Genomic DNA, 144,179 nt, shown 5'->3' on the forward strand with positions numbered 1-144,179 from the left:
TAAAGATGGAATAATGGCTGAAAAAGAGACAAAAGTCGTATCATGAGACACGCACACATCACATCCCTTAACTCCCTATAATATTAACTTATAAATTTTAAATTTGGCCCGAAATTAGAGTTTAATGTAACGAACAATTGTACGAAAGGAGTATTCTATAGACCTAGTGGGAACACAATGTTCCAAAATAAGTTTTGTTGTAATTAGAGTTTAATGCAGGGCTCGAAGAAAGTCAGAAATTTTAGCTGTCCCCGAGGACGGCTTGTTCAACAATGTACCCGTCCTCCTTTGAAACTAACCCGTAGCTTATAATTAAATAAAAATATTATTTTCTCCTATTTATTACAACCATTAATATAAATTGCACAATGAATTAGTAGTTACTAGGATTACAAATACTGGGTTACTAATAGTAAAACCTAGTAATTCTTATATGAAATAATTTCTTTCTCTTATGAAATAATTTAAATGACAAAGGTCAAGTTATCTGGAATGTCAAATTATCCGAGGGTACAGTAAAACTTGTGTAAGTTGACCACTTGTGGTGCATTGTTTTAGCAGTCAACTTAGACAAGTGGGCAAATTATAGAGGGGGTGGGTCATTGTTTACTTTTTCTTTTCCTATATCATGTTGCTATATATTAAATTTTTTTTTAACTTGACTTTAAAATTTTATTCAGAAAATATGTAAATGAATATGTTAAGAAATGTGTTTAAACCTGAATGAACTTCAATTTGATACATATAATTCTAATATTTAACTAATTTTTTTTAAAAAAATTATTTGGTTAGTTATGCATGTGAAGTGTTTAATAAATATAATTTCTTAAAATATCAGAACACGAAAACATGTAATTTGAAATCCTTCACAAAATAAAATTATTTGGACACTTTAAAATTTTTTTACTACACTTAAAGATCAAAGATTCAGAGTATTCATGTATTCAAATGCTCACTATTGCAACAGGAAGAGCAACTTTTCAACTAACACACCTGTTTTCAATGAACGGATGAAAGAAATTGTAAAAAGCTGACTCCTTACAGTTTCCCCTGATGGTCAACTCAAAAAAGGGTTTAGATTAGCTTTTTACACTATTTCACCAAACAAGTGAAATTTTAACATACATTGCTAAAATGACAGAAAATTTTCTGAATTTTTTTTCTGGTCAACTTATGAGGTTTTTAGAATAGAATTTCATAATACTCCTAGACAAAATTGACTTATTTCAGTGGTCAACATACAAGATAGACAGGTGGTCAAGTTATAAAGGTTTTGCTTCTTTACATTATATAGGAAAAATTCCGTTCTTGATAATTGAGGTCAACTTATGCAGGTGCCCTACTTACAAGGGTGGTCAACTTGGCAGGTTTCACTGTATTTCGTTTTTTAAATGAAACAAATATGACCTTTGCCAGTTCCACAATCAAGCCAATAATTTACAGAGGTTTCTGCACAGATCTCTGAAAGGGGTTTTCCATTTAGGTGGATGTTCATAATAGCGTTTAACGCTTCTTGTTTAAGACCAGTACGTAATGTGTTTTTTTGTAAGCTCATTGCTGAAAAGCCTCTTTCAACCACTGCAGTACTCCCAGACAGAAAAAACATCAATTCCACCAAGCGCAGTATGTTGCTGTATTTCTAGATTAGAGGGCCATTTTAGAAGTGAGGCGCAGGACTCTTGTCAGATAACAAAAATTGAAAATGTATCACGAATATTAACGGGAAAATGACCGTCCGCGCGGACGCCGGATTCGAGATATTTGTTGTCCGCAGGGAATTTTTGACCGCCGAGGACGGGCGGACGGGTGGTTTTTCGAGCCCTGGTCTCCCGTAAGGAAAACATATTTTCATTTGTTACCACTGCCGATAAACGCCCGACATCGAGCTTTTTGGATCTCATCCCGTGACTTAGCCAAAGATAAACAACGAGCATAGATTCGGCTGATTTGAGACGATTATCGATCATATTTCCAACAGAATCTATATAAATCTGTTCTCCCTCTTGATAACTAAAATCAGCCAAAAGGATCCCAGCGCGTGAAGGTTTCCAAATACATTGCAGGTCCCAGTAGTTCAGTCCAACCTTGGAAGTGACCCCCTTGAACCATAAATCGTATGACACGAAAAACCGGTCATTAGATTACGGAGTGTTTTTGTCCATTACACAGCTGTAAAATGTGCATTTAAACGAAATTAAGCTTAAAGTAAAGATAATGGTTGAAAACCTCGAATAGGGTAAAAATTAGCTGCCATATAAAGTTTAATTCATTTACTTATGAAATAATAAAACTTTTTTACTCTTTTAAAGTCACGACACAATGATCGCCTGCTAAATTTTACTTATATTTCTAGATTTCTGATCTAAAAAGGTGGATAACTATTTTGTTTGTTTTATTCAATATATATTTATTATTTTTTAATGTAATTTTTTTTACAAAATTCATATATTAAAAACAAAAAACAATTGGCTGTTTTTTTATTTTTGAATTACTTGAGAAAACTTATTTGTAACTTAGAAATTTAATTTTTTTAATGTCTTTTACTGAATTTCTTTTATTTTGTAACCAATATTTTAAGTTTTTATTAAATTTAATCTTAATAATATGAACAAGATTACATTATAATTCTTGTTGGAAAAAAAAAAGATTAATAAGGATAAATTGAAAAGAGATATTTACCACTGAAAAAGAAGATCATGCCATTTAAAATATGAACTTTGATGGTAATACACATTATTTGTTTTCACAAGAATTATAATGAAATTTTGCTTAAATTTTCATAATTAAATTTTAAGAAAATAACTCAAAATATTTCTTACAAAATAAAAAAATTTCAGTTAAATAAAAAAAAAATTTACATTACTAATTTTTTTATAATCATATTTTAATTAAAAAATAAAAGTAAAATGTAGCTTAATTGTTTTTTGTTTGAAAATTTTAAACTTTGTAAAACAATTAATTTAAATTAAAAAATAATAATTTAAATATTGAATAAAACATACTAAATAATTATCAGTATTTTCATATCAGGAATCAAGAAATATAAATGAATATCTCAGTTAGAAGGCTTAATTGTTGCACCATAAAGTCACGAAAGATAAAAAGTTTTACTGTTTCACAAGTGAATGAATTAAAACTTAAAGCAAACATATTTTACTCTGGGAGCAGCAGTATTTGCAAATTCTTAACCTCTCCAAGGTTTTCAACCATGCTCATTAATTTAAGCGAAATATCTCTTTAATGCAGACATAAACTTCACTTGCATTAAAACACACTTAATGACTAGACTAGGGCTGCACAACCTGCATTTAATCTGAAAAAATATTTCTTTTCTTCAATGTTTATTTATTTTGATAAATCTATTGTTCATATAATAAAAACAGCAAATTTTTTTTTCTTAAAAAAAAAAAAAAAAAGTATAAGTTTTTTTTATTTTGAATGCATTCTTTTTATTTTGAATAATGGAACATTATTAAGTTATTAATATTACTAAGTTTATTGATGAAAAAATGGAACGCTAATGTTTAAATAAACATTATAACATTTGTCATTAACATGTCTAAATACATGTACGGCCCTTCGTTAGCCAACCTGCTGTGCAAGTGGCCCTTCACTCAAAAAGGTTGTGCACCCCTAGACTAGACGATCGAATATTGATTCACGTTTGAGACCTATTATTTCATTTTTTTTCTTTAAATATTTTCCTTTTTTTTTTAAAGAAATGGACATATTTTTTTTAATGAACTCTACTGTTTACAAATATTATTAAAAATTATTTTATTTCATTTACTGTATTTTTTTAATAATACTTCATATTGCTTGGTATTTAAATTACATAAAAAAAACAACCACTTCAGAATATAATAGTTATTAAAAAAATATTTAAAAATTAGTGCTTATAATAATAAATAAAATTTAGATATTAAAAGGATACAACCAAAATATACTTTGACGTCTGCTTTTTCGACATTTAAAATATAAAGTGTTCTTCAGAAATCTTTATATTCAATCTACAAAATCATGATATAAATGTTCATACATATCGAATTAAAATATAAACAACAGTTCCTCATTTATTATCACCAATCTATTGAACACTAATGTGCATATATATTATTAAAAAAAATAATAAAATTTCTTTTTTGCCTCGACAACAAGTAAATGTTAACTGAAATACCAAGCAAGTGCACAGTCATAAGCTCAAGAAACAAATAATTTATAAAAAGGTATCTAATATTATTGAATAATAAAAAGGAATTGTTCTTTTTATACAAACAAGACATCAATCATTCCTTGTTTCTAGGATTTCACAAGGGTTCCGTCTCCTAGCTATTACTTGGAAAGAACGGCAACATCGACAAAGGGATGGTAACTTTTAAAGAATATACAATGAAAACCAGAAATTCACAATAAACAAAATAAATATTTAATAGGAATCATCATTAAAGTAAAAGTGATAAATATTTTAATTACAAATGTTGAAACAAAACATTTCATTTCAAAATTTAAAACTCTTCTTATTTTTTGTTTTCTTAAGATTCATGGAAGATGAAGCTTGATTACAAGTCTGAAATGAAAAAGAAACTGTATTTAACGATTTATATATAATAATAAAAATACACTTAGGTAAAGTTTTTGGTAGTTAAAACTTTGGTAACTTTTAAAGAATATACAATGAAAACCAGAAATTCACAATAAACAAAATAAATATTTAATAGGAATCATCATCAAAGTAAAAGTGATAAATAAATATTTTAATTACAAATGTTGAAACAAAACATTTTATTTCAAAATTTAAAACTCTTCTTATTTTTTGTTTTCTTAAGATTCGTGGAAGATGAAGCTTGATTACGAGCCCGAAATGAAAAAGAAACTGTATTTCTCGATTTACATACAATAATAAAAATACACTTAGGAAAAGTGTTTGGTAGTTAAAAATCCTATAAATAAAATTTTTCTGAAAAAAATTGCAACGGTTAGTTTAGGAGAGAAAACTATTACAACTTCCAAAGGCTATAGGTGAGAAGAATTTTAACCAATAACTGCGTAGAAATTTGATTTTAGATGTATTTTAGACCATTTATTTATCTGATGTATCAAAACCATTATGAGTAAATTTAGTTGAAGGCAAAGATTGAGTTATCCAAAGTTAATCTGACAATGATTGTTGACTTCAAAATAGACTTGAAAATTTAAATTTTCAGTTAGTAGCCAGTGGCAGGTAGACTAATAACTTAGCAGCTAATTTTTCCTCCAACCAAATGAGTCAATAATCAATACTGATAGGTCATTTTTATTTAATTAATGATCCCGATCATTAAGACACAGTTCCCAGTAGAACACCGAAGTCAAGCATCATTGGCTGCGGTCAGTAAGCGGGAGGGTGACCACTTTGATCATCGGTCCTCGTTAAACTGTTTTACCATAAAGTGCGCGACTTCGAGCACAGGTCGTCGGGCTACCAAAATGGAAGAGTCATCCCCTCTGTAGAGGATCAAAATTGTGATGGCATGTCTTCGGATCATCCTCGGGATGTTTCCCAGACCGTCGCCAATAGCCCATTGTACAGCTCTAGTGCGACGTAAATAAAAGAAAGCTATGAATAAAAATATTGTAAAATTTTTTCGTTAAATGTTCACGGAATGGTTTACTGCATTCATCTAAACTATTCTTTACTATATTTCGGGTAAACGTACGCAATGAGAATGCCTCTGTGGCTGAGCATTAATAATTATTAGACGCACTATAAGTTTCTATGTAAAATCTTAATTATTAGGTGATACTCTTATGTGGTTTGCACTTGTTTACGTTTAAATTAAACGATATAGAATGTAAATTTGTATAATATTTATTATATCAGGTATTATATTAGTACATTATTATTAATTCGACCAAATCGCACTGCAGTTTTTTAATAACTAGTGTTTTAATAACTGCATGTTTTGCACGAGTGTATATGCGATACATTTATATTTAAACATACATGTAATGAGTGCTATTCTAGAGATTTTTTATATACTTCCTATTTGTAATTATTTTTAAAGTATTGCATTACAATGTTAACCAATTAATACACGAACGTATACAAGTGCAAACTGGTTTCAGTCGTTAAAGTAAGTTGATAATTTATATAGAATCTTTAGTGCATCAAATAATTTGGCCAGGAACTGATACTAGGCAAAATCGGTCGAATCGTTCCTCAGAAATCAAATCCCAAATATCTGACTTTCTTAGAATTCGATTTCACAGGAACTATAAAGTACGCTTTTGTATCTGATTTCATAAATTAAAATATCGTCCGCATTAATTAATTAGCCTATTTTCGGTCACCCCCTCAAATCATTAAGATTAAGTCTTAGAACGTGAAGATCCGATCATTAGATCAAAAGTCATTCGTCGTGGTTAGCTTTTTTGTTTTTCGTACTTTAACAGTGTTTTTTGTTTTTTTCCCCCAGCAAGTTTGCACTTTATTATTTTTTTTTATTATATAAAAAAGCATTGATCACTTAAATCACAAATATTTGATTATTTCCTAAATCACTGAAAAGAAAAGCATAGATTTTGAAAGTTAAAAGAACAAATTCATAAAAAGTGTTTTAAAATTAAAAAAACTATTTCATGTAAACATGAATTAAAACTTTTTAATATCTCCTTATATTTAACCTAGCCAATTTTTTATTCAACACCATTTCGACTATCGGTGAAAATTAAGTTCTCCAGTTAAATTTGTCTTCTAAAAGTAGCAGAGAAGTGAACGCATTTCTAAAGTAGTTTGTAGTTGCTACATTTTTTAAAAAAAGTAGTTATAGTTAACTACAATTGTAATAAAGAAGAACTACAGAGTTAGCTACTGAAGTTAACTACAAAGAAAATGTAGTTTTACCGACCACCACCCCTGGGTGCTATCTATGGGGGCAATTTGATCTAGGAGAGCGATGAATGAATACCAATACTATTTGAATTATAAATCAAAACGATGAATAAATACCAATGCTATTTTAATTATAAATGAATACAATTACAAAGATTTTAAAAACCAAGCGATGATTTTAAATCACATATTGGATATATTTAAAATATGGGTAAGGCAGGATGGATTATCAAGATGGTTTAACTGAGTAAATTATAGATGATTATGCAAAAAATATCTTAAACTTTAAAATGGCAAGATTTCCATTTGACATATTGATGATATAAAATTTCATTTGCAAAAAAAAAATATTATTCTGAGTCAACATGTTTTGAAGCTTCAAAATATGCGCCCATTCTCAAGACTCGCCAGATGTGAATGAGGCATGAATATATTCCTCACTCACGTCATGGAGTCTTGAGAATGAGCACCTGTTTTTAAGCACTCAAAACACTTAGATTTTTATTACCATCAGCATATTTTTTTTAAGCAAATGAAGTTTTATAAGATTTTTCTGTAATATTAAAATAAGCAAAAGACATAAATCCACTACAATATTAATCTAAGAGCTGTGATGGCTCAGGTGATAGAGCGTTCGCAGTCTCATGAGCTGAACCGGGTTTGAATCCCAACTGGTCGATACGAATTCCGCATTCGCCTTGCACCGACCACAATACTGACGTAAAATATCCTCAATGGTAGACGGATCAGAGGTTAGAGTCCTCTTGCCATCAGGCTAACCTTGGGAGATTTTGCTCGCCATGTAACCCAAATGTGGGTTAGTTCCATCAAAAATTCCTCCACAAAGGCAAATTTATCACACTACTTGATACAGGAGTTCCCTTGTCTTCCAGATTAGGTTCAAAATTATAAGGCTATGGCGTGGAACATTAGTAGTCGTAAACCAAAAAATCAGGTCGGCTGTTCAATGACAATTATTAAAAAAAAAAGCTTAGCTAAAATCTTAATTGCCTAATTTCTATAAAATAATTCATCATAGCTTAGTCACCCTCATCATAATGTAGCGATTATTTTTATTCAAGATGCTTTTTCTAAGATATGGGGATAGATTTGTGCAATAACTTCAGCAGTAATAGTTAATACGAAATTTAAAATGGTACAATACCATAAACAACGGTTTTTTTCTTCAAAACAATAGAATACACTTCAATATACTTAACTGTAAGAAGATCAACCAAGCATAAAAAATTTAAAATAATGTTTTAAGTTTTATTACAAAACAAATAAAACAATTAATGAAGAAAATAATAAAAATATAAAACAGTTACTAAAAGCACATTTTAAAAACATGAAAATTTGGTGCTTTTTACAGTTCTTCTTTATATTGTATAATTTTGTAATTGAAACTAAAACCCATAGAAAATACACAGCATTTTGTATCTTATATAATATGTCTTTTGGTCATTCTGTAAAAAATTTAAAAATACATCAAAAAATTTAAAATAAGTGGATGTGTATAAAGGTACTTTGAAAGTACCTTTATACACATCCAGGGTGCATAACCAAATTTTTCAACAAAAAATAAGCACCTTTTAAATACTTTTTAAGCACTCAAAAATATTTTTAAGCACTACACATTAACAAAATGCAAAATAATTTTCAAAGATTTTACATGATCATGATAAAATAACCAGTTTCTGACAAAGAACTATTTTCTTGATTATATTAGCCATTATAAAACGATGAAGAGGTTTTTCCGTTTGATATCAGAGGGAGGAAAATGATGCCCGAAATTGAGAATATCTTGCAAAATGCAGCAGAGTTTCAGAGAAGAAAAAGCAAAATAAAAGAAGAAAATTAATAAAAAAACAAACAAATGTAACATAAAAAATAATTAATTATTAATTTACAATAAAAACAATTATTATCTTCCAAAGCAAAGCAGATTATACAAATGAGACTTAGAATCTTGCTTTAAACAGAAAAAAATAATTTAATTATTCCTTTTTTTGTTAGATGTAAAAAATCTAAAATGTATCGAGATTTTTTATTTTTTAAATTTTTTTTTTGTAAATCAAAATGCAATATGTTTCAACACATTTGTGCAAAATAACCTGTCTTGTTACAGTTTACTATAATAATTATTTATTGCATTTTCTGTTATTAGTGTGATTTTTTAAAAAAAAACTGCACTTGTGAGAGATTCATTAATAGAGGTTAAAAATTTTAAATGATATAGCCTTTCATTTAACAGCTTATAATTTATTGAAACTGATATTTAAAAGTTAATAGTCATTACTTCCAAATCTTCAATTTTTTACTTTGAACATGATACCTTGTTTGTTTAAAATTATCAAGTTTAAAATTTTGGTTATCTGATAGACCTTACAGTGCAATTGCCGAACTAGAAATTTGTACGTGTACAATGCAGAACATACAACTAAACTTTTTGCTTTCCTAATAAACTCATTCCTAATAAATTCCAGGTGGGTGACTACCCTTTTTGTATATAATGCAAGTATTGTGTATGATTGTGCAAATAAAATGTTCCAAATGGCAAAAAATAAATTTGTCCCAGACTTTTGTCATATTACAACAATTTTGGACTGTTTTTGACACTTTCAACAGGTTTTTGATGTGTCATATCAAAAACCAGTTATTGATGTCAAAAAACAAATTTTGTTCAAAAATGAAAAAAAGAGAGAGAGAGACTGATAGTCAAAATCTGTCTTCAAACGTCAAGATTAAAATTGGAAGAGAAGGTTACAAAATAAAAAATTTATAAAAGTCTGTTTGAATATGATCAAACACATTTTTTTTTAACTTCCTCCATTCCTTTATATTTAAATGTTATAAACAGATATTATTTTTTTATTAGATTATTTATTATTTTAAATTACATTCAGTTAAAACAATAATAATAATAACTTACTCTGAAGTTCCATTAACTTTTTTTCCTTTGACGGAACAGTCTTGCATGTCTCTTTGAACATTCAAAAATGAATCAACAATATCAGCATCAGAAACCTGAAACAGATTAACTAAAAATTAGTTTATTTATTAAGTTTAAAAAGTAATAAAGTAGACACAATCATATACAGCTCAATAGATATATACTTGCAAGCAGTAACAATTTTGAAAGGTAAAATTAAAATGTTAATTTAGTTAATAGGTAATAAAAAAGTTGTTTCTTTTTTAAATGGTAGCTTTTACAGAGTTTTTAGTAGCTTGGAACTTTACAAAAGTGACTTAGGAACCAAAAATATTTTTTCTTTGTATAACTGTCGGTGAACAGCGGACCCAAATTTTTCGGTTTACAACTACTAATGATCCACTCCGTAACCTTGCAATTTTGGACCTGATCCGGAAGACAAGGAAACTCTGAATCAAGTATTGGGAGAAATTTTGCCTTTGTGAAGGACTTTTTTTATGGAACTAACTCGTATTTGCGTTATATGGAGTGGAAAACCACAAAACCCTTTCACGGTTAGTCTGACGGCAAGGAAACTCTCACCCATGATCCATCTACCACTGAGGATATTTTACATCAGCACTGTGCAAGCCGGGTGTGGTATTTGTATTGACGAGCCATCGCTGGGATTTGAACCTGGTTCACTTCATTGGAAAGCGAAAGCTCTATCCTCTGAGCCATCACGGCTCAATTTTTTTTTTTTTTTAAATAAGAGGAACTTTTTTAGAAAAGAAATGACAAGTTTATTTAAAAGCTGCTTTTTTTTTTATAAGAAAAGTATGTACATAGTCCCTGCCAACTTGAGGATGATTTTCTCCAGTTGTAGTAAAATAAAAATTTTATTACTACTATCAGCAGAAATATCTGTTTTATTTGGCTCAGAGTTCAAAAATAACATTGCATTAATTTTCATCCACTTTTATAAATATTAATCCTTTAATATGTAGTGGTGGTCCAAATCATTTTAAATAAAATTTAAAAATCCAAGAAAGTAATAAAAAGCATAAACTTTACTATAAATTTAAATGCATTTAAAATTTCATAGAAACTGCATAAAAATCGGCAGTTATGTATATAGTGACAGGGTGCGTAGCCAAATCTATCAGCAAAAAATAAGCACCTTTTAAGTACTTTCAAGCACTTAAAATATATTTAAGTACTATATACACTAACAAAATGCAAAATAATTTTCAAAGACATGGCATGATCATGATAAAATAACTAGTTTCTGACAAAGAACTTATATTAGCCATTATAAAATGATCAAGAGATTTTTCGGACCGATATCAGAGGGTGGAAAATGAAGCCTGGAATTGAGAATATCTTGCAAAATGCAGCTCAGTAGTATATGAGAGTGCAATCTCACCGAACCCAGTTCAGTAGACACACATGCGGACTCGCAAGTATTTCATCAAACATGTAAAATGATTGGCCCTTTCATAAGCTAGGGACCGACGGTGAGCCGAAATAGATTGTGATTGAATGAATTGTGAAAACGTTGCATAGAACAATGTGAAAAGCACGCTTTTGCATAATTTGTGAAAGCAAAAGTTATAAAAGATCAAAAGAAACAGAGAAAAGCATGGGAAGAAGAGGACATGGAACAAGGTTTCTCTTGAAGGACTTATTCAAGCTCACTTTTGAAGATTGGAACCAGCTCAAGCAAACCAAAACCTGAGATAAATATGATTGCTTGGAGCCTGGGATATATGTCATATGAAGGTATAAAAAGAAATTAGTATAAAATTTCTTCATCTAGTCTTTTTGCATTGTAAATATTTTGATTTTCAAAGTTCAAATAAATGTGTAAATAAGTTTACATAATTATTTCTATGTGATTGTTCTAAAAACAATTTATGGAGTTATTCTAAAAACATTCTCAACAATTGTCATTCTAAATAAAATTTATGGAGTTATTAATGTACCTTTCCTATAAATGGACAACCCTTGTAAGCAGACAATTTTTTCCCTTTGGACAATTTTGTTCCAAGAGTGTTCACTTAACCAAGGTTTCCTTATATATCATAAATTAACTATACATTGAAAATTTGAACAATTGCCAGAAGACAAGTGATAAGTTAACTGCTGGATCAAACATAGGTACAAATATGCCTTCAGAGAAGACATTTTAAATTAAATTTGTGTAATATATGGAAAGGAATCCACAAAAAATTCTAAAGCTTAGCTTGAGGGCAACTCTAAATCATAATTTGTCTATCACTGAAAATATTTTAAACCAGTACTGTGAACAGCTTTGAACCAGTCATTACCGGGATTAGGATTTGCCAATGGTTTTCCTCTCTTTGTCATTTTCTTATTTCTTATCACTTTACAATATTTAATAGTTTTGAGATTACTAAAAAATTACTGCATGCCAAAAACTTTTTACAATATGAAGTAAAAGTTATTTATATTTATTGAAGTAAAAGTTAGTTATTTTTAATACAAAAAGAATTTAGAGGAATATAATTTTAAAGAAATTAATATGTATGATAAAGATTGAGATAATTTATATGATAAGACTGACAACTCAGTTTTTTTTTAACTGGATTACTAAGGAATGATTTACTTTTTTATTCTATTTTATTTACTATTCAACAGAGATTATTTTCCTCAAGTGTCTGAAACTAAGAAGTAATAAATTTCTTTAAATGTTTCCTACAATTTTTATAAATTAAAAGCAACTTTATCAAAGAAAAAGTGTTATTATTAAAGAAAATTTTAAAAATTTAAATATTGCCAGGTATACAGTTTTTTTATATGATAAAATCAAAATCAAATTATTTTTCAATAATAATGGAAAAAGTAGAATAAAAAAATTTTTGAAAAAAGGATAGTTATTTATTTATTATTTTTATTTCGCAAAAAGTAAAAAGCGTGTAGTTAAAAAAAAAATTATAAAATAAAATTTGTAACAATTAGATAAAATAGCTATTATTTTCATTTTAAACTAACGTACTAGTTTTGGTTCATAAAATTAATTAATAACTAAATTAATTAGTTTTGAAACTAACAAATTTCAATTTCATACATTTATTATGTTTATCCTAATCTGATTTCAACCAAGATGGTGAAAATTATTACTGAGGTAGATTTATAGCTTATAATTTTAATTAGTACATCTTCTGTGTTTTAAATCACTAGAGCAATGCTTCCCAAAGTGTGGTGCGTGTACCCCAAGCAATAAGCAATAGTAAAATACATTTTAACATACAAATTAAGTTGCATATAATTTGCAAACTCGTATTAACTTAACTCTTAAAGAAAACACAAAGGTTTTAAAGAATTTAAAATTAAAAGAAAGCATCTTTAATTAATAAAATTAAGAAATTTCGCGCAGACTAAAACAAAATATATGAGTAATACGCACTTGACTTTTGCTGCCAGTCGAACATGATGAATATCTTCTTCAAGTTTTAAAACGTCTTTAAACTGTAAAAAAAATTATTTTAATTGTTAAAAGGTTTCACAAATTTTGGGGGAATATTTCCTCCTTAATACTATTTCTTTTGCTAATTACATGAAAAAAACTTTCTAACACAAAGACAAAGAAGACTACAGATTAAAACTTAAAAGGTTAATAAATAAATTAATTAAATAAAAAGTTTACTTTAATTTGACTATGATATTAAACCAATCAGTTGGAAACAAAAGTTTTGATAGAGTTCTATTTGTTATTATCAAAAAAATGTACCTTACATTCTTATTAAGCAGACACGGAAAAAATTTGATACTTTTATCTCTGCCTACTGCCTGAAAATTCGATCATTAGATCAAAAGTTATTAATGTATTCTCTTTCTTTTTTTTTTTTTAGCTCTGTGTAATCGTTAGAAACCTGATATCGTTAAAAACCTGACATACAAAAAAAAAAATTGCTTACTTGAAAGAAATGCCAGATTCAGCTGCATTCATGACAAAGTCAGAATCTACACTGTTAAAAATTTGGAGAACTTTACAGATTTGGTTATTAACCTCTGGAAATTATTGGTAAATTTTAATGAAATTCGTTTTTGATATGTTGATATAATATTTAAAAAAAAAACATTCAATGGTTATAATATACTATAAGTAGCTATGTATATGTACTATGTGTAGCACTACATGTATGAAGCAGTGATTATGGTATGAAATGAAAAATAGATTAATAAAGTTCAAGATTCACTTTTACGGAGACACTGGCTGTTATTCTGATTTCATTATGGAAATAAAGCAGTTTAAGAGTTTCTGTCGAAACTGGTACCACTATCTCATTAAAGCTGTTTTCAAGCCCTGGACAATAGTAAAGATTGTGAGTTCTATTTTAATTGCTCTCCATTCCAAACATGTACTACTATAAAGTTATATTATGTTCTATAAAGCTGAAGATCTGAGTGGCCAATCATCTGGCGAATATCTTCTAGAAAATTGCGAGAGCAAACAGCTTTAAGTGAGTGTCTATTGTTGATCAAGGCAATCATAGAGCTTTTAGAATTTATCCATATGCTGCACACTAGCTAATTTACCTCTCTAAAGAACATAGAAAGATTTTTAATTACTTAGTATGATGCCTGCCAAGATTATCAAACTTCCTCTGCTAAAGCAGTTGATTTATTTAGTTGGTAGGTAGATAGTGAGTGCCTGGTTTGAATAATTCATAATTACGTATGGAAAGAACCAGAAATTTGATGTCTCCAGATATCTGAAAAATTGGACATTAAGGCAAAAGAGGTTTGATTGTCTTGATAGGCAAAATGTTGAATGGTCATTGACCCATCCATGTCTTTGAAAGAGGTTCTTTGACTGGTGTGAGGTACATGGATGAAGTCTTAAAATTCAATGTTAACCTTTACAGAATGGAATCGTGTGGCGATTTCATTTTAATGGAAATTAGGCAGCCATCAAGCTCACCTAGTTTAAACTTTAAAAAGAGAGGATATTTGTTGAATCGATTTTCCAGGCAGATATCAACTTTATAGTGTATTAAAATCTGGTCTGTCATAATGGAGATAGGCTACCAAATATGAAAACTCTCTCATTTTTGAACACTAGTGTATTTATCTTAAAATTTACAGAAGTGATTAACGCAATTATTATTTTAAAATTGACTTAAATGTAAACAAATATCATTTATTTAACTTGAAAAAATTTAATTTTAATATTTTTTTTAAATACCAGTACTAAATTATATACTATATTTTTTAAATACTAAATACTATACATTAATATTTTTTTTAAAATTGAATAATCATTTTTAAAAAAATTATTCAATGCCTCAAATCATAGTAAATTGATATTTTCAATCAAAACTGTGATGCTTTTTGCAACTTTAGTGTTCTTTCCTTTGCTTGCAATGCAGTAAGAAGTTGCACATAAATTGTTAGATGAAATTGAGCTTGATTTGGATTTTTCTTAATTTAATTAGTGGGGACGTGGCTTTGCAAAAGGCAAAAAATTATAACAAAAGCAACCATGATTATATGTTAAAGTAAATACAAATACCTACTTTTTTCTCTCAAGTATCAATAATATAATGCAGTAAAGTCATATTCCGGTTTATATTTGATTTTGTATCAGCAATCCTGTTTAAGTTAGATAAGTGGTAACCAGAAGCATTTCCTCGAGCACCACGATTCATGGAATTTCCAGAATTAGTTCAAAAAGTCTCCTCTGAAGCTCTTTGGATGCCTCAGAAATAGTTGAAAAAAATTTGATTTCCCTTTAATGGAAAAGATTTTAAAAAGACGATATTACATAAAAAAAAATAATTTAAAGCAGTAAGAAAACCATTAGTTTTAAAACAATTAAAGCTCCTTTAAAAACTAATGAAATGGTACAAAAAAATTACAAAAACAAATTATAATGAGAGCACTACATGAATTTAACATTAATGTTTCAAAGACATTCATGCACTTTTCAAACAAAGAGAAACACCTACCCCACAAATAATTTTAGATTTAAACATAAGAATATCTAAGGTTTCATTAAATTTAATCTACCTAATTGTTTAAGATTTTATAATTTAATAAATAGAAAACTAAAAACAAAAATAAAGACTTCCAATTGAAAGAATAAATTCTAAATGGTGGTAAATTCATGGAAAGATATATTAAACAGACAAGATTTTTTTAAAAAATTAATAGAAAGATTTCTTAAAAATAAAAGTAATAAAAAAATTATAAGCATTATTGCTGTTTTGAACAAAGAATAAAAACGTATTTAATAACAAATATTTTTTTAAAATTGTGTTTCACCAAAAGATTATAGAGATGTTTATGTAAAAGGATAATGGTAAAAATATATTGCTTTTATAATTGGATGAAGTTTATTTCTTAGAATGTTTAGTTTTGAAATTAAATAGTTATTTATTGAAATAGTTGTAATGTTTTTTATTCTTATTCATTGTTTATTCAAATAAGAATTTAAAAATTCAGAAAAAAATAAGGTCAAGTATTTATTCTGCAACTTTGCAATAAATTTTTAGAATAATAGGAAAAATGGGTTGGCAGATATATGAGCATTGATGAAACTTTATAAGATATAATGTTGAAAAAACTTCATAGTACTTAGTTTCCTCCTTATGAAACTGCTGAATGTATTTAAAATTTGGTTTCTTTTAATTTTTCATGAATTTTCTTTTATCTTTAATAAATGATAAGTCTTTTGTGTAAATAATAATGTGCTCTAAGATTCATTTATTAATTTGTTCTTGGCTTGCATTAATAGATTTGTTACAAAAATTTTTTTATTCGTTTAATTGCATTAAAATGTAAAGATATGATATTAGAAGCAATTTTCTTTTAGCACTGACAATAAACAATATTTTAAGTTTGCAAGCATTTATATTATCAGAATTGTGTTTATTACTTTAATTTTGAATTATTTGACTGAAATTTGAGACAAGTATATAAATTTTTTATTTCAATTATGTTTAAAATAATATAACGGTAAAATAATGATAATAGCAAAAAAATTCTTTGATTGATTTAATGTTTAAAATTTAGCTGAAAAACATCTACATTATAGTAAAAGGAAGAAAAAAAATTGAAATCACAGTAGAAAAGAATCTCGTGTAAATTTTCATCAGAAAGGTCCTGTATAGTCTTTGTGAAAACAAGATTTGTAAATGCTTAATATAGCTTTTTCTCTCGCTTATTTATCAATATCCGAAATTTAACTTTAGTATCTCTTCAATTTTTGTATTTTCTTTTCTTAAAATGCCCCATTAAAAGGTTTACATATTGTGCCTCTTTTTCGTAAACGTTTTTACGATTCTTGCAATCCACAATTTTGAATGAGCAAAATACAGGCAATGGTATAGGTTTGCTTTAAACCAAAATAAATTTTGTGATTACATTCTGAAAATAGTAACTGATAGTAGTCTAGTTTTGATCATTAATACTAAATACAGCTTTTTAAGTTGATGTTAAAAAGTATGTTTTTCATCTGCTTTATGTGCAATTACATGTTTGTGTAAATTTTTTTCTAGATAAAAAAATATTTATTACCCTTTTTATATGTTTCGAAATTTAAATGTTATGTTAATTTTTTTGCAAACATTGTTGGTGTAGTACTTAATAATTATAGAACTGTTAAAAATTTGTGATGTGCATACATAAATTATTTTCACAATAAAAAAAAATATTGACAATTTTTAAAATATTTCATGTTTTCCTGGTTTTAATCCTTAAAAAATTTCTTTCAGTGCCTTTGGATTTTGATTCAGATTTTTTGTTAGGTAGAATTTCAAAAACTGAAAGAATATGACCATTGAAAAAAGTGAAAGAAAATTTTTGGAAGAAAGTAACTTAAAAAATTTTAATATAGTTCTCTTTATCGACATAATCATTACAGAAAACGATAAATTAAATTATTGCATATATAAAGCAATTATTGTTTTGTTTAGAGAGCATTTCAAAATTTACTTCCATGGCAAGGAAGACAAAATAAAAGGCTTTATAGGAACGAAGAAATACATTATTAAAAATGATGAGAATTTTTGTCAATGACGGACTGAAGGGCGAAAGTCCCCAGCCATTTTAAATAATTTGGTTACAGCTTTATCACCCAAAAGACCATGAGAATTAATATAACCCGGTAACAGAAACATTTTTATGGTAATAGAAATAAAATAGTTAAAGGAATAAAGAGTTAAAAATAGATTTTGATATTCAATTCAGCCACAACAGTGAATTAATGAGTTATACATTTGTATTAAATTAAAACGTTAACCGTTACATTGATTGTTAAGAAGATAATAAAATATTTATATTAGCTTTATATAAAATGTAATAAAAATGAAATAATTAGTTGAATTTAATTAAAATTGAATTAAAAATGATTAAAAAAATCAAATTTAAGAAATTAAAGAAATTTTAAAACCTAAGAAATATGCAATGCCATCTCATCATTCACAAAAAACCAGCTGGACACAAAGTATCATTTGCAGGAAGAGGAAGAAAACTGATGATAGCAGAATTAATTATTATTTAGTATGTACTGCTAAGTAAACAATGAGTGAATGACAAAGCTACTGATCCATGTTTTACTGTTTCACAACAATACAGAAAATTAAGTAAATTTATATTGCTTAAATATTATACTACCATCCAAATCATCCTCTTGTTTATTACAAAAATATTAATTAATGCAAGATAATAACAGAAAATATAAAATTAGATAGCATCAAAACTTATGCAAAATATTACAGCAAACTCTAAATAATATTATTTTGTATAGAACCTATCATTACATGATGCAGAGAAAACAGTGACCTTTTTGAAAGTCGTGAAAAAGATAGATTTTCTGGCTTTCTAATGTTCAAAGTGACATATAAAAGTTAAGAAAGTAGCTCAAAGTGAGATATAATACCATATTCCACTTAACTTTTAACAAATTTTTGAGTTTGGTAAACATAAATTGAAAATTTATAATAGACTATTTGTTATTGATCAAAACCTTATGAACCTTATGATGAAACTTTATAAGATATAATGTTGAAAAAACTTCATAGTACTTAGTTTCCTCCTTATGAACTTTATGCTAGAACTTTATATATAGACATATTATGTCTATAAAAATCTGAATCTGATTTTTCTTTTAGTTCCATTCTACAGGGGTGATTGTGAGCCCAAGTCAAAATTTCGGAAAATTTCCTGAGTTAAAAAAAAAACCAGTTTAAATTGAAAAATTAGAAAATTTTTCCTTTTTCTCAATATTTCTTAGTTTACTTAAAATATATTTAAAAATTTTCACATACCTATATCATTTACACATACTTATGATGACCTGGAGAAGTAATTAAAATTTACAAATATGTCTTTCTTTTTTGAGTTAATGATTATAACAACTATTTACTGATAAAAAATGAATATTAATTATGAAAATAAGCTTATAAAGTATCCCTCTGGCTCTCCCTTACAAACAAATAAAATAAACTGTGTTTTTAAGTTCCACCTTTGAAAATTTGATTTCCGTAAACTTCTGTGATCAATGATTTTTTGAAACGTCTGGACCTTCGATCTACGGAAACTTCCGGATCACTGTTAACGAAAAATCCGGAAATCCGGATTATTTCCGGAGCACAATCAGCCCAGATTCTAAAAAATATCTATTCCAAAGCAGGGTTTGAATGAGAAAATTTAAACATCATAAAAAATGAGTATTGAGAATAAAATTAGAATTATATCTGATGCTCACTTATTCCACCAACAAGTGTAAAAATTAAAGTTATGTATATTTTTATAAAAAAGATGTATTGTTAATGACCTAATATAAAATATTTAATGTTGAAGAATTTTTTTTATAACTTCAAATGGAAAAAAAATATCGTTATCATTAAAAAAATAACTTTGAACACTAAAATTAGAAAAACGTTCATTAAAAAAAATAAAACCATTGTAAAAATGATGGGAATAATTTTAAATACAAATTTTTCATTTTTTGACAATCAATCATAATAAGAAAATACCTCTATTTTTGCTTTTAAGTCACTCACTCTTTCTTGCAATTTATTTTTTTGTAGAATAAAGTTTGAATTCTTTGTTCATAATGAATAATTCTGAAAAAGAAAAATATTTAAAGTGAACGAAATTACTTATTGTTATTTATTTATTGGAAAAATAACAGCATTACTCAGTCAAACACTCAAAGACTGACAAAGGCAGTGGCATGAGGGGCAGTTGCCCCGGTCCCCACATCAGAGGGGCTCCCTAAACCGAATTAAAACTTTATTTTAGCTTTCCTTCATTAATGAACTTTTTTTTAACAAAATATGTGTACAGTGTAGAATCAGTCAGTTTTATGTTAACTCCTTCATAAATCTATCATATGAACACAAAAGAAAAATCTATATTTTGTAAATTCATGACTTTCTAGTGTGGAATTCAGTTAAATTTTCGCAAATACGATGGAAAAATGTGGTCAATCAAAAGCCTGTATTTTTGCGTATAGCAAAATGCGATATGTTTACAAAATTACAGGTTTCTGATTGGCTTGAGTGAGCCATTGTAATAGCGAAAATTTAGCTGAATTCCGCCCTAATGTCAGCAAGGATATGAATTTTTTGCAGCCAGATGACAAAGTTAACAATCAAAAGTATTTAATTTTAATTAATTGACAACATGATTCTACTTTTTCAATTTTGTTTCATAAAGCTACGGAAATATTTTAAAATAAAGACAACTAATTGACAATTTAAATCAGTGTTTCCCAAAGTGTGGTATGCGTACCCCCAGGGGTGCGGGAACAGTTCAGCGGGGGTACACAAAGGCTGAAAGCCCTTATATAGTAAGACGGAAAAGAGCAAAAACTGCTACGAAAGACATTTTATTTTAGCATTTTTTCGAGAAAAATAAAATATCTGTAACTATCAATATTTCTTCTATAGTTTTAAGATATAAGTAAAACTGCTTCTTTTCCAAGATAAAGAAGAAATTGTTGAATAGTTTTAAAGTAAACTCCTGTCGAAAACTAGCAATAACTTAAATGGTTTTTCTACCAGCCTTTCCTCTTTTCCGTCTCGCTTTTACCCCTGGGGTACACGTTCTTATGTAAAATATCTTGCAACAAACGAAAATTTCAAAACATTTTATTTAAAAATAAAACTAGCCATGAAACTTTATGATTAAGTATTTTTCTATTGACTATTTTTTGCAGAGATAACAGTTAATAATTAGTGGTATCAACAGCCAGATGTGATTTTAACTTTAGTGCCATTTTTTTACAGTAAAAAAATCCATTCATTTTTTTATCAGTGGTAGACAGCATTACGAGGAATTTAAAAAAGTTACACATAAGTCATAAGTTTGGGAAACACTGATTTAAATAATTACAAATATTTCAAGTACATTTAATTTAAATAAACTATAACTTCAATAATAACATTAAAAAAGTTAAAAAAGAAGATTTCGGATTGAAATATATACAGGACCTGTGAATTGTAATAAACTAAAAAAATAGCATTTTCTATTTAAAAATCTAAGGTCACACTTTTTTAAAAATATATACAATTTTATTGTGATGGCAAAATGAAAACTTTATTTGGCAAGGAGCCACAATAAAACAATTTATATACTTTATCAACCTCAAATAAACTGTACATTTAAAATATTTATATAACATATTTTTAATAAAAAAATTTCCTGCTTGTTGAAAAATACAAACAAGATACTAAAAATTTTTCATTTAAATTAATTTTTAAATTCATTATTAAAAAATTTTGATGAAATCCAAACTGCTCTGATCTATTTTTAAAAGCTGCTTAGATGTAAAAGTTAAATTTAGCTATTATTTTCATTTGTCTTAAGCGATTAATATGTATTTCTTACAAACTTTATTTTTATATACAGTAAAGCATTATTTTTATGTTCCTCACTTATCCTTTTCCGTTATTAACATTTATTATTACCATTATAATCAGTTATTTTATAATAACTTTTATTTATCTCTTTCATTTATTTGTCATTTCATAGTATTTCCAGTTTATTCTTAATCTATGCATCTTAATTTTTTTTTATGTTAAAAAAACAATTGGTTACATGTCTCATTTTTTTGAAGTATATAATTTTTTCGCCTGGATTCATAAAGTTCTAAGCAAGGCTCACAAAAGGAATCCTCCCCCCCCCCTAATTTCAACTAAGTAAGTCCCATAAAAAAGTAGTAGTTAAGAATAGGGAGTAGGGATTAAATTATTCGCTGAAAAAGAATGAGATATGCATAAAAGATCAGTACTCACAAAAAACTTTGTATAGAAACTTTAAAAAGAACTTCATTATTCAAATCTCATATCTCTGAGCACGGTTTTTAGAAACATTCCTACAAATCAAAAAAATTTTTAAAAGCACAAAACAATTTCACTGACAGATAATTGTAACAGGTGTTTTGTTAACTATATTAATAACCATGTTGATTGTTTTCTACATCATTAATATTAGGTTGAAAACTAATGCTCCCATCAAGTCATTATTAAAAATTTTATTTCAATGGTGAATTTGCATTTTGTTTCCTTTTAAGTTATATGTCCGTTGGTTTATACACTGATAATATATCAGTCCCCTGACAGATATAAAGAATAAGCTTTACTATACTATAATTTTTTTTTATTTTGCCCTTTTTAAAAAATGGTGGTTTAATGCAGCAAAAAAGTTAAAAAAGTTTTTCTTAACAAGGAACTTTGATCATTAACTGAGACTACCAAAAGAAATTATTTTCTAATATTAAGTCACTTTGGATTTAATATTAAATTGGGGAATGGCGGGATAAATTAATTCAATATGAGACTGGTAATTTTCAGAAAAAAATTTCATTTTGGCGAACAGATGGATTTTTATGATATTTCAAGCTTTATTGTATTATAATTCAATTATAAATATTGCAGAAATAATTTAGTTAAATTTTTATTTTCAGTAGAAAAAGATATACCTTAAATTTAGCTTTTAACAAAATCACTTAATAGAAAAAAATAAGGCATACTTGCTTATTTCAAATAAAAATCTATCAGATCTAGCCATATTATCAATTTCTATGCTATGTTCTTCCAAAAGGACTTTTTCCTCATGACTAGGCATAAACTTCAAAAGCTTTAAAACAAGAATAATGATATTAAATAAAAAATTACAAGAAAAAGAGTAACATACAGGTAGCTACATAATTTCTGTACTTTATAAATAGTTTTAAAATCCTTGCAAAAATGAAGTAAAAAAAATATATGCAATATGAGTTGCAACTTAAAATTTACAGTGAGGTAAAATTACAGTGAGGTAACTTAAGTGGTGAAAAAAATCAGTATTGCTTGAGAAATTTTTTGAGGGAGATAGCTGAATTAAACAACATTCTGAAAAAGATCCTTGGCATCAAGCAATGTACTGTAAAAAAATTTTTCTTCTGGTGCGTTATTATACAAAATGGCCACCATACAGCTTTTTTTTTTGTACTGAAGACTTACTTCTTGAAGGGTGCATGGCTGGACAAGTAGCACAGCGAATTTTTAAGTTAGAATGAAAAAGCCGTTTTAATTTACCACAGTGTAAGAAAACATTCCCTAGAACAATCACTAAAAAAAACAGTTTATAGCAAGAAAACAATGCAATAAAATAATTTGAATTTTTTAAAAAAAAATCTATTGTCTCAATTATTACAGAAATAACAATTTATAAACTTTAGATATAATTTTATTTTAATATTTTTGGAAATGACTGACATAGTTACATTTCACGAGGAAAAAAAAATAAAGATAAATTTTCAACTAATTCAAATATAAATTTAACTTTGTAATTATATAGGGTGGTTTTTTATTATGTAGTTTCAGAATCTAAATAATGAATGATAATTATCAAATAGCAAGTGGCTTAAATTACGACTTTTTTAAAGCATGTTTTACAAACATTGCAAGAAGAATAAAATTATGTATGAAGAATAAAAGTTGTATGAAGAAATGTATGAAAAATAAAAGTTGAGATATAGTATTATTTCTTAAATAAATTTGAAATATTCAAAAAAAAATCATAATATAACATAAGAACAAAATATATACTTTGGAGTAGGAAGGAGGAAAATGGATGGTAATGGGATTCGCTAATATAATTTTATTTAGTATTTCTGTATTGCTAAGTAAATAATACATGGAATGACATTATAAAAACTATTGTTCTATGTTTCACTGCTTAACAGCAATACAGAAAATTAATTAAAACTATATCACCTAATTATTCTACTACCATCCAAATCTTCCTCTAGCTTACTCCAAAAAATAAAAAGCAATGCAAGATAATATCAGAATACAAAATCTAACATCATATAGCATCAAAACTAATGCAAACAGTGACTTTTTGTATCTTTTTAATATTAGAAGTTATGCAAGATAACGTTAGATTTTATTGATTTTCTGATGTTATCTAATACTAGTTGCTACTTTGGTAATGTTGTGTTTAAAAAAAAAGAGGACAGCATCAATGGTCAAAAGAACCAGTAGCTGATGGGTAACCAGGGGCCTCAATCATTAGAAATTAATTTAAATTGATTATTTATTTAGTTACAATGCAAAAAATTATTACAATATTCAAATTCCAAGTAAACTTAATTTGCAGAAACATTAAAAAAAAGAACATTTAAGAAAAGAAGCTTATTGTTATAAACCTAAAAACAGTCAGACTGATTAGAAAATATCAGAGAATCCATAGCAAATAATTGAATTTTTCGACTGACCTATGACATATGAAACCTACAAGGGAAGAACAGTTTAAGCGAAATGAGAAAGCTGATACAAAGAAAGATGATTTTGCGTGGGGAAAGGTAGAGTTTTAGCATAGTACCGTCCTTCTTCACTGTGTAATAACACCCAAAAAGAGACTATTTTTCACATGATTACTTTGTCAAAACTTAGCAATGCTCAAAATGCAACAGATGGAGATCCAAGTATAGCTCGTTCACCAGGAGTTGGCACTTGGCTCCACCTTCATCACGTGGTATGCGACGATACTATTGCGCTATTTTTGGGAGAAGGTTGTGAGCAATCCTGAACAATGTTGCTATTTGGCGATCGTTTGGCAAAAATATTTATTTCGCAAACTTTATGTGCATTTTTTTAACAATGAATATTCCATAAATTTGACGATATTTTACACTTTTTATGATATTTCTTTCTTTTGAGTGAATAGTTTGTCCTTTATGAGACATTTCGCTGGGAGAACAACAGTTTCTAAATTTAAACTATATTTAATTAGCTAGTGTAACAAAACGTATATTAGCAGATGATAAAGCAAAGTAAGTGAAAAAGAATTCACTTTCTGTGTTTGGCGCAAATTAAGGGTTGTCTTAATTTCAACAACGGAGATGTTTCTCTTCAAACTCCCGCGCTGAAATGAACTCTGCGTCCGAGGAGGTGGAGCCAAGTCTCAACTCCTGGTGAACGAACTATATCCTTTTTTGAGAAAAATTGACTTAAACTGTTCTTCCCCCTTAATATACCTACTTATATATAAAGATCAATTATCTGCTCAACCATATCTTTTGGTAACTGTTCCTTATTATCCATACTAAGAATTGTTCTACAAATTTCGTCATTTGAGAGTCTTAATTTTGATAACAATATTGTACAATTTTGAACATGCCTACCATCAATGACAGAGAGTTCTCTTGATTTGGCTTAAGTCACCACTGCTGGTATATCTTCTATAACTGAACCAATGCACTACAAATTAATAACAAGTACTTAAGAAAAGCATAATAGGCATTCATTTAAAATATGCAAAATGTACACTTATATAATATAAATGTATACGTTTATAATAGCTTTTAATTTTCTGTAATAGATCAAAGAGACTGATATTTTTTTTAAGAAAAGGTTGAGACTTGTTAATTAGGGTGTGTTTAAACTTTTTTTTTTTAATTTTGAAACCTAACTAATATAGAAAAGCTGCTTCAAAGAAAAACTGATATGACTAATTTTCACAAAACAAACGTAATAATCTTTTAAAATTAACAATAATGTAGAGTAATTCCTATTTCTTTACTATATATACATGTGTATGTATATTTCACCACAGTTTTCAAATTAGAAATAAACAGAAAATCTCAATATTTACGATCGTTCAAGAGTTATGCACTGAGAATAAATTTCAGTAGAAACTTATCCAAGTCTGAAATACTTCATAACTTAAAAGGAATATTACCTATGAACAAACACAAAGAAATTGAGAAAAAAACACAGAATATATTTTTAATTTTAATCTAAGTTTAATTTTATACATTAAATCCAATGCAATCAGAGAAAAAAAATTATTTGACTAATTTTTATGAAAATGTTACCTGCTGTTTTTGATAAGCACAAAATGTCTTATCAAATTTTTGTAAATCAATATCTTTGTACAGTTTTCCCAAACGGTTCAAATAACATTGGTTATACACTTATGAATTATTTTTTTGAAATGTATATTAATAAGCAAGTTTGTTTTTCTTACTTCTGGTAGCTTACACCAATTAAAGGATTTCAAAGGATTTGATGGCTGAGGAATATTTTTAGACATCACTCTTGACAAATTTAAAGGTTTGTCATTTAATGAACCTAAAAAATTATTCATACAGAAAATAATCACAATAATAAATCAAAGACACAAAAAAACATAATATTCAATAAAATTTCTACAAATAAAAACAGTTGAAAAATTACCATACTAAAATATTTGTTCAGAATTCACTTGACCCTATAAGCATTGAGCTCCTGGGTAATATTGTGCAAAAATTTCCTAGCTATACACTAACATTGAATAACAAGGGGCAGGGATTGATTTTTTGATGCAGTAAAGTTTGCAGCTAAGAAATCATAAAAGCACATAAAACTGCATGAAGCTAAGAAGGAGACTTAGATTTCATTGAAATCATCTCTTTTTACATGAATGCTTTTCCAACCAAGAAACAATTTTTAAGTCTAAAGACTGTCATTTATGTGCAGAATTGCCAGAGACTACAGTTTTAAAATTTATGTCATTTGTTAAATTTATGATGGGTTTTTCTTTATTTGTATGAATGGTAAACTAAGTTAATAAATGAATAATTTTTCCCTTAAAACTGTTTCTTTTTTTATTACCTAACATTTTCAGAAAATTCAATATTTATCAGCAATTTTATATGCCTCGATATATTTGTGGTTTTATATCATAGTCAACAACTTGGGGTTAAGAGATTGTTGCCGATGTGCATCATCACCAAGAGAAATTTTGGCTTGGATTATTATTTAAGTGAAGGATTGACAGAGAGCATAATTTTAAAAATTGTCTGCTTTATAATGGAAGTTCCTGAAAATTGAAAAAGTTTTAGTTAATATATGCAAAGGTTTCACCTCAAAACTGTACTGTCCTTTTTCTTACATGTCATTCTAACAAAATTCAATATTTTCAAACAATCCTATTTTCCCTAATGTACTTATGGTTGTATAGAAAACCATTTCAAAGAATAAATACTTTTAAAATTTTCATATAACTACTAAAAAGTACACAGAATTTTGTGTCTTGACTGGATAACAGTGATAACAGAATATTATATTGAAATTGAATGCATTAACACATATTGTATTTATGTGAAATAAAAGCTGTTTTACCGATACGAAATGGAGGTGGTGGTGGAGGACATGGTACTATTCCAGGTGCTGGGGTTATTCCAGCTTTAGCATCATCAGATAAACATCCAGCTTTTGCCAAATTTTCAACTTGAGTCCTTTGTTGTTTTTCCATCTCAAGCTACATTAAAAAAAATTATGAATTAAATAAAGGGGTCCAATAGTAAGGCAAAGTCCATGTATATGCTTAATATTATATACATGATCTTTGCCTTACTTACCTTAATTTATCTCAAGTAATCATAATTTTCAGAATTCACACACATTCTGGCTAATCAAACTTTTACTATGTATTTATTGTATTCACAAAAGACATTTTCATTTGAGAACAAATTATAAATTGTGTGGGAGCAAATTAAGAATGTGCTAGAACCTATAAAATTTCAAATTTAGAACAGAATTACTAAAGAGGTCAAACACCCTTTTGGGATTTATTGTAGATGCCCTAGTTAATCACTAAAATACTTATCATATTTTAATTAGGGGTATTATATTATATATTATACCATTAAATATCAATACAATACTTGTGCAAAAAGGATTTTAACTTTTACCTATTTGGTTGCATCCTTAGTGCAGTTTTTAAGTTGTCTAAAAGTTTTGAATGGGCTATTATTTCATCCTCTTCACGTGGAAACAATAACTGAAGCATACAATAGTAAAAATTTTATTCTGTTAACTGAAGAATAGGGATAAATATTTCAAAAATTAACTACAATGTTAATTTTGCGAATAAAACAAAAAGATTTATTTCAAAACTTACTTCCAATAGTGTAGGGTGATTCCAATAGAGATGTGCCAAGTGTTTTTAAAAATACTGTCTTAAACATGAATTTCAAGTGCAACTAAATAGATGATATGGTTGGTAATGTTTCTGATACAATGACCAGAAGTCATCTAATTTAGCATTTTTATGAAAAGAAAACCCCATGTTTTTTTTAATAAAACCTGCAATAGGAGAATCACGAAATGAAATAGAGGTAAATGGAATGTACTTAATTCATGTAAACTAGGAAATATGAAAAAAAAACTTTTGATTGTTCAATTTTTGCTTTAACATAACTAGTAATAGTTCATGTTTAATAAGCTTTGTATTTCCTAAATAGGGTTGATGTTTGTTGCAAGTACATAACAGAATTTATTATAAACTGTTCAGTATGAAGACAGATTTTATACTTATAGTTTTCAACCTAATCACTAAAATCCTGACAAGTATTTTAACATTTACATACCCTGATGGAATGAGTAGTTCATGTTATGAAGAATAAAAAACATAAACTAAATTTAATATTCACTTTTACTTAAACTAATAGCATATAAAGGTTTGAGTGATGAGCATCATTCACAGAAATTTTAGTCATGATTAAATTTAGCCAGAATAAATTTATTCTGAATGATTATTCCATAGCAATTAAAAAATAATTCAATGTACTAGCAGTAAACTCCTTACTCTTTTTTACAAATAGATCTGTAAGCTAACAAATATCACTACTGATGTCATATTTAAAATAGTTGAAAAACTGAACTGTCAAAAGTTAAATTCAAAACAATGGGTACTGCTTAACTAGTCAGAATTTCCTTGTTTGCCTATCCCGCTTGAACAATTCGTCATAGAATGCTATAACACTGACAATGATCTTCTTAGTGCTTTGAATTATATATATGCCAAATTTCATTGCATTTGGCACACAGACTTAGCCCAAAGACATTCATTTATATATAAAATATAATAATATTATAAATATGTATAATAACAAATTTAAAATAACTTTTATGTTTGGAAAAATTAGTACTTACATCATATTTATTCCTTTAATCACAAAACTAAGGAACTAGTAAAAATATGAGCCTTTATTACTTAAAATTTTTTAAAAAAATTATAGAAACATTCTATCAAAATAAGTGAACAGTAAAATATTTAGAGGAAAGCTGTTAATTGTTTAAGTTATAGTTTAAGAAGAAAGAAGTTATAGTTTAAAAAGGTTAGAAGTTACAGTTTAAAGCAAAATGTCGATATTTTAAGTTCAAAGTGAGTTTTTGCAGCTATCTTAAATTTACAGAAGAGGTCAGAGTGGTGCAAAACTTAAACATTGATATCTAAATAGGGAGGTGTTGTCTCTGATGAATTTGTACATGTAAATAGAACTAAGAGTTTAAAACTTAATGTGATTTAATGAAACAAAAAAAAAACAAAAAAAAAAAAATTACAAATTTAGACTAACAAATATTTAAGCATCTGACACTGCTGTCTGGGCTAGTGAGGTAATGTTTCATAAGTTTCATTTTCATTTAATTTTCAGTTTTATGTGAAATATTGATTATTAATATTGCTAAGAATTTTTAATTAAATTTATAACATTAAGTTTTAATTAAATATTTCTTTAAATTAAATTCTTTGGCGAATAAAAATACGCATTGTGGATACATAAGAGCTTTGTGGATACATAAGGGAGAATATCAAAAATTTTATGAGTTTTTAAAGATAACTTTTTCTTCAATGTTTGTTTATAGAATTATGGAAGCCAGGATGGCACTTTATAGACGGTGTCATGTGATGTGTATATATTTATGTATTATGTTAATATGTATTTATATCACTATGTAGGATTTATGCAGTGTTTTCCTTAAACAATTTTAGAAGCCCTGTCTACCCTTTGATCCCTATAAATGTACCCTCTTTGCCTTTTCTGTAAAAATAGCCACCATCTCTTAAAAACACTGCCTATTTATTCATATTCCATTTTTAAGAAAAATAAATGATAATTACACAATGGTAAAATTATCTGTGTTCATAGATTTAATTTTCAATACTATTACAAATATTTACTTTGTTAGAATTATTTTTATATGGTAAAATTTGCATAAGTATCTCTTTTTCCGAAAAGGAATATTAATGACTTTTTTTTAACCAATTTTAAAGTTATTTTTTAAATAAATACTTTATTTTAAAAAATACGCCATTAAATGCTTATTTTCTAATAATTTTCTGTTTGAGTTATACAAAAAAGCTTTCAAGCTGTTTATTGAAAAACAGTTTTTTTGTTTTACTTTTTTTTTACAACTAAATATAGATCAGAGTTGGATTGCATAGTATTCATATAAAGAGAAATTTTTGTATGATGAATTTTCCAAAATAAATTACTTAAAATCTAAAAAATATTTTACATTTTAAAAATATATTTCTAAGATGAGAAGCCAAAAATATTAGGAATTATGAATCAAACTGTGAACTTCAGGATGATTAAACCATAGCCATTCTCAAATAAAAACTAAAATACAATGATTTTAATCATTTATGAAGGAATTTTTCTTCTTAGTTAAGAATTAATTAACTTCTGATCATGTAAGTAAAACTTAATTGTACCTTAAATAAAGACCCAAAAGAACATGATCATAAAAGTTTCAATAAAACTCATAATTTATGAATTTTAAGTATTTACCCGGGTAAATACCCAGGGTATTACATAATATAATATCTAAATAGTGAAATACAAATTTTACAGTATCTTATCTGCTGTAGTGTATTTTACAGATATGACTTAATATTCTATTAAATTAAGGTAGTTGATAAATATGCATTTTACAGTGCTGACACCCTACTTACAACAATGCTCATAGTACTTTTCTTATTCCTGTTATAAAGAAATAGACTAGAAGAATTTAACACTAAGTAAAATTAATGATAGGATGATTTTAAACTTTTAACAAACGATAATTGATCAATATATAACTATACCATTTAAAAAGTGTTTACATAATAGAATGTTAAAAATATAAAAGGTAATACAAGGTAGTTAAAGGTAAGTAGTAAATGAAACATTTAGGTAGCAAAACGAAAACCAGCACCTTAGTTACATTTAGCAGGTCTATTATGTTACAAAAATAAATTAATAAATGACCCACATGTTAAAAATTCATATTGTAGGCTCGTCATATAAGAACTCGTTCATTATCAATTAATAAATTTAAAGTTTGGTTTCAGTAGTTATTATAAATTATAAAACACACAAGAAAGAGAATTATTGGCTTAAGTTATTTTTTAATTATGTAAATATTTTATTATGTAAATGCCTTTAACTACCTATTGTAAATTCTTGTTAGTCGTTTTTTCTAAGCATTTACCTCAAGAAGGAAACTTTAAAATACAAGGGAAAAATCTGTACTTTTTCCGGAGCACAATCATCTCTCTAATCTAATCAAAGTTCATAAATTGTATGTAAAATTTAAGTTTATTGTTAATTACTAACTAACCATTAGATCAGCTGATAGCCTCTAGTTTTTGACTACCAATGATACCACCATCAATTCTTTCTTGTTTGCAATCTTCAGCTTCCAAAAGAATTTCAAGGATGTCCAACAATTTCATCATCTAGATAAGAAAGAAAAAATATTTTAAATTAAGTACATAAATAAGCATAGCTATCAACATGAAAAAAGAAAAAAAAACAATCTGAGGATTTTGCAAAACTGTAAATTTTACACCAACCAACTCTCAAACCATATCGATATTTTTTTATGAGCTTCGAAATTTGATAATAAGCTCACTTTAAAACCAATTTCTAGAAAGTACCAATTTAACTAAGGAACTATTTTTTTTAATTTAAACTAATTATCGCTAAAAAAAAGTTTCTTAGTGATAAACTTTGTATATTTTGAGTGTCTTAAAAGTCAAGCAAATATTTGTACATAATGCTTTTTTTTATGATGGGTGCCCTTTTTTAGGGGCTCTTTCCAGTTTCCAATGGCATTTTTAAGGTCTAGAATGAACACCGTAGACTTTGTATCTTAATATAACAGTTACAAAACAATGAAATAAAGATAATATTTCAATCAAAAATAGCAATTGGAATACTGAGAAGTAATGTTTAAAAACATTAGAGCATTTCAGATTAACAAAGCTAAGTATTACACAATACACACAAATTTATCAAGAAAATAAATAAACAAATAAACTGGTTCCTCGAATGTTAAGCACTGTTTTAAACTAGCAAATGAATTATTTCAGTTTTGTTATCTCTTACTAATGAGTAAATTTCTTGTTCACTTCGTTACAGAACGATATAATATATATATATACCACACCAAACAGGTATACACCATTTATAATACCCTACACAATTCAATAATTTTTTCTCCAAATAAAACTTCAAAATAAAAGAGAGCACTTATAATAAATTTGAAACTAAAACTAGCTCAAAAATAACAAGTGTAATATCGACCTAAATAAAGCAAAAATTGAAATACTAGTACTATTTTGATCTTATGTATGTATCCCCATCCCTGCAGATAATTTCGTTTCTGAATATAATATTTATATAAAAATTACTATAACATAAAATACTCAAGCAACCTATCACTAGTCAACATGCAGAGTAAGTATTAAAAAAGGTTGTGCACCCCAAAATTTGTAGTTTCAAAGAATTTTTTTTATTTTAGTCGAATTTTTTTAATTTAAAAATTATCTTTTTGTTATTTTTTCAATTAATTAATGCTAAAAGCAATTCAAATGCTAATAAAAAAAAAATTGACATTAAATCAGTTTCGAAGGACTGTGTGAAAATATTTTTACGCTTTTAGCTTACTAATTTTCTATCCGTTATTAGTTTTTTTGGAATTCAAATTTTATGAAAGGTAAGATAGCAGTGCGCGGCAGACTATTTGGTAAACATCTTAAAAAAAAAGAGCAGAAATTAGAATAAATAATCTAATTCTAAGCGTAGAGTTTGCGTGTTTGAATCCCGCTTTTACCTTGGATTTATCCTCGAACTGTCCTTCTCAGTATTTTATTTTATTACTTTCGTTGAACAGCCGATCCAATTTCAGGGTTTACAACTACTAATGTTCAACACTGTAGTCTTGTAATTTTGAACCCAATACAGATGACAAGGGAACCCCTGGATCAAATATTCGGAGAAATTTTGCCTCCATGACGGACTTTTTTGATGAGACTAACCCGCATTATAGTTGCATGGAGAATAAAACAGCAAAAACCTCCCACGGTTAGCCTGACTGCAAAGGAACCCATGATCCGTCTACCACTGAGGACACTCACTATATTTTATTTTATTTAACAACCGATCCGATTTTTTGTGTTCACGACTACTCATGTCCAACTCAGTAGTCTTGTAATTTTTAACCAAATCCAGAAGACAAGGGAACACCTAGGCCTAGTATTGGGAGAAATTTGCCTACGTGGAGGACTTTATGATGGAACTAACCCGCATTTGAGTTACATGGAAAGGAAATCCCCTGAAAAACTCCCACAGTTTTGTTTTGCCTGACGACGAGCTGAATCTAACCCATGGTCCGTCTACTACTAAGGATACGTTACATCAGCACTGTGGTTGGTGCGGGCCGGGTGCAGATCTCGAATCAATAAGCCATTGTCGGGATTCGAACCCGGTTCACCGTATTAGAAGTCAAAAACTCTATCCCCTGAGTCACCGTGCTCCAACTTCTCTGTATTGAGCTATCTGTCTCTCTATTTGACAAAGGTATAATAAGAATAAAGAGGATATTTCCGTATCGTGATCTAAAACGCCAATTACGATCTCCAAGGAGCCTAATTGATTTTAATGGGGAAAATTATTAAGAAAAACATGTAAATGTTTGCTTGGGAGTGGCTATGAGTTACGCCCTTCGAGTTAGTCTCATTTTACGACGTTTCTTTTAGTTTCTCGCAGTCCGCTGCCCTGAAGTGGCCAAGACATAGCGATTATTCGATCACGGTACGGAAATCTTCCCAGCCTAAATTGAGCACACAAACCTGCAGATCTAATAAATAATAACCAAATTCTTCAGCAAGTTTGAGTCAATCTTATATGACTTTAAATGTTGCTACAGTTATCAAAGTGCCCTCGAATGATGATCTGTTAAATATTTTCTTTTTCTTGATTAAATTTTCTTTGAGGAATTTGCTTATTATTTTATTAAAGGCATAATAGAGCATGAATTCATTTTTTTTATTATCTATTACTAGCTGAGTACCCGTTTTTGCGTTTTTTCAATTTTTTTTCCATATTTATCAGTAATTAATTCGACTAAAAAAAAGTATAGTATATCGATATTTGAATATTGGGGAAAAGGAATAGAAATTCTATGAAAAAAATTGTAATGCTCACTGAAAGAAGAGTAAAAAAAAATATATATATATATATATATATATATATATATATATATATATATATATATATATATATATATATATATATATATATATATATATATATATATATATATATATATATATATATATATATATATATACAAATGTATTTTAATGAGTAATATAAAATCAAATTAAATATCTTTATTAAAGAAAATTTATAGAGTTTAAACAAAAAGCAAAACTTAAAGGCAAAATTTATTATCGCAATAATCGAACAAAAGATGCATTAATTTACGATAAAATTAGCACGAATAAGTAACTATGAGTAATTATTTGAATGTATTATTTATAATTCCCATGATGTAATAAATATCGGAATTTTTAAAATCATCTGGGATTGCATTATAAAAACTGTTAAAAATTAAAGAATAACATGGATTTTCAATAAAAACGGACAAAACACAGTACATTAAAAAGTGATTATTTAAATGTGTGATTTAAAACTCGCGTGTTGTAATGACTGAGATTTTTCACACTAAAAGCATAGCAATTACTTAGCATTATTCACGTAGTAACAAAGTATATTAAATTAAAATAAGTTTTACGTAAGATTGGAAAGAAGCTTTGGCTCTTAATTTGAAAAAATAATAACTTATAACCTGTTGCAACTTTCTTTTTTAAAAAAATCGTGACTTTCCTCTCCACATAAAGCAAATGCTGGTTAGTTTCACAAAAAGTGATGAGGAAAAGATACTTAATCCAGGAGTTCCCTTGTCTTCTGGATCGGGTTCAACTTAGGAATATAGTGAAGTTAATAAATTTTATCTGAAAAAGAAATGTAGTTATTATAGTTAGAAACAGTAATAAAAGTAATAATAAAAAAGCAATAGTTGTTTTAACTTTTCAGTTCAGTGCTATAGCGTAGGTGGAGAGTCCAAAAGCGAGAGTAAAGTCTGTAAATTTGCATGAATCGACCACAGTGCTGACTTGAAATATCTTCAGTGGTAGGATAGATCATGGTTTGGAGTCCCTTTGCAGTCGGGCTAATCGATAAAGGTTTTCATGGTTTTCCTCTCCAAGTAACGCAAATGCTGGTTAGTTCCACCAAATGTCCTCCACGAAGTCAAAATTTCGCCCTATACTTGATCTTAGTTTTCCCTTTTCTTCTGGATTGACTTCAAAATTTGAAGACTACGGAGTTGAAAAATAATAGTCCTAAACTCTAAATCTGGGTCGGCTGTTCAACGACGGTTGTTAAATAAAATAATTTAAAAACGAACCTTTAATTTTAAGAAAGACCTAAACTAAATGACTAGCACAATTGATTAGTATGTTATTGAAAATATAATTTGCGTGGTTGCGTACATAATAAGATCTTGAAAAATGTAAAAATACAACTAAATAGTTGGTAAAATAGTCAGCTGCGAAAACAGGCAAGACCGCGTAATTAAGGGATTAAGTTTCAAAAATGTTTAGTTTCAAAAATGCCCGCCAACTGTCGATGAGCGAGCGGCCTGCGGCAACAACCTAAATAAAATAATCAACAACAAAAAAAGAAAAAGAAAATAATAAGAATTTTTTTTAAAAAAAAATCCATAATTGCTTAGTAAGGTTTTTAACACACCCAATCTCAATCAATGTCGTTTTTCGATCTCTTTTTTTCGATTCTTAACCCTACGGATTTACGCATAGTTTTGAAAATACCATATTTTCAAAACGACATTATTACGATACACGAATTTTGAATTCTAGTTATTACTTATGACGCTCTTCATGTGTGTGGGTTAATGGTAAATTCAATGACTTTTCCGTAGTTATTGCTACCCATTTTCACGTAGTTTCTGAAATCGCGATTATTTTAAAAATTTATTTTACGTTTTGAAAGTTTGAAATGGGGCATTTAAATAAACTCGCAAATTTAACTTTATCGCAAATTTAAATGACGTATTTCCACGATGTTTATAAAATTTCGATATTATTACGAATCGCTCATTTAGATATCCAACTATGACGTGGTTTATTCGTGCCGATTTTGTAGCAAATCAAGTTATTTGTAGTCTCATGATGCAATGTGATAAATCCCGTTTTGTATTCATTATTTTCATCTACATATAAAAAGAATTCACATTCTAATATCATGTGCTATATTTTCTCATTTTGAATGAGGAAAAAAAAAAAACATAAGTTTATTTCAAGTGAAATGGACCAATGACCAATGTCGACATATGACAGATTTTCAGAAGAAAAATAATTATCGAACAGTGTTTTATAAAAAACAGCTGAAAAAAATTATTTCAAAATTTTGAGATTAAGACTATGTTTAGAGATCTACTTTGAAATATGACTCAATAGAGAGATTTGTCCCCCAGTGGACTGATCGTTAAGACACGGTTCCCACCAGATCACCGAAGTCAAGCGTCACTGGTTGCGATCAGTGTGAGGGTGGGTGACTACTTGGATCAGTCTGCGTAGGGATCGAGGATGTGAGGTATTGGTTCTCGTTCGTTAAACAGTGCTACTGTAAAGTGCAGCGGGGGTGCCATCCCCTCTGCAAAAGATCAAAATCGTAATGGCATGCCTTCGGATCAACCTCAGGGATGATTCTTAAACCGTCGCCAATAGCCCATTGTGCAGCTCTAGTGCGACGTAAATAAACTACAACAACAACAACAATAGGGAGATTTTGCAAAGTCACGTTAGCTTCCGTACGTAAGATTTTAATTAATTGCGCACTTCCACTGCGCATATATATATATATATATATATATATATATATATATATATATATATATATATATATATATAAATTATATGATATAAAACTCTTAAAACAAAAATGCTAACGTTGAATTACTAAAGAAGAAAGCGGGACTGAAAATTTCAAAACAAGTTTGATGGCTGGAAGAAAACACCCAATCAAAACACAATATAAAATCACCTAATATTTTTATAATCAAAACATTAAATCCCACTCTTTCAAGTTCATTGACCTAATCGCAGCAAGCGTACGCCTTTGGACATTATTATCTATTATCCCTCTATTACAGTGATTCTCAACCACTGTGCCGCGGCACTTTTGTGTGATGCCAAATTCTTAAAATGTGCCGCCAAATATTAGAAATGATACAATAAAAATTATAACGCTTTTTTTTTTACGAGTAAAGTTTGAATTGAGGAAAAGTGTATGTATATATAATATTACCTATACATACTTATTATATATATATATATATATATATTTTATAAATTTTCCTGGTTTTAACCGCGTGAACGTCGGCGATTGTCTTTTCTCTGACAATCTTAAAATAGGAAGGAGGCGTTTAAATTGTCTTTGGCAATTTTAAAAAATGTTGAAATAAGTGGAAAATTTAATGACTATTAAAATTATTAATTAACAAAAGAAAGAAAGCTAAATATTAACTTTCAAGCGGAAAGAAAGGCCAATCATTAAAGTAAGCTATGTAAATAATAGTTATAAAAGGAATTTAACAAAGGATAACTGACAAAAAAAATAAGTTAACAATTAATAATTAGCAAAAAAACTAGTTAACAGGAAATCACAAAAAAATAACAATGTAAAAAAATTAATAGTTAATAACTATAGAAAACACGCTAACAATTAATAACTAGCAAAAAATATAAAAAACTGTTACTAACTAATAAAAAAATTAGTCAAAAGAAATAATTCATCTCTTAATAAACGTGCTATTGTAGGACATATTATTTAATTTCACATTCAAAATTATTATCACGAACTATTTAACACAGTGTATTATAGGTAAGTAAACAACTTTTTTTTAAACTAATTTTTTTCATTGCGTTCCGTCAAATCTCGAAATCGTTAAAAGTGTGCCTCCACAAAAAAAAGGTCGAGAATCACTGCTCTATTATCTTTCACGCGGCTCTCTTTTGCACTGATTTTTATTACAAGACCCCCGTTTTGACTCTTTGTTTTGGCCGGCATTAATGTGGTGGATGGGTTTTAAATTCGACTGTGTACAAATCCTTCTCTTTTCCACCCACCTCGACGCGGGACATTTATCAGTCACTTCGCTGACCACAAATCTTCCCGACTTTAGCATCCTCCCTCACTTCCTGTAACATTTCTTCTCATTTCGACACCTGCTCTCCCTTGGAATCTTTGGCTATGAGGAAATTCCTTATCTTGATGTTAGATTGCTGAAATAACGCCGGGAAGTATTTCAAAAGAGTAGAGGAGAGGATTCCATCGATTTCCACTCTATTAAGTCTTGCCCCAACAACAAAGGAAATCGCACGTGGTCATTTATTTTTCCTGTTTGAGCACGTGCATATTTTCAATCTAATTCTATTTTAGTTTTTGGAAAGGAATTAAGATATTTAGAAAAGGATTTATAAGCCATATTTATTTTCTTGCAGAATTTTTAATGTACATATACATGTTGATGTAATATTTAAATTGAATTTTTAACGTATTAAAATGAGTCACAATGGCGACTGTTAAGAACGGACATAATTTCTCGTTCTGATAAAATAAATGTTCGCAAAATTGATCAAAATATTAAAAAAAAAAAAAAAATCCGGGAAGATGGAACTGGTCAGAAAGGAAAGGAGATCGTGTTTTCGTCCAAGAAGTTATCGGAAAATTACATAAAAGTGGTAAAGCTTATTGCGTCGTGTGCTGTTATGAGATATCACACATAGCTCTAGAGCAATGGTTTCCAACTGGCGGTTATAATTTCAAGAATAGGCTTATTTTTAAATATTTGTATGGCTTATAAATTCATAAAGAGCATTAAAAAATAACCAAAATTAAGTGTTCCTTTACTGGGTGTTCATTCACTGGTAAGAGCTGTTCCTTCACTTGGTCTTTTTACTACTTGTTATTTGAACCTCCAAAACTTTAAAACAATATTATGTAAGTTCTCTACAATTTTTTTACATAATTTGCAATAAGTAACAAATATGTTGACAGTGTCATTTAACTAAAATTACGAATTTTGGAATTAATATGATTTTTTAAAGGGCAAGCGAAGCTTAAGTGTTCCTTCACTGGTTAGTTTACCCTAAATAAGGATAGACCACTAATTACTTTTGCACCGTTTTTTTCATTTCTGATATTCTGTTTCCATACCAATGTTCCATACATAAGATTCGATTTTAATTTAAAGATTTTTTTTCTTCTTTTCCTTCTTATCAAATCAGATAAAAAATAATAATAAAAAGATGTTTTTTCTCAGATAAACAACCATTCTGCTGGAAAAAAATGATGTGTGTTTAAATGGAAAAGAAAACAACGAAAAATACTCACGTTTAGTTCAACCTGCGGTCAGAAAAACTACATTATTTGTGTAGTTTACTACAACTACTTAGTTACAAATGTAGTTAACAACTTTTTTTTTAAATGTAGTGGCTACAAATGGAACTACTTGAAGAAGGCGAACTTTTCTGGAGAGATACTTTATGTATAAGAGAGTATACATATAAGTGAATAACTAAGAAATATTTATTAATGTGTACATGTTTGTTATTCCAATTTGTTCATTTAACCTTCAACTTTTTATACCTTTTTCGACAGCGTATATTTAATTTAAGAAATGCGAAATTATCAAATGCTCAAAGAAATTTAAAACATCGAAAATACGTTCCATTAATTTTTGAAGTGATATACTTCTTATGCGACTTCCAACAAGGTTGCGTTAAACGTTTAACGATACATTTTTATTGGCCGGGAAATCACGTGGTAGGATCCAGTTTTCCCTCATTCATTTCCATATTGTTTTGGTTCTCACTAGCATTAAAATAATAAAAGTATTGTTTTTCTATAAATATTTTTTTAGTTTGTTTTGAAACACATATAATTTAATAGGGTAGTATTTTTTATTTTCAAATTTAGTGGATAACAATTGTAAAAAATGAGTGAAAACAATCCCACGGATTTAAGGTTTATGTCAAGGTACGTCTCTTGTGAATATCAATTTATTGCTTCTCTTCTGAAATTACATTATGACACATTCACATACATTATTAATACAAATACATTTTCCAGGTGAGGCAACCACAAGCACTTCCACTGGTTCAAGAGGGAAAAATGCACAATATTACCGTGATTACAAAGCACGGAAGCGAGCGGAGCAGGAAAAAGAGTCGTTGAATAGAACTAGTGATCCTTCTACGACTGCTGATTCTTCTACAATTAACGTCGCAGGTTGCGAAGTTTAACTTCTTCCGCGCGGAGAGACTCCACGCACTATTGTTTTTTTTAATAACATCAATGTTTCACGAGTGTGCCTTCGCGCTTGAAAGTGTGACCAAAGTGATTAAATTATTTATTTTTCGTAATGGCTAGTTTGAAATATTAGTTATACGTGATTTTCTCACGGAGAGGAAAACCACGAGACCTCCCACTGTTAGCCTAACGGTAAGGGGGTTTTAACCCATGATCCGTCCATCACTGAGGATATTTGTGAGCCGGAATTCGTATTGACATCCCTAGAATTCGAAACCGGTGTGAACGCTTTATCACCTAAGGCATCCATTAGTCATTATTGTAAAATTTTATACTTAAATACTCTACAATTGTATGTGAATTATTATTTTTTTAAAATCTTTTCTTTAGATAGGGCCTTCAAATTTGTATTATATTTACTGATAAATAGGAGCTTATAAATTATGTTGTCACATTTTAGACCAGTCCACCTAACGAATGCAAAAATACACTTTTTTTCCCCCTCGTTTTACTTACCATTTTTCAACGACAGCTAAGATATAATTAAGATGAAATAATTGCTTCCTTCAAACAGGGAATAATTATAGGACTCTTTCATTCATGGTTTATTTTATTACAGTCTTTGAACAGTCAACCCAATTTTGAGTTTATGACTGTTCAGTTCAGTAGCTATGTAATTCTAAGTTCAATCCAGAAGACACAGGGTTGGGAGAAATTTGCCTGCTTGGAGGACTTTCTGATGAAACTAACCCGAGTTACGTGGAGAGGAAAGACACGAGGTACAGTGATCAATACAGCAAGAAGCAAATTGACATCGCTAGCTGCGGTCAGTAAGCGGGTGACCACTTTGATCAGCCTGCGTAGGGACCGATGGTGTGTGGTATCGGATCTCGTTAAACTGTTAAACTACTGTAAAGAGGTCGACTTCATGCACAGATCGTCGACCTACCAAAGCAGGGGTGCCTTTCTCTCTACAGAGGATCAAAATTGCTATGGCGTGTCTTCGGATCATCCTCAGGGATGTTTCCCAGTCCATCCACCGTCCAATAGCAGACTGTGCAGCTTAGGTGGACATAATGTGAGTACCTTACCTACCATATATATGCAGAATGAGGAAAAGAACTACCTTTCATCCCTTTTTCTGCCCCTATAATTTCCAGTGCCACAACTTCCCCGCCCCACCACCATTCCTTTTTAATCGAAAAGTCTTCGTCTGTTGCTGGAAGAACTGACTTCATAGCCCAGCCTGGGCTAAACGAGGCAGATCACGAAAGAAAACTTCTCTCGCAAATTTTCCTCATCCTACATTACTAATTCAAAAGAATGAGTTAATTAAACAATAGAGCAGCTCTTACACATGGTGGGGGGGGAATTAGGACTTCTTTTCCTTTTCAGATGTGTTATTAAGAGGACGCCATACCGCGGAAGAAAACTTACGTCGCAAATTTTCCTCTTCATTCCTTACTAATTGAAAAGAAGGAGTTCATAGAACAATAGAGCAGCTCTTACACGGGTTGTGAAAAACTATTACTTACTTTCCTTTTCAGATGTGTTATTAAGAATACGCCATACCGCAAAAGAAAACTTCCGTTGCAAATTTTCCTCCTCCTTCATTACTAATTCAAAAGAAGGAGTTAATAAAACAATAGAGCAGCTCTTACACCCGGTTGTGAAATATTATTACTTACTTTCCTTTTCAGATGTGTTATTAAGAGGACGCCATACCGCGAAAGAAAACTTCCGTTGCAAATTTTCCTCATCCTTCATTACTAATTCAAAAGAAGGAGTTAATAAAACAATAGAGCAGCTCTTACACCCGGTTGTGAAATATTATTACTTACTTTCCTTTTCAGATGTGTTATTAAGAGGACGCCATACCGCGAAAGAAAACTTCCGTTGCAAATTTTCCTCATCCTTCATTACTATCTCAAAAGAAGGAGTTAATAAAACAATAGAGCAGCTCTTACACCCGGTTGTGAAATATTATTACTTACTTTCCTTTTCAGATGTGTTATTAAGAGGACGCCATACCGCGAAAGAAAACTTCCGTTGCAAATTTTCCTCATCCTTCATTACTAATTCAAAAGAAGGAGTTAATAAAACAATAGAGCAGCTCTTACACCCGGTTGTGAAATATTATTACTTACTTTCCTTTTCAGATGTGTTATTAAGAGGACGCCATACCGCGAAAGAAAACTTCCGTTGCAAATTTTCCTCATCCTTCATTACTAATTCAAAAGAAGGAGTTAATAAAACAATAGAGCAGCTCTTACACCCGGTTGTGAAATATTATTACTTACTTTCCTTTTCAGATGTGTTATTAAGAGGACACCATATCGCGAAAGAAAACTTCCGTTGCAAATTTTCCTCCTCCTTCATTACTAATTCAAAAGAAGGAGTTAATAAAACAATAGAGCAGCTCTTACACCCGGTTGTGAAATATTATTACTTACTTTCCTTTTCAGATGTGTTATTAAGAGGACGCCATACCGCGAAAGAAAACTTCCGTTGCAAATTTTCCTCATCCTTCATTACTAATTCAAAAGAAGGAGTTAATAAAACAATAGAGCAGCTCTTACACCCGGTTGTGAAATATTATTACTTACTTTCCTTTTCAGATGTGTTATTAAGAGGACACCATATCGCGAAAGAAAACTTCCGTTGCAAATTTTCCTCCTCCTTCATTACTAATTCAAAAGAAGGAGTTAATAAAACAATAGAGCAGCTCTTACACCCGGTTGTGAAATATTATTACTTACTTTCCTTTTCAGATGTGTTATTAAGAGGACGCCATACCGCGAAAGAAAACTTCCGTTGCAAATTTTCCTCATCCTTCATTACTAATTCAAAAGAAGGAGTTAATAAAACAATAGAGCAGCTCTTACACCCGGTTGTGAAATATTATTACTTACTTTCCTTTTCAGATGTGTTATTAAGAGGACACCATATCGCGAAAGAAAACTTCCGTTGCAAATTTTCCTCCTCCTTCATTACTAATTCAAAAGAAGGAGTTAATAAAACAATAGAGCAGCTCTTACACCCGGTTGTGAAATATTATTACTTACTTTCCTTTTCAGATGTGTTATTAAGAGGACGCCATACCGCGAAAGAAAACTTCCGTTGCAAATTTTCCTCATCCTTCATTACTAATTAAAAAGAAGGAGTTAATTAAACAATAGAGCAGCTCTTACAACCGGTTGTGAAAAATTAGTTCTTACTTTCCTTTTCAGATGTGTTATTAAGAGGACGCCATACTGCGGAAGAAAACTTCCGTCGCAAATTTTCCTCATTTTTCATTACTAATTAAAAAGAAGGAGTTAATAAAACAATAGAGCAGCTCTTACACCCGGTTGTGAAAAATTGGGACTTACTTTCCTTTTCAGATGTTTTATTAAGAGGACGCCATACCGCGGAAGAAAACTTCCGTCGCAAATTCACCTCTTCCTTCATTACTAATTAAAAAGAAGGAGTTAATTAAACAATAGAGCAGCTCTTACAACCGGTTGTGAAAAATTAGTTCTTTCTTTCCTTTTCAGATGTGTTATTAAGAGGACGCCATACTGCGGAAGAAAACTTCCGTCGCAAATTTTCCTCATTTTTCATTACTAATTAAAAAGAAGGAGTTAATAAAACAATAGAGCAGCTCTTACACCCGGTAGGGAAAAATTGGGTCTTACTTTCCTTTTCAGATGTTTTATTAAGAGGACGCCATACTGCGGAAGAAAACTTCCGTCGCAAATTTTCCTCATTTTTCATTACTAATTAAAAAGAAGGAGTTAATAAAACAATAGAGCAGCTCTTACACCCGGTTGTGAAAAATTGGGACTTACTTTCCTTTTCAGATGTTTTATTAAGAGGACGCCATACTGCGGAAGAAAACTTCCGTCGCAAATTTTCCTCATTTTTCATTACTAATTAAAAAGAAGGAGTTAATAAAACAATAGAGCAGCTCTTACACCCGGTTGTGAAAAATTGGGACTTACTTTCCTTTTCAGATGTTTTATTAAGAGGACGCCATACTGCGGAAGAAAACTTCCGTCGCAAATTTTCCTCATTTTTCATTACTAATTAAAAAGAAGGAGTTAATTAAACAATAGAGCAGCTCTTACAACCGGTTGTGAAAAATTGGGACTTACTTTCCTTTTCAGATGTTTTATTAAGAGGACGCCATACCGCGGAAGAAAACTTCCGTCGCAAATTCACCTCTTCCTTCATTACTAATTAAAAAGAAGGAGTTAATTAAACAATAGAGCAGCTCTTACAACCGGTTGTGAAAAATTAGTTCTTCCTTTCCTTTTCAGATGTGTTATTAAGAGGACGCCATACTGCGGAAGAAAACTTCCGTCGCAAATTTTCCTCATTTTTCATTACTAATTAAAAAGAAGGAGTTAATTAAACAATAGAGCAGCTCTTACACCCGGTTGTGAAAAATTGGGACTTACTTTCCTTTTCAGATGTTTTATTAAGAGGACGCCATACTGCGGAAGAAAACTTCCGTCGCAAATTTTCCTCATTTTTCATTACTAATTAAAAAGAAGGAGTTAATTAAACAATAGAGCAGCTCTTACACCCGGTTGTGAAAAATTGGGACTTACTTTCCTTTTCAGATGTTTTATTAAGAGGACGCCATACCGCGGAAGAAAACTTCCGTCGCAAATTCACCTCTTCCTTCATTACTAATTAAAAAGAAGTAAAAAATAAGTTGATTAAACAATAGAGTAGCTCTTACACCCGGTTAAGAAAGATTAGGACCTCCTTTCCTTTTCAGATGTGTTATTAAGAGGACGCCATACCGCGGAAGAAAACTTCCGTCGCCAATTCTCTTTTTCCTTCATTGTAGTTTCCTCCTAAATCCAACCAAAATTGTTAATTGTCATTCTTATAACCATCTACGATAATAGTATCAATCAGGGTTGGTCAGATTAATCTCCATCCATTAAGTCTTTCGGCAATAAGGTTGAATTATGGAGACATTGCTCTTATACAGGAGCCCTGGACCTGTGGAAGAGAATTCTTGGCCTCAACGCTGAATTTTTTTTTAAAACTTTTTTTTATTTGTTCTTTAGGATGCCCGTTATGATTCTTCAAGGGCCTGCATCTTGGCTTGGTCTCTCCTTGTCAAGTTTCCCCACTGGGTTGCTGTTAAGTTAAAAGAGTCAACTTCTGACTTTGTTCTCGTTTCTGCTTATCACCCCTATTTTATTTTAAATTTTCTAACCGTCATTGAACAGCCGATCCAATTTTTCGGATTCACGACTACTAAGGTTCAACTCCGTATCCTTTTAATTTTGAACCCAATCCAGGACACAAGCGAACTCCTGGATCAATTTTAAAGAGAAATTTCCCTTCATGGTGAACTTTTTTGATAGATTTAACCTGCATTTGCGTTACAGAGAGGAAAGTCACGAAAATCTTCCACAGTTAGTCTGGCGGCAAAGAGACTCATGATCTGTCTACCACTCAGGATATTTTACGTCAGCACTGTTGTCAGCGCAAGCTGGATGCGGAAATTGTATGGTCCAGCTGGGATTCGAACCCGGTTCACCTCATTGAAAGAGCCATCACGGCTCTATCTCCCCTGTTAGGAAAAAGAACCACTGGCCGTAGACTCATTTGCGACTGTTACGTAAAGGCTCGCCACACAGTGTGGGGGGGGGCAGTAGTGGTTCTAACAGGCTGGGGAATGGACAGCATTTATTTTATAACTTATTTGTCCTTATAAAGATTTTCTTCTATTCATGATTTAGGGTTTGGGTACAATAGACCTCGGGTCGATGTACCCAGCTCTTTGGAGTTGCCCAATCAATCTGTCTAAGTTTTACTACAAAATTCACTTGACTTATCCAAAGTATTCGGGAGTTCTTCTTCTTCCGCGCATTACGTGTCTTTACGAGGAAAAATTAAGAAAGAAAGAGTGTTTTGAAGTTCTCAAATGTCTCGACAGGATGCGTAGTCAAATCTTTCAACAAACAATAAGCACCTTTTTAAGCACTATATACATTAACAAAAAGCAAAATAATCAAACACTTTGCATGATCATGATAAAATAACTAGTTCCTGACAAAGAACTCTTTTCTTGATTATACTAGCCATCAAAAAATGATAAAGAAATCGATTTGAAGGCTCGATCGATTCAAAAAATGATTAGAAGGCTCGATCGATTCAAAAAATGATTAGAAGGCTCGATTTCAGAGGGTGGAAAATGAAAGACTGAAATTGAGAATATCTTGTTAAATGCAGCGGAGTTGCACATGAGAATGAAATAATCTCACCGAACCCAGCTCAGCAAACCTGTCAAATGATTGGCGCTTTCATACACTATGAACCGAAAAACTCATTTTCGAAAAGGGAAAATGAAGCACCCCATGAAATAGCACCTTTAAGGGCTTTTAGAAAGCGAAAATCGAAAACAAGCACCTTAAAAAAATGCTCGCACCATGCTGAAGTTTAAACTTCAATGAAATGAAAAGTAACAAAAATTAATCCATTATTAATAATTCATTTCATTGAAAATGAACGTTTCAATGAAAAATAACAGATATTAAAGCTTTTGTTTCATTTAAATTTTCGTATTGTTCCGAAATCCTGACGACGTAACGAAAAAGATGAGTCTTTCTGATAAAGACAAAAATATACATTTAAGATAGTTCGCTGTTTTTTTCTTTCCTTTTTTACGTAAGCAAAAAGATGAGTCTTTCTGATAAAGATAAAAATATACGTTTAAGATGGAACATGTTGTTTTTCTAGTATGATGGTTGAACCACCATGTTATATTGTTGTTAAATATAACAACCATCAATATAAGATGGAAGATGTTGTTCACCATTATGATGGTCAACCAGAAAATTATGTTTTTTTATTGTTGAACCAACAATTATCAAAATATAATGGAAGATGTTGTTAAGTCATGTTGATGGTTTACCAACAATTTGATTTCATTAATGTTGCTTAACTGTTATGATTCATTCTATGATTATTATTGTTGGACTAACAGCAACCATCAAATTAAGGTGAAATGGGTTGTTTTTTTAGTCTGATGGTTAAGATTAGCGAAGATATTTTGCAGATCACTGAATAAGATATAAAAAATATATTCTTAGGAAAGCATTACAAAATTTCTCAATTACTATTAGGATTATTTTATACTCAATTGTATTCCTTTTCTTTTGCAAAAAAAGTCAAATATCTTACAGCATTTTTTTTTGAAAAATAATTTAACATTTATTTATAAGTATTATGCATTTTAAACAGGCAGTGTTATTTTCAGGGGTGATTGTGACCCCATGTCAAAATTCCGGAAAATTTCCTGAGTTTTAAAAAAAAGAAGTTTAAATTGAAAAAAATTTAAACGAGGTTTTTTTCCTTTTTCACAATATCTCTTAGTTTACTTAAAATATATTTAAAACTTTACACATACCTATACCATTTACACATACCTATGATGACCTGGAGATTAATTAAAATTTACAAATATGTCTTTCTTTCTTGAGTTTATGATAATAACTATTTACTGATAAAAAAATGTATCTGACTCTCCCTTACAAACAGAATAAACAGCGTTTTTAAGTTCTACCTTTGAAAATTTGATTTCCGGAAACTTCTGTGATCAATGATTTTTTGAAACGTCTGAACCTCCGATCTCCGGAAACTTCCGGATCACTGTTAGCGAGAAATCCAGATATTTTCCGGAGCACTATCAGCCCTGTATTTTAATCTTATTTTATTTTTGAATACATACGTCACTGTGATGCCACATAATTCGCCAACCTTGGATCTCTTCTCCAAGCTCCTAACTGTCCGTTGGGAACAAATATATTTTCTTTCAATTTGTGGCTTCTGGGGGTGTCCTTTTGCCCCCCCCCCACTCCTAACCGTTGAATATTATTACTGGGCCTCCCTACCTCAAACGAGGTGGGACATCATCATCCTACAACGCCCATTGCACATTCTAGTGTCTTCCCCAGACAACAGCATTGCAGGCAACAAAGTGGTTATTAGTAAAAAGGAAGAAAAAAAAAACATTAAAAATAAAGATTAAAAAAAGGTGAGAAAGGAAAGAGCAAATAACGTATGAGTTACATATTAGAAAAAAAATATTTAAAAAATATGAGGAAACGATAGAGCTGAAATAATAACAGAAGAGAGTTTTGTACTGCCTGATACTTTGAAAGTGTTACTGGGCCTCCCTACCTCCAACGAGGTGGGACATCATCATCCTACAACGCCCATTGCACATTCTAGTGTCTTCCCCAGACAACAGCATTGCAGGCAACAAAGTGGTTATTAGTAAAAAGGAAGAAAAAAAAACATTAAAAATAAAGATTAAAAAAAGGTGAGAAAGGAAAGAACAAATAACGTATCAGTTACATATTAGAAAAAAATATATAAAAAATATGAGGAAATGTTAGAGCTTAAATAATAACAGAAGAGAGTTTTGTACTGCCTGATACTTTGAAAGTGTTACTGGGCCTCCCTACCTCCAACGAGGTGGGACATCATCATCCTACAACGCCCATTGCACATTCTAGTGTCTTCCCCAGACAACAGCATTGCAAGCAACAAAGTGGTTATTAGTAAAAAGGAAGAAAAAAAAACATTAAAAATAAAGATTAAAAAAAGGTGAGAAAGGAAAGAACAAATAACGTATCAGTTACATACTAGAAAAAAATATTTAAAAAATACGAGGAAACGTTAGAGCTTAAATAATAACAGAAGAGAGTTTTGTACTGCCTGATACTTTGAAAGTGTTACTGGGCCTCCCTACCTCCAACGAGGTGAGACATCATCATCCTACAACGCCCATTGCACAGAAAGGAAAGAACAAATAACGTATCAGTTACATATTAGAAAAAAAATATTTAAAAAATATAAGGAAACGTTTGAGCTTAAATAATAACAGAAGAGAGTTTTGTACTGCCTGATACTTTGAAAGTGTTACTGGGCCTCCCTACCTCCAACGAGGTGGGACATCATCATCTTACAACGCCCATTGCACATTCTAGTGTCTTCCCCAGACAACAGCATTGCAGGCAACAAAGTGGTTATTAGTAAAAAGGAAGAAAAAAAAACATTAAAAATAAAGATTAAAAAAAGGTGAGAAAGGAAAGAACAAATAACGTATCAGTTACATATTAGAAAAAAATACTTAAAAAATATGAGGAAATGTTAGAGCTTAAATAATAACAGAAGAGAGTTTTGTACTGCCTGATACTTTGAAAGTGTTACTGGGCCTCCCTACCTCAAACGAGGTGGGACATCATCATCCTACAACGCCCATTGCACATTCTAGTGTCTTCCCCAGACAACAGCATTGCAGGCAACAAAGTCGTTATTAGTAAAAAGGAAGAAAAAAAAACATTAAAAATAAAGATTAAAAAAATTTGAGAAAGGAAAGAACAAATAACGTATCAGTTACATATTAGAAAAAAATATTTAAAAAATATGAGGAAACGTTAGAGCTTAAATAATAACAGAAGAGTGTTTTGTACTGCCTGATACTTTGAAAGTGTTACTGGGCCTCCCTACCTCCAACGAGGTGGGACATCATCATCCTACAACGCCCATTGCACATTCTAGTGTCTTCCCCAGTCAACAGCATTGCAGGTAACAAAGTGGTTATTAGTAAAAAGGAAGAAAAAAAAACATTAAAAATAAAGATTAAAAAAAGGTGAGAAAGGAAAGAACAAATAACGTATCAGTTACATATTAGAAAAAAATATTTAAAAAATATGAGGAAATGTTAGAGCTTAAATAATAACAAAAGAGAGTTTTGTACTGCCTGATACTTTGAAAGTGTTACTGGGCCTCCCTACCTCAAACGAGGTGGGACATCATCATCTTACAACGCCCATTGCACATTCTAGTGTCTTCCCCAGACAACAGCATTGCAGGCAACAAAGTGGTTATTAGTAAAAAGGAAGAAAAAAAAACATTAAAAATAAAGATTAAAAAAAGGTGAGAAAGGAAAGAATAAATAACGTATCAGTTACATATTAGAAAAAAATATTTAAAAAATATGAGGAAACGTTAGAGCTTAAATAATAACAGAAGAGAGTTTTGTACTGCCTGATACTTTGAAAGTGTTACTGGGCCTCCCTACCTCCAACGAGGTGGGACATCATCATCCTACAACGCCCATTGCACATTCTAGTGTCTTCCCCAGACAACAGCATTGCAGGCAACAAAGTGGTTATTAGTAAAAAGGAAGAAAAAAAAACATTAAAAATAAAGATTAAAGAAAGGTGGGAAAGGAAAGAACAAATAACGTATCAGTTACATATTAGAAAAAAATATTTAAAAAATATGAGGAAATGTTAGAGCTTAAATAATAACAGAAGAGAGTTTTGTACTGCCTGATACTTTGAAAGTGTTACTGGGCCTCCCTACCTCAAACGAGGTGGGACATCATCATCCTACAACGCCCATTGCACACTCTAGTGTCTTCCCCAGACAACAGCATTGCAGGCAACAAAGTGGTTATTAGTAAAAAGGAAGAAAAAAAAACATTAAAAATAAAGATTAAAAAAAGGTGGGAAAGGAAAGAACAAATAACGTATCAGTTACATATTAGAAAATAAATATTTAAAAAATATGAGGAAACGTTTGAGTTTAAATAATAACAGAAGAGAGTTTTGTACTGCCTGATACTTTGAAAGTGTTACTGGGCCTCCCTACCTCCAACGAGGTGGGACATCATCATCCTACAACGCCCATTGCACATTCTAGTGTCTTCCCCAGACAACAGCATTGCAGGCAACAAAGTGGTTATTAGTAAAAAGGAAGAAAAAAAAACATTAAAAATAAAGATTAAAAAAAGGTGAGAAAGGAAAGAACAAATAACGTATCAGTTACATATTAGAAAAAAATATTTAAAAAATATGAGGAAATGTTAGAGCTTAAATAATAACAGAAGAGAGTTTTGTACTGCCTGATACTTTGAAAGTGTTACTGGGCCTCCCTACCTCAAATGAGGTGGGACATCATCATCCTACAACGCCCATTGCACATTCTAGTGTCTTCCCCAGAAAACAGCATTGCAGGCAACAAAGTGGTTATTAGTAAAAAGGAAGAAAAAAAAACATTAAAAATAAAGATTAAAGAAAGGTGGGAAAGGAAAGAACAAATAACGTATAAGTTACATATTAGAAAAAAAATATTTAAAAAATATGAGGAAACGTTTGAGCTTAAATAATAACAGAAGAGAGTTTTGTACTGCCTGATACTTTGAAAGTGTTACTGGGCCTCCCTACCTCAAACGAGGTGGGACATCATCATCCTACAACGCCCATTGCACATTCTAGTGTCTTCCCCAGACAACAGCATTGCAGGCAACAAAGTGGTTATTAGTAAAAAGGAAGAAAAAAAACATTAAAAATAAAGATTAAAAAAATTTGAGAAAGGAAAGAACAAATAACGTATCAGTTACATATTAGAAAAAAATATTTAAAAAATATGAGGAAACGTTAGAGCTTAAATAATAACAGAAGAGTGTTTTGTACTGCCTGATACTTTGAAAGTGTTACTGGGCCTCCCTACCTCAAACGAGGTGGGACATCATCATCTTACAACGCCCATTGCACATTCTAGTGTCTTCCCCAGACAACAGCATTGCAGGCAACAAAGTGGTTATTAGTAAAAAGGAAGAAAAAAAAACATTAAAAATAAAGATTAAAAAAAGGTGAGAAAGGAAAGAATAAATAACGTATCAGTTACATATTAGAAAAAAATATTTAAAAAATATGAGGAAACGTTAGAGCTTAAATAATAACAGAAGAGAGTTTTGTACTGCCTGATACTTTGAAAGTGTTACTGGGCCTCCCTACCTCCAACGAGGTGGGACATCATCATCCTACAACGCCCATTGCACATTCTAGTGTCTTCCCCAGACAACAGCATTGCAGGCAACAAAGTGGTTATTAGTAAAAAGGAAGAAAAAAAAACATTAAAAATAAAGATTAAAGAAAGGTGGGAAAGGAAAGAACAAATAACGTATCAGTTACATATTAGAAAAAAATATTTAAAAAATATGAGGAAATGTTAGAGCTTAAATAATAACAGAAGAGAGTTTTGTACTGCCTGATACTTTGAAAGTGTTACTGGGCCTCCCTACCTCAAACGAGGTGGGACATCATCATCCTACAACGCCCATTGCACACTCTAGTGTCTTCCCCAGACAACAGCATTGCAGGCAACAAAGTGGTTATTAGTAAAAAGGAAGAAAAAAAAACATTAAAAATAAAGATTAAAAAAAGGTGGGAAAGGAAAGAACAAATAACGTATCAGTTACATATTAGAAAAAAAATATTTAAAAAATATGAGGAAACGTTTGAGCTTAAATAATAACAGAAGAGAGTTTTGTACTGCCTGATACTTTGAAAGTGTTACTGGGCCTCCCTACCTCCAACGAGGTGGGACATCATCATCCTACAACGCCCATTGCACATTCTAGTGTCTTCCCCAGACAACAGCATTGCAGGCAACAAAGTGGTTATTAGTAAAAAGGAAGGAAAAAAAACATTAAAAATAAAGATTAAAAAAAGGTGAGAAAGGAAAGAACAAATAACGTATTAGTTACATATTAGAAAAAAATATTTAAAAAATATGAGGAAATGTTAGAGCTTAAATAATAACAGAAGAGAGTTTTGTACTGCCTGATACTTTGAAAGTGTTACTGGGCCTCCCTACCTCCAACGAGGTGGGACATCATCATCCTACAACGCCCATTGCACATTCTAGTGTCTTCCCCAGACAACAGCATTGCAGGCAACAAAGTGGTTATTAGTAAAAAGGAGGAAAAAAAACATTAAAAATAAAGATTAAAGAAAGGTGGGAAAGGAAAGAACAAATAACGTATCAGTTACATTTTAGAAAAAAAATATTTAAAAAATATGAGGAAACGTTTGAGCTTAAATAATAACAGAAGAGAGTTTTGTACTGCCTGATACTTTGAAAGTGTTACTGGGCCTCCCTACCTCAAACGAGGTGGGACATCATCATCCTACAACGCCCATTGCACACTCTAGTGTCTTCCCCAGACAACAGCATTGCAGGCAACAAAGTGGTTATTAGTAAAAAGGAAGAAAAAAAAACATTAAAAATAAAGATTAAAAAAAGGTGAGAAAGGAAATAACAAATAACGTATCAGTAACATTTAAGAAAAAAATATTTAAAAAATATGAGGAAATGTTAGAGCTTAAATAATAACAGAAGAGAGTTTTGTACTGCCTGATACTTTGAAAGTGTTACTGGGCCTCCCTACCTCAAACGAGGTGGGACATCATCATCCTACAACGCCCATTGCACATTCTAGTGTCTTCCCCAGACAACAGCATTGCAGGCAACAAAGTCGTTATTAGTAAAAAGGAAGAAAAAAAAACATTAAAAATAAAGATTAAAGAAAGGTGAGAAAGGAAAGAACAAATAACGTATCAGTTACATATTAGAAAAAAAATATTTAAAAAATATGAGGAAATGTTTGAGCTTAAATAATAACAGAAGAGAGTTTTGTACTGCCTGATACTTTGAAAGTGTTACTGGGCCTCCCTACCTCAAACGAGGTGGGACATCATCATCCTACAACGCCCATTGCACATTCTAGTGTCTTCCCCAGACAACAGCATTGCAGGCAACAAAGTGGTTATTAGTAAAAAGGAAGAAAAAAAAACATTAAAAATAAAGATTAAAAAAAGGTGAGAAAGGAAAGAACAAATAACGTATCAGTTACATATTAGAAAAAAATATTTAAAAAATATGAGGAAACGTTAGAGCTTAAATAATAACAGAAGAGAGTTTTGTACTGCCTGACACTTTGAAAGTGTTACTGGGCCTCCCTACCTCCAACGAGGTGGGACATCATCATCCTACAACGCCCATTGCACATTCTAGTGTCTTCCCCAGACAACAGCATTGCAGGCAGTTCCCCGATTGTAGATTTAAAAGATGTGTCAAATTTAATATAAAATTTTATTTGAATTCTACAATACATGTTTCTATAGTTCAAGTTTTGTTTTTCTTCTTTCTAATAAAAACATATAAACTTCTTTATATTCTAAGTTTATGCATTATTTAACATTTTTAGTGAGCTTTTTTGGGTAAAAGGAGAAACAGAAATATTTCTGGAATATAAGCAACATTTACTATTTTTTGATATTGTGAATCAAAAATCAAATATTTACCAACAAAACAGTAAAGTTAAATGTTAGCATCTAGTTAGTTCGTAAAAGAGCCGTTATTTCAATAAAATATATTTTGGGAAGGTTAGAATGAAATCCAAAAAATTAGCACCAATGCAACAATTGTAAACGATTTTGCTGTTAATTATGTTATGATCAATTATTATGTTATGTATTAATTATGTTATTCAAGAAAATGAAAGATTATTTGGTTTTGAGAAAAAAACAATTTATTGGATGAGAACACAAAATCTTTCAGAAAAAGAGTGCAAGATAAAATCTATTATTAAACTATAACCAATTATTTTTTGAATAATTTTAAAAAGTTAAAAATGATAAAAAAAAATTTAATCATTTTCTTACAGAAAAAAATATCCCCCAAAGCATTGGAAGAAACTTGAACAATAAATAAATTCAGCACATGGACTAGAAGTTTAAAAAAAAAAAATCTACTTTTATAAACATAAGCAAATATCCTATAACCCCTTCTTCCACCCCCACCACTTCACTTAATTAAATAGTACCATAATCTCCAAAGAGGTTTCTCCATTCATTTAGTAACTATAGCAGAATTTCATGTGGTATTCTAATTTAGCAGGGTAATAATGGAGAGAATTTTAATACAAGCAAAGTATTGTCAAGTTGATGATATTTCAACTGTTTGATGATAAATTTACGACTAAATAAAAGTAGATATAACGTATGGTAAAATAATTTAAATTAAGGAAAAAATTTCAGCTTTTCTTTGAAATTCCCTAATTTTTCCAGCTTTTTATCCAAATTTTCCTGACTTTTCCAGGTTTTTTCGAGTGTAAAAAAATTCCCTGATAATTCCAAGTTTTCCTGGTGGGTGGCCACCCTGATATTACAATAGTTACAGGGTGGCCACTGAAATCAGATTTCAAATTTCCCTGATTAAAATTTCCAGGTTTGTGTTTCTTTTTTTCTTATAAAGTGTAATATGTGTACAAGAAAAGTGTCTACATTATAAACTATTTTATTCAAAATGTTATTTTTTTTAACATATCATCCTGAAAAAAATAATTTATTTTGAAAATTTGGCAAGATTTTTTATTTATTTTTTAATGTTTTGGTACAACATTAATTTTTAAGAAATTAAGACACGTAGAGAAAATATGTTGTGGAATTTTTTTAATGTGTTACTTTAAGTAGTTTTTCTTCCAAGTGTACCTAGCAAATGACAAAAACAGAATGACCAATAAGACCTTGGATAAGTCTTGTTTAATATATGTATAATAATTAAGCAAAAAGGAAAACTGTTTCAGGTGATTATATAATACATTTTTATAATTACAGTGGCTCCCAAAAGTGCTTGTCCACTTATAACTTTTATTGAAATAGGAAATAAAAATTCAGTAATTAAAATGAATATTTCAGATAATAAGATATTAATCAAATATTAGCAAAACTGCATGGTATTTTAAAAACAAAGCAGAAGTTTCTTTTAAAGATATCAATAATCTAATAGTAACCAAAATTTTACCCCACGAAAGTCATCATACACTTAAATGTTTTACGATTTCAGAATTAAAATTATCGTCTATTGTTTTAATTTGTTCCTTTAATTATTTTTCATTTAAATTTTTATACGTTTATTTGCACTTTAGTATCAAGCTTATGATAGCAAAATTATATTTTAATTTTTGCTTCACCGTAATATTTTCTTTTATCATTTAAAAATAGCTCATGGCCATAACAAAACAATATGCTAAATTTGAAAGTTGATTATTTGTCATCATAAGAGGTAAATCAGTAATGAGTATTGTTAAATTAGTTTAATGTGTCCTATTGCGGGGAAAGAAGGACTGAACTTCATATCAGAGATTAAAATTATAAAATTTGCGGAAAAATTCATAAATTAACAAATGAGTATTGTAAAAGTTTTTGTAACATTTAATAAAAAATATTCTGCTCGAATTTCACCCGACAAAAAAAAATTAGTTAATTTATTTACAAACTTATAAAAGCTATTGTAGATGTGACAGGAAACTCTACTAAATACTACTACAGTAGAGTCCCAATTAATGGGGACCGCAACAAACTCGGATAACCGAAAAACTCGGTTAAGGCGAAGAGTATAAAAACGGAAAGAAAAAGAGAAGGTATATTTAAGAAATACAAAAAGTATACGAGTATACCACACACAATTCATATTATAATTAAAAAGCTTGCTTAAAAACATTTAAAAAGCATACTTTACGAGAATTAAATAGTTTTTACTTAAAAAAAGTCCTTAATCGTTTTTCGTTCTACGTAACTTTGGCGCTTTTCTGTAGTAATGTTTCGTCCTTTTTAGGGATTACAGGAAGGCTGGTGTCGCCTCTTTTTGTTGTTCTATATATTCAATAGTACATTCGATAGCTTTTAGTCCATCTGTATGAGAGATTTTTATATGTTGATTTTAATAATCACTGTCTTTATCATCTTCGCTAGATTCATTATCATTATTGATGATATTAACGATAATTTCATCAGACCAAGTTGTTGGATTTTGTTTTTCTGAGTGTTTCGAAGATAAAATTCAGATTTTTTTTCAGCGGTTCTTTTAAAAATAATCTAGAACAATAAAATATCCTTGAAATATTTGATAGCTCGGTTAAAGCGGAAACTCGGATAACCGGGGCTCGGATAATCGGGACTCTACTGCAATTAGAAAAATTAGAATATTTACTAATAGGCAGAGATTTTTTTGAAAGTGTATGATGGCTTTTATGAGGTAAAGTTTTTGCTACTTTTTGATGATTGATTTCTTAAAAATAAACTTCTGCTTTCTTTTTAAAATATTCCATGCAGTTTTGCTAAGAATAGATTACATTTTTTATGATTAAATAGCCATTTTGAAATATTCATTTTAATTAATGAATTTTTATTTCCCATTCCATTGAAAGTCATAAGTGTACCAACACTTTTATGAGTCACTGTATTTACATTCCAATATATACTGTATATTGCAGTATATCTTAACGGTGCTTTTTATAAAATTCATTGATCATATTTTCTTTAAACCAATATCTCAATTCAAAATTTTTAAATGTTTTTTCGAATAAGCATTATTATTTTAAGAGATTCAGTATACAAAAATTAAATGTCACAAATTTAAAATTGTCTAATTTTTTGTTGTATACTCTATAGAAAACAAAAGATGAAATTCTTTAAATTTTATACTTTTTTTTCTTATTTGAAATTAAAATATTTAAAGAATTCCAATCTAAAGACATAGTTTTTTAGTTTAGTATAGTTAATTGTTTTTTGTTTTAACAACTAGAGTCCTGTACAGTGCAGAACTAAAATACTAAGTTTCGTTTTCCTTCTTCGTACAAAACACATATGAATAAATAAAAAAAAATATTTTATGTTTAAAATTTATTTTATCATTTAATATGTTTCCTATACATTCTTTAGTCTTTGTCAGCATTTTAGGGTAAAAGGATGAATAGTTTTGGAAATATCATCTCTGGAAAGCAAGCAACATTTACGAACTTTCGATATAGTGATAATTATACAATTCAAATTTTAAATCAAAAATCATATATTGACCAAAAAACACTAAAATTAAATATTAATATATAGTTAGTTCTTTAAAAAAACCTTTTTTTAAAATTAAAATATGTTATAAAAAGTTAAAATGAAATAGAAAAAATTAGTATTAGTGCAACAATTTGTCGACCAACATTGCTGTTAGCGGTTGTTAAAAAAATGTGTGACTTGGTTGACTTGCTGAGAAAAAATAATTCACAGATTTCTTTGAATAGGAGTACAAAAGCTTTCAGAAAAAGATTGCAATAGAAAATTTATTATTATTAAATTACAACAAATTAATTTTTTGAGAATTTCATAAGTCAAAAAGCATTCGTTTAGCAAACGTGGGAGAAATTTATGTGGCATTCTAGTTTAACAGAGCTGTAATGGAGCAAATTTTGATGCAGACAAAGTATTGTTAAGTTAATGATATTTCAACTGTTTAGCGATACATTTCCGTCTAAAAAAAGTGGGTAAAATGGATGAAATAAATTAAATTAAGAAAATTAGTAAATAATTTAAATTAGTGAAATTAAAGCAATTATTGAAGCAAAGATTTCCAGCTTTTCTCTAAAATTCCCTGATTTTTTCAGGTTTTAATCCAAATTTCAATGATTTTTCCAGGTTTTTTCCAGTATAAAAAAATTCCCTGACAATTCCAGGTTTCTAAGGTTTCCCAGGTGGGTGCCCACCCTGAGTTAAACATAATTATTAAACGCATTGTAGTTTTTTAGTAATTGCGTGTTTTGCACGTTGTTGTATGCAAATACTTTTAAGCATACATGTAATGGGTTTTTATTCAGGTTTTTTAATAGACTTCCGATTTGTATTTATTTTTAACGTATTGCATTACAAATGTTAATCAATTAATACACGAACGTAAACAAGTGCAAACCGCGTAAATACAATAAAGCTGTATAAGTATCACATGATAATTAATTAAGATTTTACATAGAATCTTAAAGTGCTTCTGATAATTAGGCTGTATATTATTTCTAGGGGTCTGTAAAGACATTTTGTGAAAGGTCCTGTTTTTGTAAAATTGTGAATAAATGACTGGCAATTTGTGAATATAAAATAAACGTTAAGTCACATTCTTTCAACCAGGATCCGGTTTTTATTAATTTGTACAAATAGGGTCCTGTTATTCCAAAAAACTTTTTCAAAGAGTTTTTAGATTGTAAATAGATACAAGATTATACTCAACACAGTAAAATTAAAATATAAAAAAAAATTTAAAAATAAACAGCAATTGTTGCTGTTTATTTTTGAAATATTTGGTATTTAGCAGGGGTCTGTTTAGAAGAAATTTGGGTCCGTTAACGGACCCTTCACAAAATATCTTTTCATAAAAACGGACCCTTCACAAAATATTTTAACTTAAAAACGGACCGTTCACAAAATGATTTTTCTTTTAATCGGACCCTTCACAAATTTGTTTATCTTCATTATTATTTTGTTAATCATAATCAATTTTCAATTTCAAAATCAATTTTGTTTGTTTGTTTTGTGTTTTGTTTTGTTAAAGAATATCAAAATAAAAAGGATTAAATGGCCACATTATAAGAATAAAGGATAGCAGGACAACCAAAAAAGTTTTCAGTGCCAGGCCAACAGATACAAGAAAAAGAGGAAGGTCAAACCGAAGATATTTAGACTGCCTTGAAAAGGACCTACAAGTTTTAAAGATAATAAACTGGAGAACCTTGGCTAAGGGAAGAATGTCTTGGCATAGGCTTGTTGAGAAAGCCAAGGCCCATCCTGGACTGTCGTGCCAATGAGAAGAAGCGCTTTTTAAAAAAGCTACGCACCATGAAAAACTTTTCTTATAAATGTAACACTCTATCGCTTCGTTACTGACACGCGTCACTGACATTGCAAAATATTATACAAAGTGTACTTAAAATTAAATATTAATTAAAAATTAATATTAGGCTACGCATACACCACAGTAAGGCTACAGTGGACTCTTAATAAGTTAAAAAAATACTTTTACATTGCTGTAACTTGTAGAGATTGTTTATATTTAGAGAGAAAATAAAATAATTTCATATAACTTGAAAAATATAAATTTTTTTCTTTATTTATTTGGAAGTTTAAATAAGATAAATTTTTCCTTAAATTTAAAGTTTATTTGTAAATTTCTACTCTATTTTCATATCCTCAAATTGTAGGGAAAAAATTAACACATTTTTCTACTAATTTCCATTAGAGGTAAAAAAAGCAAGTTTCGGAAAAAACAAAACAAAACAAAAAAAACATGGAAATTGTTTTTTTTATAAACGTTTTGGGAACATTGAAATGACTATAAAATCTGTTGTTGCAGCTTATTTTGATACTTTTTCTCTACAAGTTTTTTTTTTTTATTGATCTAGAGCAGTGTTTCCTAAAGTGGGGTCTGTTTAGAAGAAATTTCGGTCCCTTAACGGACCCTTCACAAAATATTTTAACTTAGAAACGGACCCTTCACAAAATATTTTAACTTAAAAACGGACCTTTCACAAAATATTTTAACTTAAAAACGGACCCTTCACAAAATATTTTAACTTAGAAACGGACCCTTCACAAAATATTTTAACTTAAAAACGGACCCTTCACAAAATATTTTAACTTAAAAACAGACCCTTCACAAATTTGTTTATCTTTTAATCGGACCCTTCACACAAATTTGTTTATCTTCATTATTGTTTCGTTAATCTTCCCAGGAAGAGGGGGGGAGGGGAGGGGAGGGAGAAAGACAAATGCAAAAGAACTGAGTTTTGTCTTCCGCAGAAGCTTCTTCCTTTATTCGTCCGAAATTAATATTCTGCGTTCAGCAGTATAGGCTAAATACCAAATATTTACATGTTGCATCTCTAATTCAGAAGCAGCAATTGCTGTTTATTTTTGAAAATTTAATTTTTTTAATTATAATTTTACAGTGTTACGTAATCTTGTATGTCTCGTATGTCTTGTAAAGCTCTAAATTTTTTCAAATATCTTATGATTTTAATAATTAATATGCTTTTTTTATATCATTTAATTAATGTAAAATGTTCAAAATTAGAAAATTGATTTTTCGAGAGATTTTCTAGATTTTGGGAGTCCACTGTAGCTTTAAAAAAAAAAAATTTCCAATGCCCACCTGTGTTAACATCCGTCAATTCAGGCATATACAGGGCGATTTTGTTCGCCTTTCTTGCAGGGACAAAATATTATGTGGGCCAACGTCGCTCCCACAGTGAGGACAGATAGTACAGAGAATGAAAGTACATTCATGCCTTGTCCGGGATTCGAACCCAGAACCTTTCAGATGCACGGACAGTTCTCTGCCCCCTACACAGGCCGGTCGGCGTAGTTTTAAAGTATGAAATTATAATTTGATACAAATTGATTGTGGTAAAAAAACAACAACAACATACCTTTTTAGTCTGTTTAGCAACTGATCGGTAGCGGGGTTCTATCGGTACATCGGGGTACCGGTTGCAGTAGTCTGCCGAACAATTCATATTGAAGTTTCCTAGGAACATAACAATATTAACAATTACAATTTTTTCATAATTTCGAATATTAATATTTATTTAATTCATCAAAAATAGTTAAAAGATTTTTTTTTATAATTTTTTTAAAAAGAGAGTTTTGAATAAACATAAGCTTCTTTTATTTTTGTTATAAAATGAAAAAGTCCAACAGTGGACTGATACAACAGATCACCATAGGTCAAGCATCATTGGCTGCGCTCAGTATGCGGGTGGATGACCACTTGGATGTTCGTGACTTTTTTCTAAAAAATCAGGTTTTTGGTGATTTAAATTTTTTTAAATTTAAATCGGATTTTTTTGAGTTTTATTCTAATACACAGTAGGAACTTTGATTTATGATTAAAAGAACTTTATAAATGCTTAATCAAAATTAAATTTATATTAAAACTATATTATAACACTATTTCAGAAGCTCCAATAATACATAGCTTTGAATGCATAGCAACCATTTTGAAACAAATGCATGATTGAAATTTGAAGACTAGATGAAATAGAGAACCCTATTTTCGGCATATTAGGGTAACTTCTTTTTAAGATAACCTCATGCTTTAAAAATATACATTTTCCACCAATAAAATATAATGTAGATTTTAATTCCATGCTTTTTCAATCAAAAGGGTGATGTTAAATATTACTTAACCAATTGTCATTTCTATAATGAACTAATTTTAAGTGTGAAATAATTTCACTTACCTTGAGCCGGTTCTTTGGAAATATATTTTTATTAATAACATAGACGGCACGAAACACTTAAGAAAAAAGGGAAGAATATGTAACAACAAGAGTTCATGGGTCTCTGGTCCCGCGCAAAAACATTCATCAGCGCCACCAGCGGAATATTTCTTAATTATCATTTAATTACAACAGGTGAATTTTAACTAACATTATTTTTTTTGTGAAAAAAATTCATGTTTATTAATTTCTTTCTACAGCTATGCAAGTCTATAAAAAGACAGCATTAAATCTTTACTTTAATCTGCACTTTCAATCTCAAGAATCAAAAGATTTTTAAAAATGTAATTTCAAATGTGTTGGAATTTAACATACAACAAGAAAGTAATTTCATTAACTAAAATTAATTAATCCAGCAATTCCTATAAAATAAATTTTTAAACTAAGAAAAGAAAATAATAAGAGTATCAGTAATTTAAAACACTGTTTTTTAATTTTTTAAATCAATATCAGGGTGGACACTCAAATCAGATTTCAAATTTCCCTGATTTTTCCAGGTTTTACAGATAAAAATCTTAAAATTTCCAGGTTTTTGTTTCTTTTTACTTATAAAGTATAGGATGTGTACAAGAAAAGTGTCTATATTATAAAATATTTTATTCAAAATGTTATTTTTTTAACATATCATCTTGAAAAAAATAATTTATTTTGACAATTTTCAAGATTTTTTATTTATTTTTTAATGTTTTGGCACAAAATTTTGAATCAAAAATCATATATTGACTAACAAAGGAGCCTTTTTTTGTTTAAAATTAAAATATGTTATAAGAGGTTAAAATGAAATAGAAAAAATTAGCATTAATGCAACAATTGTAAAAATTTGTCGACAAACATTGCTGTTAGTGATTGTAAAAAAATGTGTGATTGGTTGGTTTGCTCAGAAAAAATAATTCACAGATTTCTTTGAATTGGAGTAGAAAAGCTTTCAGAAAAAGAGTGCGATATAAAATCTATTATCATAAAATTATAACCAACTAGTTTTTGGAGAATTTTATAAAGTTAAAAATACAAAAATATTTTGTCAAAATAGAGAAAAAAAATAACCACCAAAGCATCGGAACAAACTTGAGCCATAAATGGATTTAGCCTAAGGACAGAATTTAAAAACAGAAGCTAATATCCTAATTCCCTTTTTCCACCAGAATCTTACCTAAATTTTCCTAAATTCCCATAGCGGTCAAAAGTTTGCACATTTGTTTAGCAACCGTGGAAGAATTTTATATGGCATTCTAGTTTAACAGAACTATAATGGAGCAAATTTTGATGCAAGCAAAGTATCGCTAAGTTGATGATATTTCAACTGTTTGGCGATACATTTCCGTTAAAAAAAAGTGGGTATAATGGATGAAATAATTTAAATTAAGAAAATTAGCAAATAATTCAAATTAGTGAAATTTGAAAAATCATCAAAGAAAAATTTCCAGCTTTTCTTTAAAAATCCCTGATTTTTCCAGGTTTTTATCCAAATTTCCCTGATATTTCCAGGTTTTTTCCAGTTTAAAAAAATTCCCTGATAATTCCAGGTTTTCAAGGTTTTCCAGGTGGGTGGCCACCCTGAATTAACAAGTATAAAGAATTAATAAAAATGGTATCTGAAAATCGTAACAAATCTACGCCATTCTGATCTCATTTAAAGAAACTCATAAAAAAATAACAAATATTGTTTATTGCAGACGAAATTCTTTAACAGCGAAACAAAAGTAAAAATTCTTTATCTCGTATTTCATTTGTTAAGGGTAATTTGATTTGCCAGCATAAGATGCGCCATTTTTAGTGGTCCAATCAAATTCAATGCTCTTGAAACGTCATATGGTTGTTTCTTTTCCAAGTCAGAATGTTCCCCTTATTTATAAAAATATGTTACCAAGTCTAGGATTCCAGTAAGACAATCAAATGGTAACCTTTCTTAATAATTCTGGGATATATATCGTAAAAGATAGCAAGAATTACATTTCTGTCGGACGTGTTTAACTTTTAAAAGCTTTCATTTTGTTTTGAAAGCATAACTTGTATAATTTGATAGCTAAATAAAACAAAACTAAACACAGTCGCGGATGATTACTTAAATCCTATACAGCAATGGTCTTTCCTTAACTAGCAATGGAGTATAAACATCTTTAATACAGACAAAAACTGAAGTGTGCTAGGCAAATAAATAAAGCAGAAATATGGAGAAACAAAAAATGTCCTCAACAAATACATGCTAATAAGCAAGCTGTTTTTCTTTCTTATTTCCGATAGCGCACAACACCAGCTTTTTTATTTCCACGAGTTTTTTTTTTTAAATAATATAAATTTAAGGAATTTTACGCGTTCTTCTTGACTAAATTTTTCATAATTACTACCATTTTAATCAAAAGAAACTTATCTCGGCATTTGACATGTTATTATGTGAACTAGATGGAACATTACACACCGTACAGACGTAAAATATCCTCTGTGATAGATGGATCATGGGAATAGAATATCCACCCATGCTGTTGGGCTAACCTTAGGAGGTTTTCATTGTTTTTTCTCTCCATGTAACGCAAATGCACTTCATGTAACTTCTGCATGTGCATTCTGCACTGAGTTCAATTAAAAAGTCCTAAACGAAGGCTAGTTTGTTCTAATGCTTGATTCAGGAGATTCCTTATTGTCTGTGTTGTGATCAAAATTGCAAGTGAAAATTGATAGTCGCAAACTTACAATTGGGACGTGTGTTCAAAGTTGTAATATAAAATCTTGTTTTATTAGTTCAATCGGGGGGGGGGGAGATTTTCACTTTGATTAATTTTATTTAGCTGACTTTACAATCTTCTGTAACACTATGAACGAACAAGTGTGCTATTAATGTTTAAAAAATGACTATCTTTTCTGCCTTTTTCATTCGCTTATATGTTTTTTCCATTCTAAAACAAGTAGCATAAACCTCTGTTTTGATCCACCATGAGAAAAGAAAACTCCAAAGAAAACTCCAAAACAGAAAGAAACTAAAATTCAACTTAAAGTTTGCTTAAAATTAAACTCATGTCTAAATTTATGAATTGGAAAATTCTTTTAAGTAAAAAAATAAATTAAGAAATGATAAGTGGTCTTAATAAGGGTTCGTTGATTTAAATCAACTTGATTTAAATCACGATTTAAATCATGATTTAAATCAACTGATTTTTTTAAATATATATATTGATTTTAAAAGTTAAAAAACAGTGTTTTAAATTATTGATACCTGTATTATTTTATTTTCTTAGTTTCAAAATTTATTTTAAATAAATTGCTGTGTTTAATTTTAGTAAACGAAATTACTTTCTTGGTGTGTGATAAATTCCAACACATTTGAAATTACATTTTTAAAAATCGTTTGATTCTTGAGATTGAAAGTACACACCTAATGCTGTCTTAATATAGACTTGCATAGCTATAGAAAGTAATTAATAGACATGAAAAAATACAAATAATCTTAAGTAAAATTCTATCTTTTGATTAAAACAGCATGGAATTAAAATCTACGTTATATTTTATTCGTGGAAAATGTATATTTCTAAAGCTTGAGGTTGTGTTAAAAAGAAATTACACTAATATGCCAAAAATAGAAAGAAAAAAAAGGCTAATGAATTCAGATATTTTTTCCTGATATAGTGTCATTCTTCCCATTCAAAGTCTATTTGAAGCAGTAGAGTTATTAACTGGTATTTTTTTCTCATTATATGTTTACAGTATCTTTGACATTATCAGATTTTCTATAAAGAAATTTTGTGAAAAAAATTTTAAATGAGTGCATAGATTTTATAAAAATTTTTTTAGCTGATCTATTTATTTTGATATAGAATTAAAAATGAATATTTTAATATAAAAATATATAGATTAAATATTTATTTATTTTTGGATGAATGACTACATTTATCGAAACAATCTGTTACATTTATTTTGTCATCTTAAAAATCAAGAAAAAAAACGCAATTTTAAATTAAAATTATGGGGTACCTTCACAAATTCAACTTTAGGAAAAATAATAGTTTCACAAAAAACTTTTTTTTTTAAATTTTATTTTTATGTTTCGCGAAAAACGAATAAATCCATATTTTTGTGCTGATTTTTTAATATTATTTTTAATTTTCACAAATTATGTCTAAATTTTCACAAAATAAATACCTCTCAGAAAAACCTAGATAGACCTATTTCGTTAAATTCTCTATTTCATCCAGTCTTCAAATTTCAATTATGCATTTGTTTCAAAATGGTTGCTATGTATTATAATGAAAAATTATATTAGTGAGTAAGAGAGTCTAAAATATTGTTATAATATTGTTTTAATATTAATTTAATTTTGTTTAACATTTATAAAGTATTTTTAATCATAAATTAAAGTTCTTACAATGTGTTTGAATAAAAAAAAATCTGATTTAAATAAAAAAAAATCCGATTTACATCGAAAAAAGCACAAACTCTTTATCTCAATTTTCAGCTATTCAAAATGAACATTAAAAAAAACTTTTAAAAATCAATTACATACTTGTCAAGTTAAAACAGGGTGCTTAGCCAGATTTTTCAACAAAAATTAAACACCTTTTAAGTACTTTTTAAGCACTCAAAAAAATATTTTTAATCACTTTCCAAAAAAAATCATAATTAGAATCTGTGCAGAAATAAATTATTTTTTCCATAGTTTAAAGTTCTCAATTTGTAAACATAAAATCAATAAATTTCAATAACATTTTCAAAACCTTTACATATTCATGATAAAATAACTAGTTTCTGATAAATATTGCAAAGAAAACTGTGAAAATCATGCATTTTTTTTGTAATTTAGAACGACAATTGAGAAGGCGAAGAAAAAATCTCTTTTTAAAAGATAGAAAATTCAGCACTTTTTTACAAACACCGAATAAAAAAGAACGTTTAAGGGCTTTTAAAAAACTTAACTTAAAAATAAGTACCATTATGCACTTTTTAAAAACGCTACGCACCCTGTAAAAAATGTTTGAAACACTAAAAGAATTATACATAGAAATTATAAAATTCTATTTAAAATAAATTTCCATTTTAAACCATGCTTTTTTTAAATGTCCAGGAAGAAGAAGACAAAATAAAAAAACGTGATATTAAACAGACCATTAGTTCCCAATTTCTTTTTACTATGAAAACCCGATTTTATACCCAAATAAAAGACAAAATAATTTTGATAAAATTTCTTAAGAGAACGTTGATAAAATTTCATGAGATAAATGAAATTTTTTCCTCGTTTTATCATTAATAATCTAAAATTTAGTTCTATGCCCGTTGGTTAATTTCGCACTTATAGAACTATATCTAGCCGAGATATCTGTTTTTGTGTATCCTACATAAATTGAAAATTAGTAAAATAAGCCACATCATGAATAAATAATCCCTTATCCAAATGGCTTGCTTAGAAATTTCATTCGCTTCAAAAATATACAAGTTGGAATAACCTTAGAGTAGGAATAACAGTCGCTATGAAGTTTTTGAGTAAAGCCAAGTTTTTAATCAGGGAAATCATCATTTTATTATAAACGTATGCCTTTTTATAATTTAGTTAAATATATTGTTATTAGAAAGATTATATATATATTTTTTTAAATATTTGCCCTTTTTTTGCATTGGCATTAAACTTCTATTAATTTTCTTACAGCGATAGCAACCAAATTATTACAAAACAAATAATTGATTAGATCTAAAAATTCAGATTTTAAAAGTTAATGGTGGTTAACGGAAAAGTCACAACTCTCTAACATTCCCAAGGAACCCTCGATAAATTCTCTATTTTTATCAACCTATTAGAATGTGTATTTAAAAACTATTGATAAACTTTCAAACAAGAGATAATATTTATACAAAATCAAAACAACTAATCAAACCACCTGCATCAAAGACGATGTTACTTTCTCATTTTCCTAACTCTGCTGTAATTTTTTAACTAGAGGTGACCAGATGGCGAAATTCTGAGTTTAAGACTATCAATATTTAACTCTATAGAATTTTAATTTTAAACTCGACCCAGAAGACAAGAAAACTCCTACAATACACCTGGGACAAACTAGCCTTCGTGGAGTACTTTTTGATGCAACTAAAACGCATTTGCGTTTTATGGAGAGGAAACCTCCCATGGTTAGCCCAACGATAAGGTGATTCTATCCCACAATTCGTCTGTCTACCACTGATGACATTTTACGTCAGTACTGTGGTCGGTGCGAGCCGGGAGCATAATTTGTATCAACCATATGATTCGAAGCATGGTCGCCTCCAGTGGGATGAAAACAATTCATACCCTTAGCAACTCAAACTTAGCTGTAATCACTCGCGTTGAACAGCTGGCTCAATTTTGAGTTTACAACTATCGATGTTCAACGGTTTAGCTTTTTTATTTCAAACTTAATTCAGAAGGTCAGGAAACTCCTTGGTCAAGTATTGAACCACGAAAATCTCCCAAGGTCAGCCTGACGGCAAAGGGACTTTAAACATGCTCGGATTTTTCCACTGAGGATATTTTACGTCAGCACGAGCCGAATGCGGAATTCGTATCAAACAAACTGGTATTTTGTTGCACCCTTGTAGTGCTAATTGTGCTCCATTTTTTTTCAGCAATAACTTTTAACTTAGCATCCCAGGAGATGTAATTTTCTATAGCAATTTTTATAGATTTTTTATTTTTTTCATCATGACTGGTTAGTTATAAAACCTGATCTTTTTTTTAAAACGACCAATAAGTAAAATAGGAAAAATTATTAAATTGCATTAAACTCAAAATAAATAAATGAAGAAAAAACCGTTTAAACAATAGAATTTTTATCAGTGTTTTTAACGAGATAATTAATAACAAGATTAATTTGTGTAAACGAATTTAATAAGTTCAAATTTTTTTTATTCGCTTAAGTATTATTTAATAAGTATTATTAGATATGGCGAAAAAGGACAAAAAATATCATTAAATATGGCAAAATTTTTAAATTCTTAATTAAATTTGATGCAATATTAAGCTTAAAATAACATAAAAGTTTGAAGTAGCAACACTGCGCAGAACCCAAACGCTACTGTGTACTTGTGATCAGTGGCGTACGCAAGGGAGGGGTTTAGGGGTTTGACAAAATGGCAAAAATAAAAATTTTAGTAGAAATTATGCGAGCTTTTATTTTTTAAGACTGTTAAACTTTTATTAACCTTATGCCTACTTTTTTTTTTCTCCCGGTATTTCTCAGAATACTGAAAAAACATTTACTATACTTTTGAAACCAAATTCACGTGATACTGTTATGGACTGGTTCCTTTCTGTCCTGCCAGTATAGTTCTCGAGACTGGCTGTCATTCGCGACGTCTTTGAGACAATTCGAGAATTTTGGAGACGGGGTGAAAAATTATATAAAAGGGGGAATGGAGTACAGTGGAGTTAGTTAGTCAGACGAAGAGTTATCTCTGCCGCTTGTCTTTCGGAGCTTGTCGCTAAATCTGTTTTGTTTTGTCTTGTCTTAACAAAAAGTTCATTCAATCGCCGAACCCGTCGTCGCCAGTATTTCGACTAGTGAAGAAATCAGTAACAATACCAGAGATACTGTGCTCGTTGAAGTTATTCATTCCAGCTCGAAACTTTGAGATCGTAGCATAGCGGATATTTCTGTGCCAATACATACATATATTTGCTGTTCTTGGATCTTTAGGATTTAAAAATTTTTAACGCCAGAACTTAGCAATTTTTAATTATTTTGAGAAAAAATCACGATCTGAAATTAGTGAAGTGACAGCATCTAGTACCAATGTAAGTTTTTCTGTTGTACAGAAATGTGATACTTCCGTTGAAGAAAACGTTTCTAGCATAACAAAATCTGATGAATGTGAAAGTGGCCCTCAAAGTGTTACTTTCCACCCATATGACATTAAACTTTTTTCAGAAAATATTACATTATGTTCTTAAACTTAAAAAATCAAATCAAAATTTAACTAAACAATGTTGTCTAAATGAAAAGTCAAAATTGTCTAGCTGTCTAAATTAGGGAAATAATAGTGATTTTTAACAGATTCGAATTTCTTTTAGTAGTTTCAGAAAATTATGAACACCCCCCTTGAAAAAATTGTGCGTACGCCACTGCTTGTGATAGCAAACCCGCATTCGGTAACCTTGACATAAACTGATTCTGGTGTAAAAAAATATTTAAAAGCAATGAAGGAAATTAATAACAAATATATAACTAACTGGTGTAACTAGGAACGGTGGAAATATTTTTTCGCCAGAAAATAAACACTCGTAATCTAAAAAATTCAATTATCACATATATCACAGCATTTAAAGATGCAGTGATCACGAAAAACTCAAAACGTATTTCTTTATAAAGAAAAAAATATGCTCAATGTTTTTAAAAGCTTTAAGATTAAAATAGCTTTTTAAAAACAGGCTTAAGTTAACCAGGGGTCTGTCCAGACATTTTGTGAAAGGTCCGTTTTTGTAAAATTGTGAAAAAAATTACTCCTAATTTGTGAATATAAAATAACGTTAAGTCCCATTCTTTCAACCAGGGTCCGCTTTTGTGAATTTGTGAAAATAGGGTCCGTTATTGCAAAAAAAACTTTTTCAAGGAGTTTTTTAATTGCAAAGACATACAAGAGATTATGCTCAACACTGTAAAATTATAATTTAAAAAAATTATATTTTAAAAAATAAACAGCAAATACAGCTACTAAATTAACGATGCAACATACAAATATTTGGTATTTAGCCTTATACTGCTGAAAGCAGAATATTCATTTCCGACGAATAAAGGAAGAAACGTCTGCCGAAGACAAAATTTAGTTCCGTTTACATCTGTCTTTATCCCCCCCCCCCCACTTCCTGGGAAGGGTTTATTCGATTAACAAAACAATAATGAAGATAAAACAAATTTGCGAAGGGTCCGATTTAAAGATAAATTATTTTGTGAAGGGTCCGTTTTTATGAAAAGATATTTTGTGAAGGGTCCGTTAACGGACCCAAATTTCTTCTAAATAGACCCCTGTTAACACAAACATAAAAACAGAACAAATTATCGTAAAAATAACATTAAATAAATAATAGTAAAAAAAATATTAGTTATAAATAGGTTAATACAGAAAATTAAAAATAAAAGATTACTTACATTGAAATGAAAGATAAAACAAGCAATCCACGCTTTAGTTATCCAAGTATTAAGTTATCCAAGTAGTAAGTAATCCAAGCTTAAGTAACAAAAGACAACAAGAAAACTGAAATAGAAAGAGAATAAAATTTCAAAACTAGAATGCATAGAATTCGAATTAACCATAATCCAATAGAAGAGAGACAATACTACTTTGGTTTTCTAGGGTTGTTATAATCTTGAACTGTTTCCCCCTAATTTGCTATTGGGAATGCTCCGAACTAAAGTCGCCAATTTAATATTCGATGATTAAAAAAAGTTAGAAGTAAATGTTACGTCGAATTTTGATATCCAGATTTTCTTTAAGTATCTTTAAAAAAGTTGCGAAGTTCTTTACAGTTTTAAAAATACTGACAAAAATCAGAACTAGATACGAGAACGAAATAATTTATTACGCATTTAAATCGTATAGTCAAAAACATAATGATGTATTTTATTAAAACAGATTATTTTAAATTGGTTATGATTTTCAAAATAGTTTTATTTATTTAAATTTTTAAACCCTTGTTTTTCAATTAAACAAAAAATATCAAAATTTCTTTCTAAGTTTTTTTTTACACCATGATTTTGTCACTACGTTTTAGTTAACTTTAAAAATTTGTCTCATTTCCGTCTGACTAGACTGCTCAAATCTCATTCGTAGCGCCACACCTTATGCTAGTTTGAATCGTTATGCTATTTCAATGGATAAAATTCATCGTCATTTTAAGACCAAACTGAATTTATCGTCAATAGAAATTTCAACTTGTTTCCAACTAACTAATGTGCTCAAATGTTATCTTGAGCTTTATAAATAATGACAATGCATGCTCCAAATATTTCAAAATATATTTTGATCCTAAAAGCAGGAGCAGGGCCGAAAGTTATATTCCTTCATGTTTATTTTACGCATTTCTCGGCATCTCGAGATTTTTTAAGCTAATTGAAAAGCGTTTGAACTCAAATATTAAATTGTTTTAATCTAGGAAGTCCAAGCAAAAATAACTTTGTTACGCTTTTTTTTATTATTTTATATAATAATAGTCAAAAAATGACACAAATTTGTAATTTTTGATGTCGAATGATTTTGATGTTTAATGACTGTAATTTTTGATGTCAAAACACATAAGGTGAATAAAATTAGTTTCACAGTTTTTGAGTAATGAAATAATTCGATTAGCTTAATATGTTATCAGAATATGGCAAAGTAATTAAAATTAACGCAAAGATATTCAAACTTTTGACCGCTCTCTGGTTCAAACGATTGAGAAATATTTTTGTTTTTCAGATTGCGGCTATCCCCATACCTTAAGGATCAAAAATCTCAGAATCCATAAAAATAAGGTGCGTTTATTCAGGAAAAGAACTTTTTTGAGTATGATTTCCTAACTTAAAATATCGTCTGCACTCATTAATTTGCATATTGATGGTTAAATTTGGTATATAATGCTACGTTGTCTGTAGTGTAGGACACATATATTGGACCGAATATTGCATAGAGCCACATTTTATATTGCCTGCAGAGAGGGGGAGAATGTTATTAATTATAAAGGGCCACAAATTATATGGTCTGTAATATAAGGCTACATATTATATAAATGCTATATATAATTATGAGCTATTATATAGCTCTCCATACTATAATAGCTAATATAGTCGCAACAACTACGGTGCTGAGGTATAATAACTTCAAAGGTATACCGTTAAGGTTAAAATCACTTTGGCATCGGGTTAACCGTAAGCGGTTTCCGCAGTTTTCGCTTCAATGTAATACAATAGACAGCAGTGTTAAATATCATTAGTGTTAAATGGATTTTATTTTATTGCCGCTTTTCGTGATTTTCTTCCCGTTGTAAAGCATATCCTGGTTAGTTTCATCAATAGGGTCTTTTAGAAAGTTAATTTGTTCCATTATACTTAGGGTTGGGTTTTTATTTCACCGGTGCGGAGTTGACAGCCGTAAATGGCTCTAGATTTAATTTATTATGTTTTTATCTATTTTAAAATATATTGACTAATATTGAAATGAGCTATTTTAAAAACTATGAAATTTTGAGAACTTAAAATTGGGAAGTTAAAAAGATTCAAAACTATTAAAATCACAATAAATATTACATTTTGAGTTCATATAATAATACTGCATATAAACTATTTGCACTTCTGTAACTAATTGATGAATTATGTATTTGTCACCAATTCATACAATTTTTAAAGAACATAATTCCTTGTTCTGTAATTATCTTGTTCTGAAATTACGAGTAATTTTTTTTAAGTTATATAAATTTTAACATTTTAATGAATTAATCTTCCTGAAATAACCTATATAAGATTGAATAACTTTGCATCAGTTAATACGTGATAATCATGCAGTAATAACCATTCAATAATCACTAATGAACGATAACTATTCAACTTCCATTAAATTTTGTTGCAATTTATAAAAAAAAAACACTGTTAAAGAAAAAACTAATAAAAAAAAACAAATCACAAATCTAGGAAAAGTTATAAAATAAATGAAAAGAAAAAACAAATAGGAAACAAAAAATGCTATATTATATATAGCTAAGAAAATTGAAACTTACCTGTTATATCCTAACTATTACTTTCAATTTTCTAAAAATATAAGCTCTTGCAGACAGCTTAAAAAAACTTAAAGTGATAAACGCAGATTTAACATTTTTATACTAGCATTTATCGAAGTGAATGAGATTTTCTAAAGAAATATTTCAATTCCGTTTTGGTTTTCCAGGGTTGCTATAATCTTAATAATGTTATTTCACATTTGCAATGTTCCAATCTAAAGTCGCCAATTTAAAATCCTCGATTAATAAAACTTGAATTTAATGATACTGACAATTTTTACATTTTGATTTTCCTAAAGAGTATTAAAATGTGTAGAAAATGCTTTGTTATTTTAAAAAATACTGACAAAGATCAGACCTAGAAACGAAACATTTTATTTCCAATTTCAATTATGTAGTCGAAAGCATAATGTATCTTATTGAAACAAAGGATTTTGTATTGGTTTACGATTTTCGAAATAGTTATTTTTTATCTCGAATTCTTAAACTGGTGTTTCGAGCAAAACAATATCTAAATTTCTTTTCAAATCTACAATCCCTGTCCAAATTATTCGATACAAAATCTTAATTATCATGAGATACTATACAGCATTAATATTTTAATGCGACTGAAACCGGTTTGAACTTGTTTACATTAGTGTATCAATTGGTTAAATTAGACGATTTTTAATATTTGTTGTTGTTGTTGTTGTTAATTTACGTCGCACTAGAGCTGCACAATGGGCTATTGGCGACGGTCTGGGAAACATCCCGGAGGATGATCCGAAGACCCGCCATCACAATTTTGATCCTCTGCGGAGGGGATGGCACCCCCGCTTCGGTAGCCCGACGACCTGCGCGTGAAGTCGAGCGCTTTACGGTAGCACAGTTTAACGAGGACCAATACCGCACACCCTCTGTCCCTACGCAGACTGATCCAAGTGGTCACCCACCCGCACACTGACCGTAGCCAGTTATGCTTGACTTCGGTGATCTGCTGGGAACCGTGTCTTAACGATCAGTCCACTGCGGGACCGATTTTTAATATATGTTCGATAAATGAGACGATATATTATATAAATATAGAATAATTATTTTATCAAGTATTATATTTTTACACTATAACAATCAGACCAAATGATTAGGCCCACTGTAGTGTTTGATTAATTGCATTTTTTGCACTATGGAATACTTTTATATTTAAACATACATGTAATGAGTTTTTATTCAGGATATTTTTATATACTCCCATTTTGTATTTATTTTCAACGCATTACAATGTCACCAATTGATACACGAAAGTAAACCGGTTTCAGTGTTGTAAAAGCAATAAAGCTGTATAGTATCATTTGATAATTAAGATTTTACTTAGAATCTTGTAGTGAATCTAATAATTTGGCCAGAAACTGTTTGATTTTGATCTAAATTTCTTTGAAGTTACTTTTTACAGAATCATTTTGTTACTACCTTTTAATTAACTGGTTTCCGTGTCTGTCAAGATAGAAAGTTAAGATCAAAAGTTTCGTAAACTTTCCGATTGACAACAGCACTTAAATGTCATTCAGAGCACCTTACTTTATCCTAGTTTGATTCGTTTCCTGTCTATATTTTATGACTAAAATGAGTTTATTATCAATAAAATTTCCTCCATTTTCCGACTAACTAAGATGCTCGGATGTTCTCGAGAACTTTATGCAGAATGAGGGAAAATACAAGTTCCAATCGTTTCACAAAATAATCTGGTTTTCAAAATATAGTTTGGTCTAGAGAACGGGCGAGAAAGTTTACACTCTTTAATGTTAATTTAACTTTTTGCGTATTTCGTCATATCTCAAGAACTATTTAAACGAACGGACATTTTTTTTCACACAATACTAAAATTCTTTTAACCAATTACAGTTAAAAACTACACATAATTTTTCACAAGTATTTCGCATTAATTATTATTTTATTTAATAATAGTAAAAAAAAACTTCAAATTGTTAAGTTAAAAACTTTTACATAACTTCTAAAATATGTCACTTTAAATGGAAAAATTCAAAAAAATTGAACAAAATCGGTCGAAAACTTCTTGAGCTGAGCAACTGAAATTACACAGGAGTTCCGTGAGCTGGGACATTTTTTTTAACCTTTAATGGTTTCAGAAACCTGTTATAGGTTATATCCAACCAATAATACCTTATTTGTTTAATATTAATGTTTTTTATGGAATTTGTTAAAAATTGTAACAAAAAAGAAATAACGAATTAAAAAATATATATTTTTCTAATAATAATACATTGAACAAATTTCTAAGAAAATTATAAAATTACAAATGTTTGCATCAGTATTTCTCTCATTGAAGTTCGAGATTCAGTTGTTGTAATAAATAATATCGGATTTAAAAAGCTATGCGCAAATCAATAGTAATAACTGCATAAAAAATGGAAGAAAAATTTCTTCAGAAAATAAAACCAAATTTTTTACATTATTATTCTTTATTTTTCATTATTCTCAAATGAGAAAAAAAACACAAGCTTTTTTTTACCACTACGATGAGCGAGAAAGGCATTTTCTGAATCTGGAGAAAAGATAAAATCTTTCAAAAATTTCTGCAGAAAAGAAAACCAAATTTTTTTATTTCCCAAAGGAAAAATTCATCTATAAGAACTTTGTAACGTTCTGCGACAATGTCGTCCTGTCGCTACGGGGGCAAGAATTATTATAAAACACAAAATGAGAAAGTAATTTTTCATGTTTTAACTCAAAAGCTGACATCAAATGAATAATCAAATGTACTGGAAGAATTTCTGTGAAAAAAAAGCATTGTTTTTCGTTTAGACTGTTGACGAATTTTTATGAGTCATTGAAATAGATACCGTCTCGTAACTCAAAACAGAAAAAAAAGGGGGGGAAATGTACAAACAAAAGAAAATACTGAATTTAATAATACTTAACAAATTTTTCAATTTCATAATGAATGTATTTTTTAACACATTATTCACAATATTTGTGTATTAATCATAACTCCTTAATTTTAAATATTTATTTTTATTATTATATGCTCAAAGATTATTTTTTTAGTAGTCAGCATTTAAAGATTTTGTTACTTAATGATAATGAAGTATAAAAAAGTGTAATTTAAGCAATGTAATTTAAATGATATCTCAATTAATAAACTATTGCTATTAAACAATATGTAACTATGAAAGTGCCTTTATATGCTTTGTTTTATTTGACAGCAAAAGTTAAAAGTTGAAATTAGAAAACGATAATGAAACGATGACCACTATTGAGAAATGTTTTCGAACTTTAAAATGTTATTTTTTAAGACTGTAAGAAAATGTATGAACACTATATTTTTGAACAGAAATAATTTGTTAGCAGAGTAAAGTTTGATAGCTACTATCAGTCGAACATTCGGCTTATTTTTTACAGAAAATATAAACAACAAAGTTTTCATATCCTTTAGTTGTGATTTTCGAGAACTAATTGCGGCGTGACGTCATGAGGTGGGGAATCTTAGCTTCAGCTTTGAGTAAAGAATGCACCTTATTTTCTCTTTAGCCCTGCTAAAATACTGTCTTGCAGTTTATTACAGTTCTTTTTTAAAACCATAATTGAGCTTATTTTATTCAATCTCATCTTATACGACAAAAACTACTCAACTTAACATACACAGCAAAAACGCAATCGCTGCAAATTAAACTGCCTACATAAATCTTAATTTTAAAGACTTATTGATGAAACAATGAAAAAATTTTATTCACGTGAAATATTTCTGAATTAATTTATAATTTTTGTAGCATATTTACACATGTTTATGAACGTTTTTTATAAGTCGTGGTTCCGCTAAAAGAAATTAGAAACCACTACTGTATATTTCATCTTTTCTTTGTGGCATGTTTTAATAGTTTTTGTTACTTTTCAATTGGACAAGGTCCTTTTAAGTCGCCGTATTGTTGTATTATAATACAAAGTATTATTGTCCTTACGTCAAACGCTCGTAAGCTATTTGGTATAAGAAGTTCGATTCCCCCCTTGAAGGCGGCTTGTAATACAACTCTATAATTTATGCTGTTTGATTTATTTGGTTGTTAATGTCGAACTAGAGCTGCACTAATAACTTTTTATTATCGACGTTGAACAGCCGCCCCAATTTTAGGTTCAAGACTGATAATGTCCGCAGCCTTGTAAATTTGAACCAATTCAAAAGACCAGGAAACTCTTGGATCAGTACTCCCAGAGGTATGATTTGTTACGGAAACATGGAGGACTTTGGGACTCGACAGATTTAAATTGCACCTATCACCATTTACTACACGGAAAGTCTTCGGCTGGCGGGGCAACCACGCTATCCAGGCCCTACACTAATGACTTAATGATCTGGTGCAAATGCTTGAACACACTATACTATCACTATTTAGATGGGACAATAAATGGTGATAGAAATTATCCGGACACCTCACAATGCTCCCAGACCATGCGTGAATTTTTTCTGACTTTGAAATTGCTGCGATTTTCATAAACATTACATAAGATTCCGTTATATACCCGTTACATTAGACTCGATTTCGAACAATTAAACCAGACAGCTGTTCTGTACTATGCATCGAACCCCGCTCCTGGGCGTTGTGAATGAAGCCTCTACTCTCCACACCAACAGGGAAGTATCTATTCCTTAATTTGACCAAGAATTATAAGTCAATCGAATAATAAGTCAATCAAAGAATGAGGAAAATTATGTAAAAGATTATTAAAGTATGGGTGTACTGAGTCCTAAAATTTTGATATGTAAGAGTACAGTATACCATTTGATAGTACTTTCATTCATGTCGCACAAGAGCTGCACGATGGACTATAAGCGATGGACTGGGAAACATCACTGAGGGTGATTCGGAGACAACATGCATACGTCACATCCCGTTTTATAGGACGAACATATTTACACAATATCCATAGATCGTAATTTTGACCTGAACTACAGCACGATCGAACTCTGTTTTAGTTATCACAGAGGTATTTATTTGTTATGGCGACTTGGAGGACTTTGTGACCCAAACAGATTTAAAGTGCACCAGTCACTATTTTGTACGCGGAGAGTCTTCAGCTGGTGGAGATCGGACTCACCACTTCTCGGACATGGGCCTAACGACTAACCAACCAGGCTATCCTGGCTCCGTTGAAAATTACATCTTTTTCCAGGTCGGTTCCTGGTACCCGGTAAAAATTTTATTTCTGGTTAAAACACGGATTTATGTCCCGATAGGTTAAAATAATATAAATTTTTATAATTTTCTATAGAAAAAATATTTTGAAAGGTTTAGTTTGAAAGAAATTTACAACGCACCTACATAAATATGAACGTCTATTTAGTTTTAGTTTTATTTTAAAACTAAATTTTAAAAAATGAATCTAAAAAAAATGTGATGAATGTTTGAATTTATAATGATTGACGTAAAACTTAGTTGAAGTTGAGAGTTCTGCTAATTGGGAACTTTATACTTAATTCATTTTTCATTTTACTTAACTTTTCCATAGCATTCAATAACGTAGCGTCTGTTAAATGAAGGATATTTTTAAAAGAGTTCAATAAAAAGACAGTAATATTGAATGAAAAGTATTTTAAGTATCAGGATTTAATTTTTAATCACCCGATGACTACAAACGTAATTATCGAGTCATGAGATATACTTTAGTACAATCAGGGGCAGTTTCAGAAATTTTTCCGGGGGGGGGGGGTCATAGACTCAGATTCTCTCCCCCCCCCCCACAATTAATTTGTTTCATAAAAGGAAAAAAAAATTATATATATTTTTTTTTGAAAAAAAAAAGCTTGGTTTATTACTGTCATTTATTCTTTTCATAATGAACAATAGAACAATACATAAACAATTCAAGTATACAAAATCTTTAAATAATAAATGTAATGCGTTTTTTAGAAGCTTTGGCAAATCTGTCAATGATTTTTTTAACATCCAAATCAATTTCTCGATAAATGTTTAATGATGAGAGTCCATTTATAATTAATATTTATTGTAATTTTTAAAATATTTTATTTCTTTTGTAAACTATTAAAAAAAAATATTATTTTTTTTTCTCCAATTTTTTTTGAGGGGGGTGGGTCATGACCACTATTCGCTGGATTCGCCACTGAGTACAATTTCTTGAATTTTTATGTACTTTGTGAGCATATCATATTACCGATGCTGAACAGAAAATTCATATATCGGTTTTGTTGTCCCTAATGTTACGATTCTACCTCAAAATCGAATTAATTTTGAAAATTCAAAAGATATTTTATGTGCTAGTTCATGCAAAAAAATGCAGATTTTCTTTCCTGAAATGAAATTAATGTGTATTTGCGATACAGGGAGAAGAAAACTATGAAACATTCGCATGGTTAGACCGGTAATTGGAGAACTTTAACCAGATTTGTTAGAAATTTAATTTATTGAGTTCATGGTTAAAGGAGATATGTTTTAATAAAGATACAGATTTAACATACTGATGACTAATTATAAAATACAACATGCTATTCAGAATACTTAGTGCAAAGTAGTTGTCACCATTTTTGTTATTCAGTAACATTAAAATTTTTAATTACCGTAAGATAAGATGCACATAAGAGTCTCTAAAGTTATAATTACAATACAATATAAGGTTTAAATCATTAATTTAAAATGCATTTATACACTAATTCGTAAAAAAATTTAAATGTAAATCGAACATCCGCGTAACATATAGCACTGAGAGAATTTCAAGACGAATGCAAACTAGGCTTAACAGAAAGAAATTATACATTATACTATCTAACAGGCACTGATTTACAGGAGGGTATTCGTTCCCAGAACCCCAACTCGAGCTTGTACGGACTCCCAAACTTTTCTTATTTCTTAATAGTATTTTCAGTAAAAAATATTGTTAATTATACAGAACAGTGGTAGATGGATCATGGTTTAGAGTTCCCTTGCCGTCAGGCTAAGTGTAGAGGTTCTCGTGATCTTCCTCCCCAAGTAACGCAAATAAGGGTTAGTTCCATCAAAAAGTCCTCTACGAAGGCAAATTCCTCACTATACTTGATCCCGGAGTTCCCTTGTCTTCTGGATTGGATTCAAAATGACAGAGTTAAACATTTGTATTCGTAGACACAAAAATTTGGGTCTGCTGTTCAACGACGGTTATATCATAAAAAATAAAGTGAAATGATTTTATCTTACAACCGTCATTGAACTGCTGACTAAATTTTGAATTCATTACTACCAATGTTCAACTCCGTAGACTTTGATTTTTGAACCCAATCCAGAAGACAAGGGATCAAGTATAGTGAGAAATTTGCCTTCGTGGAGGACTTTTTGATGGAACTAATCCGCATTTGCGTTACATGGAGAGAAAAACCACGAAACGGTTATTCTGGCGACAAAGAGATTCTTACCCATGATTAGTCATCTACCACCGAGGATTTCTCAAAGCAACGACTGCTCCAAATTCCGGATTTTGTGGCTGTTTGATAATGAATCTCTGATCCGCAACAATCTTTCTTCAAAAAGTTTTCTAAAGACAGATTTCGATTTTGTTGTTGTTTAGCTTATTTTGATAAATGTTGTATAATTTCTTCGATTTTGAGTTCAAGATATTCAGTTCTTATATCATTTTGAATGTGATTTTGGTATCTCGCATCATAAAAATCATTTATTTCAAGGTTATCAAAGCAAAACAAATCCGAAAGAGACGTGTTTTTATTATTTTTTTTAATGAATTTCATCGAGATTTTTTATTTTTACTTTTTTACATAGACTGTTTTTATGAAGGAAAAACAAAATGTAGGAATAGGTAATGTGAAATACACGCATTTTAGGGAGTCATTGTGACTTGTCGCAGGAAAAACTTCATTTCAGAGAGCTGCCTTTTTTTTTTGGAATTTTTTTTAACTAATAACCCGATTTTCACACACATATAGGCTAAAATCAGTGTTTCCCAAACTTATGACTTTTGAGTACCCTTTCTAAATTTTTCGTAACGCTGTGCACTCATTAAAAAATTTATGCATCTTTTACTCTAAAAAATTTGTGCAAAAATTAAAAATCGCAACTGGCTGTTGGCACCACTAATTATTAACTCAGCAAAATATAGCCAATAGAAAAATACGTAATAGAAAATTTTCATGGCTAGCTTTATTTTTAAATAAATTATTTTGAAATTTTCGTTTGTTGCAAGATATTTCGCATAATAACGCGTACCCCCGCTAAACTGTTCCCGTATCCCTGGAGGTACGCGTACCACACTTTGGGAAACACTGGGCTACATGAACAATTTTCGAAACAGTACTTACTTTATTTTTGAACAGCATTTAAGGGTGATTATTACGGAACACTTTTTATACAAATTAGCGTGTACCACAGTGGACGGATAGTAAGACATAGTTTCACAATCAGCGGTAAGTTTGTGGAAGGGGGAAAACTTTGATCAGTCTGCGAAGCGACCGAGGTTACGCGGTTCTCGTTTAACTGTTCGACCTTAAAGTACTCCACTTCACGGTCACGTTACCGGGCACCCTCTGCAGACCTCTTGGGATCATTCTCAGGAATATTTTACATATTGTCTCTGATTGTGGGAACCGTAGTGACACAGGGAATAAAGTACTCCCAATGAAGTCACTTAAAACCAAGTAACATGGGTTCGAATCCCAATCATAGCTTTTTGATTCAAATCCATACCCGGTAAAAATATCCTCACTGGTAGACGGATGATGGGTTAGAGTCCCCTTGCCGTCGGAGGTTTTCCTCTCCATGTAACGCAAATGCTGGTTAGTTCCACCAAAATGTTTTCCACGAAGGCAAAATTTGTCCCAATATTTGATCCTGGAGTTCCCTTGTCTTCTGGATTGGGTTTAAAATGACAAGGCTACAGAGGTCGTAAACTCATGGTAGGTTCGGCTGTTCCACGACGATCATGAAATAGCATATTTTAAAGATACAGCGCGATGCAAATAAACTACTACATCTACATTAAGTAATCATTTATTGAATTATTTCTTGGAAGATAAAGCACTTTTTTGGATCCTCTGCAGATTGTCCAGAATCGCACGATGATTGGATGACACAAACTTGTGTTCCGGTGGTGATCGATCGGACAACATGAGAAAGAAACACAGAAGGTTGTTGTTGTAGTTCATTTACGTCGCACTAGAGCTGCACAATGGGCTATTGGCGACGGTCTGGGAAACATCCCTGAGGATGATCCGGAGACATGCCATCACAATTTTGATCCTCTGTAGAGGGGATGGCACCCCCGCTTCGGTAGCCCGACTACCAGCACACGAAGTCGAGCACTTTACGGTAGAACAGTTTAACGAGGACCCATACCGCACACCCTCGGTCCCTACGCAGACTCATCCAAGTGGTCACCCACCCGCAGTCAGTGATGCTTAACTTCGGTGATCTGATGGGAACCGTGTCTTATCGATCAGTCCACTGCGGGACTGAAATATTTTGTAATTGTATAATTATACTATATAATCTAAAAAATATTAATTGGGTACTTGCACTTCAAGAATAAGGTCACGGATACCCACTCATATGACCTATGTCAGCGAAATCAAACCGTAATTTCATGTTAAAGTTGAGCTAAGTTAATCCACATTAATTAGAATGTTAATTAATGTGAAGTTAATTAAAGATGCCATATCACAGATTGACTTTGTTGAAATACAATTTTTTCTCGTCTATGCCTTACAGTAAAATTAGATTTTTTGTTTGTTAATATACTTTATTGTAACCGTTTTATGTACCCTTTGATGCATAATTAATTTGTTTATGCTCTTCGTTTCTGTGTTTGTGTCAAGTAAGAAATATAAAGTGAAAGAATATAGAATGCGATTTTTAAGAGACTTTATACTTTTCAGGATTGGCTAACTCGAAATAGAATGGAAAGAACAGTTGCTAACGTAAATAAATGCCACGTTTCAGCAACCAATCAGGATCGAGATATCCGTACTACGTCACTTGCTTTTATCCCGTTAAGTGTTGTAGTAATAATTAATAATAATTTAAATTTATATCAAATATTTGAATTCGTCTAGTTTCTAAATTAGAGTATGCATGAGCTGAAAATGAATAAAACAAGTTGAACTTATTGAAATGATAGTGAAAATTATAAATGATTATTCGGAAAATATATTTTTTTATTGATTGTTGATATTATTCAACTTTTATCGATAGTTTGTGTTCGTAAAATTTAACGATCTGTTTTTTTTTTATTTATTTCTTTTTATCGTTGCGATAGTTGAAGTTCAAAATCGTCGCCCACTCCAGAAATTTATGATAATTTTTTCCGCTCTAACTTTAGATAAATGAATGCTTATTAACTCCGAATTTTCCTTTTTCTTCATTAATACAAATTTATCATTGTTAAACCTGCTTTCTTTCGAATACTGTTTTCAAGAAATACTGTAATTGAATACCGTTTTCTTTTGAGTTAATAAGTTCCAGGCAATTTTTAATAAAGGGATATCTTTTTCATAATTCATTCAATGTTAGATAATGTTATTAGATTAACTATGTATACATATATTTTTAAATTTCGTTGTTTTTTTTCCTCTTGTGTTTTACTTAATTTCTCAAAATTTACCAAAACCTATACCTATTATAAAACATGGAATTGTGTGGTTTAATGCCCGGTATATACTAACCAGCACTGCTAATACTGATGCTTATCTATCCTCAGCGATATTAAAATATCAAATAAATATTATAATATCAGCGAATAAATTAATATTAAATAGGATATAAAAAGTATTTTGGACATTCACCAAAGTGACTATGTGATTTTTGACATTCACCGGTGAAAGTCGACATTCTTTCGACATTCACGGTACGCAACTCAGTAATTAGGTTAGAAGCTGTACGTTTACTGATTTACTCAGGTTTGGTTTCAAAACAGTGGAGCAAAATGGCGCACTCAGTTCCCCAAATATAGATCTAAAATTTTGAAATTTGTCCATTTATATTGTAAAAACGTCTATCTTAGACCGTAATGAAACTGATTTTAAAGAAAATAAACCACCTCTATTGAATTTTTATTTGTTAATAGCGCCATTAATAAAATCGTTTGGGTAACATAAAGACTTGACACGAGCAGTCAAGAATTTCATTTTTTAGCAATTTTTTACTGTGAAGTAAAAATATTTTATTTTAATATCTAATCTGCAAGTACATTTTTCTATTTTTTTAAATATAGATTTTCAATTCAATTCCTTCCCCCCCCCCTCCGCTAAGTTACGCGAATTAACCTTATGCGCGTCTATACATAATTGCTTGCATTTTCCCCAATTATTAAATTATAATTTTAAAATTAAATGACATGTATTGTAACAACCGAAATATGCAACACAATTTTTCATTTCGAGGATGAAAAAATAATCTAATTTTAGCGTATTTTAGCTGCTGGGCCACGGTAACTTACGTTACATTCACATAAACTTTATTGCACTGAGAACTTAGAAGCAAACAAATAATACTAATTAATACACATAAAGTGATTTCTTAAAATTACAATCAAAACCAAAAGGAATCTAATTAAAATAATTAATACTTTTCAATTTAAACCGTGTCAAAATCTAAAATTAGTGTGGTAACTTACGTTCCCGAAAAAGGAATGGCATATATTTGCAATATGCCTGTACAATATGCAAGGCAAAATTGTACAGGCTACTGGTGACGATCTGGGAAACATCCCTGAGGATGATTTTGATCCTTCCCCCCACCCCACCCCAATATGGTAGACTTAGTGTGAAATCGAGAACTTTACGATAGAACAGTTAAAGGAGGGCAGATACAGTGCACCCCAGTCAAAGAATATATAGTTTGTCTATGGTAAGAACCGGGATTTGTTGATCACGATTTAAATCAAATGATTTTTTTAAAAAAAATCATTGATTTAAATCAACTAATTGTTTTTAAATTTATATATTGATTTTAAAAGTTAAAAAACAGTGTTTTAAATTATTGATACTTCTATTATTTCGTTTTCTTAGTTTTAAAATTTACTTTAAATAAATTGCTGCATTAATTAATTTTAGTTAACGAAATTACTTTCTTTCTTGGTGTTTGTTAAATTCCAACACATTTGGAATTACATTTTTATAAATGTTTTGATTCTTGAGATTGAAAGTACAGATTAAAGTAAACATTTAATGCTATCTTAATATAGACTTGCATAGCTGTAGAAAGTAATTAATAAACATGATTTTTTTCAAAAAATAATGCAAATAATGTTAATTAAAATTCCACCTTTTAAATGAAAAAGCGTGGAATTAAAATCTACATTATATTTTATTGGTAGAAAATGTATATTTCTGAAGCTTGAGGTTATATTAAAAAGAAATTACCCTAATATGCCAAAAATAGAAAATGAAAAAAAATAAAAAAGGCTGATGAATTCAGATATTTTTCTCCTGATATAGTGTCATTCTTCTCTTCAAAGTCTATTTGAAGCAGTAGGGCAGTGTTTCCCAAACTTATGACTTTTGTGTACCCTTTCTAAATTTTTCGTATCGCTGAGTACCCCTAATAAAAAAAATGAATGAATTTTTTACTATGAAAAATCGCACAAAAAGTAAAAATCACAACTGGCTGTTGACACCACTAATTATTAACTGTTAATTCTGCAAAAAATATCCAATAGAAAAATACGTAATCGTAAATTTTCATGGCTAGCTTTGTTTTTAAATAAAAATTTTTGTAATTTTCGTTTGTTGCAAGATATTTCGCATAAGAACGCGTACCCCTGCTAAACTGTTCCCGTACCCCTTGGGGTACGCGTACCACACTTTGGGAAACACTGCAGTAGGGTTATGTTAGCAGTATGGTTATAATGTGTTTACAGTATCTTTGACATTATCTGATTTTCTACAAAGAAAATTTGTGAAAAAAAATTCCAATGAGTACATAGAACTTTAAAAAAAAATTCTTTTAGCTTAACTTATCTATTTTGATATAGAATTAAAAATAATTATTTTAATATAAAAATATATAGATTAAATATTTATTTATTTTTTGATGAATGTCTACATTTATAAACACAATCTGTTACATTTATTTTGTCATTTTAAAAATCAAGAAAAAAAGAGAAGAAATCACAATTTTAAATTAAAATTATGGTTTACTAATTGAAACTTTGTTTTAATAGTCATAGTACAGGGGTCTATCCAAGCCAAATTTAGTACCGTTTAGCGGTACCTTCACAAATTCAACTTTAGGAAAAACGGTAGAATAATTTGACAAAATACTTTTTTCTTAAAATTTTATTTTTGTGTCTCGTAAGAAACGATAAAATATAAAAAAATATCTATTAAAGATTAATATTTATATCTTTAAAAAAATTGTTTTTATGTCCGTGTCACCCCCTAGATTGTTAGCACAGGAGTCGCTAAAATCGATAGTGATGCAAATATGACATTCCTTTTGACCTACACTTAATGTGAACTATTTCAGTAACAACAGGCATCCCTCTCCTCTGCTTTCTAATTATTATTATGTACTGCATTTGAGGGGGTCCATTTGACGGACACTTTAATGATTTTTAATATTTTTTTCGGTTCAATGGAGAACAATGATATTAATATCAAGTCACTGGATGGGAATCAAAATTTCTGACAACATATATCTATGCCAAAAAATATTTATTAAACATCTTTAAAAAAAAAAATTTTATGTCCATGTCACCCCATAGATTGTTGCTAACCATTTGTTAGCACAGGTGTCGCTAAAATCGAAAATAATGCATATATAACATAAGTCGGGTTAAGAATATTCTTTTTGGCTACATTAAAGATCCTTAAAAAATTTATTATTTTGTCCATGCCACCACATCAAATTTATGATTTAAAAGTTTATTTTCATTTCTAAAATCTAGTAATTTACACGATTTTTGTTTCATTCGCTAAATAGCTAGATGATTTATAAATCATCTTAACTATTCTATTTCCCATAATGAAATATAAATATAGTTTTAGATAATATAATAACTTTTCACTGGAGATAGCAGAATTGCTCATGTGCATAACTTGCGCTACTTAAAATGTTACGTACGGGGGAAGCTAACCTGAATATTCCAAATCTCCCTATTGAGTCATATTTTGAAAGCAGATCTCTAAATATTAATTTAGTCTCAAAATTTTGAAATTATTTTTAGCAGTTTTTTTGATTTATTTTATTTTTATTAAGAACTGTTAATGGGGCTTAGGGGACACGCGTCTTATCTGAAAAAGGTAAATTCGACGATGGAAATTTTTTTTTCACTAGATTGCATTTGAAATATTTTGAAATATTTTACGTTTATTGTTTTCCTAATGCAATAATTTAGCTTTCGTTATTTGTTCTTATCTATCACACAACTATAATTTAGTCATTATAACAGCTAACAACATTTTAAAAAAATCATTTTTCATACAATTTTTCATTAATATTGTTAGCTAATAGACAAAATTTGTATTCACTTTCATGCATATTTTATATGATACTATTTTATTATTATTCATATAGCTTTAAAATCAATATACTTTACCTTATTGTAAAGCAGGGGTGTCAAACTCAAAAGCTAACTTGAGCTAAATAACTTTAGGTGGGCCGCAAAAAAAAATCAGTGTTCATTGAAACAAATATTTTTATTTTGAATAGTATATTGTGATAAACATATATAAAGTAAAATTATTGTTTGATATTTGACATCTCTTCTCTGCTACTATCTTTCCTATTTCGGGAGAAATTTTGTCAAATTTGAGTCGCACTGAATCTCAATCACTTCCATTTGCATAGTACTGGGTACTGAGTCTATATTTATTGAGAAAATCGAAGAAAGCAAACAAAATTTATCTTCCAAGGAATTAAAATCTTTAAACTTTGTTTCAAATTCTGTTCTAAGATTTGAAATGTTTTCTGCGTATTTTTGATACGATGCAGTATCCCTGGAATGGCAGGTGCCGCAAGCCAATTAGAATTTTACATTTTCGCGAGTACAATTAAAATGTCGTATAGTTTATAAATAAAGTATATTATAATTTTACATGCTGGTTTCCTTTCTAATTAACAATTCTATTTTATTTTTACTTTGCATCGGATATATTGACTGGGCCGCAAAAATGTTCATCTCGGGCCGCGAGTTTGACACCCCTGTTGTAAAGTAATCAACTGAGTTAGAAATGTTGGCGATAAATAGAACAATTATTTTTATCTTAAATTCTATTCCTACTTCAGTTTCTCGACACATAAGTGAAAATATCAATCATATTTCACTGTCCCTTAAAAAACCCACTTATCTAGAATTGTATTGGAACATTTTTATAAAAACGAAAGTATTTATTAAAATTAAAGAAATGGAAATAGCTCGGGACCGAAATTTTCCATGATTCAACAGAAAATGCTTAGTGTATTTAGTATTGTTAGAAATGGATTGATTTTCCAATAATTAATATCTGCGGGAAGGGAGGCGAATGATTGTTAAAAAGAAATTGTCATTGAATTGGCACAAAAAAGAGTAAATTCTTTTCTTTTTTTTGAAGGGGGGGGGGGAGAATGATGCATAAAATAAAGTATATGCTGAATTTTCATCAAAAGACTTGAAAAGGTAAAGTGAAATCTTTCAAGAGGGCATCCAAAGGATTATTAGAACATAAACCTGTTTCCATTGTCGATTTAGTTCAATAATAGAAAACTAATAAAAGCCTCTTCCCTTTATTGAAACTAAAGTTACTTTTAAATGCGAGTTTCTTATTCTTCATTGAATGACACCAATGTTCAAACCAATTATTCTCTGGGTGCAATATTACATTTTCCTTCTCCTGCGTTGAATGGGACATTTGTCGATCATTTTTTTAATTTCCCGATACATAACAATATTAACAATTACAATTTTCTCAACATTAACAATTTTCTCATAATTTTGAATATTAATATATCATCAAAGATAGTTAAAAGATCTTTAAAAATTAATTTAAAAAAAGAGTTTTGAATAAAAATAATCTGAACATTTTGGAACAAAAAAAGTTCCGCAGTGGACTGATCATTAAGACACGGTTCCCAGCAGATCACCAAAGTCAAGCATCATTGGCTGCGGTCAGTGTGCGGGTGGGTGACCACTTGGATCAGTATGCGTAGGAACCGAGGGTGTGCGGTATGGGCTCTCGTTAAATTGATCTACCGAAAAGTGCTCGACTTCGCGTGTGGGCCGTTGGGCTACCGAAGCTGGGATGTCATCTCCTCTGCAGAGGATCAAAATTGTGATGTCATGTCTTCGGATCAACCTCAGGGATGTTTCCCAGACCGTCGCCAATAGCCCATTGTGCAGCTCTAGGGCGACGTAAATGAACTGCAACAACTGATGTATTTTTTCACGCTAAATTGAATGGTTCTAATTCCATGACGGTGGATGGGACTAATAGTTTAGAAACTATAACAGTTTCTTTTACAAATTCGTAAGTGTACCTAATTATACATCTGTTATTGCTAACTAAATAAGTGAGGCATTGTTTTCTTTATGTTATTTTAGGCTAGATCGAATGAGACTATACACGAGTAAACATATCGACTATTTTCGTTACAGAAACCCTTCGCGACTTTTAGATTAAGGAAAGGATTAAAGATCTTTAAAAAAAACATAAGACGCTGAGAAGAGATAAGTTAACTTCGAAAATTTGGTTCAGCAGCGTTTTTTTTTTCTTCTTTCCTTTTTTGGACGTATTATAGTTTCATTGCATGTAGAAATGCCTTTACAACAATTACAGAATTGCTTCATAGAATTACATTTGAAATAAATATTCCGTAATTGCTTAAGTTAAATGAAACTTACTTTAGCTTCTAAGATATTCCATTCTGTACTTTTGTCAACATTAAGAAATAGTTTGTTATTTAAAGATTCAGGGTCCATTTCACCCTAAATGAAATGAAGAAAATAAAACTTATTAATAAAGATATAATTTCATTTACACTTCTGCTCAAAAAATAATTTGCGAAATAAATGTGTGAAATTTGCTGGAATCTAAGATATTAAAATTATTTCATGCAAATGCCGAGTAAAACAACACCGAGCATTTGATTATAAATATGTCTCCCATAGTTAATTTGCCTCGCATAATTGATTTTCCTCACACAATCAGTTAACCTCCCTCAAATCAGTCAATTTCCTCTTACTAATTAATTTACCTCAAATAACATGCAGCACAAAACACAAAATTTTACCAGCTATTTTCTTCGTGGATCAAAATGACTTAAGGTTGTCTTATTGTTTGCTCAGCTGTCATTTTACAAATTATAACTATTACAAAACGGAAACACAATTGCCTTAATCTTGCCATCTAAAAGCTATGATTTGTTATAAAGGATAATAAATAAATTTTTTTTACTATAGCCAAAACTCTTTTTTAAAAAATGACCAAAGTTACCCCGGTGGTCAAAGTGATAAAATAACCGCACTGATTGAGAATTTTTTTTTCTTAATTTGATTTCTACTTTTAAATGCTCTTAGAACTGTTAAGCATACGCTTGAAATATTTCTGGCGTGAACTTTAATGTACGGAAACTTTTATGCTTTTAGTTTTTCACAATTGGTTAGGATCAAAAATATTTGCAATAATGTTGAAAGTTTTCGGGAAGCTGTGAATAATTTTTTGAATATTTTGAGTAATAAGAATTTTCCTTTTAATTTTTGTAATATCAATTTTTTAATTAAGAAAATGATTGAAGAATTCTAGGTTTTTATATATTTTTTTCTTTTAACAGGGCGCAATTCAAGTCTTAACTGAGCAGCCCCAGTTAAGCATTCTATTAATTTGTTACGTATCTTTTTTTTTTACTTCTTTTATTTCTATCTGCGCAGTGTAGTAGAGGGCGTTGTTTTCTTTAGCTTTTAGTGCTTCCTTTTTCGATGTTTGACCTGGTTAAGTGAGTTTTTATTTTCTGATGATTTTGTTTGAGTTTCTTTTCTAAATTGGTTATTTATATTTCATGTTTTTTTCCCGGACTTCTATACAAAACCATCGGGGTACTGAGGGAGTTAATTTAGGCATTTGCTTAGAAATGGATTTGTTTTATGGCTACCGGGGCCGGTACCCCCTGAAGACGTCGGCTTCGGTGGTCATATTTTTATTTTTTTATTTCCTTCGTTTCCTTTATTTTTATGCATGTATCTGGTGTAAAAAATGTAGTCCTATATGTTTCTTTTTTTAATAAAAAAGGAAACCTTCGAAATGTTCTTTAAAAAATTGCCACTTTGTCTTTTTTATGGTGAAACATAGTTTAAGTTCTCAGTAAATTTTAAATTTTCATTTCCAATGTTGATTCAAAAATTGCGAGATTTCAAAATTTGCATTCTTTGTGAAGTTTTGTGAACAATTGCGGCTCTTATTGGCATCTTTTTATGCACTTTTTTATTGTCTAAATTGATGAAGTATTTACAAAATTATTTTAATGTTTACATCCATGAGTACTTCATTTATCGGTTTAATTGGTTAAATTAAACCAATTTTGTAAAGTACTTGTAGTTGTTGTAATTCATTTACGTCGCACTAGAGCTGCACAATGGGCTATCGGCGACGGTCTGGGAAACATCCCATAGGATGATCCGAAGACATGACATCACAATTTTGATCCTCTGCAGAGGGGATGGCACCCCCGCTTCGGTAGCCCGACGACCTGCACGCGAAGTCGAGCATTTCACGGTAGAACAGTTTAACGAGGACCCATACCGCACACTCTCGGTCCCTACGCAGACTAATCCAAGTGGTCACCCACCCGCACACTGACCGCAACCAGTGATGCTTGACTTCGGTGATCTGCTGGGAACCGTGTCTTAATGATCAGTCCATTGCGGGACAAAAAAAAACACTTCAAGACATCCTTGCTGGAATTCGAACCCGGGACCTTTGGATTAGAAGTTCAACACGCTATCCACTGCGCTACAAGGACCTGTAAAGTACTATCTGAGTGATTTTACAAATACGGAAATATTTAAACTATGTTATTTTCTAAAAATAAATTGTGAAAAATTTGAAAAAAAGAATCACTGAAAAACTTATATAACTTTAGCAGAGCTTACAAGTACTTATTTTATTTTATTTTAGTATATTTTTTAAGTTGCAGTTTATCGCGTGAATATTGTATTAATTTGTTTTATGTAATTCGTTGTGTCCCATTCTTTTCGTTATAATTCTCCTCTAGGTAGTATTTCGTGAAAAACTAAATCAAATTTCCACCAATAAGCAGAGCTTTCTAATTACGAGGTAGATAAAAAAAATAATGAATTTTATTTACACAAATATTTTTTGTAAATTCATACAAACATGTGAAAATATAACCAAAATATCACTTGCATTAATTTTATATCTTCATAATAAAACTTTTGAATGTGACGCGACCAGTCAATCGGAGTCAAAGATTTTGAAAAAAAAAAAGAAAAGTGTGGCTCTAATAAAAAAATCCAAGTTTTTTTTTGGACAAAAAGTACTTTAAATCTCCTTTTTCTTTCCTGATTTGAGCTCAGATGCTTAGACAATTTTGGTATTTAGAAAAATTGTATTCTTTTACATAGATCAATTATAAACAAAAATGGAATCAGCGTAATAAGTATTTCTAATCACATGTTTTAATTATGTTTCATTATTAAGAAGGACATAAATAATAATAGAATACTCACTTCATATTTAAACACTTTGCCAATTTGAGGAAGAGTTTTACAATAAATGACATCATCTTTGCTTTCAATTGTCCAACCTGGACTATTCATTATTCTTTCGGTTTCTGTTATAGCTTTCAAAAATGCTTTTCTTCTTCTTTAAGAAAATATATTAAATCAATAATAAAACTGCATTTTTTATTGAAATTTTTATGCACTTAATAATAAACATATTTTCCCGTTTATGATAAAAAATTCCAGGAAATCCCTTCCATAAAGGGATATAAATTTTTTCTTAAAAGGGAATATGATTATGACCCTTTTATGATTATGGTATAGAAAATGAAGACATTGAAATATATTTTCATTTTATAAATATAAAATATAAATTTTTTAGCTTTGATGTATTTTCCACAAACATCTACGTCATCACCAATGGTTTCCAAAAGTATTCAATGTATGACAATGGCCTCCTTATATATATCTATACAAGGGCGCCGGCAGCGGGCTGCAAGAGGGTGCACTTGCCCCCACAGGCTTTTATTTTTTTAAACAATTAAAGAGATACAGAAAAACAATTTTGTTATTCAAAAACAAATATATTTGTTTTTAAATTTTTTTAATTATAATTAAGTAATTATTGATACATAACAATTAAAAAATTGTTTAATCAAACAAGAATTGTAATCGTCTTGTAAGCAGTCCAAATCAGTTTATAACTTTTTCAATGAATTCTGAGTCATCTTTGATTATTATTTTACGCACACTGAGTGTGCACAAACTTGGCAGATATCTAAGCTATATTTTTAAACTTCATTTAATAAAATGTAAATAATATTATATTTTCTATCAGTTATTTAGTTTAACAAAGGTGTATAACACAAACTGACTACTCACAATTGTAAAACTTCATCAACACAATAAATACCAATGTTAAGCGTGCACAAACACGTTAGTATAAGAAACTACTGTTTGTAGTTATTTGTGTTTCAAAGTCATAGGTATGTCTGCGCCATCAATACAGTTTATCGTGGCAAAATTTGTACAAAAGTACAAGAAATTCATCATTTTTTTTAAAAATATCTTGTTAACAATGAAGAAATTAACAGATGAAAGTATATGTAATAACAAAACAAAATGTAATAACAGAATATTTTAATATTTTTTTTGGGGGGGAGGTAATTTGTTAGAGGGTTGCACCCCCTTCTATATTATTCTGCCGGCACCCTCGTCCCTATCCTAGTGAACCAAGCAACCACCAGCCTGCTGTAGTTGAAAATTATTAAATTTGTGTTTCTAAAGTTATATACTTGTTGATTTTGTTTAATTATACATTTCAAAAGAGTTTTCTGAAACTGAATAATTTAAAATCAACGGTAGTTTAATTAAAAAATATGCACTAAAAAAATTAATGGAGAAATAGTACTAATTTACTTAGGAGAAACGTAAAAAAGCCCATAAAATTAATGATGCCAATGACGCTTGATTAATTTTGAAAATGGGAAATACTTGAAATAAAAAATTTACTAAAGGATAAAATTAATATAGAAATGGTACTAATTCGTTTGGAAGAGAAGATACAGAATCGCCAAGCTATTTTTTTTACACCGAAGTTATAATGAGTAATATATACAGACTTAATCGAAATTGTCCAGTTTGAAAGATAGTTTATTGTAAAATTAAACAAAGTAAAAGGAGAAATCTTCAAGAAAGAAGATTTGCATCACTCTAAGGAATTTCGATATACATTGATTCAACGAAATCGGCTTATGCAACGAATGTTACGTGTATTAATCGTAAAGCATTTTTCATTCTAGCAATGCACTTAGAAAATAAAATCTGGTAATTTATTAAAATTGCTCTTCAATATCTCAGAGTGTTCTTGAGGGTTCGGTTGAAATATATGTAAAATAAGAAGCGGTAAGAATAAAAATTTCTAACAATCGTGTTTAATTAAACGCAAGACATAAAATCAATATTTTTATTGTCTTTCTGTTTTCACTGACTTGGATATTATACTCGGTATCCCAACAAATATTTAACTTTTTTTTGCTTCCATATTTCGGGAGATTATTATATTTAATCAAGTGAATGCGTATAACCATGAAATCTTTTTTAACACATAATATAATATATTATTAATTAAGGCAAGAAGCGTCTCTTTGTTGAGCTTTCTATTTTCATTAAAACATTATTTTCTGCCGCACAGATATCAAATATTAACTTCCATCGTAACACCAGACGATAAACTAAGAGTTTCACGAGAAAAATGTTAAACGTTATCATTTTGTTTTTAATACTCAAGCGTTTACAAACCAATATTCCAAAATTGGTAAGGTGAATTTGAGTTAGAATTTAACAAAAGGTCCAAATAACATTATTTTTCATTTATTTAACATTTTTCATACATTTTTGAATTTATTCGTTTCCGTTTCCATAAAAATTAGATTTTTTATGAATTTTAGAAATTTGATGTAATAGTTTATCCTGTTTGTTTCTCAAAATTTCTAATTTTTGTAATACAACTACAATACTTTCTCAATCTTTTAAAGGGATAATATAATCTTCTATTCGGCATCAAATTCAAGTTCTATTTTAAAATTTTAACTGATTTTTTCTGTTTTAACTGCTTTGGTAATGTCTCACTGTGGCAATTCTGTCCCTCCGGAGAAGAGAGCTATGTCATAAAACTCAATTTTAAATAGGATTTTTTACAAATATCTCTCAACAACGTTGAGCTGATCCGAAGACATGTCATCCCAACTTTGATCCTCTGCTCTTTGGTAGCCTTACAATCTGCTTGCGAAGTCGAGCACTTTTAGATTGAATAGAGGAAATTAAACTTCATACGGTATTTATTTACCTTCAGTAAGTAATCGAAATCAGGGGTGCTTCTCTAAAAAAACAGCTTGAATCAAGAACAAAATAAACACTTTCGTAATTATTATTCTATGAGATGAGAAGAGAGGATTATGGAATATCAAGTGGACTCGAACTCATGATAAATTTTTCAAAAATTTTTTTACTACTTATAAACAAACGAAATGCTAAAAAAGATTATATTGAATATAAAAATAAATTTTTTTTATGCGGTATAAAAACTGTTTTTTCTGTTCGGTGCTTTTGCTTAGGCAAAAACTTAGGCAAAAACTAATCGTCAAATGAGAAATTATTTTCATTTAGCTTAAGATTTCCTTTTTCAATTTCTGTTTCAATCATCTTAGAGTTTTCATCGGTTTCTTTTTCTTCACTTTTGTTTTACATGTTGGTGATAACACAAAATGTTCGAACTCTGTGTGATACTATGTTTCTCGACCTACAATGAACTTGGATTGAAATTCTTCGTGATCGGGAGGGTTCGGACCTCCAAAAGCGAAATCGAACTCATCTCTAAAGAGAGTCCTTTTTCCACCCGTTTTAACGCTCTTTTTTTCTCTCCGTTGTTTTTTTCCGCTGAAACTTTTGAAACCAAGAATTTTCCCATCGGTCAGCAATAGGGACAGCATCGGCCAGCGTATATTGCCTCTGAGAAAGGATGAATAAAGGATAATTTGGTAGCAGTTTCCACATAGGAAATGTTAAATCTTGCTTGAAATGGAGACATTTTTTTTAGAATTCAGACGCACAAAAAAATTTTTTTTTTCATTGTAAATTTAGTTGCACGAATTTTGATTGAAAAATTGTAATCGTAGAAAGTCCCTTCATTCAAAAAAGGTGAAAAGGCTAATACCCCCCGGTTCTGTGATCACTAATTTCTGATTCAGATTTAGAAGATTCGTCAGCTCATGAACTAAGACATACGGAAAACAAATGGGAAATCAGTTAATCCAATGCCTGTAGAATATTGTTTATAAAAGTAATATTTTAGAAGTTAAGTGTAGAGAAAAAACAAAAAAGTTCAATTATAATATTGAATCAGAAAGTGAATAGCCAAATGAATAGAAAAACGCAATTTTTTAAAAATGCCATCAACACGTGAATTCTGCTCTTCTTGGTGTATTTTTAAAAATATTTCTCTGGAAATTTCACGTTCATATTACAACGATTGTATATTACTATGTTTTTCCACAAATTAATAATATCCCTATCGACAATAATTTTAGAAATAATGTTGCAATATTTTCTCTTTCTAAAAGAATATAGATCTGCTAAGTCATTTGATAATCTTAATCTAACTACAAATTCCTTCTTTCTTTTATTTGCTAATGATCTTTTGGCTATGAATTTTGATATTGATATAGCCAAACAATTTAGCTAATATATAGGGATGATATTTAAGCCAAACAAGTTTATGCCAGTGAGTTAAAATTTAACAAAACTACTATTTTAAATCTTTTGGCAAATTTTATAGATTTAACTCTAAAAATTATTGATGATAAACAAATTTCCTTTAAACTTTTTGACAAAAGAAAAGATTTTAATTTTCCGTTTAAAAAGTGCGTTGATTTTAATTTCAACGTTGGTAATAAAGTCAAGTTCCTAGATTTTACAGAAATATTTCAAATTATAAAGAGCTTTTAAAGGAGGCTGATAATTTTTAAACAGATCTACGAATTAGCAACTTTCCTTCTGGAAAACAAATAAAATAGGTTTTTTCTTGTTATTACTAATGTTTTTTTGGTATTAAATAAAGTTCTGAATTGTTTAAGCATATAAATTTTTTCATCTGTTAAACCCATATCGGTTAAACCACTGTGCATGTCTTTATCTCTTTATTTTCCTACTATCATTTAGTAGTATTTTGTTACTGAGGAATGTTCTTGTTTGGAGATCTCTCTTTATTTCCTATTATCTCTTTATTTTCCTACTATCATTTAGTAGTATTTTGTTACTGAGGAATGTTCTTGTTTGGAGAGACGAAATTATTGAATGTTCATTTTCCGTACTTTCATTTATTCAGATTTCTTTCTTTGTTTCAATTTGGTTGTTTTTATAAAAACAAACCGCCTTTTGTGACCAACTTGGTCATCTTTCAAAATTATCTTGTACAATATATAAACCAAGTAACCAAGCCGAATACACATCACAACTGGGTTCAAATATTCTAAAGTGAAAACATAAAGTATATGTGTAAAAGCTGTAGATAAAACTTTTTCAAAACTTTTTCTAATTTCAATTTTGAAAAATGGGTAGGTAAAAAGGGGAGAACAAAAATATATGTGAAAAAAAAACAATAAATACACTCCCAAATATTCTACTATTATAATATCTCCTTCTTGAAGGATTTTTTTTTCTTCATTTCTGAAGAGGGTGGCACAATGGTCACAGCCTCAAGTGGCCTCTTTCTGGAAAGTCAAGCGTATAGCTGACCATGACTAAATATAGATTTTGTCAAATCCAGTACAATCTTTGCAAAAGTTTGTTTTTGGATTTTGTAAATCATCATATCCTGGATGGCAAAAATTACATGATTCAGTCATAGTTCCACAGAGGAATTCAGTAACGTTTATAAATTCCTGTATTTGAGCTTTATTTCTATAAAATTACAAATTTATTCTAAATAAATACTTAAGGTGCAATTAGCCTATCGATAGCGGTCACCTGAAATGCCGAAAATTCTCTGGTGGAGTGAAAACCTTTTTCTTAATGGCAGGCAAAACATATCTCGGACTCAGCAGTCGACTCGTCTTCTCTGTTTGTTATCGACTAGTCAACGGTTTATTCGTCAGACGAGAAAAGAAGACGGACAACGAATTATTTAACACTACTTAAATTACTTAAGACAACGTAACAAAATAAATCTAATCAAATACTTAACGTATAACGAATTATTTAACACTACTTATTATTTAAGGCAACCTAGCAAAAGGAATTAATGCAGAGGACAAATTTTAGAGAAATGGCGGCGTTTTTGGTATCCCGTGAGAGAAATAAACATCTTGAACGTGTTTTAATCTCCAATTACGTAGCTTTGTATTTTTTGTATAATTTTTTTCTAAATTAGTAAAATTCAAAAATGAAAAAAAAAAAAATTTCGGTCTTACTTTTCCAATCATGCAAAAAAAAAAAACGGTAGCTGTAAGAAGAGAGAATCATTCATATTTATTTTTCTATCTGTTGCGTTTCACAATATGATGTCTAACTCGGCCTCAGATCAGATTCTTAACTGCAAGTACTTAAAAATACATAATCGGATATTGTAGGTAGTTAAAGACGCTCTTTAACTTTAGGCTCAGGTACATATAAAGTTATTCTTAGATTTAGAAAAAGTAAATTAGAGTCACATTCCCTAAAACGTTCCAATTAAAAAAAAAATGCATTAAATATAGTTAAGAATATTCTCTCTCGAATTGAGTTAGATTCAAATAGATTAAAATGCTAGGTGTTTCAGAAAATTCATTTAAATGTTTAACAGCAGAATTTCAGATGCATTTGTAAGATAGTCAAAGAGAGACTGTGCACATATATATATATATATATATATATATATATATATACTCTTATGTTTCTATATTAAATTACTAAGATGAAAGATTCTTTTGTATTAACTTCGTTTAAATGATATTTAAATAATTTATTTCAATTTGAAATGAATTCAAATGAAATTCAAATTCAAATGAAAGATTGCATATTAAGTAGATTTCTGATTGTAAATGTAAAGAAACCGTTTTAACTTTAAGCAATATATTATCATAAGTAACTAAACAAAAATAAGCTAGGATTGAAGAGCTAGCTGTATGATATATTAGTGAATCAAAATGAAATACAATTAGAAAAAGGTAAAAATTTATTTTTAACAAAGCAAAAGGAAATACTTCAAAGTGAATACAAAACTTGGTGATTCTGAAATAATTTTGACAAATACTTATTCAGCTAATCTCTTGCCTTTATTTATTTGATTGTATACCACACAAACACTCAAAATTGTAAAATAAATGATTAAATGTTGTTTAAAGGATATATTTTAAATAAATATTTACTTAATAAATGCAATTTTTAATGAAATTCTCATTTTTGATATGTAGTTAGAACTGAACAATTCAAATAACCCCAAAAAGTTATTCGCTTATTTATTTACTGAATAAAAACAGACAAAAGCAAGCATTCAGAAATAAATTCTATAAATTATAAATAAATGAGTATTTACCTCACATAGGCGAGCTCCATTTCCAGGCTTCCAGTTATATCTTCTTCAGTTTATTACCCATTTCTTCTTTCTTTCGAGATCGAATGGAAATATTTACATTCGAAAGCTTTTTTTAAAATTAAAAATCTGTTTGCGCGATTCATCACTGCGCAATTATTTTAAGTATCTAAATGGTATGTAACACTAAAGTTAACACTACGTAACTGGCATTTGCTTGCTAAATAATGATGGACAGTTCAGCTCCGACTATAGAGGAGCCTTAAGTTGAACTCAGTTCAAACATTTTATATTTATAAAGCACAGTTTTTACAGTTTCGATGGTAAGTCGATGTAAGCTTATAGATTACATCGAAATAAAAACAACTAGCCGATGAGAACAAAAACTAACAAGCGTTTACTAAAGAAAATAGAGATAATAAAACTGAGCATTTTTAAGTTGTCTCAAATTATACTAGTACTGTTTAAATTATTGACATTTTGATTTTAAATTTCCAAGTTTTTCTAAATTTACTACCAAACATCCAGACCTTTTATCATATTCATATAATTTTGTCTAGTTTTTGTTTATCTTAGATTAAATATAAAGATTGATGCTACTATTAGATTTTATCATTCTGACTGTGCTAAAAATAACTCTCTTTGATACCCACGTTATACTGACGATTGCTTCTTCAGTTACTTGAAAAGATGCGTCGATATTTCGGCAAACGGAATTCCTTTCTATCAAATGATTTCCAATGTAAAATGTTATTTCTGTCAGTGGAAAAGCGTGAAGAATTTTTTTTATTAATATCCTAACTTGTAAATAATACAAGTAATAGAAAAAAATAACATTAAAAAAAATTAACACAAATTTCAAGTTACTAATATACATTATAAACATTTCACGTTCATATTTTTAGTGTCCAAAAAAATCAGAAGTAATTATGTTATGTTTCTTTAAGTATGATAAATTATTCTGGGAGTAAACAATTATGACAATTGGATAAATAAAAACTAACCATTCAGGGAAACAATTTCTCTCTAAGGATTATTCGATGATATTTTATAATTTACTGGGAAATCATTTGTGTAAAGATATAGTTGTTTAACTATTTAGGAGTCATAAAATTATGGGCATTTTCAGAAAACATACAATTTTTAGCCATCATATTTTAGGAGTAATAATATAGTAAAATCCGAGAAATTTCGAAACAAAATGTCTTCTTTCTCAAACGTTTTTTGGGAGAAATTAAACTTCCACAGTCATAAAAGATTTTTGGAAACCAAAGATGCACAAAAGTATCTCAAGATTATTTCATGAGACATAATTCTAATTTCCTTACAATACAAGAATGACAGCTTTTTTCAACAGATTTAAATCTCATAGATTTTTCTTTTTGTCCGCAGGCACAAAGATTTGGATTAAACCTCTCAGGACTTTGAAAAAATAAGAAATTTTAAATACAAAAAAAGAGAATAGGAGAAGCAGTTCGCAAGGTGAAAATAAAATATTTATTTATGCATTTTGTTGCTTCTATATTTCTGTTTTTGGAAAGGTTCTAATGCATATCCGGATTTTATGTTTTTAAAAAGTTAAAAGGAAAATAAAGAATTCAATGTGCAGGTAAAAGTTTTTCATAACTATTTTAAAAATGTATCTAATAAAAATTAAATAAAATAAATATCAGAAAAAGTGAGGGTATTCTTTGATAGAGCGTTGCCATGAAATGCAAATTTATACGGTAATTTGCACTTAATTAAGTTGAACTTCGAACTTCACCTCTTAACTTTCAAATTCTCATAACCATTTCAGTTAAAAATGGATATATTTACTTGTTTTGAACTCTAATTAGATTCAGTGCAAAGTATTAGTCAATACGTAATTTAATTACTTTAGCCTGTAGCACAATTATTTAAATCTGACATGCTAATTGAACGAAACGGCCTCGCATCACGCTTTGACTTAAGCTATCAGGTTAAACTTTATATTCCGTTTAAGTATTTTAACAGTTCTGAAAATTGAGGTTTACCATTTAGATACCTTTTTCAATATTTCAGTTATTCTGCTCTATAATGTCGCCAATTAGTTCCACGCATTCTCTATTGACGAATTGAGAAATACAAAATGTGGTTTATTTATTCAAGTTGTTTTGAAACGTATTTCAATAAAACTTGTTGCACATGAAAGAAGGGTGTTAGATTATGATTCAAAGTTTTGATTAAAAAATTACACTCAGAAATTCGATTGGCATTATTTTTTCATTAGAGATATAAAATTGATATAACGGTTAGTCGAAAAAGTGTTTCAAAATTCGGCCGACAAATTCCAAGAGGGGATGAAAGACATCAAAGGGATGAAAATTACAATGGAACGTGGGATTGTAAACCACAGTTTTTACCAAGCCTTGTTAAATATTTCTTGTTAAAATGTTTAAACAATAAATTACTTAAGTGGTTTTTTTTAATATTCAATCAAAATAATAATAATATAATAAGAAAAAGATGGCATTCAAACTGTTAACTGTGAGAAAATTCGCTCATTCACTATTTTCACATAATATGATCAAACTCCCAGAATTTTATCTGCGGCAACTTGGCCTACAGCCAATGGCAATAGAGAGCACGTTCGTCGAAAGCTGGGAGCTAAGCCATGTAATAAGTATTACGAATTCATAATTTTATTTTCCCTCATCGGATGCACAATAATCTTATAACAATCAGTGTGTGGTGCCACTTAATTCCTTGTCACTATGCATATACTTAAACTGAGAGGGTTAATTTGTCAATCTCATTCATGACCAGCTGAACCGCAGTTCGAATTTCAATTCGAATTGAACTGAAATTCTAACTTTGAACGATTGTTAGAATTTTGAAAGCACAAAAGTTTATTCCATTCTACACGAGGAGCTTTCAGTGCTCATCAGTTGGAGATTCCGGACTATTGGAATACGAAACTCTGATTCAGACATAGACACCAAAAAGCTGCTTAGCACAAAAAAGTCTAGTAGTAGATCCCATCTCTCACGAAAGATGGCTCACTTGACAAAACACAGCTGATGAAAATCCAAACATAAATCAACTCCAATTTAATTTCATTTATACGGTTTTGTAAACATTCCAGTTGTTTTCTGGTAGCAGCCGAAACGATATATACGTAAAGAGAAAGTTCATACCCGTACAAGTAAGGAAACGGTAAACTTTACGATGAATTGGTTGGGCAGACTATTGTCTGTTAAAAGAGCAGTGAAAGTCCCAAAAACGTATGTAAAACAAAGGATCTTACTGTGTGCAATATCGTAGTAAAAAGTAGAAGTTTTATTCCAAAATTAATTAAAATATTTAAATATTAATTATTCTAAATATTGTTGTTGTTAATTTACGTCGCACTAGAGCTGCACAATGGGCTATTGGCGACGGTCTGGGAAACATCCCGGTGGATGATCCGAAGACATGCCATCACAATTTTGATCTTCTGCGGAGGGGATGGCACCCCCGCTTCGGTAGCCCGACGACCTGCACGCGAAGTCGAGCACTTTACGGTAGCACAGTTTAACGAGGACCCATACCGCACACCCTCGGTCCCTACGCAGATTGATCCAAGTGGTCACCCACCCGCACACTGACCGTAGCCAGTGATGCTTGACTTCGGTGTTCTGCTGGCAACCGTGTCTTAACCTTCAGTTCACTGCGGGACTGGACTGGATTTGAAGCGCTCACTTAGTTTGTGCAAATGCTCCGCAAATACACGCAGTAGGTTTTACAAATTTCTCGAACACTGAAGACGGGTTATTTTAGGTTCTATAATGCAATTTTGTTCTTTGGAAAGAAGATGCCAAGGAATTATTGTTTAAAAACAATTTTTCCGTGTTTGGATGCTAATTTTCAGAAAAAATAGAAACACGATTGAGTTGTATACTTTGGATTTGACACAAACATCATATTTAGATTTACAAATACGTTTAGTTGTATATTAGTGCTTTACTTACATCGCACTATTGCACAATGAGCTATTGGCGACGGTCTCCCCGGGGATGATTCGAAAACTTTCCATCACAATGCACAATTGCAGTCAATATTTTTTAAAATCTTAATGCATTCAGAATTAAAAATATATAATGAATTAATTTTACTATTTTAGAGATACGTATTTATTTCACGTGTTTATTTAAAGAGAAAAATTAACAATAACCATACTATGCAAATACAATATTCTATAAAAAGAAATTAAAATTTATAAATTTAAAAATAAAAATAATTTCGATCTATAGCGAAATTCCTACTTACTCAAAGAATAATATTGAGAATAGATATGAGCATTAATCTGTATTTAAATATGTAAGACATATTAAAAACAAGAGTTTCAACTCTAGTAAAAAAAGATGTTGGGTAGATACTTTTCAATGGGCTAGATTTATGAAAACACTGATTTGTTTTAATGCAATACCGAATAATAAAATGATCCACCCTTTATCTAAATGTATACTATTTCAAGCCACTCTGCTACTAATTTTTAATTAAGTAATTGAGCTGTAATGGAGCATTATTTAAACTCAAAAATAAGTGGAATAAAATAATATTTTCTATGAACTTTAAGCCACTGATTTCGGCCGGGATAGCCTGGTCGGTAGGGCGCTGGGCCCATGTCCGAGAGTTCGTGGGTTCGAACCCCGCCGGCCGAAGAATCCCCGTGTAGTAAAGTGACTGATGCACATTAAATCTGTCGAGTCGCACAAGTCCTCCATGTTCCCATAACAAATCAATACCTCTGGGGGTACTGGATTGGAGATCGACCGTTCTCTGAATCAGGTCAAAATTACGATCTGTGGAAGAATGAATGGATGTATGAGTGGGTCCGCCCTATAAACGGGTGTGACGAATGGTGTGGCAGAAGTCGAATTCTTGGCCATAGATGGTGCCACTGGAAAACAAGAACAATCGCACCCCCTCTGCCTATAACGGACATACCAACAACAACGACAATTATTGCTGATGAGCCGACCGGCCTATGTAGGGGGCAGGGAACTGTCCCTGTATTAGAAAGGTCCTGGGTTCGAATCCCGAGTAAGGCATGGATGTTTCTTTCTCTCTCTCTCTCTCTTTGTGTTCTATGTCCTTTCTCCTTTGTGTGTGAATGTGACCCGCCCTATAAACGGGGTGTGGTTGTGTGAATGGCGTGGCAGAAGTCGAATTCCTGGCCATCGACGGCGTCACTGAAAAACAGGAACAATCGCACCCCCACTGCCTAAACAGGCATAAAAAAAACACTGATTTCATCTGAAAAGAAATGTTGATTCGCTGTGAAAAGCCGAATAATCATTTTATCAGATATTTTAGTGATAAATAAACAGTTTTAAAAGTCTTTCTTCCATTTTGTACACACTCTCAATACCACAAATTTAATTCAAAAAATTTTTCACTAATAATATACAGAGATACAATATAAATGATATCAAAATTAAAAAGAGCATTGAAATAGCCTTAGCGCAGGGATGGACAAACTATGGCCCGCGGGCCAACTGTGGCCCGCCGGAAGGTTTTATCCAGCCCGGGGATAGAATTCTAACTCTCCGATCCGTGGCGAATATAAACAATATACATTATACATCCATTTTCTTGCCTACTCAGTTTAAATTTTTTTTTCTTTCTTTTTTAACAAAGTTTTGATGACCTTTTAACTTTCTCTATTTTTTTTCTACAAAACATATGTTCTACAATTGATAGAAATAGTTAGCACAGACAGCTTCAATTGGTAAAATGTTGAAACCAGAAGTTTTTTATAGAATAGCGTAGATTGGCTCCCACGAGAGAGCAGACATCTGGAATCTAATACAGTCTAACCCCGCTATAGTGAACTCCCGGATATAGTGAACGAAATGTTCGGTCCCGTGCCTTGCTATACACGAGTAATGTTATTTTTTGTGGATATAGTGAACCAAAAAAGTAAGAAAGTTGGATATAATGAACTTTTTTCTATCTTCAACTGATTTTTTTCTTAATTTTTTTTTTGTAATAATTTTGAAATTTCTACTTCAAAATAAATACATATACTGATATTTAAAATGATTTATAGAGGGGAATTTGGCGATAAACATTTTTCTTGTTTTCTTCTTTTATCTCACTTTCCCATCCCTAAGCAAATCAAGCAGATGTTTCCAACTCAGGCAGATGATGCACCTTTAAGGTATCAATATGCATTTTCTGTCAGAGGGAATGAGTAATTGTTCATTATTGGTCATAGGGTGGGACACTAATATGTGTTGATAAGGCCCTCATTTCAACTCCTTTTTGCTCTCAGTTCAGTTAAAAAAATCCTGCAAACAAGTGTCTCAAATTTAACTATGGCGACCAGTAAACGTAAAACGTTCTCCCTTGATCATAAAATGGGCATGATCAGAAAAATTGAAAATGGAAGCAATCAAGTTGATATTTGCAGGGAATATAAACTATCCAAATTGTACATATGTAACATATGGAAAAATAGGCAATTAATAATTTCTGCTCATGAGAAAAATTTAGATGGCAGAAAAAAAGTTGAAAAAAGCAGATCACAAGGATGTTGAAGAAGCATTACTGAAGTGGTTCACCAATCGAAGTATCTGGACAAATGTCGATGAATTTGCTAAGCGATTTTATGAAACTACTTTTATATGCTCGAATGGCAGGTTAGACAGGTTTAAAAAGCGGAATAATAGAAATTCAGGAAAAATTATCTGATAGTCGGGAAGTCTTTCCATATCTGATGTTGAGGATTGCTGATCAGCTAAAAATTAAAATTTTTTTGTTGCTCGCAAGACGAAGAGTAATGAAAAATAACACATTTTTTGCTATTACATAATATTTTTCAGTCATTTATTTGAATAATGTGTAATAAAAGGGAAGAGTTTGGGAACCATTAGTTAAATTGTTTGAGTAACGGATATAGTGAACTCCCGGTTATAGTGAACCAAAATTTCGGTCCCTTGAAGGTTCACTATAGCGGGGTTTGACTGTATAAGTAAATTGCACTTCACATGTGGCAGACTGCGCATTGTAAGTGGATTTTTCTGCTTGCGCGAACATTTATTGGGTATGAAAAAACTGCACACATATGTCATTGTAAATAATGGTGAAATTATTAAATTCATAAAATGGCTAGAGCTTTTTTGACTTATTGAAACATAGCCATTCAAACAGAATTAGATATTTTTACCACGCCTTTCAACGTTATTGTGAATGTCGTATTTGCAGCTTGATTTAATTGAGTTGCAATCTAACAATCATCGTTCTTAAATATGCTAAAGTTTGAGTTTTACAAATCATTACCAAAGGTCAGTTTGACCTCATGCCCAGAAAACCAGTGCTATGTTTGCTTATATATGTGAACAAGTGTTTTCAACTATGACCCTTAGAAAAAAATCGTTTTATAAGTAGACTAATAGACAAGTATTTAGCCTCGTTCCTTGAAATAAGCACATCTCACTTCGAACGTCAATAAAAAGACATGAAATCGCAATTTCATTCATCTCATTATATATCTATATTAAAACTTGTACATCGTATTTTGCTTATTTTAGAAGTTCTTACTTATCCCACTAAACTATTTTTACTCGATTTTTGACCCACGACCAAAAAAAGCTTGCCCATCCCTGCCTTAGTGGATGGAAGCGGCAAATCTGCACATGTGACGTCATAATCAATCAGGGATCGTTTTTGATTGAATCACTTACAGAGACCTTTTTGGGGCATTTTAAATGCTTAATAATTAAAAAGAATAAGCGTTTGAGGAAAAGGCCAATAGATATTCGGTTTCAGGAGAGAACTTCCAATAAGTTAGGATTGAAAATAAAAAATATTAAGAGATGCCCTTTTAGTCCTCTGCAGAGAAAATGGTTTCCCCTCTTTGGTAGTCCGATGGACCTGAGCCCGAAGTCGAGCACTTTATGGTAGAGCAGTCTAATGAGGACCGATACCGGAAACCCTCGGTCCCTTCTCAGGCTGATCAAAGAGGACACCCACCAGCTCGTGATGGTTGACTTTTCTGATCTACTGGAAAACGTGTCTTATGGTCAGTCAATCCACTGTGGGTTTAAACACGTTCAGACATCTTTTGTAATTTAGCTTTTTTTTAATATTTTGTAATAAATTTTACTCTTTGCTATTTTAAAAGCTGCTTTTAACCAATTTTCACTTTATTACAAAGGATCACTTTTTTTTAAACTTTAAACAATCCTTTTTACGTAAAACTTCAGAACTTTTAATAATAATATGGATGTGTGCAGCTGGAGGTAAAAAATAAATGCAGTTAAGCCTTTTGTTGCGGTAAAAATGAACTATATTAATAAATAATGCGAGCAATACTAATACTTTTTCAATTAAAATGCTAAGACTTAATATTTTCCTTTTAGTATATGATTCATGATTACTTTTTGTTCTGCTTTGACAAAGCGTAATTTAATATACGTGAACGTAATGGATAACTCTGTTTGCATATCTGCAGGGAATTGCAAATCTGATAGTGTTTTCCGTTAGAGTGTAAAGACTAGACATAAATATTATTATTTCTTCGTAGAAGAAATGCTTACGACAGATGAAAAATCCAAATACTGGAAAAAAAATGCTGTTATATTGTTCATATTATATAATGTCAATATTCTAACAATATTCACGCAATAGTTTTTGGCACTATTCAAAAAAATTATAAAAGGTAGATTTTTGGTTACATTTTTTTCATATTAATGTCTAAAGGGTAATAATATACAAACTATTACAAATTTTCAAGTCGTATTACAAACTAATTGCATTAAAAAGTGTATATATAATCTTAAAAATGTTTAATCATCTGCAAAAATATATAAATAAATAAATATTTTTTAAAAACACTACTGAGACCACTTTTAAATAAAACAAGAAAGATTATAAGTAAAAAAAATGTTTGCCATAAAATGAATTATAATTTGGGCCCTTATATACAATTCTGTAAAAAATTTTCAAACTTGCTAGAAATAGCTTAATTTTCTTTAAATATATGTTTAAAAAATCCATCAAATAAATAAGAAAACAATTACATATAAACCAAATTAAACAAATGTGTTTAACAACATACAAAAACTAATCGATTCAATAGTGCAATTATTTCACTCTCCCCTCTGGATTTGAAAGCTCTACATTTTAATAAATAAAACAAGAACCAACATTTAAATAAAATAAAACTAAATGTATTATTTATTAACAGTCACAATTTCAGTTCCAATTAGAGATGTTATGATATATTAACGTTTATAATTAAGATACAATTTTTCAAAGAAAACACCCTATAAAAAAGTTGTGTTTTACAAAAATAACTTTTTAAGTTTTATTTCTATTATAAATTCTTTCATAATTTTTTCTTTTTTTTTATAAGAAAAAGGCTTTAAAATTTTCGTTTCGTTGGTTTGATGTTATGTGTACAATGTGCAAAAAATATCACCCGGAATGGCTTTCGATCTAATGAAGCGATTTTCACGTACTAAGTATCAATTTTAATGTTTCAAGGGGGTGACCAATATACTAATTAATTAGTACTAACTATTAAATTACGAAGTCAGACACGAAAACGTATTTTCTCAGAATAAACATATAAATTATTTACATATTTGGATTCCTGACCCTCAATATATAAGGGGTAGAAAAAATCATAAATTTGGATGCTGATGAAGCTATATATATTTGGCGTTGTCCCCCCAAAATAGCCAAATAATATCACCGTAGCAGGATTAGAAATTTAAGATAACTTAAACGAACTATGTGATCGACAAGAGAAAAATACCTAGTGTTTCTCCGTTGCTAAGCAACTAAGCTGACACGATAAAAAATAAATAAATAATTGGATCTTTTTCATTCATCATTTTCAGTTAGCTCGGGAAATATCTTTTAATAGTTCAAAAAAAAATCTCGAAATTTCTAGGTGACAAATATTTTTTTTTTGACTGATATCTGACCAAAACCCAAAATCTGTTTTCCTTTTTATCTCCTTTGAGAATAGAATTCTAATGGATTAATAAATTATTTATGATTTTCCAAGATTTCAGAATTTGAACAAAGAACTTTTCATATGACATTATTCATGATATTTTACGTTGTTTTTAACTTTTTTAAGTGTGATAATTTTATTCTAAAACCAAAATTCTAAAGATCAGTTTAATTCTTTTAAGAAATTAATTTCGAAGAGATGGAATCTGGAAGAGATTATAACTATTAATACACATCCGCAAAGTTTTATGTAATTCATGATATTTCTTTCTTCTATAATTTAAAAAACTTAGTGAATGTTAACAGGCATTTTAAAAACATTGAAATGTGTATGTTTAGGAATATTGTATGATTCATTATTTAAAAAATTGCTATATTCTACCTAATATAAGAAGTACATGGTTTTCTTTAGATAAAGATAATTTGCTTATATCATTCTGATTCTTCTATGCATTCTGAACACATGTTCCCAAATTCGTAAAATGCAAAATTCTTAAAATGTCCTTCAACTGCGATCAGGTACATTCATCATTAAATATCGATATCACAATTTCGTTGCTTAAATCCTTTTATTACAAACTTACTTTATGATTCTCACAATCAATGCATGCATGCATCTGGTACGATAGTCTCCTTTTAAACAGAGCTCTTAAGGTTCTTAAAAATCCGAAATGGGGACAGCAAAACTACAAAGATGAATTCATTTCTATAGGTTTACTTTCAGCGCATGATTCAATGGTCAATTTCAATAACTCCAAATATCTGATAACAAAATCTTAAGTTTTGATATTGTAATTTAATAGTTAAAGGTAACTTCATCATAACAACTATTGATGCCACAGTCTCTGTAATGTTTTAAGGACCACATGAACCCTGTTAATACTAATATACAGATGTTTGCTTTTACGACCATAAGATTCTGTTTAAACATAATGATCAAGACCCACAATATACTTGAGAATGTGGAATGTGGGGTGAAAATGTAGTAGAGGTAATATATTAATTATTGCATTATTGATAAGGAATATGGTAGATAAATCAGTTTAGTCTAAATATTAAGGTAAGTCGGGTTTGTCCGATGTAACGATGCTATTTGCAAGGTTTTCATTCTTTGATTCACTTCCAAATAAGATGGTTTTAATAATTTTTGTTTTCAACTTTGATTTTTCATTTTCCATTGGCAACTATATATTTTTGGTTCAAAGCATTTATTTTTCTTCATTCACGTTTGATAAGTATTGAAAATGGGTACCTATTTTTCAAAGAGCTAAATATTTGCTTCATACATTGTCTTTCTCTGGGCTCTTTTTTGCAGTTAATAAATTTTTAATATTTCTGCTTCCGTTTCTTGGAATAATTCACTTGCTAACGCCCTAACACGATATTAAAATAAGATTTGCATAAGATAATGGGTATGTCTCTTAGATTGGAAAAATAACAATATATAATTCGTCACAATTTTTGAAAAAATCAGTGCAGTACAATTTAATTTTATTTCATTATTATTATTATTATTTCGCTGACTGCTGTTTTGAAAAAAAAATTTTAAGGATGTTAAACAATGGACAATTACAGTATCTCTTACTTTTTTTACCACGTTTATATTAACTTACCTTCGTGCATGTCTGTCCGGGTGGAATTTTGTAATCGATTTTAAACTAACTTCCCGACTAGCTACAAACTTCAAATTTGGCACATACTTCAGAATTGGATGACAATGCATGAAAATGAAGAAAAAAAAGACATTCAAAGTAAAATAAAATTAACATTTAAAAAAAAAAATATTTTCGAGATTGTCTTTTGTTGTCGATTTCATTATTCCAAATTAGTGTTACAGGTCAGGTGAAAAGATTTTTATTGTTGGAGATTTTTATTGGCTGAAAAATCACGTGGTAGGATCCAGTTTTTCCTCATTCATTTCCAGATTGTTTTGGTTGTCATCAGCATAAAACTAATGAAAGTCGTAAAGGTATTGTATCCCTAATTGTATTTTTGCATCCCTAATTTAAAATGAAAGTTCTACTATTTTAGTAGTGGTCTTAACTAAGAAAAATAATCTAAATAAAAATATATACTTTTGAAAACCACGTTTTTTGTAGTGAAGAATAATAATTAAAAAGTAATAATTTTTAAAAAGTAAAAATTAAAAATTAAAAAAATTATAATTTAAAACAAAACAATTCAAAGTAAAAAATAATATTTTTAAAAACCACGTTTTTGTAGTGGATAGTAATAATTTTAAAAAAAATTGAAAAACGAAAAACGTGGGAGCATGAAATACATAACAGTACATATAAACATACATATACACATTTTCTTACTTATATACATGCACAGCCACATATACATCCACATACATATGCATATACACACACATATTCCACATCCACATTCAGATACAATTACAATTACAGATATACATACACATATTCTCAGGAGCACACATACACACACTAATATAACATTTCTGTTATGCGCCCACGTTTTTTGCTTTTCAATTTTTTTTTTAATTATTATTCTCCACTACAAAAACGTGGTTTTTAAAAATATTATTTTTTTATTTTGAATTTTTTATATTTCAATCCCAATTTATGGGAAATTCTCTCCTGAAGTCGAAAATCTGATTGTTTTTTCCCCAAATGTGTATTGATTTAATTATTAAACATTTAAATTGCTCAAAAAGGCCTTCGTAGGTGATGCAATCAAAAACGATCCCTATTTGGTTATGATGTCGCATATGCTGAATGAAAACGTGCCGCCTTTATCCGCTAAGGCTATTTCAATGCTCTTTTAGTTTTTATATCACTTATATGGTAGGAATATCCTTTGTATATTACAAGCAAAATTTTTGTAAATTAAATTTACTTCTTTGAAAGTGTGTATAAAATGGAAGCAAGGTTTTTAAAACTGTTTATTTATCACTAAAATAGCTGAAGAAATGATTATTCAACTTTTCACAGCGAATCAACATTTCTTTTCAGCTAAAATCAGTGGTGTTCAAGTTCATAGAAAATATTATTTTATTCCCCTTATTTTTAAGTTAAAGTAATATGCTCGTTTACAGCCTAATTACTTATTCAAAATCAATCGTAGATTGGATAAAAATAGTATACATTTAGATAAAGGGTGGGTGATTATATTATTCGATATTGCATTTAAAAAAATCAGTGTTTTCATAAATCAAGTTCATTGAAAAATATCTATCCATCATCGTAACAATATCATATACATCATCGTTATATTAGTTGAAGGATTTTCTTTTTAAGCAAATATTTACTAATGGTTTAATTTTGATTTCTTTTGCTATCTATTAAATATTTAAATACACATTAATGTTATTCTTTAAGTAAACAGGAATTTCGCTGTAATTAAAATCATTTTTACTTTTAAATTTTATTCTTCTTTCTGCAATATAGTATTTACCATATATGGTTATGGTTAATTTCTCTCTTTATTTCTGCAAACTATTAGTCAGTGTTTGCAAAGAAAAATTCTAAAATAGTAAAATTTATGCAGTATACATTTTAAAAAATTCGAATAAAATAGGGAAAGAGAATCTCTGGTTACGCTTTTGGTATTGCCAAAAACGAATCAATACTTTCAGTAATCTAGTCCATTAAAATATATATGCCTATCATTATCGTCCCAATTTATGTGTTCATACTTAAAATTTCTATTAATGTAATTTAATTTAGTTCCATAACTTAAGCGAATATTATTAAGCTAGACGTTTTTGTTTCACTATAACATAAGAATTAAACCCAAAAATAATCATTTTTCATTTATTAAATAATTAAATACATAGTTAATATATACGTTAATATCTTATTTTACAATTTTTATTCTTTGAGTAAATAGGAATTTTGCCAGGTGAAAATTTATCTTAATATATATTTATGAAATTTAATTCCTGTTTGTTTAATGTAAAACTAAATAAATGCATATGCTTGATTTCAATACTCTTATTACATATATAAACACGATTAAAATAAAGTTAATAAAGTCTACTGGAATATATTATTTAATTTCTTTTTCGTATAACTTAATTTTTTTTAAACAATGAATGAAAAGTTTTGCTGGTATCACAATTTTTTTAAAAGATTTCTGTTATACTGGAGATAATTCCCTGCATTAAATTTAAGCTAGAATAAATAACTTAAGTTTTTTCACATTTTTAAAATCTAAAACTGTTCAATAAAAAAAATTATTCAAAATTTTTTTCACTTAACATGTAAATAATTAGAAAGTTACCTCAAAACTAAGATTAATAGGGTAAAAAAAAATGAAAGAACAAAATTACTTTGTATTTATAACGCATCGTTTTAAAAAGTAATATCAGGCATCCAGAACTCATTCTAACCCCTTTTTTAATGAACTAAGAAATCTTTAATATTCAGAATCATAACTTATTAACAATGTTTCAATGAGTACCATATAAATTATTATATGATGTTATTACTAGAAATTTTTTTTAAAAAATGAGTTATTTTAGCCATATTTTAATTAAGCTATATTAGGGCACAATTTATTATAATCATCTGCGTTCTCACATAGTTATTTACTATCTAAAATTGTTGGATTTAATTACTAAAATTCAAACGAAGGCAGAAACGTAATGGCTTTCACAGCACTGCAATTGTAAACGAAGGGAAGATGGACACAATTGACGTCAGTTCGAGAAAAATCACGTGACTGCCCGTTTCAGATGAAACGAAAGTAAAAGTTTTTTGCTCTAAAATAATTTAATAATTAGCACTCTTTGAAAAGTAATGAAATGTTTTCTGGTGGTTTTGAGGGATTCTGAATTCATTAGGATTTTTTTTAAATATTTACTGTAATTGTGTCCGTCTACAATTGAAATTTCAAAAGTCAAATGAAACAATTGAGTGACTCTCTCCCATGGAATACCCTGGGATCAAAGTTAAATAGGCTAATTAATTAATTTCAGCTCAGTAAACCACTGTCAACATTTTATTTCATTTTATAACCGTCGTTGAACAGCTGACCCAATTTTGAGTTTACAGTTACCAATGTTCAATGCTGTAGCCTTGTAATTTTGAACCCAATATAGAAGACAGGAGAAGTCCATGATCAAGCATTGGGAGAAACTTTGCCTTCGTGGAAGCTTTTTTAATTGAATTAAACCGCATTTGCGTTATATGGGGAAGAAAACCACGAGAACCTACCACGGTTAGTCTGACGACAAGGGGACTCATGATCCGTCTACCACTGAGGATATTTCACGCCTTTCTATTCACTCTTTAACACTGGTTGACACTTTGCAGAAAGAGAGCAGCTAGTTGAGAACACACTGCTCTAGTCCGTTCCTTAAAAAACACCCGAGCAACGGGAAACTAGTCGAGAACAACTGTTAACCAAATGACTCGAGCCCGCTTGCCTGAAACGTTTTTTTTTTTTATTTATTCGGTATTAAGTTAATTATTAATTAAAGTTTATTATGAAATGATATTTATGATTCAATAACAAGTAATAAACAAGCATTTTTATAAAGTTTGACTCAAAACTGTATTTTTAGACAAAAATTCGGTCAATTTTGATTTTCTTGCGGGTTTTTTTTTCAGTAACTGTAGAAAGGAAAAAAAATTATGACATTCCGTTCTTCTAAGACCGTATCATGAGACATATTTGATACAAAGGCATATTTGGACAAAGGCATATTTGATACAAAAAAATATTATTAAAAAAGAATGCATCCAAACTAGATTATTACTAATTTTTTTTTAAAAAAAAGAAATTTACTATCAAAAAGAAGATAATTAAAATGTTATTAAATAATATTCCCACGAATTTACATCGATAATACAGAGTCTTCAAAATTATCGTTTTTGTCACTGAATTACTTCATTTATATTCTTTAAAAAAGGGATATAAATAACTATCAACAATATGCGTTGCTCAATATGTTAGACAATTTTCATCAAAGCAGTTATGCTGCTTCAACCCATACAAAAAAAGTTTCAACGAACTAACTATGTTTCTATTTTGAAACGGAATTGTAGTTTCTACTCTATTCAACCATTAAATTAATATTTCAGTTTCATTATAAAAATAAATCACTATCATTTAAATGCATTGAGAGCAAGTCGGTACATAAAGTAACAGAGCTAAAAAAATAAAATTGTACAAATTTTTTATTTTTTGTATTTGTAAAAATATCACATCCAATAAATAAAATATTATTCTTCGTATAATAATATAAATGCCGTAATACAAATGCGTGTATTAGTGTAAACATAATAAATAATGCCATCGAATTTTTTAAAGCATTCAACTTTAATCATCACAATATTGTTGTTATGATAGCATGTTTGATTTAATCATAGTTCCTGTTTCACTCAAGATTGTCGATCCTGTCCGTTGCGATCCTATTTTTTATAACTTTGATTCTGAATCTTAATGACAGTTATGTAAACGTAACTGTAACTAAACGCTACGTTATTACGTAAAGTAACGTAATATGAAAATATATTTCTCAAAAAAAAATTCTTATTTACTTATTTTCTGAAAACCATATCAGTAAGAGAGAAAGAGAGTTTTTATCAAATTTATACAGTCAAAATTTGAGTACACCCATATATTTCAAGAAATTTCCGAACAGAAGACGGGTTTTGCACATAGGATTGTTTTAACGATGAACCACTTCTTTGAGCTACGAACAATAAAAAGGTGCACCCTGGGAAAAGAAACAAAAAGTGAACCAAAGTCTTCAGGATTTACGAATCTATTACCTAATTATTTATCTATTACCTAAATATTTTATTAAAATTTTTTTTATCGAAATACAGTCGAACTTCTATTTAACGAACTTCTATTTTGCGATTTTTTTCGAGGGACTAAGAACATTTTTGAAACTTCTTCGTAAAATAACTCCCAAATAGCGAAGTGAATTTTCTATTGAGCGAAATTTATGGCGATATTTAACGAACCTATTTAAAATTACTTTACAGTTGTAATTTTATACAGCAAATAAATACAGTTAAAATTTCATGCATAAATTTAGCTGTTTTAAGTTAAGAACTTGACTTGATATTAATATAAAAGTTCTCATTTGAACCAAAAAATTATAAAAAATTGCTAGAGTGTCCACCAAATGTCTCCCTAAAATGCAGTTATTAAAGTTAAAAAACAAAAAAAGAGCAGTTACTATATTCGAAGTAGACAGTAGAAGACATTAAATGCAGGCCAGAATGTTTTTAACTCGTCTCATGTGTCATATTTGCCTTATAATCGATTCTAGCGAATAATGAGCTAATTATGTAACGAGACATGGACAAAACAAAAAAATCTTAAAAATCGTTTTTAAACATTTTTTTAGCATATGTATATATTTTTAGAAATTTTGACACCTATCCTTTCACTTGATATTAAAATCAAACTTCTCATCTGAACCAAAAAATTATAAAAAATTATTAAAGTGTCCACTAAATGTCTTTCTCAAAAGCAGATATGAAAAAAAAAAACAAATTAAAAAACAAAAAAAGAACAGTTACTTTTTTCGAAATAGACAGTAGAAGGCATTAAATGCAGGCTACACAGAATGTTTTTTACCCGTTTCATATCGGATTTGCCTTATGATCGATTCTAGAGACGCATGTGTTAACTACATAGACATGGACAAAACAAATAGTTTTTAAAAATGTTTTATGGATATATTTCACCATATGTATATGTTTTTAGAAATTTTGACACCTATCCTTTGACTTGATATTAAAATCAAAGTTCTCATCTGAACCAAAAAATTATAAAAAATTATTAAAGTGTCCACTAAATGTCTTTCTCAAAAGCAGATATGAAAAAAACCAATTAAAAAACAAAAAAACAACAGTTACTATATTCGAAGTAGACAGTAGAAGACATTAAATGCAGGCCAGAATGTTTTTAACTCGTCTCATGTGTCATATTTGCGTTATAATCGAGTCTAGCGAATAATGTGCTAATTATGTAACGAGACATGGACAAAACAAAAGAGTCTTAAAAATCGTTTTTAAACATTTTTTTAGCATATGTATATATTTTTAGAAATTTTGACACCTATCCTTTCACTTGATATTAAAATCAAACTTCTCATCTGAACCAAAAAATTATAAAAAATTATTAAAGTGTCCACTAAATGTCTTTCTCAAAAGCAGATATGAAAAAAACAAATTAAAAAACAAGAAAAGAACAGTTACTATTTTCGAAGTAGACTGTAGAAGGCATTAAATGCAGGCTACACAGAATGTTTTTTACCCGTTTCATATCGGATTTGCCTTATAATCGATTCTAGAGACGCATGTGCTAACTACATAGAGAGACATGGACAAAACAAATAGTTTTTAAAAATGTTTTATGGATATATTTCACCATATGTATATGTTTTTAAAAATTTTGACACCTATCCTTTGACTTGATATTAAAATCAAAGTTCTCATCTGAACCAAAAAATTATAAAAAATTATTAAAGTGTCCACTAAATGTCTTTCTCAAAAGCAGATATGAAAAAAACAAATTAAAAAACAAGAAAAGAACAGTTACTATTTTCGAAGTAGACTGTAGAAGGCATTAAATGCAGGCTACACAGAATGTTTCTTACCCGTTTCATATCGGATTTGCCTTATAATCGATTCTAGAGACTCATGTGCTAACTACATAGAGAGACATGGACAAAACAAATAGTTTTTAAAAATGTTTTATGGATATATTTCACCATATGTATATGTTTTTAGAAATTTTGACACCTATCCTTTGACTTGATACTAAAATCAAAGTTCTCATCTGAACCAAAAAATTATAAAAAATTATTAAAGTGTCCACTAAATGTCTTTCTCAAAAGCAGATATGAAAAAAACAAATTAGAAAACAAGAAAAGAACAGCTACTATTTTCGAAGTAGACAATAGAAAGGCATTAAATGCAGGCTGCACAGAATGTTTTTTACCCGTTTCATATCGGATTTGCCTTATAATCGATTCTAGAGACGCATGTGCTATCTACATAGAGAGACAAGGACAAAATAAATAGTTTTTAAAAATGTTTTATGGATATATTTCACCATATGTATATGTTTTTAGAAATTTTGACACCTATCCTTTGACTTAATAATAATATCAAAGTTCTCATCCGAACCAAAAAATTATAAAAAAATTATTAAAATGTTCACTAAATATTTCACTCAAGCGCAAGTGAAAAAAAAGTAAAGCAAAAAAAAAAAGAGTAGGGGCTACATTCGAAGTAGACAGTAACAGACATTAAATGCCGAATGCTTTTAACTCGGCTCATATCATATTTGCATAAAAATCGATTCCAGCGACACCTGTGCTAACTATATAGAATGACATGGACAAAAAATAACAACTTTTAAAAATTTCAATAATTTTTAATAATAATAAAAAATAATAATTTTTAAAAATATTTTTAAGCATAAGCATGTGTTTTTAGAATTTTGACACCTATCCTTTGACTTGATATTATTATCAAAGTTCTCATTTGAAACAAAAAATTATAAAAAATTGCTAGAGTGGTTATATTCGTAATTGACAGTAGCAGACATTAAATGGTTTTACGGAATGTTTTTTGCTTATATCATATATGCCATATAATCGATTCAAGAGACACTTGCTTTAACTAAATCGAGTGACATGGACAAAATAAAAAAAGTTTTAAAATGCTTTATGAATAATTTTTAGCATATTGTAAATTTTGACATTCATCCATTTAATTTATTTTAATGTTAAATATTTTCATTACCTAAAAAAATCCAAAAAAAATCATTAAAATGTAAGTTAATAATTAGAAAGGAAATAAATTCAATGGGTAAAACCGAAAATCACAGTAGTAGGCATTAATTAAAAGATACACAGAATTTTTCAACCCGTTTTATATCATATTTGCATAATCATCGATCTTAGAGACACCTTTGTAAACTATATAGAAGGACAAGGACAAAATAAAAAAAAATTGTTAAAATTTATTTTATAAATAATTTTAGCACATACATAAGTTTCTTACAAATTTCGACACTTATCTTTTGAAATTATATTAATATCAAAGTTCTTCTGTTGACCTGAAAATTATAGAAAAAAGCATTAAAATATCCGGCAAAAGACCCCTCCCCCCTGGGTCTGTTAATAATAATTAGAAAGCTATGCCTATAACCAAAAGGGACGTAAAGCAAGTATGATATTAGATGGGTTAAAAACATTCTGTGTAGCCTAAGTTAATGTATGCTATTGTCTATTTCAGTTATAGGAATTACTCTTTTTAGTTTTCTAATTTTTTTTAAACCTTTGTTTGAGAGGGATATTTGGCGGGTATTTTAATAATTTCTCATAATTTTTTGGTTCAAATGAGAATTTTGATATTAATACCAAGTCAAAGGATAGGTGTCAACATTTCTAAAAACATATATCTATGTTAAGAAATATTTTTAAAACAACTTTATGTTGTCTTTGTCAAACTATATAGTTAACACATATGTCGCGAAAATCTATCACGCAAATAAGATTTGAGGCGGACAGGACCGGATTTATAACCTAAGAGGCCTTAAGCAATTAAAAGAAATTTGATGCTCTTTAAATGTAATTACCAACATCAATACGAATAAAAACAAATTTCTAAAAAAAAATTAAAGTGAATTTTAAAATAAATAAATATAACCGCCATTTATATAACTCTTTTCGCCGTTGTGGAAATCAAAATTTCTCAATTAATTCTTTGAAGGGCTTTCAACGCTAATCACGATTATTTTACAATTTTAGAGCAGAATTAAAATAATTCTTAAATTTCTGGTGCTTTATTTTTCAAAAAAATTATCTCACCCACAAACTATCTTTTTTTCTTCCTTTTCAATACTACAAAATATAACCTATTTTTTTTTTACCGTAAAGTCTTCTAATACGTATTAAAAATTTCGCTAAAAATATTTTCAAATAAAGTCTCTAGTTAATATTCATGTAAAAACAAGTTATCGAACTTTAACGAATTTTTATGGATAAAAGCTCAAATTCAGTACAAGAAACAGAATTAATAATCAACACTTTTTTTTTAAATTTCTGAGAATGTAGGGAAACCTATGATAGTTCTCCGTTAATTTATAAATGTTTTCTTAATACCAACAGTATTTATTATTTAACGAGAATAACTAGATTTCGTGCTTTAAACGATGATTAACTCTTCGTCTTTAGAAAAGGGCGTTCAACGTTTCATGTGTCACAAAATCGAATTATTTTCTTTTTCGCTTACTTAAAAAACCTGGTGTTTAAATTATAATTTTCACTTTTTTATTTATTACAATTAATCAAAAATATTCATTTAATATGTTGAATGTAAAACAGTTAAAGTTTTGAATTAATAATTAATTAACATTATAATTGTACCGTTATATGTTGCTTCATTTTGACTTCATTTCTACGAAAATTATTAATAGAAAGTGGGTTTTGTATATAAATGATAGAACGATTACTTTATAAAACACAAGATACTTTAATATTATATTGTATTGAATGCTAATTTTATCGCAAATTCACAAATAGTCTAAGAAGCAGCCGGACGAAAAAAAAATCAGTTTTATTTTGCTTGTTTTGTTTACATAATCTGTTGCCTAGAACAAAACGATTGGTGTTTGCCGGTCGGTCTGACAGCAGCGCGTTGGGGGCTTAAACGCAAGCATTTCAAAATGCTTGTAATAAGTGAAAGACCGAATGCAAACTACGGAAAATGAAATTCTAATCAGTTAGAAAAGTTGCCTTTCTCTCACTCCAATAAAAGATTTTAAACCAATTAAATTTGAAAAAAACTGTTAATTCACCATTTGCACTGTTACAGACGAATTTTTAAATGAACTGATAGTTAAAACTACTAAACGATTTAACTAGTAAATTTTATCGTCTTCGGGATCTTAATTACGCATAAATAATCTAATATTATTCTCAGAAGTTTTTATTTTAATTAATTGTGATTTCAAAAAAGAATAAGAAATTTTTTGTATACATTAAGCTGATGCATTATCATCATATGTTTTATATATTGAATAAAAACCGGTTATTAATTTTCATTTCAATAGTGTACTCCACTACTCAATATTACAACTATTTTTTTCCCATTTGTATCCTATGCTTTTTATTTAAAGAAAAGATAAAAATGCAGAATGCTTTACCATTCAAGTAATTAAAAAGTTATTGAAATATTCACTTATTAAAATAAATATTATTTGAAAGTTACTGAAACAATGAGATCTTATCAGCTTGATAAGCCAGTTGACTTTAACCAACCTTTTTCAGTTTATACTAAACTGGTTTTAAATAAAGTCAAAATAATATTTTGAAAATTATTTTAAGTTTTAAAATATTACAAAATTTTTATGTACAGCTTTGTTGAAGGAATACAATTAAACTTGAAAATAAAGAGAAAAACTACAGCTGATAAACAATATTTTTTAAATATAAAAATTTATAAAAAATGTGCAGCTAAACATGAAGGAAAAGAAATAGAAAGTTTTTGAAATTTGATTTAATATTTTCAGAGATAAGGTATGTGCAAAATAAAAAAAGCGAACACCCTGAGTAACTTTTCATTAAATTATCGGTTTTTTCAAAAACTGGGACTCAATCTTAATGGATTCAAATGTTAAACATTAATTGTGCTAATTTTTGGAGACAATATTTTAATGATATAATAAATTTTGAAATAAGGCACAAAATGTACTTTTTTTCTGAATAAACATATATTATTTCCTCGAAATTCTGACTCAAAATATGGATGTTAGCTAGCCTCAATCTGTAAAATATGACAGCAATAGTTTAGGCAAGAGGGCAGTCCAAAGTTTGAACCTTATGTTAATTTCACTTTTGGCATATTTAGCTAATGCGGGAGAAATTTTTATCTAAATTCTTAGAATTCGTTAATCTAAAGGTAACTTCATTTAAAAAAATTTATAATTATTAATCATTTTTATAATTATTAAATCTTAAAGTAGTCAAAACATTTTTGAATTGTAATGTATACGAATAATCCTTTAGGTATTTCTTTAGAAATTTAAAAAGTGTACATATTATGTTAACATAAAATCTGATATTACGCATGTGACCTAAACAAGTGACGTATTGTTTCTGTACAATTTCTGATGGATTGAATAAGACTACACAAATCAATGAACCAAATAGTACAAAAAGTGCATGAGTTTCATATATTGAAGTACTACTTCCGATGCATGCTCATGCTTCACATTGCGGTCAAAGAACTATCTTAACAGGTAAAATATATTTTTCGATGAATCTTATATGCTGATTGCTGAGCTAAGAAATCAATCACGAGACTATCAAAGGACTAATAAACCTGTAAATAAAGCGGTTTTTGATTAACCATGGTTTCCGATGTTTCTTTACTTTCTGAAATTTTTCAAGTTTCAGAATGTTACCCACCTGATTCTCAATAATATAATTCATAATCAGATATCAAATTTTATGTTTCATTAGTTAGTAATTTATGCGAACTTTGTTTAACTATGAATTAACACTTCCTTTCAAAATGAATAAATTTTCCTTTAATATTTCTTCAGTCAAAAATTTTACTTCACTTAAACTTTAAATATAATTGCATTTTAATTTTGAATCAAAAGTTTTTAGAGTTCATTAACAGAATAACTGTTCATTGAATTTCCTATGCTTTTTAAAATTAATTTTCTCTAAACTCATTTATGCTATGCTTTGGGGATTGAATAAGTCATGCTACTATCTTAACACTATACAACTTAACTCTGATTAATTATTCTAGGTCTACAAAATAAAAATAAAAACATTTATTTCTCCACTTATGTCAAAATATCAGAGTAGCTTAAGAGAAATGCACTTAAATTTATTCAAGTCAAGTGCTAAAATTTAATGTTTGCTCTCTCTGAAAATATTAAAGTAAGACATCTAGCAATCACTTATGTACGCAAAAGACAATAAGTCAGAACACTATATTTAAAGAAGGATAAATTTCTTAGTGACAAAAACTAAAAACAACATTACGCTTTAGTAATAAATTTTATTAAATTCTAAATTCATAAAATATACATTAATTTTTGGGTTTAAGCCAAATATACAATTACATTTAATGCTGCAATTTCAAAATACAACAATATGCAACATCTTTTTGGTCTTACAATAAAGAACTGGATGCAAAATTTGCCAACTGCAATTTTCGTAAAGAAACTAGTATAAAACTTTTCCACAACTTCAATATTAAACCTTTCTCCCATTTTTATTAAATGATTTTGATTAAACTTTTCGTCATGGTTTGTTTGAATCCTTATTTTTAACTTAATAGCAGTTAACAGATTTTGTTACATTATGGCATACCAACAGTTTTGTTCTAGTACAGATGTGTAAAATATAAAAACAATTACAACAAATTTGCTTTAAAAAGAAAACTAAACTATATGAATTATAGTACTGAATTAGGAATTTTTTTTTAAGAAAAAAAGCCTTTAAAATATACCAAAGTTGCAAAATACAGGTTTTAATTTGGAAAAAAGTTATCTAAACTGCATCCAGCACAATGTAATTTTGTACAAAAAATTTTTCCAGTTTTAAATAAACTTATATTTTATATAAATTTTATATTGTTTGCTGCCACAATTTTGTTATTCTAAATTACTGCTCAGTGTGCATTAATTAATAAGCTTAAATTTATATTCTACTATCGAAAAGGCTGCAATCACTGAGATTTAACGTTAAACTTTTGACACAGTACGACAACATTGTTCCACAGCAGAAACTTGCAGGCACAAATCGAAAAGTTCCGAAACGGCTGAATGAGTGTGAAACACGAAGAGAAAGCAGAACGGCCGTCTACCACCTCCACTTCATGCCCAACACTCCCCCAGACGTTACGAAACTTCCGATCCACACCTGCACACTTTCCTGTTGCAGATCGATGTCCCCGTAATGCACAAAAAGCATCCGTCGAATGCCAGTTCAAAGCAGCATTTTAATGAATTAAATTTCAAAATTTTTAAAACGTTCATTATTCATATTACACTCTCGTAAATTGTTACAGGAAATTTTCGAATCTAATATTTTGTTTCACAAAATTTACTTTATTACATTGAATATGCGCTTAAAAATTTTGCTTCTTTTAATGCCGTCTGTTCATGAACTTTGGCATTTTAATATCTATGTTATGAATACGTGAAATTTCGGCTGCGTTTTCAATACATTGTACAAAATGAAAATACAATTTGAGAACAAATTAAAGCATGAAGTCCGTTTATTTTAAATTCGATAAAAATCCGCAAAATTGTGATTTATACAATTTTAATCGTTAGTCTTACTATTTAATGCAATATTAGATGTCAAAGAAACATTATAAAGGGACTTAAAAAATGACGGTAAGTCTAAACTAGTTTCAGTTAGACTTTAATTTAAATAATGGAATATTTAAGGTTTTTTATGTAATAAAAAACGGTGAGGAATGGATATATTGCCAATAGAACTTAATATACGCAGTTAATTTTTTATTTATAAAATTTTTAATTTACCTCTGTCTGGAACGGTAGTGCTGTTCTTACCAGTAAGCATTCCGCACATACCTTAAATTAAAATACAATACTTTTAATTATCCACAACTTAGGGTTCGCAATTATTTCCCCGTCGCATTTCTAGAGTATTATTCAAACTGTTATATTTGCCAGTATTCTATTAGGAACCTGATCGTATAGTAAAAGTTAGGATATATTTAAAATTGTGTAAATACTTAATGTCATATAGAGTGACTTTAAAAATTTTATTGCAAAAACTGAGTTTGCTTATGAACGGGAAATTAGAAATCTGAAAACCTTCATTTCATTTTTATTATTATATTTGAACGTATCCTCATTGTTTCAGAATTCTCAGAATTCTGAGAGCAAATGGGTTATTACCGAATTGTCACCTTTGCTACATAGGGGGAAAATGTATTTCTTAAATTTAAGTTGGTAACTTCCTTGCAAAGTATACTTATAACTTAAGTATTTTGGACATGGGCTTAAGATTTGAAAGTAGTTATATAAAAAATTGGGATAAAATGTACTGCAGATATCTAACGGATTTCTGTATTTCTTAATTTAAATTAGAAAACTCACTTCTGAAGTTCGTCTCGGTAAGGAAGCACGATATTTCAAAAAACATTCCATTAAATTTTTTTTTAAATAATTTAACACAGATTTTGACTGAAAAACAAATAAGCATAAAAATTTAAATAGGACAAAAATTAGGAATTACAACTTTATTGTATTTGATAATTTAAGATTTCCCTCAAATTTAAATTACGAGATACAAAGTAGAAATTTTGAGCAAAAAATCGCTCTTTATACTTTTATTGTGCCGTACATTTAAGTACCATTTAAATAATCCATACATCTAGACAAAAGATACTTGATGTGATAACTGAAGTTTGTAAGGAGAGTTCATTTTGAAACCTGTTACGAATTTACAATAGACAAAAATCCAATCTTAACAAATTTATATCTGGGTAAAATTTAAAGCATATTTTAAATAAGGGTGAAATGTGTAAAGTAATGTAATCGAAATTTTTGTCACTAACTGTTACTACTTTATGATATTATAATCATCTTTTTACCGAATTAAAATAGAACTATTTTGATTGTCTTAAATATTTTAGATTTCAAAATAACTAAAATTAGCTTCAAAAAATTCTTTTGCAGACTAAGGTTCAAGTTGGACAAGGTTTGCGTTTGGTTAAAAGTTATAAATGTAATATTTTCAACGAACTCTATGTTGCAGATCTTAGATTGAAAATCCCCTATAACACAATACGTATTAAAAATTCCTCCTTATCGGACATCGGAATTTAAAATTTGGTTCAACTTGTTTAGATACATTTACTATATTTAATTTTAAAATTTTAAATCTCGATTATTGTGTAGATGAATTAAATGAACTAGCAGATTTCAAGTACGTAATTTTGCTTCGTTGGGAACTAGTTTGTTATGAGCTAGGTTAAAGCTATAAAACCGTGAAAAATAAATTGGAATAATTCTAAAGTAAAATCAGTAAGGGGTAAATTCTTTAATTTGTTAAAAAATCATTAAAATTAACATCTAGAAGCGGAACTAGACTGAATATTCAAAAATTAAATAATTTAGTTACTTTTAGCCAAAATTAACAAAATTTAATGATTATATAATCAAAGTAAAAATTAAATTTATGGAGAAAATTTTATTTTCTGGAATTAAACACAAGATGAAATTCCCGGGCTATTTCATACCATGTTTTATTCCATTTATAAAAAATTACTCCGATAAATATTTCTTATAATCTGAAAACAATATTCACCCCTTCAGTCATATTACATTAGATTTCATCAAGTTTTATATTAAAACATTTCGTTACTTTAACAAACTACATCATTAGAATAAGTATTTCTTTTGCATTGCTTGATTGGCATCTAAAACAGTACTTACTGTAACATAACATTTGCACTACTTACATGGACTGCATAGATCATTTTATATTTGATACATAGTAACAATATTTCATAACATATGCTCTTCGCAAGTTAAGTTTACTAGTTTCATATCCTGGGATCTACAAAAATACAAAATTTCTAGGAATCAGTATCGATTTTTAAGAGCCAAGAATGCTTTCAAATATAAAATAGCATAAATGCGTTTTGCTTTGGTGTAACATTCTGGGCCAGCTGTAGTTTTTTTTAGAAACAATAGAGACCAGACGCCCGATATTTCTGATAGTTGTAGATCCCTGATATGTAACTTTACTGACACTTCTAAATACTTCTCGATGTTTAGATTATTAGTATTAATGTTAGTGTTTAGTAAAAGTCAAAGCATTTAGTAGTGTAACAGTGTTGCTGATACCAGTTTAAAATACCTGCATCAAAACCACATACTTACAGTAACAATTGGTTTTCCAAAATACTTACATTCATTTTATTACTCGCCGTTTTGGTAGTTTCTTATCAAATATAAAATTAAGTACTAAAATATTGTATCGATGTTTCACAAGCAATGCGAAAGAAATAAAATATTCCAAAGTAAATAAAAATAATTTCGATTTCATGAATACCATATTGAAAAAAAAAATACTGAGTCTTATACCTTTTCTTCTTAATCTTAAGAATTATTAACTAGTTTCTCAAATTACAATTCCCGATAAAATAGCAATACTTATTCCACTTTTTAAAATTAAATCCTCTTAAACTATTTTCAGATTTCGATATTAGTAAATAAAAATACAAGTACACTACTTTTGAAATAAATAAATATAAAATCTTTAAAAATTAAGTTTTGCGTATTAAGATCAGATAATATAAAATATTTCATTTAAAAATTTAGGGAAATTTGGGGGAAATTATATTTTTTCCCCAAATATTCAATCTTAAAAATGAGCCTGAATTTTCCTTCACAAAATTTAATTTTAAAAATGAAACGCTTATTTGACTTTTTTTAAATTGATCACATTAAATTGGATTTTGATTAAAATCAAAAATATATTATCAATATTACTTTTAAAAAATTCCTGTCAATATATTTTATAATATTTTGTTTTGAAAATATAATTAACAGAAAAATTTATTTCTCTCAGAACTCTGAAAATTTTTTCCTCCAGAAATTAAGAAATCAAATTACGCGGTGTTGAGTATCATATGTAATGCTTAATTATGGACTGATTATAATGAAAATTATATTGGTTGTTTTATTTATATTTGTGTGCATGCATCCTCATCCTCAGAAAGCAAGCAATAAGTAAAGTACACTTTAAACGAAACATTAAGACCGAAAATTATTAATATATACCATTTAATAAATAAGTTTCATAAAAAGTAAGATAAAAATTCATTGAAAAGGAATACGGATGTAGAGCTTTAAAAATTTCTATGCTAAGAGTAACACGACACCCAGTTCGAATTATTAATTTATTCTATTTTAAATGAAAATACTATTCAGGTTAATGTAAAGTAAACTTAATTAACTGGATTTATGAATATTAACTTTTTTAGCAACGAAGAATATTTAATGAACAAGATCATAGAATGTTTGCTTCAAAAAATAGTTCGTCAAAAATACAATCCAGTTTACCACTTAAAAAAACTATGTCCTGATATTATAAAGTATATTTTTACACTGCGTAGAATGAATAGAATTTGGAGCTTTCATCAACTTCAGTTAACACAAACGGTTTCTTGTCCCTTTTTTAAAAATAAATATTATAATGTCTAGATACTTTTTATTTTTGTCCAATATAATTCACATGCATGAGATTTTCAAAAATTCTTCGAAAAATGAATCGTAGCAAATTTTGTGTAATGATGCCTTAAAAGGTAAAATACTTTAATATTAATTAGCATGTGAAAGCCGTCACAAATAGATTTGTAGATATGAATCTAACATGTTTATCAGTATGGGATATTTTTCTTTTAAAAGACTAAAATTTGCACCTTCTCTCATAGTATTAAAAACTAATCAAGTATTTCTTAAAAACTCCCTGAAATATTTAGTTTGATAGAAATTTCAACGGGATCCCAAGATCATATGTTAACACACGATATTTTTTGAAGCTGGACAATATTGATATCTATTTAGGCAAAAAGTTTTTAAATAATTATACTTTGAAAAAATTTTGCGTATACTACTAAAAGTATTTGTTAGTGCATGGCTGTTAATTAAATTTATTTATTAGCTTTTATTTTAAATTATTTCAGGAATAGAACGAAGTTTTAATTTCTAATATGATATTTAAACCTATACAACACCAGGTGACTATTCAGTAACAAACCATATGACATCCGAAACTATGACAGTAAAATTAAAGATTTGGTATATTTACAATTACTGATTATCCCTAGAACGTGGAATTGGTATATAGTTTACTGCATTGCTTTGAAAAGTCATTTCTCATAAAATCTATCGCAGTTTTGAAACATACAGTAAATTTGTTATTTATCAGTTCAATTTGAAGATGTTGGAATTTTCTTTAAATAGAATTTTGAGGGACTAAGAACTTTAAAATAGAACTTTAAAATACTCGAAGATTTGTTGAAAACATTAAAAGTTCACAAGTATAACATTCTATCGTTGTTGCGTAGAGTTTCCTATTAGCGATAAACAAAATACGAGTAACGTGTAATACCAGAATTAAAAATCTCAGCCTCTATATTTCTAATAGTATAAAAATTTCAATAGAAACTAGGGGATCAAAGCATTGGTTTTCTAATTACTCTTACTAAAGTTATTTATGTTAATAATTTTATCATGCAATAATCTGTCCTCAAATTAAAAATTAAAAATAAATTTAATTAAAAATATTTTGAAAAATAAGTCGTAACAAAAACTGCATTCAAGATAAACCTTAAAAAGAGCGGCTAACGTCAAAGCTTGTAAATTAAAGAATTTCGACCTAATTTACATTTTAAATGATTTACATTAATTTACATTACATTTTAAAGAATTTCGACCTAAGTTTTAACACAAAACAGCAAGGGAGACTTTGAATATAACATGATAAAAAATTGTGTTGCATAAATCACTCATTTCCAACAATGATTATCAATGATTTTTAAGTTTTAAAGTATTTCAAAACATTTAATTTCGAGAGAACAAGAAATAACCCATTACAGATATAGAAAAAGGGGACTGTCTTGGGAGGATTGTAAACTATTGTCATAGCTACTGCTATAATTGTTGGAGACATTCTAATAAAGTAGTGATGGAGGCACCCACTGATATCTAAAAGGAAGAAAGAACATTTATGAACACAAATGAGTGCGTTCAATTTATTTATGCCAAGCCACAAATTTGAGTTGTCAAATAAATTTCTGCTATTTTTTCTTTTTCTAATTTCTAACATTCAAAAAATCATTTAGTTTTTTTTTATTATGTTTTGTTGCACCTGTTGGAATAAGTGTAATTGTTCAGATTAAAAGGAAACTGCTAAATTAGAAAAATTTTCATTCTAGACAAATTTTTTGCTTTTAACCAAGGCTGAAAAAGATGCTCCAGATATTTATGCTATGTATGAAATGGGTATCATAGCATAAAGAATCGGTTGTGATTGATTTGCTAAACTTAAAAATGAAAATTCTACCCTCAAAAACGAATCTTACTCCGGGTCGTCCAGTTGAGTGAGAGCAAAGTAAAATAGTTGACAAATATTCGAGTCCAGCAAACAGAAGTCGCAGAAAAAGAAGAGTTTCCTAATTTTTTTAAAAAAACTTTTGACGGAAGCTCAGTTACCAACCAATATCAATATTGATTGCAAAATAAACTATAAAATTATGATCCAGGTTATGGATATTCTACGTTGGAAGTTGTAATTCCAAAAAGTATACTTCTGTAAATAATACTAAGAAACAGTAGTCTAAAAATGTTTAAAAAGTCCGGGCTAAGAAAATTTCAAATTTTTTTAAAAAAAAGTACGAAGTCTATTTTAGAACGGGGTAGAGACTACATAATGAAAAGCAACGATTGATTAAAACTAAAAATATTGTTGACATCTCTTATAACTTATTTCTAGAAATAAAATCTTACTACCCCTTCAAGATGCTTACTTAGATATACCAATTTTACCCAGTTTCATAATTGAATCAAGTTTCTATTTCAAAAATGCATGAATAGTAAAGAAAAAAGCTCAATCAAAAATTTAAAAAATGCGGATTCGGCAAATTATTTCAGTTATTCTAAAAAGTATATAGAGGGTTCAGTCAACTTGGCATAAGTGAAAGAAGATTCCATCAATGAATGAAAATTTGATAAATAACTTAATACTGATAATAAATAACTCTTACTGATTGCAACTGCTCTCAAGCCAGTCCTGTGATTGCGTGACTCCCAGTCGGTAAGCCAGTCCTGTGATTGCGTGACTCCCAGTCGTTAAGCCAGTCCAGTAATTGCGTGACTCCCAGTCGTTAAGCCAGTCCAGTAATTGCGTGACTCCCAGTCGTTAAGCCAGTCCAGTAATTGCGTGACACCCAGTCGTTAAGCCAGTCCAGTAATTGCGTGACTCCCAGTCGTTAAGCCAGTCCAGTAATTGCGTGACTCCCAGTCGTTAAGCCAGTCCAGTAATTGCGTGACTCCCAGTCGTTAAGCCAGTCCAGTAATTGCGTGACTCCCAGTCGTTAAGCCAGTCCAGTAATTGCGTGACTCCCAGTCGTTAAGCCAGTCCAGTAATTGCGTGACTCCCAGTCGTTAAGCCAGTCCAGTAATTGCGTGACTCCCAGTCGTTAAGCCAGTCCAGTAATTGCGTGACTCCCAGTCGTTAAGCCAGTCCAGTAATTGCGTGACTCCCAGTCGTTAAGCCAGTCCAGTAATTGCGTGACTCCCAGTCGTTAAGCCAGTCCAGTAATTGCGTGACTCCCAGTCGTTAAGCCAGTCCAGTAATTGCGTGACTCCCAGTCGTTAAGCCAGTCCAGTAATTGCGTGACTCCCAGTCGTTAAGCCAGTCCAGTAATTGCGTGACTCCCAGTCGTTAAGCCAGTCCAGTAATTGCGTGACTCCCAGTCGTTAAGCCAGTCCAGTAATTGCGTGACTCCCAGTCGTTAAGCCAGTCCAGTAATTGCGTGACTCCCAGTCGTTAAGCCAGTCCAGTAATTGCGTGACTCCCAGTCGTTAAGCCAGTCCAGTAATTGCGTGACTCCAGTCGTTAAGCCAGTCCAGTAATTGCGTGACTCCCAGTCGTTAAGCCAGTCCAGTAATTGCGTGACTCCCAGTCGTTAAGCCAGTCCAGTAATTGCGTGACTCCCAGTCGTTAAGCCAGTCCAGTAATTGCGTGACTCCCAGTCGTTAAGCCAGTCCAGTAATTGCGTGACTCCCAGTCGTTAAGCCAGTCCAGTAATTGCGTGACACCCAGTCGTTAAGCCAGTCCAGTAATTGCGTGACTCCCAGTCGTTAAGCCAGTCCAGTAATTGCGTGACTCCCAGTCGTTAAGCCAGTCCAGTAATTGCGTGACTCCCAGTCGTTAAGCCAGTCCAGTAATTGCGTGACTCCCAGTCGTTAAGCCAGTCCAGTAATTGCGTGACTCCCAGTCGTTAAGCCAGTCCAGTAATTGCGTGACTCCCAGTCGTTAAGCCAGTCCAGTAATTGCGTGACTCCCAGTCGTTAAGCCAGTCCAGTAATTGCGTGACTCCCAGTCGTTAAGCCAGTCCAGTAATTGCGTGACTCCCAGTCGTTAAGCCAGTCCAGTAATTGCGTGACTCCCAGTCGTTAAGCCAGTCCAGTAATTGCGTGACTCCCAGTCGTTAAGCCAGTCCAGTAATTGCGTGACTCCCAGTCGTTAAGCCAGTCCAGTAATTGCGTGACTCCCAGTCGTTAAGCCAGTCCAGTAATTGCGTGACTCCCAGTCGTTAAGCCAGTCCAGTAATTGCGTGACTCCCAGTCGTTAAGCCAGTCCAGTAATTGCGTGACTCCCAGTCGTTAAGCCAGTCCAGTAATTGCGTGACTCCCAGTCGTTAAGCCAGTCCAGTAATTGCGTGACTCCCAGTCGTTAAGCCAGTCCAGTAATTGCGTGACTCCCAGTCGTTAAGCCAGTCCAGTAATTGCGTGACTCCCAGTCGTTAAGCCAGTCCAGTAATTGCGTGACTCCCAGTCGTTAAGCCAGTCCAGTAATTGCGTGACTCCCAGTCGTTAAGCCAGTCCAGTAATTGCGTGACTCCCAGTCGTTAAGCCAGTCCAGTAATTGCGTGACTCCCAGTCGTTAAGCCAGTCCAGTAATTGCGTGACTCCCAGTCGTTAAGCCAGTCCAGTAATTGCGTGACTCCCAGTCGTTAAGCCAGTCCAGTAATTGCGTGACTCCCAGTCGTTAAGCCAGTCCAGTAATTGCGTGACTCCCAGTCGTTAAGCCAGTCCAGTAATTGCGTGACTCCCAGTCGTTAAGCCAGTCCAGTAATTGCGTGACTCCCAGTCGTTAAGCCAGTCCAGTAATTGCGTGACTCCCAGTCGTTAAGCCAGTCCAGTAATTGCGTGACTCCCAGTCGTTAAGCCAGTCCAGTAATTGCGTGACTCCCAGTCGTTAAGCCAGTCCAGTAATTGCGTGACTCCCAGTCGTTAAGCCAGTCCAGTAATTGCGTGACTCCCAGTCGTTAAGCCAGTCCAGTAATTGCGTGACTCCCAGTCGTTAAGCCAGTCCAGTAATTGCGTGACTCCCAGTCGTTAAGCCAGTCCAGTAATTGCGTGACTCCCAGTCGTTAAGCCAGTCCAGTAATTGCGTGACTCCCAGTCGTTAAGCCAGTCCAGTAATTGCGTGACTCCCAGTCGTTAAGCCAGTCCAGTAATTGCGTGACTCCCAGTCGTTAAGCCAGTCCAGTAATTGCGTGACTCCCAGTCGGTAAGCCAGTCCAGTAATTGCGTGACTCCCAGTCGGTAAGCCAGTCCAGTAATTGCGTGACTCCCAGTCGGTAAGCCAGTCCAGTATTTGCGTGACTCCCAGTCGGTAAGCCAGTCCAGTATTTGCGTGACTCCCAGTCGGTAAGCCAGTCCAGTATTTGCGTGACTCCCAGTCGGTAAGCCAGTCCAGTATTTGCGTGACTCCCAGTCGGTAAGCCAGTCCAGTAATTGCGTGACTCCCAGTCGGTAAGCCAGTCCAGTAATTGCGTGACTCCCAGTCGTTAAGCCAGTCCAGTAATTGCGTGACTCCCAGTCGGTAAGCCAGTCCAGTAATTGCGTGACTCCCAGTCGTTAAGCCAGTCCAGTAATTGCGTGACTCCCAGTCGTTAAGCCAGTCCAGTAATTGCGTGACTCCCAGTCGTTAAGCCAGTCCAGTAATTGCGTGACTCCCAGTCGTTAAGCCAGTCCAGTAATTGCGTGACTCCCAGTCGTTAAGCCAGTCCATTAATTGCGTGACTCCCAGTCGTTAAGCCAGTCCATTAATTGCGTGACTTCCCAGTCGGTAAGCCAGTCCATTAATTGCGTGACTTCCCAGTCGTTAAGCCAGTCCATTAATTGCGTGACTTCCCAGTCGGTAAGCCAGTCCATTAATTGCGTGACTTCCCAGTCGGTAAGCCAGTCCATTAATTGCGTGACTTCCCAGTCGGTAAGCCAGTCCATTAATTGCGTGACTTCCCAGTCGGTAAGCCAGTCCATTAATTGCGTGACTTCCCAGTCGGTAAGCCAGTCCATTAATTGCGTGACTTCCCAGTCGGTAAGCCAGTCCATTAATTGCGTGACTTCCCAGTCGGTAAGCCAGTCCATTAATTGCGTGACTTCCCAGTCGGTAAGCCAGTCCATTAATTGCGTGACTTCCCAGTCGGTAAGCCAGTCCATTAATTGCGTGACTCCCAGTCGGTAAGCCAGTCCATTAATTGCGTGACTCCCAGTCGGTAAGCCAGTCCATTAATTGCGTGACTCCCAGTCGGTAAGCCAGTCCATTAATTGCGTGACTCCCAGTCGGTAAGCCAGTCCATTAATTGCGTGACTCCCAGTCGGTAAGCCAGTCCATTAATTGCGTGACTCCCAGTCGGTAAGCCAGTCCATTAATTGCGTGACTCCCAGTCGGTAAGCCAGTCCATTAATTGCGTGACTCCCAGTCGGTAAGCCAGTCCATTAATTGCGTGACTCCCAGTCGGTAAGCCAGTCCATTAATTGCGTGACTCCCAGTCGGTAAGCCAGTCCATTAATTGCGTGACTCCCAGTCGGTAAGCCAGTCCATTAATTGCGTGACTCCCAGTCGGTAAGCCAGTCCATTAATTGCGTGACTCCCAGTCGGTAAGCCAGTCCATTAATTGCGTGACTCCCAGTCGGTAAGCCAGTCCATTAATTGCGTGACTCCCAGTCGGTAAGCCAGTCCATTAATTGCGTGACTCCCAGTCGGTAAGCCAGTCCATTAATTGCGTGACTCCCAGTCGGTAAGCCAGTCCATTAATTGCGTGACTCCCAGTCGGTAAGCCAGTCCATTAATTGCGTGACTCCCAGTCGGTAAGCCAGTCCATTAATTGCGTGACTCCCAGTCGGTAAGCCAGTCCATTAATTGCGTGACTCCCAGTCGGTAAGCCAGTCCATTAATTGCGTGACTCCCAGTCGGTAAGCCAGTCCATTAATTGCGTGACTCCCAGTCGGTAAGCCAGTCCATTAATTGCGTGACTCCCAGTCGGTAAGCCAGTCCATTAATTGCGTGACTCCCAGTCGGTAAGCCAGTCCATTAATTGCGTGACTCCCAGTCGGTAAGCCAGTCCATTAATTGCGTGACTCCCAGTCGGTAAGCCAGTCCATTAATTGCGTGACTCCCAGTCGGTAAGCCAGTCCATTAATTGCGTGACTCCCAGTCGGTAAGCCAGTCCATTAATTGCGTGACTCCCAGTCGGTAAGCCAGTCCATTAATTGCGTGACTCCCAGTCGGTAAGCCAGTCCATTAATTGCGTGACTCCCAGTCGGTAAGCCAGTCCATTAATTGCGTGACTCCCAGTCGGTAAGCCAGTCCATTAATTGCGTGACTCCCAGTCGGTAAGCCAGTCCATTAATTGCGTGACTCCCAGTCGGTAAGCCAGTCCATTAATTGCGTGACTCCCAGTCGGTAAGCCAGTCCATTAATTGCGTGACTCCCAGTCGGTAAGCCAGTCCATTAATTGCGTGACTCCCAGTCGGTAAGCCAGTCCATTAATTGCGTGACTCCCAGTCGGTAAGCCAGTCCATTAATTGCGTGACTCCCAGTCGGTAAGCCAGTCCATTAATTGCGTGACTCCCAGTCGGTAAGCCAGTCCATTAATTGCGTGACTCCCAGTCGGTAAGCCAGTCCATTAATTGCGTGACTCCCAGTCGGTAAGCCAGTCCATTAATTGCGTGACTCCCAGTCGGTAAGCCAGTCCATTAATTGCGTGACTCCCAGTCGGTAAGCCAGTCCATTAATTGCGTGACTCCCAGTCGGTAAGCCAGTCCATTAATTGCGTGACTCCCAGTCGGTAAGCCAGTCCATTAATTGCGTGACTCCCAGTCGGTAAGCCAGTCCATTAATTGCGTGACTCCCAGTCGGTAAGCCAGTCCATTAATTGCGTGACTCCCAGTCGGTAAGCCAGTCCATTAATTGCGTGACTCCCAGTCGGTAAGCCAGTCCATTAATTGCGTGACTCCCAGTCGGTAAGCCAGTCCATTAATTGCGTGACTCCCAGTCGGTAAGCCAGTCCATTAATTGCGTGACTCCCAGTCGGTAAGCCAGTCCAGTAATTGCGTGACTCCCAGTCGGTAAGCCAGTCCAGTAATTGCGTGACTCCCAGTCGGTAAGCCAGTCCAGTAATTGCGTGACTCCCAGTCGGTAAGCCAGTCCAGTAATTGCGTGACTCCCAGTCGGTAAGCCAGTCCAGTAATTGCGTGACTCCCAGTCGGTAAGCCAGTCCAGTAATTGCGTGACTCCCAGTCGGTAAGCCAGTCCAGTAATTGCGTGACTCCCAGTCGGTAAGCGTGTCCAGTAATTGCGTGACTCCCAGTCGGTAAGCCAGTCCAGGAATTTGCGTGACTCCCAGTCGGTAAGCCAGTCCAGGAATTTGCGTGACTCCCAGTCGGTAAGCCAGTCCAGGAATTTGCGTGACTCCCAGTCGGTAAGCCAGTCCAGGAATTTGCGTGACTCCCAGTCGGTAAGCCAGTCCAGGAATTTGCGTGACTCCCAGTCGGTAAGCCAGTCCAGGAATTTGCGTGACTCCCAGTCGGTAAGCCAGTCCAGGAATTTGCGTGACTCCCAGTCGGTAAGCCAGTCCAGGAATTTGCGTGACTCCCAGTCGGTAAGCCAGTCCAGGAATTTGCGTGACTCCCAGTCGGTAAGCCAGTCCAGGAATTTGCGTGACTCCCAGTCGGTAAGCCAGTCCAGGAATTTGCGTGACTCCCAGTCGGTAAGCCAGTCCAGGAATTTGCGTGACTCCCAGTCGGTAAGCCAGTCCAGGAATTTGCGTGACTCCCAGTCGGTAAGCCAGTCCAGGAATTTGCGTGACTCCCAGTCGGTAAGCCAGTCCAGGAATTTGCGTGACTCCCAGTCGGTAAGCCAGTCCAGGAATTTGCGTGACTCCCAGTCGGTAAGCCAGTCCAGGAATTTGCGTGACTCCCAGTCGGTAAGCCAGTCCAGGAATTTGCGTGACTCCCAGTCGGTAAGCCAGTCCAGTAATTTGCGTGACTCCCAGTCGGTAAGCCAGTCCAGGAATTTGCGTGACTCCCAGTCGGTAAGCCAGTCCAGGAATTGCGTGACTCCCAGTCGGTAAGCCAGTCCAGTAATTGCGTGACTCCCAGTCGGTAAGCCAGTCCAGGAATTTGCGTGACTCCCAGTCGGTAAGCCAGTCCAGGAATTTGCGTGACTCCCAGTCGGTAAGCCAGTCCAGGAATTTGCGTGACTCCCAGTCGGTAAGCCAGTCCAGGAATTTGCGTGACTCCCAGTCGGTAAGCCAGTCCAGGAATTTGCGTGACTCCCAGTCGGTAAGCCAGTCCAGGAATTTGCGTGACTCCCAGTCGGTAAGCCAGTCCAGGAATTTGCGTGACTCCCAGTCGGTAAGCCAGTCCAGGAATTTGCGTGACTCCCAGTCGGTAAGCCAGTCCAGGAATTTGCGTGACTCCCAGTCGGTAAGCCAGTCCAGTAATTGCGTGACTCCCAGTCGGTAAGCCAGTCCAGTAATTGCGTGACTCCCAGTCGGTAAGCCAGTCCAGTAATTGCGTGACTCCCAGTCGGTAAGCCAGTCCAGTAATTGCGTGACTCCCAGTCGGTAAGCCAGTCCAGTAATTGCGTGACTCCCAGTCGGTAAGCCAGTCCAGTAATTGCGTGACTCCCAGTCGGTAAGCCAGTCCAGTAATTGCGTGACTCCCAGTCGGTAAGCCAGTCCAGTAATTGCGTGACTCCCAGTCGGTAAGCCAGTCCAGTAATTGCGTGACTCCCAGTCAACAAGCCAGTTCACAATACAGTCTTAAATGCGTGGCTTTAATTTCAGTAGATGCAATAGCCAATTAACCTATAATGACACAGCAATATTTAGAATTTTAAATTTCACATAAATTAAAAAAAAATTCTTTTACGGAAAAGAAAAACAAATTATTCACAGACTTAAAATTTTACTAAAATCTTGAATTTAAAATAAGCAATCTCACATACGACCAGTTTTTATAGAATTTATTTTGCAGGTAACTTGAGAAATTAATGTAAGATAATCGAAACCTTTTTACACAAGTTTAGTTTAACCACTTGTAGATTCAACTGCTTTGTTGTTGTCTTGAAATTTTTACCGATTTCTAACTTTTTTACCTTGTTTTTTTCTTTTTTGTTTAAGCCCAATCGCATTAATAAATCTGTTCTCGACGGCGAATACGTATTTATTTTTACGAATGTAGGTTCAATAATTTGTTCATAAACAGTACTTATGCTATTAAATTAAAAGTAAATTTGTTTAAAAATTTCAAATGTTTGGACCTTTTATTTATGAACATTAAAAATGAATGCTGACCAAACTTCATTAAACATCGTTCGACATGTTTAAAACACTTCCGTGAGAAAAACAGAATATGAATTTTTCAAAAGATTACAATATCTAAGAAACCGTTTTTATTTACTCAAACATAATTAATCTTTAATTTTACTAAAACTGTCTCTTATTGAACATAAAAGCACTTTTAGATATATTTATGCCGCTTAATATTTCCTATTTAATTTTAAAAATTAAAATGCTGCAATTTCTTCAAAAATAGTAAATTTTTAATAAAAGAAAATTTTAAAGCACTGCATATATTGTTCTACACTACCAAAATGTCTATAGAGCAACAAAGATACACTTACCTAATATAACTGAAGCTGCCGTAGCTTAAATTTCTAAAATCCAGAAGGTTATTCGTAAGAGAGTAATGAAGGTAATAATACTCAGTTATCCAAACTACTAAGAGATTGCTACGTGGCGGCTGGATAGATTAAATAGATTTTTATCTCATGGTCACAGTTATATTACTTGTGTTGGTCATTATTAACGAAAGATAATTTAGAAGCAATGCAGTGATTCAGAATTCGAATCGTAACATAATAAATTGTATAACAAACAATCTGGATATTTGTATTGAAGTTGCCATAAGAGTATTGCTCTCTTACCGAATGTTGCGAATGATAAAGATAACGAGTTCAGTTTTTTTATAATCTGTATTCCAAATTTTAGAAGTAGCATGAGGAGGTATATTCGTTACTATTTTAATCCTACCAACAAAACTAATTTTACAAGAAACAATAAATTTAAAGTCATTCTTATTAATTTAGATTTATGTAATTAATGAAAAAGTCGTACCACATTAATTTTTAACTGAAGAATAAAAGCCAGAAAATTCTGGGCGTGAAAAGGTCTGAAAACTGAAGCACCAAATTGAAATAAAGAGAATCACATGTTTATAATCCAAATTTATCGTATAACTGCAACGAATATTTATAAGTATCACATGACTGTTTAATTATAAGACATAGAAACACAATATGATACTGCTGTGTAATATTTAATGTTCCAAAACAAAGTTTTTAATGCAGATCCCTCAGTTCCTCGTATATTTATAAGTGCTGGAGTTCTATTGAAACTTCGGGACTCGATCCTGCGACCTTCTCCTCTGTGATGCAACCGGAAGTAAGGCCTTAGAAAAATTGACCACTGTGAGCCGAATCAATTGTAGTGTACGAATGCGTCTGTATTGTCTTCGTATCCTTAAAAAGAGAAAATGCCCAGATCATCACTAAGAGAAATTATTGTGTTGCTAAATTAAGAAGTTAACAATGAAATCTTACAAATTTTACTTAAATTAAAACATACAATTATGATGAAGGGGCAGTTATTCTTTAATTTTTCAAAGCAAAAGAAAAATATTCTTAGAATTGAAGAATTTTGCGAAGTGTTTTATTATCCATAGGATTTAGTGACTTTGCTGTTGTTGTTAATTTACGTCACACTGGAGCTGCACAATGGGCTATTGGTGACGGTCTGGGAAACATCCCGGAGGATGATCCGAAGACATGCCATCACAATTTTGATCCTCTGCGGAGGGGATGGCATCTCCGCTTCGGTAGCCCGACGACCTGTGCGCGAAGTCGAGCACTTTACGGTAGCACAGTTTAACGAGAACCAATACCGCACATCCTCGGTCCCTACGCAGATTGATCCAAGTGGTCAGCCCCCCGCACATTGACCGCAACCAGTGATGCTTGACTTCGGTGATCTGCTGGGAACCGTGTCTTAACGATCAGTCCACTGCGGGACTAGTGACTTTTCTGTTGGGTGACAAACTGAAATCGTTGGAAGATTTGCATCTTGACTTTTCTTAATCACCCCAGCACTATAAAACGGTAAGTAGGAAGGTATTTTATTTACGACGCAGTAGAACTGCACAATGGCCTATTGGCGACGGTCTGGGAAACATTCCTGAGGATGATCCGAAGACATGCCATCGCAATTTCGATCGCCTGCAGAGGGAATGGTTTCCCTGCTTTGGTAGCCTGACGACCTGCACGCGAATTCGAGTACTTTACGGTAGAACAATTTAGCGAGGACAGATACGACTGTCTGATCAAAGTGGTCAGCTAAATGACTGCAGTCAGTGATGCGACAGTTAACACGACCCGATTTTACGACTATCCATTTCAAACACGGTTAGCCTTGTAATTTTAAACCCAATCAATGCAGAAGACAACGAGTATCGGGTGAAATTTGCCTTCTTAAAGGACTTTTTGAGGAACATAACTCCAGTTTGAGTTACATGGTGGGAAAAAACACGAAAACCTCCCACAATTAGCTTGACGGCAAGGGGACTCTAACCCATGATCCACTGATCCGTCTACCACTGAAGATAATTTACGTCAGTCCTGTGGTAGGCGCGAGCCGTGTGCGGACTAATTTATACCCTTTATATCACTATACATGAATTATTTACACGTGTAAGGTATATTTCTGTAACACCGTTCTATTGGAAACTGTGTCTTTGTTATCTTACATTGCATACGCAATGTAGTTTCGTGTTGTACATTGCGGGACCACTAAAAGTGTACTTACAAGGACTAAATTAACTGCTTAAAACCAGTAAATGCGCTCCCCACCTAATGTAAGAAGGATTATCAGTATAATCCAAAAGTCGATTTTCGTCTGTATAAATAATAATGATAAGATGACAAATGTAGGGTCGCAAGTTTCCTAATCAATATTACTAACATTATAACCTTATTACTGAAAAACTTTGAGAAAAAAAAAGTCCTCAAATTCTAAAAATTATCAATTATCTTTTCTCCCGATTAGCGTCACTCTATATTTCAAAGGTATCAAATTGCACTGTATCATCAAGCGTTCGCTCAAAACCGAAAAACAAATCGAGAGAGAGCAGATATACGGAATCCAACCTAAAATCTAAATGAGTGATGGTAATTTTGTTGTTGTAGTTCATTTACGTCACACTAGAGCTGCACATTGAGCTATTGGCGACAATCTGGAAAATATCCCTGAGCATGATCTGAGGACATGCCATCGCAATTTTGATGTTTTGCAGAGGGGATGGAACCCCTGCTTCGAAAGCTTGACGACCTGCACGCGAAGTCGAGCACTCTACGGTAGAACAGTTTAACGAGGACCCATACCGCTCACCCTCGATTCTTCTCAGACTGATCCAAATTATCACCCACCCGCACACTGTCCGCAGCTAGTGATGCTTGACTTCGGTGATCTCTTGGGAACTGTGTCTTAACGATCTGTCCACTATGGGACATTCAATAAATCGGAAACGCTTTTAAGTATTGCAAATATAACTTAGTTTAATTTAGACATAATTTTGGAAATGTTCATTTAGAAAATCCCCTACCTTCCTCTATACGTTTCCCCCCCCCCTTTTTTTTAGGCAAAAAGGGCAGTTTTGTGGGGTGGAATTGAATTTCTTCTAAATAGACAAGTGAGGCATTGTTCCCAGCGTACGCTGAATTAAACGAGATTAATCCTCAAGAGATCGCACTAGTTGAGAAGTTATAAGCATTTCATATACAAAAAGTACAAATTTGTACTAGTACCTATTACATATAAGACGTTGTTTCCGTCAATTTTTTAAAGAAATTATACACAAGTCATTAGAATACACAGTGAGCCAGCATCCAAGGTTTTGTGGCCAAAATTAGTATTTCGCTAAAATTTGTTTCAAAATTTGGA

General features: G+C 30.7%; 2 long non-coding RNA genes across 15 annotated transcripts; both read right to left on the reverse strand.

Moving 5' to 3' along the window:
* Nucleotides 1-4,403: 4,403 nt before the first annotated feature.
* Nucleotides 4,404-74,424, reverse strand: LOC147801929 (uncharacterized). Of its 14 annotated transcripts, XR_015430633.1 has the most exons (15): nt 74,409-74,424; nt 71,809-71,914; nt 61,859-61,956; nt 35,198-35,363; nt 31,682-31,799; nt 27,413-27,551; nt 26,277-26,380; nt 25,432-25,507; nt 22,792-22,898; nt 22,055-22,134; nt 19,790-19,879; nt 15,326-15,538; nt 13,213-13,274; nt 9,804-9,898; nt 4,404-4,567 (listed from the first exon to the last, which is right to left on the reverse strand). It is a non-coding gene; the product is annotated as an uncharacterized LOC147801929 (long non-coding RNA). The 14 variants fall into 14 exon arrangements; XR_015430641.1 differs by lacking the exons at nt 35,198-35,363; nt 61,859-61,956; nt 71,809-71,914; nt 74,409-74,424 and adding exons at nt 27,985-28,073; nt 28,194-28,378; nt 32,828-34,007; XR_015430640.1 differs by lacking the exons at nt 35,198-35,363; nt 61,859-61,956; nt 71,809-71,914; nt 74,409-74,424 and adding exons at nt 27,985-28,073; nt 28,194-28,378; nt 32,781-34,007.
* Nucleotides 74,425-125,091: 50,667 nt separating this feature from the next.
* On the reverse strand, nt 125,092-133,084 carry LOC147801930 (uncharacterized). Its single transcript, XR_015430288.1, has 2 exons — nt 132,870-133,084; nt 125,092-131,811 (listed from the first exon to the last, which is right to left on the reverse strand). It is a non-coding gene; the product is annotated as an uncharacterized LOC147801930 (long non-coding RNA).
* Between the last annotated feature and the right edge of the window lie 11,095 nt (nt 133,085-144,179).

The sequence above is a fragment of the Parasteatoda tepidariorum genome, chromosome 11 (genome assembly GCF_982258835.1).
Source record: "Parasteatoda tepidariorum strain Cologne lab strain chromosome 11, Ptep-v5.0, whole genome shotgun sequence".
Taxonomy (NCBI): domain Eukaryota; kingdom Metazoa; phylum Arthropoda; class Arachnida; order Araneae; family Theridiidae; genus Parasteatoda; species Parasteatoda tepidariorum.